This window comes from Triticum urartu, chromosome 6A (assembly GCF_056163025.1).
Source record: "Triticum urartu cultivar PI428250 chromosome 6A, HENAU_Tu73, whole genome shotgun sequence".
In the NCBI taxonomy this organism is placed as follows: Eukaryota; Viridiplantae; Streptophyta; class Magnoliopsida; order Poales; family Poaceae; genus Triticum; species Triticum urartu.
In genome coordinates, this window is record NC_141878.1 from 90,536,376 (window position 1) to 90,680,554 (window position 144,179).

Sequence of the window (144,179 nt, forward strand, 5' to 3'; positions counted from 1 at the left end):
CTTGATCGTTTTTAGCAGCCGTTGTTGAGTCTAGAAAAATGTTTTGAGTCATTTAGGAATTATATATCGGAGAGTTTAGGAATTCTTTTTACTTCCCAGTCTCCTCATCGCTCTGGTAAGGCATCCTAACATAGAGTTTTGACTCTTCTCTTCTCAAATTTCACTAATTTTTTTTTAGGATCACGCGGGTATCTTGGAATCGTTCCGATGGTTTTGTGATGAGAACATTGTTCTTGGTGCCTCCTGTCTTTAGGGGTTGTGGCAGTGTACTGGGGAGTTGAGCTCCGAGGTGTTGTCATCACAATTTTATCGTTGCAGTTCTGGAATACCTGAGTTTAGTACGCCGACATCAAAAATCTCTTTTATGCAGTTCGTTGGTGAGATAACCTCGACGCCACCCAGTACTGGGGCGGGAGTTCGGGAGTATCACCATAACTTGTATAACAGATGCTTTTCGAAGGTTAAGGTAGATGGTTTCCGAAGTTTTTCTCGGTTATGTGTTGAAGGATGGATACAGCTGGATGTAGGATTTGCTAGATTTGGGTGAGATATTATGCTTCCCCTGTATCCCCAACACCTGGTTGCATAACCGGAAAGGTTCGGGAGTTTCATAGGTGGGAATTCTTGTAGCTCTAGTTCTTCTTCCACGGATATTTGGTTTGAGGTTGGGATTTCTTACCGAGTATTCGTTCTTGATCCGTACCTTGTTGATTTATTCCCCTACCTAAATTCTAAGTGGCTTCTCAATTTATGGATATGTGACCATTTCAAGAGGAATGCATTCGTTCATTTTGTTCGGATGTGAAGACTATATGTTGCAATTTCATCACGTTGGATTCAGCTTCTTTTTATCTGTCAATGTGCTAACGGTTGTCACCCTCTTCAGGATGGCTCTCGCTAAGAGCACCAATCAGAATCAGAATCAGGATCCGCCACCACCTCCACCTCCTCCGGAGGCATGGCAAGCTGTGATGGCCGCAACCAATGCAAACACGCAGTTGATCATGCAAATTCTTCAAGAGCGCAATCAAGCGAACCAAGGAAACCAAGGCAACAATCAGAATCATTTTGCTACACTCAACCAGTTCCTTGCTAACGGGCCAAAGACTTTCAGCAATTGTGTTGAGGCAACTGATGCTGACGATTCGCTCATGGATCTGTGCAAGCATTTCGAGTGCAGTAACGTCAGGCTTGAGGACTTCATCAAGTTTGCTTCCTTCCAACTCAAAGACGTCCCTGACGAGAAGAGCATGATATACCAGTTCAGGGGTGGTCTCAGAGAAGAAATTCATCTAGCTCTTGTTCTCTTTGAGCCCTTGAGGTACCATGAGTTCTACAACATGGCATTGAAGCAACAGGCTGCTCAACTGAGGTGTGATGCTTCCAAGAAGCGAGTCAGAGATGCTACTCCTTCTTCCTCTACTCAAGTGGCCAAGCAGCAGAAGTATTGGCTTCTGAAGGAAATATGCCCTAGAGGCAATAATAAAGTTATTATTTATTTCCTTATATCATGATAAATGTTTATTATTCATGCTAGAATTGTATTAACCGGAAACATAATACATGTGTGAATACATAGACAAACAAAGTGTCACTAGTATGCCTCTACTTGACTAGCTCATTAATCAAAGATGGTTATGTTTCCTAACCATGAACAAGGAGTTGTTATTTGATTAACGGGATCACATCATTAAGTGAATGATCTGATTGACATGACCCATTCCATTAGCTTAGCACTCGATCGTTTAGTATGTTGCTATTGCTTTCTTCATGACTTATACATGTTCCTATGACTATGAGATTATGCAACTCCCGTTTACCGGAGGAACACTTTGGGTGCTACCAAACGTCACAACGTAACTGGGTGATTATAAAGGAGTACTACAGGTGTCTCCAAAGGTAGATGTTGGGTTGGCGTATTTCGAGATTAGGATTTGTCACTCCGATTGTTGGAGAGGTATCTCTGGGCCCTCTCGATAATGCACATCACATAAGCCTTGCAAGCATTGCAACTAATGAGTTAGTTGCAGGATGATGTATTACAGAACGAATAAAGAGACTTTCCGGTAACGAGATTGAACTAGGTATTTGGAATACCGACGATCGAATCTCGGGCAAGTAACATACCGATGACAAAGGGAACAACGTATGTTGTTATGCGGTCTGACCGATAAAGAGCTTCGTAGAATATGTAGGAGCCAATATGGGCATCCAGGTCCCGCTATTGGTTATTGACCGGAGATTTGTCTCAGTCATGTCTACATTGTTCTCGAACCGTAGGGTCCGCACGCTTAACGTTACGATGACAGTTATTATGAGTTTATGCATTTTGATGTATCGAAGTTAGTTCGGATTCCCGGATATGATCACAGACATGACGAGGAGTCTCGAAATGGTCGAGACATAAAGATTGATATATTGGATGACTATATTCGGACACCGAAAGGGTTCCGGGGTAGTTTCGGATAAAACCGGAGCATCGGGGGGTTACCGGAACCCTCCGGGAGGTTAATGGGCCTCATGGGCCTAATGTGGAGAAGAGGAAGGGGCTGTCAGGGCAGGCCGCGCGCCCCCTCTCCTCCTAGTCCGAATTGGACAAGGAGGGAGGGGCGGCGCCCCCCGTTTCCTTCTCTCCCTCCACCTCTCCTAGTTGGACAAGGAACAGGGAGAGGAGTCCTACTCTCGATAGGAGTAGGACTCCTCCTGCGCCCTCCTCTAGGCCGGTCGCACCCCCCCTTGGATCCTTTATATACGGGGGCAGGGGGGCACCCTAGGACAGACAAGTTGATCCTTGTGATTGTTCCTTAGCCGTGTGCGGTGCCCCCTGCCACCATATTCCACCTCAGTCATATCGTTGTAGTGCTTAGGCAAAGCCCTGCGTCGGTAGAACATCATCATTGTCACCATGCCGTTGTGCTGACGGAACTCTTCCCCGAAGCTTTGCTGGATTGGAGCCCGGGGAGCGTCATCGAGCTGTACGTGTGCCCAGAACTCGGAGGTGCCGGAGTAACGGTGCTTGGATCGGTCGGATCGGGAAGAAGTCGTACGACTACTTCCTCTACGTTGTGTCAATGCTTCCGTTGCGATCTACAAGGGTACGTAGATCATACTCTCCCCTCTCGTTGCTATGCATCACCATGATCTTGCGTGTGCGTAGGAAAATTTTGAAATTACTACGTTCGCCAACAGTGGCATCCGAGCCTAGGTTTTATGGTTTGATGTTATATGCACGAGTAGAACACAAGTGAGTTGTGGGCGATATAAGTCATACTGCCTACCAGCATGTCATACTTTGGTTCGGCGGTATTGTTGGATGAAGCGGCCCAGACCGACATTACGCGTACGCTTACGCGAGACCGGTTCTCCCGACGTGCTTTGCACAGAGGTGGCTTGTGGGTGACAGTTTCCCCAACTTTAGTTGAACCGAGTGTGGCTACGCCCGGTCCTTGCGAAGGTTAAAATGGAGTCAAATTGACAAACTATCGTTGTGGTTTTGATGCGTAGGTGAGATTGGTTCTTACTTAAGCCCGTAGCAGCCACGTAAAACTTGCAACAACAAATTAGAGGACGTCTAACTTGTTTTTGCAGGGCATGTTGTGATGTGATATGGTCAAGGCATGATGCTAATTTTTATTGTATGAGATGATCATGTTTTGTAACCGAGTTATTGGCAACTGGCAGGAGCCATATGGTTGTCGCTTTATTGTATGCAATGCAATCGTGCTGTAATGCTTTACTTTATCACTAAACGGTAGCGATAGTCATGGAAGCACAAGCTTGGCGAGACGACAACGACGCTACGATGGAGATCAAGGTGTCACGCTGGTGACGATGGTGATCACGACAGTGCTTCGGAGATGGAGATCACAAGCACAAGATGATGATGGCCATATCATATCACTTATATTGATTGCATGTGATGTTTATCCTTTATGCATCTTATCTTGCTTTGATTGACGGTAGCATTATAAGATGATCTCTCACTAAATTATCAAGTAGTGTTCTCCCTGAGTATGCACCGTTGCGAAAGTTCTTCGTGCTGAGACACCACGTGATGATCGGGTGTGATAGGCTCTACGTTTAAATACAACGGGTGCAAAACAGTTGCACACGCGGAATACTCAGGTTAAACTTGACGAGCCAAGCATATACAGATATGGCATGGAGACCGAAAGGTCGAGCGCGAATTATATAGTAGATATGATCAACATAAAGATGTTCACCAATGAAACTGCTCCATCTCACGTGATGATCGGACATGGTTTAGTCGATTTGGATCACGTAATCACTTAGAGGATTAGAGGGATGTCTATCTAAGTGGGAGTTCTTTAAGTAAATTAACTGAACTTAAATTTATCATGAAACTTAGTACCTGATTAGTATCTTGCTTGTTTATGTTTGATTGTAGATAGATGGCTCGTGCTGTTGTTCCGTTGAATTTTAATGCGTTTCTTGAGAAAGCAAAGTTGAAAGATGATGGTAGAAATTACACGGACTGGGTCCGTAACTTGAGGATTATCCTCATTGCTGCACAGAAGAATTACGTCCTGGAAGCACCGCTGGGTGCTAGGCCTGCTGCAGGAGCAACGCCGGATGTTATGAACATCTGGCAGAGCAAAGCTGATGACTACTCAATAGTTCAGTGTGCCATGCTTTACGGCTTAGAATCGGGACTTCAACGACGTTTTGAACGTCATGGAGCATATGAGATGTTCCAGGAGTTGAAGTTAATATTTCAAGCAAATGCCCGAATTGAGAGATATGAAGTCTCCAATAAGTTCTATAGCTGCAAGATGGAAGAGAATAGTTCTGTCAGTGAACATATACTCAAAATGTCTGGGTATCATAATCACTTGACTCAACTGGGAGTTAATCTTCCTGTTGATAGTGTCATTGACAGAGTTCTTCAATCACTGCCACCAAGCTACAAGAGCTTCGTGATGAACTATAACATGCAAGGGATGGATAAGACGATTCCCGAGCTCTTCACAATGCTAAAGGCTGCGGAGGTAGAAATCAAGAAGGAGCATCAAGTGTTGATGGTCAACAAGACCACTAGTTTCAAGAAAAAGGGCAAAGGGAAGAAGAAGGGGAACTTCAAGAAGAACGGCAAGCAAGTTGCTGCTCAAGAGAAGAAACCCAAGTCTGGACCTAAGCCTGAAATTGAGTGCTTCTACTGCAAGCAGACTGGTCACTGGAAGCGGAACTGCCCCAAGTATTTGGTGGATAAGAAGGATGGCAAGGTGAACAAAGGTATATGTGATATACATGTTATTGATGTGTACCTTACTAATGCTCGCAGTAGCACCTGGGTATTTGATACTGGTTCTGTTGCTAATATTTGCAACTCGAAACAGGGACTACGGATTAAGCGAAGATTGGCTAAGGACGAGGTGACGATGCGCGTGGGAAACGGTTCCAAAGTCGATGTGATCGCGGTCGGCACGCTACCTCTACATCTACCTTCGGGATTAGTATTAGACCTAAATAATTGTTATTTGGTGCCAGCGTTGAGCATGAACATTATATCTGGATCTTGTTTAATGCGAGACGGTTATTCATTTAAATCAGAGAATAATGGTTGTTCTATTTATATGAGTAATATCTTTTATGGTCATGCACCCTTGAAGAGTGGTCTATTTTTATTGAATCTCGATAGTAGTGATACACATATTCATAATGTTGAAGCCAAAAGATGCAGAGTTGATAATGAAGGTGCAACTTATTTGTGGCACTGCCGTTTAGGTCATATCGGTGTAAAGCGCATGAAGAAACTCCATACTGATGGACTTTTGGAACCACTTGATTATGAATCACTTGGTACTTGCGAACCGTGCCTCATGGGCAAGATGACTAAAACACTGTTCTCCGGTACTATGGAGAGAGCAACAGATTTATTGGAAATCATACATACAGATGTATGTGGTCCGATGAATATTGAGGCTCGTGGCGGATATCGTTATTTTCTCACCTTCACAGATGATTTAAGCAGATATGGGTATATCTACTTAATGAAACATAAGTCTGAGACATTTGAAAAGTTCAAAGAATTTCAGAGTGAAGTTGAAAATCATCTTAACAAGAAAATAAAGTTTCTACGATCTGATCGTGGAGGAGAATATTTGAGTTACGAGTTTGGTGTACATTTGAAACAATGCGGAATAGTTTTGCAACTCACGCCACCCGGAACACCACAGCGTAATGGTGTGTCCGAACGTCGTAATCGTACTTTACTTGATATGGTGCGATCTATGATGTCTCTTACTGATTTACCGCTATCGTTTTGGGGATACGCTCTAGAGACGGCCGCATTCACGTTAAATAGGGCACCATCAAAATCCGTTGAGACGACGCCTTATGAACTGTGGTTTGGCAAGAAACCAAAGTTGTCGTTTCTGAAAGTTTGGGGCTGCGATGCTTATGTGAAAAAGCTTCAACCTGATAAGCTCGAACCCAAATCGGAGAAATGTGTCTTCATAGGATATCCAAAGGAAACAATTGGATACACCTTCTATCACAGATCCGAAGGCAAGACTTTTCTTGCTAAATTCAGAAACTTTCTAGAGAAGGAGTTTCTCTCGAAAGAAGTGAGTGGGAGGAAAGTAGAACTTGACGAGGTAACTGTACCTACTCCCTTATTGGAAAGTAGTACATCACAGAAAACTGTTTCTGCGACACCTACACCAATAAGTGAGGAAGCTAATGATGATGATCATGAAACTTTAGATCAAGATACTACTGAACCTCGTAGATCAACCAGAGTGAGATCCGCGCCAGAGTGGTACGGTAATCCTGTTCTGGAAGTCATGCTACTAGATCATGATGAACCTACGAAATATGAAGAAGCGATGGTGAGCCCAGATTCCGCAAAATGGCTTGAAGCCATGAAATCTGAGATGGGATCCATGTATGAGAACAAAGTATGGACTTTGGCTGACTTGCCCGATGATCGGCAAGCAATTGAGAATAAATGGATCTTCAAGAAGAAGACTGACGCTGACGGTAATATTACTGTCTACAAAGCTCGACTTGTCGCAAAAGGTTTTCGGCAAGTTCAAGGGATTGACTACGATGAGACCTTCTCACCCGTAGCGATGCTTAAGTCTGTCCGAATCATGTTAGCAATTGCCGCATTTTATGATTATGAAATTTGGCAGATGGATGTCAAAACTGCATTCCTGAATGGATTTCTGGAAGAAGAGTTGTATATGATGCAACCAGAAGGTTTTGTCGATCCAAAGGGAGCTAACAAAGTGTGCAAGCTCCAGCGATCCATTTATGGACTGGTGCAAGCCTCTCGGAGTTGGAATAAACGTTTTGATAGTGTGATCAAAGCATTTGGTTTTATACAGACTTTTGGAGAAGCCTGTATTTACAAGAAAGTGAGTGGGAGCTCTGTAGCATTTCTGATATTATATGTGGATGACATATTACTAATTGGAAATAATATAGAATTTCTGGATAGCATAAAGGGATACTTGAATAAGAGTTTTTCAATGAAAGACCTCGGTGAAGCTGCTTATATATTAGGCATTTAGATCTATAGAGATAGATCAAGACGCCTAATTGGACTTTCACAAAGCACATACATTGACAAAGTTTTGAAAAAGTTCAAAATGGATCAAGCAAAGAAAGGGTTCTTGCCTGTGTTACAAGGTGTGAAATTGAGTAAGACTCAAAGCCCGACCACTGCAGAAGATAGAGAGAAAATGAAAGATGTTCCCTATGCTTCAGCCATAGGCTCTATCATGTATGCAATGCTGTGTACCAGACCTGATGTGTGCCTTGCTATAAGTTTAGCAGGGAGGTACCAAAGTAATCCAGGAATGGATCACTGGACAGCGGTCAAGAACATCCTGAAATACCTAAAAAGGACTAAGGATATGTTTCTCATATATGGAGGTGACAAAGAGCTCATCATAAAAGGTTACGTTGATGCAAGCTTTGACACTGATCCGGATGATTCTAAATCGCAAACTGGATACGTGTTTACATTAAACGGTGGAGCTGTCAGTTGGTGCAGTTCTAAACAAAGCGTCGTAGCAGGATCTACATGTGAAGCGGAGTACATAGCTGCTTCGGAAGCAGCAAATGAAGGAGTCTGGATGAAGGAGTTCATATCCGATCTAGGTGTCATACCTAGTGCATCGGGTCCAATGAAAATCTTTTGTGATAATACTGGTGCAATTGCCTTGGCAAAGGAATCCAGATTTCACAAGAGAACCAAGCACATCAAAAGACACTTCAATTCCATCCGGGATCTAGTCCAGGTGGGAGACATAGAGATTTGCAAGATACACACGGATCTGAATGTAGCAGACCCGTTGACTAAGCCTCTTCCACGAGCAAAACATGATCAGCACCAAAGCTCCATGGGTGTTAGAATCATTACTGTGTAATCTAGATTATTGACTCTAGTGCAAGTGGGAGACTGAAGGAAATATGCCCTAGAGGCAATAATAAAGTTATTATTTATTTCCTTATATCATGATAAATGTTTATTATTCATGCTAGAATTGTATTAACTGGAAACATAATACATGTGTGAATACATAGACAAACAAAGTGTCACTAGTATGCCTCTACTAGAATAGCTCATTAATCAAAGATGGTTATGTTTCCTAACCATGAACAAGGAGTTGTTATTTGATTAACGGGATCACATCATTAAGTGAATGATCTGATTGACATGACCCATTCCATTAGCTTAGCACTCGATCGTTTATTATGTTGCTATTGCTTTCTTCATGACTTATACATGTTCCTATGACTATGAGATTATGCAACTCCCGTTTACCGGAAGAACACTTTGGGTGCTACCAAACGTCACAACGTAACTGGGCGATTATAAAGGAGTACTACAGGTGTCTCCAAAGGTAGATGTTGGGTTGGCGTATTTCGAGATTAGGATTTGTCACTCCGATTGTCAGAGAGGTATCTCTGGGCCCTCTCGGTAATGCACATCACATAAGCCTTGCAAGCATTGCAACTAATGAGTTAGTTGCGGGATGATGTATTACAGAACGAGTAAAGAGACTTGCCGGTAACGAGATTGAACTAGGTATTTGGAATACCGACGATCGAATCTCGGGCAAGTAACATACCGATGACAAAGGGAACAATGTATGTTGTTATGCGGTCTGACCGATAAAGATCGTCGTAGAATATGTAGGAGCCAATATGGGCATCCAGGTCCCGCTATTGGTTATTGACCGGAGATTTGTCTCAGTCATGTCTACATTGTTCTCGAACCGTAGGGTCCGCACGCTTAACGTTACGATGACAGTTATTATGAGTTTATGCATTTTGATGTACCGAAGTTAGTTCGGATTCCCGGATATGATCACGGACATGACGAGGAGTCTCGAAATGGTCGAGATAAAGATTGATATATTGGATGACTATATTCAGACACCGGAAGGGTTCCGGGGTAGTTTCGGATAAAACTGGAGCACCGGGGGGGTTACCGGAACCCTCCGGGAGGTTAATGGGCCTCATGGGCCTAATGTGGAGAAGAGGAAGGGGCTGCCAGGGCAGGCCGCGCGCCCCCTCTCCCCCTAGTCCGAATTGGACAAGGAGGGAGGGGCGGCGCCCCCCCTTTCCTTCTCTCCCTCCACCTCTCCTAGTTGGACAAGGAACGGGGAGGGGAGTCCTACTCCCGGTAGGAGTAGGACTCCTCCTGCGCCCTCCTCTAGGCCGGCCGCACCCCCCCTTGGATCCTTTATATACGGGGGCAGGGGGGCACCCTAGGACACACAAGTTGATCCTCGTGATTGTTCCTTAGCCGTGTGCGGTGCCCCCTGCCACCATATTCCACCTCGGTCATATTGTTGTAGTGCTTAGGCGAAGCCCTGCGTCGGTAGAACATCATCATCGTCACCACGCCGTTGTGCTGACGGAACTCTTCCCCGAAGCTTTGCTGGATCGGAGCCCGGGGAGCGTCATCGAGCTGTACATGTGCCCAGAACTCGGAGGTGCCGGAGTAACGGTGCTTGGATCGATCGGATCGGGAAGAAGACGTACGACTACTTCCTCTACGTTGTGTCAACGCTTCCGTTGCGATCTACAAGGGTACGTAGATCATACTCTCCCCTCTCGTTGCTATGCATCACCATGATCTTGCGTGTGCGTAGGAAAATTTTGAAATTACTACGTTCCCCAACAGCTTCCTCCTCCTCCGTTCCGTCAGCCGTATCAACAGAAGAGCAAAGGTGGCAGTGGATCTTCCCACCCACCCAACCCTGACTTTCAGAACAAGACTTCGTCTCAAGCTCCAAGATCGAGTGCTCCTTATCACCGTCCGCTTTCAGAGGTCACGTGCAACAAGTGCCAACAGAAGGGTCACTATGCCAACAAGTGCTTCAACCAGAGGCGTCTTCCTCCTCCTCCTCCTGTCAGATCGGCAAGTACAACTGTGGTCAAGCATAACCCCAAGTACGCCAAGGTCAATATGGTGAATGCAGCTCAAGCAGAGGACTCGTCAGATGTCATCATGGGTAACCTTCCTGTTAACGATATTCCTGCAAGAGTTCTTTTTGACACTGGTGCATCGCATTGTTTCATCTCGAGACCTTTTGCATCTAAGCATGATTTTGTTACTCAAGTGTTGTCGAAACTGTTGGCTATTGTCTCTCCGGCCCGTCAAATGACATCTCGAGTATGTGTTCCGGATGTTACAATCACTTTGGGTGACTATAAGTTCTTGTCCTCTCCAAATGTTCTTGGTGACTCGGATATTGATCTTATTCTCGGAATGGATTGGCTTTCTAAGCACAAGGCTCAGCTTGATTGTGCAGCCAGGCAGATTCAATTGACTCATTCGTCTGAGGATGTAATTGTCTTTGCCGCTCGTGATGATACCATCCGTCTGTTTTCTCTCAATGAGAAGGGTGAACTGGATGCTATGTCGCAAATTCCAGTCGTTTGCGAATATCAAGACGTCTTTCCAAAAGAGCTTCCAGGAATGCCTCCGCACCGGCCAGTTGAATTCGTCATCGATCTTGAGCCTGGCACGGAACCGGTTTGCAAGCGTCCGTACAAGCTTGGACCTGAAGAGTTGAAGGAGCTAAAGAAGCAACTCGATATTCAAGAGAGAATGGGTCTCATCCGGCCTAGTTCTTCTCTGTGGGGTTGTGGTGTTCTTTTTGTGAAGAAGAAGGATGGAACGGACCGAATTTGTGTCGATTACCGTCCATTGAACAAGAAGACCATCAAGAACAAATACCCACTTCCCAACATCAACGAGCTATTCGAACAACTCAAAGGTGCCCAAGTATTCTCCAAGCTTGATTTCCGTATGGGTTATCATCAGATTCGAATCCATGAGCAAGATATTCCCAAGACGGCTTTCAGGACAAGCTATGGTTCATATGAATACACTGTCATGTCTTTTGGCCTCGCAACGCTCCTCCGATGTTCTCTCGCATGATGAACTTCATCTTCAACGCCTACACCAATGACTTTGTTTTGGTCTATCTCGACGACATTCTGGTTTTCTCGAAGAACAAGGAAGATCATGCCAAGCACTTGCGTTTGGTGCTCGATAAGCTGAGGGAACACCAGTTCTACGCCAAATTCTCCAAGTGCGAATTTTGGCTCGATGAGGTTCTTTATCTTGGTCATATCATCTCTGCCAAGGGCATTGCGGTGAATCCTGAGAAGGTGTCTGCAATTGTGAATTGGGAACCTCCTCAGAACGTGAAGCAACTCCGTAGCTTCCTCGGTCTCGCAAGCTACTGTCGAAGATTCATTGAAAACTTTTCTAAGATCACGAAGCCTCTCTCAAATCTTCTCCAGAAGCACGTCAAGTACGTTTGGTCTCCGGAGTGTGACATTGCTTTCAACACTTTGAAAGAGAAATTGATCACTGCTCCAGTTCTGACTCCGCCTGATGAATCCAAACCGTACGAGGTCTTTTGCGATGCCTCTCTCCAAGGTCTCGGTGCAGTGTTGATGCAAGAGAAGAAAGTTGTGGCTTATACCTCTCGCCAGTTGAAGCCCAATGAGAAGAACTACCCCACTCATGACCTCGAGTTGGAGGCAGTTGTGCATGCTCTTTTGACTTGGAGACATCTCTTATTGGGAAGAAAAGTGGACATTTTCACTGATCACAAGAGTCTCAAGTACATCTTCACTCAGCCTAATCTCAACCTCAGGCAAACTCGATGGGTCGAAATGATTCAAGAGTATAATCCGAGTATCGAGTATACTCCAGGCAAGGCCAATGTGATTGCTGACGCATTGAGCAGGAAGGCTTATTGCAACAGTCTTATTCTCAAGCCTTATCAACCCGAGCTTTGTGAAGCTTTCCGCAAACTTAATCTGCAAGTTGTTCCTCAAGGTTTCCTCGCCAACCTTCAAGTCTCTCCTACCTTGGAAGACCAGATTCGCCAAGCCCAGCTTCTTGATGCTATGGTGAAGAAGGTGAAGATTGGGATTGCCAAGAGTCAACCCAAGTACAAGTGCTACTGCCTTGATGACAAGGATACTCTCTTCTTCGAGGATCGTATTGTTGTGCCCAAAGGTGACCTTCGTAAAGTGATCATGAACGAGGCTCACAATTCTCTCCTCTCCATCCACCCTGGGAGCATGAAGATGTATCAGGACCTCAAGCAGGCTTATTGGTGGTCTCGAATGAAGTGCGAGATTGCTTAGTTCGTGAATGAATGTGATGTCTGCAGAAGAGTGAAGGCAGAACACCAAAGGCCAGCTTGTCTCCTCCAACCTCTTGCCATTACAGAATGGAAGTTTGACCACATTGAGATGGACTTCGTGACTGGGTTTCCAAAGTCCAAACGTGGCAATGATGCTATATTCGTTGTCATCGACAAACTCACTAAAGTGGCTCACTTTCTGCCTATCAAAGAGTCAATCACTGCAGCTCAATTGGCGGAGCTCTACACCTCTTGGATTGTCTCTCTGCACGGTATTCCACAAGTGATCTCTTCAGACCGTGGCAGCATCTTTACCTCCAAGTTTTGGGATTCTTTTCAGAAGGCCATGGGCACCAACATCCGCTTCAACACAGCTTTCCATCCTCAAACTAGCGGTCCAGTCAAGCGTGTCAACCAGATTCTTGAAGATATGCTCAGGGCTTGTGTGATCTCCTTCGGCATGAAGTGGGAGGATTGTCTTACTTATGCTGAATTCTCCTACAACAACAGTTTTCAAGCAAGTTCGGGCAAGGCCCCATTTGAAATTCTGTATGGCAGGAAGTGCCGTACCCCTCTCAACTGGTCTGAAACCGGTGAACGTCAGCTTTTGAGTAATGACTTAATCACAGAGGCAGAGGAAATGTGAAAAGTCATTCGAGATAACCTCAAAGCAGCCCAATCACGCCAGAAGAGCTACTATGATAGTAAACACCGTGATTTGGCTTTCGAGATCGAAGATCATGTTTACCTCCGCGTCTCTCCAATGAAAGGTACTCGTCGCTTCGGTATCAAAGGGAAGCTTGCCCCTAGATACGCTGGACCTTTCAAAATTGTCAGCAAGAGAGGCGATCTCGCCTATCAACTCGAGCTTCCTTCAAACTTTGCAAATGTGCATGACGTGTTCCATGTCTCTCAGCTCCGAAAGTGCTTCAAGACTCCTGACCGCACCGTCAACTTCGAGGACAATGAGATCCAAGAAGATCTCTCATATCCTGAGCACCCAGTGGCTATTCTTGAAGAGACTGAATGCAAGACTCGCAACAAGTCAATCATATTCCTCAAAGTCAAGTGGTCACACCATTCCGACCGTGAAGCTACCTGGGAACGCGAGGATCACCTCCATTCTGAGTACCCGGCGTTCTTTTAGTCCTAGATCTCGGGACGAGATCCTTTCGTAGTGGTGGAGTGTTGTAACACCCCGGATATGATTTACCCAATATGTAATCCAAATCTTGCCGTTTCCGGTGTTAAGTTATTTTTATTTTCTGAGGTTCGGGTCTTTGCCTCCGTGTGTTGTTATCGTTGTCATGCAACTCATATCATGTCATCATGTGCATTGCATTTGCATACGTGTTCGTCTCATGCATTCGAGCATTTTCCCCGTTGTCCGTTTTGCATTCCGGCGCTTTGTTCTCCTCCGGTGGTCATTTCTACCTTTCTTTCGTGTGTGGGGGTTAAACATTTCTGGATTGGACTGAGACTTGCCAAGCGGCCTTGGTTTACTACCAGTAGACTGCCTATCAAGTTTCGTACCATTTGGACTTCGTTTGATGCTCCAACGGTTAACCGAGGGACGGAAAAGGCCTCGTGTGTGTTGCAGCCCAACACCCCTCCAAGTTGGCCCAAAGCACACCAAAACCCTCTCCATCATCTAGAGCGTTCGATCACAATCGTGTGGCCAAAAAACGCACCTCATTTGGACTCTCCTAGCTCCCTCAACCTCTATATATAGACCACCCTCTCAAAATTCGCGGTTCCACTCTCTCCCTAACCCTAGATCCATCCACTGTCGCCGCCGGACACGTCCGACCCCCTCCGGACAAACCGCCGCTGCCAACCGGGGCGCGCCACGTGGCGCGGGCGCCCCACATCACCGCCGACTCCACGCGGGCCCGCTCGGCCCGTGGCCGGCCCCCGCGGCCCGGGATCCGCCGCCGCGGCCCGGGGCTTTGTCTCCCTCGCCCCGCCGCCTAGAACACCGCCGCCACCGCGCCTTCGCCACTCGGCCTCGCCGCCGGGGAGCTCCACCGCGGCGGCTCCTCTCCACCTCCGCCACCTCGCCGGCCACCGCGCGCCCGGCCGCCGCCGACCCCGCCAACCTCGTCGCCGGCGCCTCCCCGCGGTCCCGAGGCCCCCTCCGGCGAGCCCCGCTCCGGATCCGGTCACCTCCCTTCTCTCCGGCAGCAATTCCGGCGAGATCTGCCGCCTCGGTTCGCGTGCACCCAGCTGCTACAGTAAACCCTAGATCTGAGGGTTGACTTCTCTCCTAACTCCCGTAATTGTTAGCATTTTTCCACATGTCGTAACTTTGCATCCGTGGCTCCGTTTTGGGCATATAGCATATCAAAATGTTCGTCTCAAAGAGCACATCATTTCATCTCATTGCATCATTTTCATTTGAGTTCATCTTGATTCCCGAAATGCTGTTAGAAGAATGCTATTTGAGATAAGTGTCAGATCTACTGCTCCAATTGGATATTTGTCATTTTTGCCATGATTATCGTGTGCATGATATGCCCCTGGGTTCTTCATGAGTTTTGTTATATGTTTTGCCATCTTTCCAGAGGTGCAACCCATGTATTTTTGTGATGTGTGTGGTGACTAGCACAAGATTGCAAAGTGGAGCATTCGTTAATGCTGATTTCAGGGACTTTAGATTTCCACTAAGTCCTTGGACTGTTTATCTCATTATGCCATATGTTCATGTTGTTTCCTAGTGATCCGTGCCTCTTTTGAGGATGATCAGTAAGGATGTTTTGTTAATCTTGTAGTGCTCTATCCATCCATGTCTTTTTTTGCAATTATGGAGCAACCTAGCTTGAGTCAATTGAGCTCTACTTTTGCTATTTCGTGAATCTGGGCTGATTGTCTACTTGTTAGTGATTTTGCCGAGGATGTTGTAGTTGATCCGTGCATGCTATGTTATTGCTCTTGCCATGTCTAGCTTGCATTTTGCGCATTCTTGATGGGTGTATGCTTAGTTTGTCATGTCTTACTCTATAGTGAGTGCATCGAGCTCGTAAACATGCCTACTTGATATCTGTTTCAGCATGCTCCAGTTTTCACTAAGTCTGTGATCTGATTATGTTTTTGCCATGTTCACATGCTTGCAAATGTATTTTCTGATCCCTTTTGTCTCAAGGTCACTAAGGGACTTTTGTTAAGATCTTTGAGTAGCTCCATGCCATGCTTTACTTTTCCATGTCCAGGTCCTGTAGCATATAGTTTTCATGCTCCAAAGAGTGCTATCTGATCTGAAATTTCAGACAAGTGTTAATTTCACTAAGTCTGAAATCTGTTTGCCAAATGCATTTTTGCCATGCTTGTTTGAACCTGTTAATGGATGAATTGGCCGTAGCTCAGTGCTAGTCTTTTGTTAAGCATCATGAACGGATCCCTGCCATCAGATTCGAATCCGTGAGCAAGATATTCCCAAGACGGCTTTCAGGACAAGCTATGGTTCATATGAATACACTGTCATGTCTTTTGGCCTCGTCAACGCTCCTCCGACGTTCTCTCGCATGATGAACTTCATCTTCAACGCCTACACCAATGACTTTGTTTTGGTCTATCTCGACGACATTCTGGTTTTCTTGAAGAACAAGGAAGATCATGCCAAGCACTTGCGTTTGGTGCTCGATAAGCTGAGGGAACACCAGTTCTACGCCAAGTTCTCCAAGTGCAAATTTTGGCTCGATGAGGTTCTTTATCTTGGTCATATCATCTCTGCCAAGGGCATTGCGGTGAATCCTGAGAAGGTGTCTGCAATTGTGAATTGGGAACCTCCTCAGAACGTGAAGCAACTCCGTAGCTTCCTCGGTCTCGCAAGCTACTGTCGAAGATTCATTGAAAACTTTTCTAAGATCACGAAGCCTCTCTCAAATCTTCTCCAGAAGCACGTCAAGTACATTTGGTCTCCGGAGTGTGACATAGCTTTCAACACTTTGAAAGAGAAATTGATCACTGCTCCAGTTCTGACTCCGCCTGATGAATCCAAACCGTACGAGGTCTTTTGTGATGCCTCTCTCCAAGGTCTCGGTGCAGTGTTGATGCAAGAGAAGAAAGTTGTGGCTTATACCTCTCGCCAGTTGAAGCCCAATGAGAAGAACTACCCCACTCATGACCTCGAGTTGGCGGCAGTTGTGCATGCTCTTTTGACTTGGAGACATCTCTTATTGGGAAGAAAAGTGGACATTTTCACTGATCACAAGAGTCTCAAGTACATCTTCACTCAGCCTAATCTCAACCTCAGGCAAACTCGATGGGTCGAAATGATTCAAGAGTATAATCCGAGTATCGAGTATACTCCAGGCAAGGCCAATGTGATTGCTGACGCATTGAGCAGGAAGGCTTATTGCAACAGTCTTATTCTCAAGCCTTATCAACCCGAGCTTTGTGAAGCTTTCCGCAAACTTAATCTGCAAGTTGTTCCTCAAGGTTTCCTCGCCAACCTTCAAGTCTCTCCTACCTTGGAAGACCAGATTCGCCAAGCCCAGCTTCTTGATGCTATGGTGAAGAAGGTGAAGATTGGGATTGCCAAGAGTCAACCCAAGTACAAGTGCTACCGCCTTGATGACAAGGATACTCTCTTCTTCGAGGATCTTATTGTTGTGCCCAAAGGTGATCTTCGTAAAGTGATCATGAACGAGGCTCACAATTCTCTCCTCTCCATCCACCCTGGGAGCATGAAGATGTATCAGGACCTCAAGCAGGCTTATTGGTGGACTCGAATGAAGCGCGAGATTGCTCAGTTCGTGAATGAATGTGATGTCTGCAGAAGAGTGAAGGCAGAACACCAAAGGCCAGCTGGTCTCCTCCAACCTCTTGCCATTCCAGAATGGAAGTTTGACCACATTGAGATGGACTTCGTGACTGGGTTTCCAAAGTCCAAACGTGGCAATGATGCTATATTCGTTGTCATCGACAAACTCACTAAAGTGGCTCACTTTCTGCCTATCAAAGAGTCAATCACTGCAGCTCAATTGGCGGAGGTCTACACCTCTTGGATTGTCTCTCTGCACGGTATTCCACAAGTGATCTCTTCAGACCGTGGCAGCATCTTTACCTCCAAGTTTTGGGATTCTTTTCAGAAGGCCATGGGCACCAACATCCGCTTCAACACAGCTTTCCATCCTCAAACTAGCGGTCAAGTCAAGCGTGTCAACCAGATTCTTGAAGATATGCTCAGGGCTTGTGTGATCTCCTTCGGCATGAAGTGGGAGGATTGTCTTACTTATGCTGAATTCTCCTACAACAACAGTTTTCAAGCAAGTTCGGGCAAGGCCCCATTTGAAATTCTGTATGGCAGGAAGTGCCGTACCCCTCTCAACTGGTCTGAAACCGGTGAACGTCAGCTTTTGAGTAATGACTTAATCACAGAGGCAGAGGAAATGTGAAAAGTCATTCGAGATAACCTCAAAGCAGCCCAATCACGCCAGAAGAGCTACTATGATAGTAAACACCGTGATTTGGCTTTCGAGATCGGAGATCATGTTTACCTCCGCGTCTCTCCAATGAAAGGTACTCGTCGCTTCGGTATCAAAGGGAAGCTTGCCCCTAGATACGCGGGACCTTTCAAAATTGTCAGCAAGAGAGGCGATCTCGCCTATCAACTCGAGCTTCCTTCAAACTTTGCAAATGTGCATGACGTGTTCCATGTCTCTCAGCTCCGAAAGTGCTTCAAGACTCCTGACCGCACCGTCAACTTCGAGGACAATGATATCCAAGAAGATCTCTCATATCATGAGCACCCAGTGGCTATTCTTGAAGAGACTGAATGCAAGACTCGCAACAAGTCAATCATATTCCTCAAAGTCAAGTGGTCACACCATTCCGACCGTGAAGCTACCTGGGAACGCGAGGATCACCTCCATTCTGAGTACCCGGCATTCTTTTAGTCCTAGTTCTCGGGACGAGATCCTTTCGTAGTGGTGGAGTGTTGTAACACCCCGGATATGATTTACCCAATATGTAATCCAAATCTTGCCGTTTCCGGCGTTAAGTTATTTTTATTTTCTCGGGTTCGGGTCTTTGCCTCCGTGTGTTGTTATCGTTGTCATGCAACTCATATCATGTCATCATGTGCATTGCATTTGCATACGTGTTCGTCTCATGCATTCGAGCATTTTCCCCGTTGTCCGTTTTGCATTCCGGCGCTTCGTTCTCCTCCGGTGGTCATTTCTACCTTTCTTTCGTGTGTGGGGGTTAAACATTTTTGGATTGGACTGAGACTTGCCAAGCGGCCTTGGTTTACTACCGGTAGACCGCCTGTCAAGTTCCGTACCATTTGGACTTCGTTTGATGCTCTAACGGTTAACCGAGGGACGGAAAAGGCCTCGTGTGTGTTGCAGCCCAACACCCCTCCAAGTTGGCCCAAAACACACCAAAACCCTCTCCATCATCTAGAGCGTTCGATCACGATCGTGTGGCCAAAAAACGCACCTCATTTGGACTCTCCTAGCTCCCTATACCTCTATATATAGACCACCCTCTCAAAATTCGCGGTTCCACTCTCTCCCTAACCCTAGATCCATCCACTGTCGCCGCCGGACACGTCCGACCCCCTCCGCACAAACCGCCGCTGCCAATCGGGGCGCGCCACGTGGCACGGGCGCCCCACATCACCGCCGACTCCATGCGGGCCCGCTCGGCCCGTGGCCGGCCCCCGCGGCCCGGGATCCGCCGCCGTGGCCCGGGGCTTCGTCTCCCTCGCCCCGCCGCCTAGAACACCGCCGCCACCGTGCCTTCGCCACTCGGCCTCGCCGCCGGGGAGCTCCACCGCGGCGGCTCCTCTCCACCTCCGCCACCTCGCCGGCCACCGCGCGCCCGGCCGCCGCCGACCCCGCCAACCTCGTCGCCGGCGCCTCCCCGCGGTCCCGAGGCCCCCTCCGACGAGCCCCGCTCTGGATCCGGCCACCTCCCTTCTCTCCGGCAGCAATTCCGGTGAGATCTGCCGCCTCGGTTCGCGTGGACCCGGCTTCTACAGTAAACCCTAGATCTGAGGGTTGACTTCTCTCCTAACTCCCGTAATTGTTAGCATTTTTCCACATGTCGTAACTTTGCATCCGTGGCTCCGTTTTGGGCATATAGCATATCAAAATGTTCGTCTCAGAGAGCATATCATTTTCATTTGAGTTCATCTTGATGCCCGAAATGCTGTTAGAAGAATGCTATTTGAGATAAGTGTCAGATCTACTGCTCCAATTAGATATTTGTCATTTTGCCATGATTATTGTGTGCATGATATGCCCTGGGTTCTTCATGAGTTTTGTTATATGTTTTGCCATCTTTCCAGAGGTGCAACCCATGTATTTTTGTGATGTGTGTGGTGACTAGCACAAGATTGCAAAGTGGAGCATTCATTAATGCTGATTTCAGGGACTTTAGATTTCCACTAAGTCCTTGGACTGTTTATCTCATTATGCCATATGTTCATGTTGTTTCCTAGTGATCCGTGCCTCTTTTGAGGATGATCAGTAAGGATGTTTTGTTAATCTTGTAGTGCTCTATCCATCCATGTCTTTTTTTGCAATTATGGAGCAACCTAGCTTGAGTCAATTGAGCTCTACTTTTGCTATTTCGTGAATCTGGCAGATTGTCTACTTGTTAGCGATTTTGCCAAGGATGTTGTAGTTGATCCGTGCATGCTATGTTATTGCTCTTGCCATGTCTAGCTTGCATTTTGCGCATTCTTGATGGGTGTATGCTTAGTTTGTCATGTCTTACTCTATAGTGAGTGCATCGAGCTCGTAAACATGCCTACTTGATATCTGTTTCAGCATGCTCCAGTTTTCACAAAGTCTGTGATCTGATTATGTTTTTGCCATGTTCACATGCTTGCAAATGTATTTTCTGATCCCTTTTGTCTCAAGGTCACTAAGGGAATTTTGTTAAGATCTTTGAGTAGCTCCATGCCATGCTTTACTTTGCCATGTCCAGGTCCTGTAGCATATAGTTTTCATGCTCCAAAGAGTGCTATCTGATCTGAAATTTCAGACAAGTGTTAATTTCACTAAGTCTAAAATCTGTTTGCCAAATGCATTTTTGCCATGCTTGTTTGAACCTGTTAATGGATGAATTGGCCGTAGCTCAGTGCTAGTCTTTTGTTAAGCATCATGAACGGATCCCTGCCATGTATTTTTTTGCCATGATTGGGTGCTGTAGCATGTTCATCTTGTTGCATTTAGATGGCTACTTGCTGTAAATCACGGAACGTGGCCATATTTGAATTGTTGCCATTTCCAAACCGTAACTCCGATTCCGGCGTTCTTTATATCGTTTTCAAGCGATTTCATCTCATCTTTCCAGTGGCATACTTGGATTTCCAAGTTGAGGCCAGGTTCATTCATTCCTTGTCAAATCTTGCATATGCATCACATATTGCATCCCGCATAGCATACCATCCTTGCATCATGTTGTTTGAGTTTGCACGTGGTTGATTGTGTCCTTGTTGCTTGTTTGTCTTGTTTGGGTAGAGACGGGAGACGAGTTCGCTAACAAGGAGCCCATTGAGTTTGCTTTCGAGGATCCAGTCAACTCTGACAACTTTGCAGGCAAGATGATCATACCCTCGATATCACTACTATCTTTGCTATGCTAGATGCTCGCTCTTTTGCTATGCCTATGCTATGATACCTACCACTTGCTTATCATGCCTCCCAAATTGCCATGTTAAGCCTCTAACCCACCATGTCCTAGCAAACCGTTGATTGGCTATGTTCCCGCTTTGCTCAGCCCCTCTTATAGCGTTGCTAGTTGCAGGTGAAGATTGGAGACCGTTCCTTGTTGGAACATTATTTACTTGTTGGGATATCATTATATTGCCATGTTATCTTAATGCATCTATATACTTGGTAAAGGGTGGAAGGCTCGGCCTCTCGCCTAGTGTTTTGTTCCACTCTTGTCGCCCTAGTTTCCGTCATATCGGTGTTATGTTACTGGATTTTCGTTCCTTACGCGGTTGGGTTATAATGGGAACCCCTGGATAGTTCGCCCTGATTAAAGCTTTTCCAGCAATGCCCAACCTTGGTTTTACCATTTGCCACCTAGCCTCTTTTTCCCTTGGGTTTCTGGAGCCCGAGGGTCATCTTATTTTAAACCCCCCCGGGCCAGTGCTCCTCTGAGTGTTGGTCCAACCTAGAGCCCCTTGCAGCGCCACCTTGGGGAAACTCGAGGGCTGGTTTTAGTTGTACGGATTGCTTATCCGATTGTGCCCTGAGAACGAGATATGTGCAGCTCCTATCGGGATTTGTCGGCACATTCGGGCGGTGTTGCTGGATTTGTTTTAACTGGTCGAAGTGTCTTGAAGAACCGGGATACCGAGTCTGATCGGAATGTCTCGGGAGGAGGTCTATTCCTTCGTTGACCGTGAGAGCTTGTCATGGGCTAAGTTGGGACTCCCCTGCAGGGATTTGAACTTTCAAAAGCCGTGCCCGCGGTTATGGGCAGATGGGAATTTGTTAATGTCCGGTTGTAGATAACTTGAACCTTAACTTAATTAAAATGAATCAACAGTGTGAGTTACCGTGATGGTCTCTTCTCGGCGGAGTCTGGAAAGTGAACACGGTGTTGGAGTAATGCTTGCCGCAGGATGCCCTCTAGTTACGCGCTCGCGCTTTGCCTCCTCTTCTCGCTCTCTTTTGCGAACAGGATAGCCACCATATATGCTAGTCGCTTGCTGCAGCTCCACATATTTGCCTTGCCTTACCTATTAAGCTTAAATAGTCTTGATCGCCAGGGTGCGGGATTGCTGAGTCCCTGTGGCTCACAGATTACTTCCAAACCAGATGCAGGGCCTGATGATTCCGCTCCAGATGACGCGCTTGAGCTCAAGTGGGATTTCGACGAGGACTCACGCCGATACTACGTGTCTTTCCCTGATGATCAGTAGTGGTGCCCAGTTGGGGTGATCGGGACCGTGTCGCATGTTGGGTTGTTCTTTTATTTTGGCGATGTAGTCGGGCCATGAGTGTTTGAATGTTGTAATGCTATTTATGTACTTTGAATGACGTGGCGAGTGTAAGCCAACTATGTATCTCCCCTTTTATTATCTATATTATATGGGATGTTGTGAAGATTGCCTAACTTGCAACATTGCTTTCAATGCGGTTATGTCTCTAAGTCGTGCCTCGACACGTGGGAGCTATAGCCGCATCGAGGGCGTTATACGCCATCTGCTTAGTTTACTCATCATATATGTCGAGATGCCATGCCCATCCATTATCAATATATATTCCATCTGTCATCGTACCATGTTTTTCCACTCAAATGCTTACATTAGTGTAGAATATATCCAATGCCAATGTTTTTATCAATTGTTCGCTCCAAATTATCTAATCTGTATGAATGGTTACATTAGTGTAGAATATATCCAATGCCAATGTTTTTTTAGCTCTGCATTGTTCTTGTAAGTACATGCTGTCCTTTATCAGTGTACTTATAATGACAGGTAGGTGTTCATGTACCATCACTCTACAGCTTATTTTCCTTTGCCCTCCATTTTCTACACATCAGATCTATATTTACTCTTACCATAAGGTTGGTACTGAAGAAGTTTAGCCGTGCATTGCTCTTGGCTGTACCTTTTGCCTGTATCGCTGCACTTACATTTATAGCTACTTGGTTATATAGCATCACTCTTCATCTTATCTTAAATATTCTCCATTTTTTGGAATATTATCACATCTATATTTACTCTTAACAAAATGTAGAATAAAGGCAATGCTTTTGAAGAAGATTCTGTGGTAAACTTCTTGAATTGCCCCCCCATTATCATGGACAAGGCCTTTATAGAGCCTGTCTTCACCAATAATGTAAGTTTGTCCATCTCAAGCCTTCAAACTTTGTTGTACATATTTGGTTAGGCATGACTACAACAGCTGTTTATTTTTGGTATTTGCATCAAATTGCTTGTTTAAAGTTTATTATATGTAGTTCATAAACAAAAGTTCGTCCTTTCTCAATTTAAGTTTTCAGTTGTACAACCAAGTTCCTTCTTCATACCATGTAAATTAAACTATACAGAGCAAGTGATCTTCTTTTGCACTGCATGTAGGCTTCTGTTCTTCATCTGTAATCCAGTGGTGTGGTGAACCTACCCACTACAGCACAATGTCATATTCTGCAATGTCTTAACTATGAACAATATCATATCATTCTACTATTATTTAAACCGTCTCTTTATTTGCCAATCTGAAATGGTATAAATTGACAGCACACTAACCATTGATACTTATGAGTTCTTGATCTGTAATCCAGTGGTGTCGTGAAGCTGCCAACTCCTTCACAATGTCATTTCCTGCCATGTCTTGACCCGAACAATACCATATTGTGTTAATGCAAATTTAAACTGTGTCACTTTATTCGTCAGTAAGAAATGTGATGAATTGTCAGTACTGATACTTTTATGTGCAAAACCTGTCATCTGTCTGCTTGTTTATCTTTCAGAGTGAGGAAGATATAAGTGTTGAACAAGCGCAGTCTCATCATCTTGCTCAGCTACTTGCGCTGCAGCTCCCCAGCTGGGCTAACCTTTCTTGAACTCTATTTAAGTGCTGTCGGTTTTGTATATTATTTTGTCGGCGTGTTTATTTGCACTGGTGGCGATCTTTGATGCCCAGTGTATGTAATCTGCTGTCTGCTTGTGCTTTATTATCATAGTGGCGAACTTTGATGCCCAGTGGATGTAATATGCCGTAATTTCTTTATTGTACAGTATAGTTTTTTTCTTATTCACGATGCTGCAGCTATTTTACTGTATATATATCCTGTCTTCACAGTAAACCGGCCAAACCGTAAAATTACGGTACATAATCGGGCCGTCATGCAATCACGATGTAGGTTGGGCCTGAAACATGCCGATCAGCTCACGGGCCGGCAGCAGCCCGAAATGAACCCCGGCCCATGATTTTGCGAATCAAATCACGGGCTTTTAACAGGCCAAAAAATTGTCTCGGTCCTTGTTTGGCCCAATCAGATATCGGCTGCGAGCAGGCCGGATGCAAACCGGGCCGTAGTTAGGCCCAACTATATGACGGGCTTTTAACATGCTGAAATTAATATAGGGCCGAAATGTTAAACGGGCCCTTAACAGGCCAAAAACTAATATCAGGCCGAATTACTAAGTGGGCCTTTAGCAAGTGGGCCCAAAAGCATAGTGTCCAGTTGACGGGCCGAATCTGATACGGGCCATAATTGAGCCCAAAGCCTCTTAAAGGGCCGGACCTGATCTGGGCCGTAATTTGGCCCAGACGTGGTAGGCCTTTAACTGGTCAGATTTCATATGGGCCACTATTAGGCCCAGAGCGTGGCAGGCCATTAATTAACCAGATCAAATATGGGCCGACATTTGGCCCAAAACATGGCAGGCAGTTAATGGGCCAGCCTACTAGGGTCCACAAAATCTTATGGGCCTACAGCTGGGCCGACCCGTTAATGTTGGTGAAATCTCGTGGGCCTTTAGCTGTGCCGGCCCATTATGACCCGCAAGAATCTTGTGGGCTTTACCTGGGCCGGCCCATTATGGCACAAAAAAATCATGTGGGCCTTTACCTGGGCCGGCCCATTATGGCCCGCAAAATCTTGTGGGCCTTTAGCTGGGCCAGCCCATTATGGTCCGCAAAATCTCGTGGGCCTTTAGCTAGGCCAGCCCATTATGGTCCACAAAATCTTGTGGGCCTTCAGTTGGGCCGGCCCATTTATACTTGATGGGCCGGTCAACGTGTCAACATATCATAGGCACGTCTCGCCCATTGGATGAGTTGACACGTGTCTCCTCCAGCCGATGATAATTTTACACGTGGAAAATCTGTTGGAAATATGCCCTAGAGGCAATAATAAATTAGTTATTATTATATTTCTTTGTTAATGATAATCGTTTATTATCCATGCTAGAATTGTATTGATAGGAAACTCAGATACATGTGTGGATACATAGTCAACACCATGTCCCTAGTAAGCCTCTAGTTGACTGGCTCATTGATCAATAGATGGTTACGGTTTCCTAACCATGGACATTGGATGTCATTGATAACGGGATCACATCATTAGGAGAATGATGTGATGGACAAAGACCCAATCCTAAGCCTAGCACAAGATCATGTAGTTCGTATGCTAAAGCTTTTCTAATGTCAAGTATCATTTCCTTAGACCATGAGATTGTGCAACTCCCGGATACCGTAGGAGTGCTTTGGGTGTGCCAAACGTCACAGCGTAACTGGGTGGCTATAAAGGTACACTACAGGTATCTCCGAAAGTGTCTATTGGGTTGGCACGAATCGAGACTGGGATTTGTCACTCCGTGTAAACGGAGAGGTATCTCTGGGCCCACTCAGTAGGACATCATCATAATGTGCACAATGTGATCAAGGAGTTGATCACGAGATGATGTGTTACGAAACGAGTAAAGAGACTTGCCAGTAACGAGATTGAACAAGGTATCGGGATACCGACGATCGAATCTCGGGCAAGTATCGTACCGCTAGACAAAGGGAATTGTATACGGGATTGATTAAGTCCTTGACATCATGGTTCATCCGATGAGATCATCGTGGAACATGTGGGAGCCAACATGGGTATCCAGATCCCGCTGTTGGTTATTGACCGGAGAGTCATCTCGGTCATGTCTGCATGTCTCCCGAACCCGTAGGGTCTACACACTTAAGGTTCAATGACGCTAGGGTTATAGAGATATTAGTATGCGGTAACCCGAAAGTTGTTCGGAGTCCCGGATGAGATCCCGGACGTCACGAGGAGTTCCGGAATGGTCCAGAGGTAAAGATTTATATATGGGAAGTCTTGTTTTGGTCGCCGGAAAAGTTTCGCGCATTATCGGTATTGTACCGGGAGTGCCGAAAGGGGTCCGGGGGTCCACCTGCCCTGGCGTCCGGGGGTCCACCTGCCCCGGGGGGGTACATGGGCTGTAGGGGTGTGCGCCTTGGCCTATATGGGCCAAGGGCACCAGCCCCAAAAGGCCCATGCGCCAAGAGTCAAGGAAAAGGAAGAGTCCTAAAGGGGGAAGGCACCGCCGAGGTGCCTTGGGGAGGTGCGACTCCTCCCTGGCCGCACCCTTCCTTGGAGGAAGGGCCAAGGCTGTGCCTCCCCCCTCTCCCTTGGCCCTATATATAGTGGGGGGAAGGGAGGGCAGCCCAACCTAAGCCCTGGCGCCTCCCTCTCCCTCCCATGACACATCTCCCTCCTCCCGCAGCGCTTGGCGAAGCCCTGTTGGAATCCCGCTACTTCCACCACCATGCCGTCGTGCTGCTGGATCTCCATCAACCTCTCCTCCCCCCTTGCTGGATCAAGAAGGAGGATACATCGCTGCTCCGTACGTGTGTTGAACGCGGAGGTGCCGTCCGTTCGGCGCTAGGATCATCGGTGATTTGGATCACGACGAGTACGACTCCATCAACCCCGTTCTCTTGAACGCTTCCGCGCGCGATCTACAAGGGTATGTAGATCCACTCCTCCCTCGTTGCTAGATGACTCCATAGATTGATCTTGGTGACACGTAGGAAAATTTTGAATTATTGCTACGTTCCCCAACAGTGGCATCATGAGCTAGGTCTATGCGTAGTTTCTATGCACGAGTAGAACACAAAGTAGTTGTGGGCATTGATTTTGTTCAATATGCTTACCGTTACTAGTCCAATATTGATTCGGTGGCATTGTGGGATGAAGCGGCCCGGACCGACCTTACACGTACTCTTACGTGAGACTGGTTCCACCGACTGACATGCACTAGTTGCATAAGGTGGCTAGCGGGTGTCTGTCTCTCCCACTTTAGTCGAATCGGATCCGATGAAAAGGGTCCTTATGAAGGGTAAATAGCAATTGGCATATCATGTTGTGGTTTTTGCGTAGGTAAGAAACGTTCTTGCTAGAAACCCATAGCAGCCACGTAAAACATGCAAACAACAATTAGAGGACGTCTAACTTGTTTTTGCAGGGTATGCTATGTGATGTGATATGGCCAAAAGGATGTGATGAATGATATATGTGATGTATGAGATTGATCATGTTCTTGTAATAGGAATCACGACTTGCGTGTCGATGAGTATGACAACCGGCAGGAGCCATAGGAGTTGTCTTAATTTATTTATGACCTGCGTGTCAACATAAACGTCATGTAATTACTTTATTGCTAACCGTTAGCTTTAGTAGTAGAAGTAATAGTTGACGAGACAACTTCATGAAGACACGATGATAGAGATCATGATGATGGAGATCATGGTGTCATGCCGGTGATGATGATGATCATGGAGCCCCGAAGATGAAGATCAAAAGGAGCAATATGATATTGGCCATATCATGTCACTATTTGATTGCATGTGATGTTTATCATGTTTATACATCTTATTTTCTTAGAACGACGGTAGTAAATAAGATGATCCCTCACTAAAATTTCAAGAAGACGTTCCCCCTAACTGTGCACCGTTGCGAAAGTTCGTCGTTTCGAAGCACCACGTGATGATCGGGTGTGATAGATTCTTACGTTCGAACACAACGGGTGTTGACGAGCCTAGCATGTACATACATGGCCTCGGAACACATGCGAAACACTTAGGTTAACTTGACGAGCCTAGCATGTACAGACATGGCCTCGGAACACAAGAGACCGAAAGGTCGAGCATGAGTCGTATGGTAGATACGATCAACATGTAGATGTTTACCGATGTTGACTAGTCCGTCTCACGTGATGATCGGACACGGCCTAGTTGACTCGGATCATGTAATCACTTAGATGACTAGAGGGATGTCTATCTGAGTGGGAGTTCATAAGATGAACTTAATTATCCTGAACATAGTCAAAAGGTCTTTGCAAATTATGTCGTAGCTCGCGCTTCAGTTCTACTGTTTAGATATGTTCCTAGAGAAAAATGTAGTTGAAAGTTGATAGAACCAATTATGCGGACTAGGTCCGTAAACTGAGGATTGTCCTCATTTCTTCATAGAAGGCTTATGTCCTTAATGCACCACTCAGTGTGCTAAACCTCGAACGTCGTCTGTGGATGTTGAGAACATCTGACATACACATTTTGATAACTACGTGATAGTTCAGTTAAACGGTTTAGAATTGAGGCACTGAAAACGTTTTTGAAACGTCGCGAAACATATGAGATGTTTTGAGGACTGAAATTGGGATTTCAGGCTCGTGCCCACGTCAAGAGGTATAAGACCTCCGACGATTTTCTTAGCCTGCAAACTAAGGGAGAAAAGCTCAATTGTTGAACTTGTGCTCAGATTGTCTGAGTACAACAATCACTTGAATCGAGTGGGAGTTGATCTTCCAGATGAAATAGTGATGGTTCTCCGAAGTCATTACCACCAAGCTGCTTGAGCTTCATGATGAACTATAATATATCAGGGACATATATGATGATCCTTGAGATATTCGCGATGTTTGACACCACAAAAGTAGAAATCAAGGAGCATCAATTGTTGATGGTTGGTGAAACCACTAGTTTCAAGAAGGTCAAGGGCACGAAGGGATACTTCATGAAACAACAATTCAGCTGCTGCTCTAGTGAAGAAACCCAAGGTTGAACCCAAACCCGAGACTAAGTGCTTCTGTAATAAGGGGAACAGCCACTGGAGCAGAATTACCCTAGATACTTGGTAGATGAGAAGGCTGGCAAGGTCGATAGAAGTATATTGGATATACATTGTGTTGATGTGTACTTTACTAGTACTCCTAGTAGCACCAGGGTATTAGATACCGGTTCGGTTGCTAAGTGTTAGTAACTAGAAATAAAAGCTACGGAATAAACGGAGACTAGCTAAAGGTGAGCTGACGATATGTGTTGGAAGTATTTCCAATGTTGATATGATCAAGCATCGCACGCTCCCTCTACCATCGAGATTGGTGTTTGCGTTGAGCATAGACATGATTGGATTATGTCTATCGCAATACGGTTATTCATTTAAATAGAATAATGGTTACTCTGTTTATTTGAATAATACCTTCAATGGTCTTACACCTAAAATGAATGGTTTATTGAATCTCGATCGTAGTGATACACATGTTCATGCCAAAAGATAGTAATGATAGTACCACCTACTTGTGGCACTGCCACGTAAGTCATATCGGTATAAAACGCATGAAGAAGCTCCATGTTGATGAATCTTTGGGCTCACTCGTTTTTGAAAAGTTTGAGGCATGCGAACCATGTCTATTGGTGTATATGCATGAAGAAACTCCATGCAAATGGACCGTTTGGACTCACTTGATTTTGAATCACTTGAGACATGCAAATCATACCACATGGGCAAGATGACTGAAAGCCTCGTTTTCAGTAAAATGGAACTAGAAAGCAACTTGTTGGAAGTAATACATTTTGATGTGTGCAGTCCAATGAGTGCTGAGGCATGTACTGGATATCGTTATGTTCTTACTTCACGGATGATTTGAGTAGATGTTGAGTATATTTACTTGATGAATCACGAGTCGGAATTATTGAAAGGTTCAAGTAATTTCAGGGTGAAGTTAAAAGATCATCATGACAAGAGGATAAAATATCTATGATATGATCATAGAGATGAATATCTGAATTACGAGTTTGGCACAGAATTAAGACATTGTGGAAATTGTTTCACAACTAATACAGCCTGGAACAGCAAAGTGTGATGGTGTGTCCGAACATCATAACTGCACCCTATTGGATATGATGCATACCATGATGTCTCTTATCGAATTACCACAATAGTTTATGGGTTAGGCATTAGAGACAACCACATTCACTTTAAATAGGGCACCACGTAATTTCGATGAGATGACACCGTATGAACTATGGTTTAGAGAAACCTAAGCTGTCATTTCTTAAAAGTTTGGGGCTGCGACGCTTGTGTGAAAAAGTTTCAGGCTGATAAGCTCGAACCCAAAGCGGATAAATGCATCTTCATAGGACACCCAAAACAGTTGGGTATACCTCCTGTCTCAGATCCGAAAGCAATAAGGGATTGTTTCTAGAATCGGGTCCTTTCTCGAGGAAAAGTTTCTCTCAAAGAATTGAGTGGGAGGATGGTGGAGACTTGATGAGGTTATTGAACCGTCTCTTCAACTAGTGTGTGGCAGGGCACAGGAAGTTGTTCCTGTGGCACCTACACCAATTGAAGTGGAAGCTTATGATAGTGATCATGAAACTTCAGATCAAGTCACTACCAAACCTCGTGGGACGACAAGGATGCGTACTACTTCAGAATGGTACGTGATCCTGTCTTGGAAGTCATGTTGCTAGACAACAATGAACCTACGAGCTATGGAGAAGCGATGGTGGGCCTGGATTCCAAAAATGGCTTGAGGCCATATAATTCGAGAGAGGATCCATATATGAAAACAAAGTGTAGACTTTGGAAGAACTACTTGATGGTCGTAAGGATATGGATTTTAAAAGGAAGACGGACAATGATGGTAAGTATCACCATTAAGAAAGCTTGACTTGTCGTTTAGATGTTTTCCGACAAGTTCAAGGAGTTGACTACGATGAGACTTTCTCACTCGTAGCGATGCTAAGAGTCTGTTGGAATTATATTAGCAATTACTACGTTATTTGTGAAATCTTGCAGATCGGATGCCAAAAACCATTCTTTCCTCGACGTTTTTTTGAGGAAAGGTTGTATGTGATACAACCGGAAGGTTTTTTCAATCCTGAAAGATGCTAATAAGTATGCAAAGCTCCAGCAATCCTTCTAAGGACTGGAGTAAGCATCTCGGAGTTGGAATGTATGCTTTGATGATGATCAAAGTTTTGGGTTTATACAAAGTTTATGAGAAACTTGTATTTCCAAAGAAGTGAGTGGGAGCACTATAGAATTTCTGATAAATATATGTTGACATATTGTTGATCAGAAATGACGTAGAATTTCTGGAAAGCATATAGGGTTATTTGGAAAGTATTTTTCAATGGAAAGCCTGGATTAAGCTACTTGAACATTGAGCATCAAGATCTATAAGGATAGATCAAAATTCTTAATGGTACTTTCAAATGAGCACATACCTTGACATGATCTAGAAGGTGTTCAAGATGGACCAGTCAAAGAAGGAGTTCTTGCCTGAGTTGTAAGGTATGAAGTTAAGACTTAAAGCTCGACCACGGCAGAAGAAAGAGGAAGGACGAAGGTCGTCCCCTATGCTTTTGTCATAGGCTCTATACGGTATGCCATGCTGAGTACCGCACCTGATGTGTGCCTTGCCACACATCTGGCAAGAGGGTACAAAGGTAATCTAGGAGTAGATCACCAGATAGCGGTCTAAATTATCCTTATAGGAATAAGGATATGTTTCTCGGTTATGGAGGTGATAAAGAGTTCGATGTAAAGAGTTACGTCGATGCAAGCTTAACACCTATCCGGATAGCTCTGAGTAGAGATACCGGATACGTATAATGGAGCAACAATTTAGAATAGCTCCAAGTAGAACAGTTATTTGAAATGGCTCCAAATATAGCGTAGTAGCTGCATCTACAAGATGACATAGAGATTTGTGAAGTACATACGGATCCGAAAGATTCAGACCCGTTGACTATAACATCTCTCACAAGCATAACATGTTCAAACCAAGAACTCATCGAGTGTTAATCACATGGTAATGTGAACTAGATTATTGACTCTAGTAAACTCTTTGGGTGTCAGTCACATGGGGATGTGACCTTGAGTGTTAATCACATATCGATGTGAACTGGATTATTGACTCTAGTGCAAGTGGGAGACTGTTGGAAATATGCCCTAGAGGCAATAATAAATTAGTTATTATTATATTCCTTGTTCATGATAATCATTTATTATCCATGCTAGAATTGTATTGATAGGAAACTCAGATACATGTGTGGATACATAGACAACACCATGTCCCTAGTAAGCCTCTAGTTGACTGGCTCGTTGATCAATAGATGGTTACGGTTTCCTGACCATGGACATTGGATGTCATTGATAACGGGATCACATCATTAGGAGAATGATGTGATGGACAAAGACCCAATCCTAAGCCTAGCACAAGATCATGTAGTTCGTATGCTAAAGCTTTTCTAATGTCAAGTATCATTTCCTTAGACCATGAGATTGTGTAACTCCCGGAGACCGTAGGAGTGCTTTGGGTGTGCCAAACGTCACAACATAACTGGGTGGCTATAAAGGTACACTACAGGTATCTCCAAAAGTGTCTGTTGGGTTGGCACGAATCGAGACTGGGATTTGTCACTCCGTGTAAACGGAGAGGTATCTCTGGGCCCACTCGGTAGGACATCATCATAATGTGCACAATGTGATCAAGGAGTTGATCATGGGATGATGTGTTACGAAACGAGTAAAGAGACTTGCCGGTAACGAGATTGAACAAGGTATTGGGATACCGACGATCGAATCTCGGGCAAGTATCGTACCGCTAGACAAAGGGAATTGTATACGGGATTGATTAAGTCCTTGACATCGTGGTTCATCCGATGAGATCATCGTGGAACATGTGGGAGCCAACATGGGTATCCAGATCCCGCTGTTGGTTATTGACCGGAGAGTCATCTCGGTCATGTCTGCATGTCTCCCGAACCCGTAGGGTCTACACACTTAAGGTTCGGTGACGCTAGGGTTATAGAGATATTAGTATGCGGTAACCCGAAAGTTGTTCGGAGTCCCGGATGAGATCCCGGACATCACTAGGAGTTCCGGAATGGTCCGGAGGTAAATATTTATATATGGGAAGTCTTGTTTTGGTCGCCGGAAAAGTTTCGCGCATTATCGGTATTGTACCGAGAGTGCCGAAAGGGGTCCGGGGGTCCACCAAGGGGGTCCACCTGCCCCGGGGGGCCACATGGGCTGTAGGGGTGTGCGCCTTGGCCTATATGGGCCAAGGGCACCAGCCCCAAAAGGCCCATGCGCCAAGAGTCAAGGAAAAGGAAGAGTCCTAAAGGGGGAAGGCACCTCCGAGGTGCCTTGGGGAGGTGGGACTCCTCCCTGGCCGCACCCTTCCTTGGAGGAAGGGCCAAGGCTGTGCCTCCCCCCTCTCCCTTGGCCCTATATATTGTGGGGGGAAGGGAGGGCAGCCCAACCTAAGCCCTGGCGCCTCCCTCTCCCTCCCATGACACATCTCCCTCCTCCCGCAGCGCTTGGCGAAGCCCTGTTGGAATCCCGCTACTTCCACCACCATGCCGTCGTGCTGCTGTATCTCCATCAACCTCTCCTCCCCCCTTGCTGGATCAAGAAGGAGGAGACGTCGCTGCTCCGTACGTGTGTTGAACGCGGAGGTGCCGTCCGTTCGGCGCTAGGATCATCGGTGATTTGGATCACGACGAGTACGACTCCATCAACCCCGTTCTCTTGAATGCTTCCGCGCGCGATCTACAAGGGTATATAGATCCACTCCTCCCTCGTTGCTAGATGACTCCATAGATTGATCTTGGTGACACGTAGGAAAATTTTGAATTATTGCTATGTTCCCCAACAAAATCCCCATTGGTCGGGGCTGTTAACGTGTTATCGGATCCAAAACCCGACCCGAGAGCTTAACGGCGTTCCGTTACGGTGGATGCCACGTGTCGGTCACCCTTGACGAAATCACTTCTGTGATGCGCGATTTATTATCATGGAAGTGGACACTTCCGTGATGATAATTTTGGTAATGTCATGGAACACTTCTACGACAGCACATGTATGACTATCTTGATTCTGTCATAAATTTGTCATGGATGTACATGCATGACAACAAAACTGACCTACTGTGACAAACACGTATCATCACGGAAGTGTATTTTTTGTAGTGATGGGCGACCTCTACTTGGTCGTGGGCGGCCTCCATCAGGGCTAAGGCTATCGCTGTAGAATGGACAGCTGCTGTGCCGCTCTCACCAGTTGCTATCCCCGAGGCAGATGTTGCTGCCGCCACCTGAGAAGCAACAGCGGCCGTTTGGGCTGCCTTGGCCGCCCGGTCGCAGATTGCGGTCGCGCTCATGCACCTTGTTAGCACGCGCATGGCGGCTGCGGCCGCGCTCTCGCCGGAGTGGGCCACCGAAGTTGCCGGCATGACGTGGGTCCACATGCCCATCTTTCACCGGCGATGATTGAACAGTGAAAGGATATTTGAGGAGCGAGCTAGTGTGCTTGAGATGCCTATCATGGACTATAGCTGATGCACCCTCTCGCGTAAGCCATAGGCGTACTATACACCGACGGTGCTCCAGGATATTTTTTGCTGCATCTCACATGGTTGGTGATAATAAACTGTGTGCGATCTAATTGATTTTTCATCTTGATTTGAATTACATAATGGGTCACAATGACAATGGACGGTGTTTGAATTGCTATACCTTTTATCTGCAGTGAACATGCAACTATATGTGTGTCGTAAAAGAATTGGAATTATTCAGGGTTTGTTTAAGCATTTTATACATTAAATTGGTTTTCTAGCCATTTTAGGTGCACAATTCAAAATTAAACTACATGCACATCCTCTGGTGCACCAACATGGGTTGTAAAATCATATATGTGTCCATGGGTTTATGCTTATGTCCCATGCAAGAAATGGGGATGAAATTTGAATACCACAGCACCGTGGCTCTCCGGCAAACGTCGATGTACTTGCTTTTGTAATTCTAGTAAATCCAAAATTCGTCTGAAATTCATGAAACTTGGCATGTTATCATGGAGCGGCATCAACATGACGTGGTAAAACTTTTGTCCCATTTGGGGCAGGTTTGGGTATATGCTTCTCACAAACCAGAGCTTCTCACAACAAACATGATGGTTTCGGTAGGGAACGTCCCACCTTTGGGGACGAAATGATATCCATTGCCTCTTATTGCTTTCAAGAAAATTCTCTTGTCAACATAGAACAATAGGAGTGTTGTATCAATTTTTGTGATTTTTTGGGCTTCATTTGGTCATTTTTATGCATTAACTGAGTTTTTAATGCATTTATGTGCATAATTCAAATTTGAACTACATGCACATGCTCCAGTGCATATAAATTGGTTGAAAAATAAAATCTGTGTCCTTGGGTGCATACTTAGGTCCCATGCAAGAAATGGGAATGAATTTCAAACACCAGGACACCATTGATTGCCGGCAAAACATTGAGATACCTGGTTTTTAAATTCTAGTAAATCCAAAACTCGTCTGAAATTCATGAAACTTGGCATGCTATCATGGAGCGGCATAAACATGCCGCGCTAAATTTTTTGTCCCATTTGGGGCAAGTTTGGGTATATGCTTCTCACAAATCGGAGCTTCTCACAACAAGCATGATGGTTTCGGTAGGGAATGTCCCACCTTTGGGGACGAAACAATATCCATTGCCTCTTATTGCTTTCAAAATTTTTCTCGTGTCAACATAGAAGAACATGAGAGTTGTGTCAATTTTTGTGATTTTTCAGGGTTCGTTTGGACATTTTTATGCATTAACTGAGTTTTCAATGCATTTATGTGCATAATTCAAATTTGAACTACATGCACATGCTCCAGTGCATACAAATTGGTTGAAAAATCAAATCTGTGTCCTTGGGTGCATGCTTAGGTCCCTTGCAAGAAATGGGAATGAATTTCAAACACCAGGGAACCGTTGATTGCCGGCAAAACATTGAGATACCTGGTTTTTATAATCTAGCAAATCCAAAACTCTGTCTGAAATTCATGAAACTTGGCATGCTATCATGGAGCGACGTCAACATGTCGTGGTAATTTTTTGTCCCATTTGGGGCAGGTTTGGGTATATGTGTCTCACAAACCAGAGCTTCTCACAACAAGCATGATGGTTTCGGACTTTCGGTAGGGAACGTCCGACCTTTGCGACGAAACGATATCCATTGCCTCTTATTGCTTTCAAAATTTTTCTTGTGTCGACATAGAACAACATGAGTGTTGTGTCAATTTTTGTGATTTTCAGGGTTCGTTTGGACATTTTTATGCATTAACTGAGTTTTCAATGCATTTATGTGCAAAATTCAAATTTGAACTACATGCACATGCTCTAGTGCATATAAATTGGTTGAAAAAATCAAATCTCTGTCCTTGGGTGCATGCTTGGGTCCCATGCAAGAAATGGGAATGAATTTCAAACACCAGGGCACCGTTGATTGCCGACAAAACATTGAGATACTTTATTTTTAAATTCTAGTAAATCGAAAACTCGTCTGAAATTCATGAAACTTGGCATGCTATCATGGAATGGTACACGACATGCTGTGGTATTTTTTGTGTCCATTTTGAGAGAAGGCGCACTCAAATAATGACAACCAACAAAGGCATTTTGAGAAAATAGCTGCCACTTTAATATCTCAAACGTTTGTATAATTCAAATCGTGTGCGTTCTGTTAACCATTCACGTGATGCCATGTGTCTTGGTTTTAATGGCTATAGGAGGTGCCGTGCGGACAACTTTTTACCTTGACTAAACGGGAGGCGTGCGAGCGTAGTCCGGTGCGCAGGCTGACCGAGAGGTGTGCAAACTGTTCTCAAATGCACAGGCTCACTGGAAAGCTTGCGAGTTGTACGCTACGCAGGCTCACTTGGAAGCGAGTCCTTTGACTTCCATGGCCGCCCGCCTTCCTCTCTGTGTGCGCGCCCCCCTCAGCGGCATGGGACGCCGTCGTCGAACGCTACCTCTCAGTGCCGCCGTATGCAAACCGACAGCTTCCCCAGGAAGCTAAGGGAAAATGTGCCGAGCAGGATTTGTGCAACACTTGATCGCAAACGTTTTAGATAGAACACCCGTATGCAAAGTGAGAGCAGGATTTGTGCAACTCTTCAAAGAAAACGGTTGTTATGGATGACCCGTGTGCAACCACTTACAAACAATTTGGTAAGATTTGCACTTGATCGCAAACGGTTGTCAATTTGGGAAATATTGACATTTGTTGATCTAGTAACATTGCCATTTGGCAACCTTGTAACACTGCGATTTGTCAAAATATGAAGCTAAAAATCACTAGCAGTATCTAATTTTTGCAACTAAAATTCAGTAATTAAGCATAGATTTTATTCATAGATTAAGCAGTTGTTCTTAATTTATACAAATAGTTCAACTCGACAGCTAAACCGACCAAACTTTTCCCCAATTGTTGCCATCTACGTACTGAAATAGCTAGTTCAAGTATATATACTAGCTAATTTTAAGTATGTTGTACAGTTCCACCACATATATAGTCAGATGAACTGAACAAAATAGCCCCTACTACTACTACCACCACCACCACCACCACCACCACCACCACCATCACCACCACCACCACTCAGTAAGAGGCAGAGGAGGAGCCTACCGACGAGCTGGACAACTGCAATACGGTGCCTGCCACTGCCGCAGCTTCAGCGACACTCACCTTGAACGCCCTCTGCTGCTCCAGACGACCCCTCTCAAAGCGGTGTTTCTCCTCGTAGATCTCATGATTCCTCGCCTCCGAGGCGGCGTGTGCCGCGGCCACGGCGGCGGTAAGGCTCTTTGCGTGCTCGACGAGGCGCTCCTCCTCCTCCCGCAGGAACTCAGTGTAGCGCGCAAGGTCGCTGACGCACGTGCGGGCATCCACCTCCGCCTCCCGCCTTCGGGCGGCAGTGGCGGAGCGGGTGATGACCCCGGCGGTCAACGGTGGGCTGGCGGCCATGACGGCCAATGATGGGGTGGCGGCCATGACCACCACCTCCTGCCTTCGTGTCGTGGTGGCGGAGCAGGTGATGGCCACAGTGGCCGGTAGTGGGGTGGCGGCCATGACGGCCACCTCCCGCCTTCAGGCCACGGCGGCAAAGCGGGAGATGGCCCTGGCTTTCGACTATGCTGTGGTGGCAACGGCAGCCGGCAACAGCTGCCGACGGGCAGCGGCGGCGGAGCGTGTGGTGGGTGTTCCGCGCACACCCAACAGGGCCGCCACACGCACTACACTACGCCGGGGACTGCACCGCCGCCGCGGTGTAGCTTCCGAGCTGGAGCTGTCCTCTGATGATGGCGGAGTGGCTAAGCGACAATGACGGACCGGTGCCATTGTCGATTGTGGGAGAAGCAGACGAGATAAGCTACAGGGAGGGAGGGGAAAATCCGACGCAGGACTCGCCGACCATGAGGGTTTATATAGCAGGACGGTAAGCATTTGGATTTTGGGGGATTTCACCGAGTCGGGCGGGAAGCTTGCGCGGGAACCTGCAAGGTTGCGTGGGAAAGGGCTCACCAAGTATTCATTAGCGCCACCGTTTGGCCAAAAGAACGCCCCTGCGCAAGCTTGTGCTGTATGCCGTCTGCGGCAGCGGGGTGACAAGACATGCAAGAGGAGGACGAAGGGCACATACACATACGGTTAATAAAAACATTTGCGATTTAATTACCTACTATACCCCCATCCTGGTTAATAAGTATGATTTAACTAATAAAATACGAATGCATGTCGCCAAAGATTATATAGTTGGATTCGTATTTGAACATCGTTTCCAATTATATAATTTTTATAACATGCATTAACATTTTGTTGTTTAAATTTGAGGGAAAAGTATGGCACATAATATAAAGGGGACTATAGACTAGATGGAGGTAGTAGCACACGGTTGCTCTCTATGCAGCGATGCAACTGTCGGCCCGCTTGTAGGTGATCAGTTCCTGTGTGTTCAACTACTCTATGCGTGTGGTTGCTTGTGGTTGAGGCGGCCGCGGTGCGCTCTGCTCCCGCGTCCCTCCGGGTGCTCTGCCCTCGTCCCTTCATGCGTGCTCCCAGTGTTTGGGACCGACGCACGATCACGCACGTTCGTGTGCATGCGATTGCGCCGGGCACGACACGACGATGCAGTTACCCGCTGCAAAAACTGCCATGAGGACGCGCCGAGAATCCACGTTGCCCAGCCCCCTTTTATTCCCGCCGCCATTTACCTTCATCTCTCGTCTCACACGACACAATAAGCACACCCATGAGGACACATACAGAGAGGACATCCAGCGGTTCCATTGGCGCTCCCCGTGGCTCCAATGGCGCTCCCAGCGACCTATGACGACAATGGCGGGAAGTTCACCACGCAACATGTTGTGGACACCCACGTGAGGGGGAAGGCTCTCTCGGTGGTGTACATGAATGATCCGGTATCGGTGGGGAGCTCCATCCAAACTATGGAGAAGTTCCTTGCCGAGGACAAGTACCAAGTGGTCGGCTTCGACCTCGGGTACACATGGGTCGTGCCGGCCACGATCAGAAGGTTGCCGTCGCCTAGTTGTGTGTGCAACATGACGTCCTCGTCTACCACTACCACCTGGCCACAAGGCCTTGCGAGCGTTTCTCCAGGTTTATCGACAGCTCCGACTACAGTCTCGCCACGGTGGACACCACCAACGATCTAAAAGCGCCCAAGGTTTCGGGCTTGAAATGCCCGAATCTTGTCAACATCCAGCGCCACTACTGTTCACACACGAACACGTCACCGTATACCCTTGATGCCGGGGGTGATGCACCGCAACTCACGTCGAAGGAGACCCGCCGGAAGCGCGGTACGCAAGACAATCCGGCGGACGCTTTTGTACACCCAAAACCCCACACGCCTGGGAGGGACCCCACCAGGGCGCACGGTGGCTATGGGCTGCCCTAGGTCAGCCTGGCCGCCCCTAGGGCCTCGAGGTTCGCCGCCCTGCAACAAGAAGAACGAACGAAGAACGAGAAGAAGAAGAACAAAGGGAGAAGGTAAAGGTAAAGATAAAAGATGATAGATTGATATGTCGATTGTGTGTTGTTCAATCGGCCGTCACCCCTTAGGTATATAAGAGGCGGCTGGACTTCCCGTGCAAGGAAAAGTCTTGGATTCACATCCAAAACCCTAGTCAAATTTGGATTGGTTTTGTTCGAACTTTCCAAAACTGTTCGGTTTAAACTGGCTGCACCTTGCGGGTAATTTTTGAGGTGGTAAACGACCTCGGATGAAAATGAGCCTAAAAGCAATCTTGACCGTTTCGACAAGATGAACAATATTCATGTTGAACGTTTTTTTATCAGAGGTCATCTTGAGGGTCAAATCGCTCGCGCAAAACACCTGTTCCCTCGCGCTACCCATCAGAAATGCGTCTGGTAGGGCGTGCCACATCTCGCCTCATGACAGGGCTGCACTCCGATTGCTCTAACTTTTGCATACAGACTCGGATTTGGACAATTTGTATATCAAAATCGATTGTTTCGACGAGATGAAGACAAATCGTGTAGATCATTTTTCCATATGAGGCCTCCCTTGGGGTGTAATCAGCCAATTAGTGTTCTGAATACAAAATCTCAATACTTCAAACACAAATTCGGCCTTAGAGATGAGTTCGTATGGCTATGGCCCAAATATCAAAGTTTCTTCTTTTGATGATACGGAACTTACTCACTTTGAGCACTTTTCCATTTGAGGCCATCTTAATTATGTTTTTGACCATGCCAAAAACTGGTGTCAACACATGCCCCCTGTTTTTCAACAAAACTTGTGAGCCAAAAAATAATCTGCACAAAGTTTTTCTAAGCACGACGTCAACACTCCATCGGCCATTTGTACGTGCTTAGGACGATAGGTATATATCGGCCATTTAGATTAGCAACAAAAGTGAAGCTAATCGAACATATGATGATTTGGTAATACCCTTTCATGATGTAAGAAATTATATTGCATCCATGGATTAAAATAAGCCCATTGATGGTAACCAATCATACCTGATGACGAATTCCATGGCATAGGCATCAACGGCATAGTTGAAGAATATGGATAATGTATAGACCGAAGATGTTGAAACCTTCGGCTTGGTCCTTCATAGTTTTCACTATTTTCCTTCTTCACCTTTGCCGCACTCCTTGTAAAGGAAGCTCGCACATAATTCTTATTTTGAATACTTCCTTTTGGAACCCATGTCATGTTTCTATTTTCAAGTTCTTGTGCACTAAGCTTTTGCAACTTCTTGTTTTGCCAATACGATAAGCCGAGTGGGCACCCCGGCTGCGATTTTGTTTGAAGTAATGGCAATTCTTGTTTTACCTTGTGCACTCTCTTCTTCCCTTCAGATTTGGCACTTGATTGGCTTGCCTCATTGCCTTTTATAGCCAATGTCAATAATTTAGTTGACTCTTTATCATTTGAGATCATAGCTGAAGTGGCACTCTTACGACCATCTCTTTTGACGCGGTAGACTTGCTCAACCACCTCCTTATTCTTCCTTGTGTTTCAGACCGATTATTTTTAATTGAAACGGTCTTGAACATATGAATGCTCATTGAATGTTGGTCTTCTTGGAATTGCATAATATTGGCGAGATGCTTTATAATAATATGGAGAATGTGCCCTTGTATTATACTTGTCCCATGATGGATATGGATTTGCGTGAGCATAGGGAGGCATCCACGACATTGGCATTGATGGCCCAAAATAAGGATATGAGTAAGTTGCATTCAAATTCTCTTCTTGCCAATATCGATCCTTGGATTTGCGCCTAGGGGGTGATCTTGATGCTTTTGCATTAGTTGGCCGATAAGCACTGCTCTCCTCACTTATCTTCTGATATTTTTCCAATAGTTGCGCGAAAGTGACTTTCGGCCTTTTACCTTTGTGCTTGCGTCGGCTTTTGTTTTCTTTGGCTGTGCTTGCACCGATCTTTGGATTTTCTTGTTGCCCCCAGTCCTTGGCATCTTCATTGTAGATTCGATGGAATTCTCGCCCTCAAGATTATGTTCATTATGCTCTTCAACTTCTTTACTTGAAAGCTTGATCCCATCACCTGCAGTTTTTATCTTCTCTTTAAATGGATCGGCTTGAAGCAGCCGATGCAAAAACATTTTACCATCGGGACCAATTGGAATAGACTCGTCATCTCTTGGTGTCTCAACAAATTTCAATCGTCCTTTATCAATGGCCGATTTAACTATTTGACGAAACATGTTGCAATACTCAATACTATGCTTGAACGAATCATGCAACTTACAATAAATTCATCCTTGGATAGATGGTTTGACATTGTTATCAAGGATTCTAATGTAATTATTTTTCAACAATAAATCAAAGATTTGATCACACATGTTTGAATCGAAGGTATACGTTTTGTTTTCTAGCCGATCTTGGTGTGCGAACGACTTTGGAGGTAAGCAAATGAATGGTTCAGATTTAGAATCTTCCCATTCGGCTATACATTGTGTTTTGCACTCTATCTCCGATGTCTTTGGATAAGATATAATGTTAGCATCATATTTCTCTAAATAATTTAACCTTGGCTTTATATTTCTGAAACAAAAATAGTTAAAACACACATGTCTCAATTGAGACCATGCGTAAGCCATGTATGAAGCAAGCAAAGCTACCCAATTAGATATGAACTTTAAATAAAGCAATGGGATAAGCTTTGGCTCCAATAATAAGTCACTATCGGCCTCTTCGAATGGTACAATGTATTGACCGATATGCTTTGTAACAATTTTATTGCTATCAGTCTCTCTGAATGGTACAATGTATTGACCGATATGCTTTGTAACAATTTTATTGCTAACAAGTAAATTACCCTTCATCATTGGTCTTTCAAAATTACTTACGAGATTTTTCCTAATAGATGCATCAACAATAAAGCTATGACCAAATATGAAAATAGGCAAATCACTTGCTAGACATACCTCTTCATACACGCTGGGAGAGCATGATGGTTGTGATACTTGAATAATACTTTGCTCCACTTTTAAATGACTCTCCAATGCCTTGGCGTCCTCTTTTTCTTCAATAAATTCAGTACACATACTATTTGATTCGGCTTTTAATAACCGAATTAACTTTGTTATCCGAATCACCACTCTTTCTTTCTTTGATTCGCAAGGTTGCTTGTTCTTGTCTAAATTCAGCAAACATTGCAGCTAGGCTATCTTTAAGCTTTTTTCGACCAATTTCTGCCCAATCTTCATCATATTGCCCCCCAATACTTTGAGACGCTTTCGATAATGGTGTGTTGCCGAAATTTTGTAATTGTGCAGGGGGTACATGATATGCCATGGTAGTAGGTGAAGGCATTTGTGCTCCTGCAGAAGTTTCACTTATTCAGCCATGACCATGAAGGTGCGGAGCCGAATTATGGACATCAACAGTTGCGTATGGTGCCAAAAAATTAGTAGCATTAGGTGTAGCATATGATGTTTGAGGGTAATTGGCCAAATAACTAGTAGTAACATGGCCAATTCCCCTATCCACTGGCACGTTTGGATTAACATACTGCAAATTATTTGCCGATGAATAAAAGCTTGAAACACTTTGTTGCATACCATTGGAAGTTCCTACATAGGGTGTCTCAACTTGATTAACCGAACTCATCATGTTATTCATCGGCATATAAATTTGTGGGGTTACCGATGCATGGGAGTTGGGATACATATGTTGCATGTTGTTAAAATTATATGAAGTAGAATCATGGAGATTTTATTGCATCGGCCCTTGCACATAATTATATGCATGATTGATAAAGCTAGGGCTAACTGATACATTATGCTCATTAGATGTTCTAGCAACAACATACGCATTATTTGCATCTACATATGTGAATCGGGTATTCATATTACCATTGTAGCTTGCAAACCCTAGATGACGATCTCTTCGTAGCAAGAACGGGCCGGAGACCGTTCAAAGCTTCGTCCCCAGCGGAGTCGCCAAAAAGTGTGTTCGTACACGAACACGTCACTGTGTACCCTCGATGCCGGGGGTGATGCACCGCAACTCACGTCGAAGGAGACCCGCCGGAAGTGCGGTACGCAAGACAATCCGACGGGCGCTTTTGTACACCCGAAACCCCACACGCTCGGGAGGGACCCCGTCAGGGCGCGTGGTGGCTATGGGCTGCCCTAGGTCGGCCTGACCACCCCTAGGGCCTCGAGGTTCGCCGCCCTGCAACAAGAAGAACGAACGAAGAACGAGAAGAAGAAGAACAAAGGGAGAAGGTAAAGGTAAAGATAAAAGATGACAGATTGATATGTCGATTGTGTGTTATTCAATCGGCCGTCACCCCTTAGGTATATAAGAGGCGGCTGGACTTCCCGTGCAAGGAAAAGGCTTGGATTCACGTCCAAAACCCTAGTCAAATTCGGATTGGTTTTGTCCGAACTTTCCAAAACTGTTCGGTTTAAACTGGCTGCACATTGCGGGTAATTTTTGAGGTGGTAAACGACCTCAGATGAATATGAGCCTAAAAGCAATGTTGACCATTTCGACAAGACGGACAACTTTCATGTTGAATGTTTTTTTATCAGAGGTCATCTTGAGGGTCAAATCGCTCGCGCAAAACACCTGTTCCCTCGCGCTACCCATTAGACATGCGTCTGATAGGGCGCGCCACATCTCGCCTCATGACAGGGCTGCACTCTGATTGCTCTAACTTTTTCATACGGACTCAGATTTGGAAGATTTGTATATCAAAATCGATCGTTTCGACGAGACGAAGACAAATCGTGTAGATCATTTTTCCATACGAGGCCGCCCTGGGGGTGTAATCAGCCGAATAGTGTTCTGAATACAAAATCTCAGTACTTCAAACACAACTTCGGCCTTAGAGATGAGTTCGGATGGCTATGGCCCAAATATCAAAGTTTCTTCTTTTGATGATACAGAACTCCCTCACTTTGAGCACTTTTCCATTTGATGCCATCTTAATTATGTTTTGACCATGCCAAAAACTAGTGTCAACAACTACAAGGTGGGGCAGCGACAAAAACAAACTGAACTCCCTGGTTGACCTCACCTTGGTCATCATCGACCCCTACTACATGAGGATGAAGAATGAGAGCAATAAGGACAAGAATGCCTGGCATAGTGTGTGGCATGAGAGACTAGATGAACAACATGTCAAGTACGCGGCCATGGACGCTTACACAACCTACGAGATGTATAGGCGGATCATTGACATGAGGAACTGTCTTCTTCCTGCCCCAGATGAGGGATCGAGCCACATAGCAGTGGCGGGAGCGTCACAAGAAGTAGATGACTAGACGATCGTTTCTCCTACTTTAGAATGCATGCAATTGTTTATTGAGGTGTGTGTGAATGATCTGTATAGTCACTTATGTAATTGGATGTTTATTTCAGTTATATATACATGATATTCTTCTGTAGACAGAGCAGATCACACGGCTTATTAGCAGCAATTGTCTGTGTTACTACTGTCTTCGCACACATTTCTGATTATGGACTTGTTTGCACTACAAAAAGATACACTTCTGTGATGATACGTGTTTGTCACAGTAGGTCGCATTTTCTGTCATGCATGTACATCCATGACAAATTTATGACAGAATCAAGATAGTCATACATGTGCTGTCGTAGAAGTGTTCCATGACATTGCCAAAATTATCATCACGGAAGTGTCCACTTCCATGACGATAAATCGCGCGTCACAGAAGTGCTTTCGTCAATGGTGACCGACACGTGGCATCCACCGTAACGAAACGTCGTTAAGCTATCGGGTCAGATTTTGGATCTGATAACTCGTTAACAGCCACGACCAATGCCGATTTTCCACGTGTAAAATTCTCATTGGCTGACGGATCCACGCGCCAGCTCCGCGTTGGCACATGTGTCACTCATCCAACGGTTGAGATGGGCCTATGATATGTTGACACGTGGACTGGCCCAAAAGTGGCCCACAAAGTTTAAATGGGCCCGCCCAATCGAAGGCCCATAAGATTTAGCGAACCATAATGGGCCGGCCTAGCTAAAGGCCCACAAAATTTAGCGGACCATAATGGCCTGGCCCAGCTAAAGGCCCACATGATTTTGCAGACCATAATGGGCCGGCCCAACTAAAGGCCCACAAGATTTTGCGGACCACAATGGGCCGGCCCAGCTAAAGGCCCAACATTCTCTGTCAAATCGGCCCATCAACGGCCTGTCCTAAACTTGTCATCAACGCGGGCCATGGTCACTTCTGGCCTGTTAACAGTCCGCTAAGTAATTGGGCCGAATTATGGCCCGGTGTATTTCCGGCCTGTTAAAGGTCCGACTTCATTTGGGCCCATTTGCAGGCCATCAAAACTTTCGGCCCATAAACGACCGTGAAGGATTTGGGTCATATTCGGCCATGTCTGACATTCGGCCTGTTAGAGGCCCACTATAGCTTTGGGCCACTTACGGCCTGTTGTCATTTTCGGCCTGTTAACGCCAGACGTAAACCATGGGCCATATGTGGCCCAACGTCATATCGGGGCCATTAACGACCCATATAAAAATGAAGATAATCTAGCCCGACCGAAGTTCCGGCCTGTTAAAGGCCCGTGTATTAGGTCGGCGCATTTACGGCCCGTCCAAATTTCGGCCTGTCAAAGATCCGCATTGTAAATGGGCCACCATTTCGGCCTGCTATGTCCAGTGGGTTATTTGGCACAATCAGGGCCCAATCTCACTTTCGGTCTATTAAAGGCCCATGTTTTTTATTGGCTCAAGATATTTACACCTGTAAACGGCCTATTTTTACTGAGGGCCCAAATTATGTTTAGGCGTGTTAAAGGCCCACTATGGGCACATGCCTACTAGAAAAATATGAAAGCTTATGCTGATTTAGGCCCAGATATTTTTAGTGGGCTACATGCCAATTTCGGCCCGTAATCGTTTTTAGCCCAATTGGAATGGGCCCGACGAATGTTGGCATGTTGGGCTCCTATGAAGCTTTCGGCCGAATACATTACTAAGATAAACCTACACTATACAAAAATAGCGTCGTAATTACTGTAGCCTGAGGCAGCATCATAAATGTTGTATCACAACAAAATAAATTCCAACCATACAACAAAAGGCCTTTGGCACAAAGTTTACAGTCCTTACAGATAAAAGCACCATCAGATGTATAGAAGCACAGATCATTTGACGTGAGTGCTAATGTTTCATGCTGTAGAATCTGATGGAGCAGCACGATCTCCACCTTTTTTCCGCCATTGCTCTTGAACAACGAAGCGAATGTCTGATAGTCTGGTTTCAAAACCATTCATATCTTGATGACATTTCTCAACCACTATTCTTGTTTCTGAAACAATGTCCATTAGGGATTGGACTTGTGTCTGGAGCACAGATATATCACTCTGTCTAGCAGGAAGATTTTGTTTAGTAGGCGATTTGGACGAGGTTACCTTGACAACCAACCCAGAATTACGCAGGAAGGTGCTTTTTTGCACTGTTAGTGGAGAGATACTGATGTACTACAGCAAGAGGTGACATTGTGCATGTAGTAGCCTCATCACCTTCAGGTGGTTTGGCTATTCAATCATTTGTTCCATAGCTTCCTGATAGTTTGAACTTGTAGATTAGTGTACCAGATAAGTTACTAATGAGACAAAAAGAAACAAAGTAGGTTAAACGTTTATACATAACTTATTTTGGTGAACTACTATAATACATTAGCATGTATTGTAGTGCCAACTACATAATAAAATCACTTTCGGAACATATGTCCATGTAGCATGCCTACTGTATTGTCTATTTCCCCACATTCGTTGACATCTAAGGATAAAGAGACATGGTTTAAAGTAGGATGAACATAGTATGACATCATTCATATCATGGACAAATAGATATAAAACAAACATGCTATTTTATCATTGTGTGCGCATGTGAACATAACAACTAGATTACAGATCAAGACCAAAAGAATATCCTTCATCTCTTTTAAACCATGTAAGGTGAAATGATACGTTAAGACAACTGTGAATAAAAGTGAACAGAGTAACTGACATTGGCTGCAAACCAAGTAGTTAAATGAACACATCACAGTACCAATCAGTTCAAGGCAGGAGGAGTAAGGACTTACAACAGCAGCTTGAACTGGTGTGCTCATGCCCTTCATCTTGCTGGTGTGGCAATCCTTGAAGATTTGCACTGCATTTGGTTCAGGTTCTTTTTGGTCCGCACGGGCTTTCCTCTGTATTTGGAACAAGTTAATATAGATACGATAATATGGCACAAAAAAAGAAGGAAGTAGCAACTATTTACAAGAGCCTCGCAGTGTGCAATATAGCTACGAGATCCTGTTGTCTGTTGGAATTTCACTTTAAAACAGTTGGTTTTGTTCTTCAAACAGTTAGCCTAGAAGAAGATACACTTGTAAGGCACATACATAAATACAAGTTCAATATGTGGTCTGATCAAATACATATAGCCTACCTGATACTTTGGATCAGACCAGTGTTTAACGAGGGCTGTCCAGTCTTCATCTGTAATATATTCCACTGGAGATGTTTGGGCGATTTCATTGTTAGCCTTGCCTTCAAAGTGAGATTTTCTAAGGTGGTACCGATACTGTCGCAGAGCAGACTGAAAAACATGAGTGCATGCTTGTTTAGTTGCATCATCTTTCAGATCCAACTTGAACCTCATCTGTTGAAAAAAGAATGTGAGTCTTATTAGGAGGAAGCTAGAAAGTATGGGTCATAGCAAGACAATATTACTAATTGCGGTGAATAACATTACTTACGGATAAATGGTCAAGGAAGGTGTTAAACTGGGTATTGTCTTTCTCATTCCTGTACTGGATCCACATTGGGAGGATACGTGCATGACACCTAACGGCAACGGCTGCCTCTGATACTAACTTGGCTGACTCTGTAGCATCACGTGGCCTTTTTAAACCTGCCTCAAAATGGATCTCCATTCTTCCTCCTTTATATTTTGTTAATCTGTCAAGCATTATCCCTGATGTCTATTTCCGCTTGCGCCGTGGTGCTAGTTCAACAATGAATATGGAAAGTGTTAGTGTACATCAAACTGTGAGAGTACATATAAAGGAGCATGCAACTGCAACTTGACTCGGTCAGGTACCGTCTTGGTGTTGATGCTCATGAGGTTCATCTAATCTTGTCAAGTCCTGTTGTGTGAGCAGTGCTTCGGAAGTAGTGTTAGGTGTGAAGGCAGCTTGGGAACTGGCCAGTTCCGGAGCAAACGAACAAGTAACTGGTTGAGATGCTGGTACAGTTGAAGCGGATGCTGCAGCTGGTGGAGCAGGTGATACTGTGTTTGTAGATTTAGCCGGTGGACTTGGACCTTCTACTGCACTATAAGTACCAGCAGAATCTCGACGGCAGAACCTTTTCCGTTTCACCCGACGAGTAACAGCACTCCCTACTATATTATTTTCCTTGCTCTTTTTTGACTTTGCCATGTCAAGCTGTACCCACAACACAAAAGAATAAAATCACTCTTCAAAACTCATTGATGCATGATACAGACAAGCAATACTTTAATGTAAGACGACCGTATGAGGATGGAATATGTAAGAAAAACAGGACGACATGACATATTCACAGCTACGATGTGTAAACTAAGCAGAAGGATTTTCAAGAAAATAGAAGTAATGCAAGCTAGACACCATATGAAAGATGCAACCAATATTACTCTGCCAAGTTAAAAGTGTCTTGTCATAAGTGGCAATTCGAAAAATTAGAAGCAGTACAACATAGAAATCAATGGAAGATGCAACCACTATCAAACTGCCATGTTAAAAGCGTCCAATCATGAGTGACTGATGCGGGATACACAACAACAGTACTTTGATGTAAGAACATGGTATGATAGATAGATGCAGTGTATTCTAGACATAGAAAGCCATGTCATATGCACATGTATAACATATAAACTCAGCAGGTGCATTTAATCAAAATAGAAGAAATACAGGCTAGACAACATATGCAACATGAAACCAATTATCACACTGTCAACTTAGAGCAAGCACCTGCGATGGTGGAGTACGGGAGATGAACTCATCATGTAGACTTGGGACTTCAACTTCATTAGCAGTAGCAAATCTAGAGAGTCTCTGTTTGCGTCGGTGTGGAGGACCACCAACACCCCCTAACTTACTCTTTTCCTTCCTATTTTCTGATATTGCCTTATGAAGTCAAAACCACAAGAAGATGAATAAAATTAGCTCTGCGTAACTAGTTGATGCATGATACAGACGAACACTACTTTGATGTAAGGCAAACATAGGATAGGAGGATGGAATATATACAAAAAAGACAACGTTTCATATTCACACGTATGATGGGAGGATGGAATATGTATGAAAAAACAGTAAGCGGAAGGCATTTCAACAAAATTAGAAGAAATGAAAGCTAGGCACCATATGAACATGCAACCAATATCACTCTATCAGGTAAAAAGTGTCTCGTCGTAAGTGCCATTTCAAGAAATTAGAAGCAGTACAAGCTAGAAGACAATGCAAGATGCAACCTACATCACAGTCCCAAGTTAAATGTGTCTTATGGGTAAGTGATCGTTGTAGGTATAAGTTGTAAGCTACGCAGATGCAATTCAACATAATCAGAAGCAATACAAACTAGACATCATACGGAAAACGCAACCACGTATAACAGTTCGAAGTAAGAGCAAGCACCTGTGATGGTGGAGTAGGGGAGATGTGCTCATCATGTACACGTATGTTCTAGAAACAGGAACACGTGTCATATTCATAGGCATTATGTGTAAAGTAAGCAGATGCAATTCAAGTTAGAAGCAATACAAGCTAGACATCATACGCAACATGCAACCACATATAATAGTGTAAATTTAGAGCAAACACCTGTGATGGTGGAGTAGGGGAGATGTGCTCATCATCTACACAGCTACGTTGACTTTCCATCCTTGTGTTGTCTTGCAAATCTTGTTGGGAGGATGGCGGAGTAGAATCTATAGAGACCCCCTGTTTGAGTTGCTCCGAAGGACCACCATCATCCACTGCCGGACTAATTTCCTTCAGCTGTAATGATTTTGCATTGTGAAGTCAAACCGATAAGAAAAAGGAATAAAATTTGCTCTTCAGAACTCATTCATGCATGATACTGACAAACACTACTCGGATGAAAGGCAAACACATGATGCGAGGATGGAATATGTATGAAAAACAGGATGGTGTGACATATTCACACCTATGATGTGGTAACTAAGAAGAAGGCATTTCAACAAATTAGAAGCACTGCAAGCTAGACACCATATGAAAGATGCAACCGATATCACTCTGCCAAGTTCAAACTGTATGGCGTTTCAACAAATTAGAAGCAGTACATGCTAGAAATCATATGCAAGACACAACCAATATCACATTGTCGACTTAAAGGTGCCTTATCATAAGTGACTGATGCGGGATATGCAAGAATAGTAGTCTGATGTAGAAACAGGAACACATGTCATATTAACAGGCATTATGTGTAAAGTAAGCAGATGCAACTCAACAAAGTTAGAAGCAATACAAGCTAGACATCATACACAACATGCAACCACATATAATAGTGCCAAGTTAGAGCAAGCACCTGTGATGGTGGAGTAGGGGAGATGTGCTCATCATCTACACAGCTACGTTAACTGTCTAGCCTTGCGTTGTCTTGCGAATCTTGTTGGGAAGATGGCGGAGTAGAATCTGTAGAGAACCTCCATTTCAGTTGCTTGGAAGGACCACCATCATCCAATGCCTTGCCAATTTCCTTCAGCTTTATTGATTTTGCATTGTGAGGTCATACCGATAAGAAAAAGGAATATCATTCGCTCTTCAGAACTCATTCATGCATGATACTGGCGAACACTACTCTGATGAAAGGCAAAGTCATGATACGAGGATGGAATATGTATGAAAAAATGGACGGCTTGACATATTCACACCTATGATGTGGTAACTAAGCAAAAGGCACTTCAACAAATTAGAAACACTGCAAGACACCATATGGAAGGTGCAACCAATATCACTCTGCCAAGTTAAAACTGTCTCGGCATAGGTGGCGTTCATCAAACTAGAAGCAATACATGGTAGAAATCATATTCAAGACGCAAACCAATATCACACTGCCAACTTAAAGGTGTCCCATCATAAGTGACTGATGAAGGATACACAAGAAGAGTAGTTTCATGTAAGAACATGGTGTGATAGACAGATATAGTATGTACCAAAAACAGGAAAGCATGTCATATTCACATGTATCATGTGTAAGCTAAGCAGATATAGTTTACACTAATTAGGAGCAATACGAGCCAGGCACCATATGCAACATGCAACCAGATATCACACTGCCAAGTTAGAGCAAGCACCTTGGATGGTGGAGTAGGGGAGCGGAGACTTGGACCTTGTAATGCACTATCAGTACAAGGAGAATCGGTACAGATGCTCCGTTTACGTTGCTGCAGAGGACCACCATCATCGCCTTCCTTACTATTTTCCTTCCTCTTTCTTGATTTTGCCTTGTCAAGTCAAACCTACAAGAAAAAGGAATAAAATTTGCTCTTCAGAACTCATTGATGCATGATACTGACGAACACTACTTTCATGTAAGGCAGCCACATGATAGGAGGATGGAATATGTATGAAAAACAGGACGGCATGACATATTGACATGTATGATGTATAAAGTGTAAACTAAGCACAAGGTGCTTGATCTTGTTAGAATCGATGCAAACTAGAAACCATATGAAAGATGAAACCAATATCACTCTGCCAAATTAAAAGGGTGTCCTAACAAATGTATTTGACCAAATTAGAAGCAATACATGGCAACAGGCTAGAAATAATATGCAATATGCAACGAATAAAGGTGACTCATCGTAAGTGATTGATGCAGGATACAGAAGAGAGGTAGTTTCATGTAAGAACAAGGTTAACACATAGATGTAGTGTGTACCAAAAATAGGAAGGCATGTCATATTCATAGGTATAGTGTGTAAACTAAGCAGATGCATTACAAGCTAGACACCGTATGCAACATGCAACCACATATCACACTGCGAAGTTAGAGCAAGAACCTGTGATGGTGGTGTAGGGGAAGTGGGTCTTCAAGTACAGAGCTACGTTCAAAATCTTCCTTTAGGCTTGCTGTTTCTTGAGAATCATGTGGAGAGGATGAAATTGCATTGTTTATAAGAGTATTGCGTCTCATATTAACCCACGCGCGTGACTATCTCATCATAAGCGATAGACGCAAGATACACAAGAACAGTAGTTTGATGTAAGAACATTATGTGATAGGCAGATGTAGTATGTACCAAAAACAGGAAGGCGTGTCATATTCACATGTATAATGTGTAAGCTAAGGAGATGCAATTTAACAAATTAGGAGCATTGATGAGGGATACACAACAAAAGTAGTTTGATGTAAGAACATGGTTAATAGAAAGACGTAGTATGTACCAAAAACAGGAAGGCATGTCATATTCACAGGTATAATGTGTTAACTAAGCAGATGCAATTTACCCTAATTAGAAGCATTACAAGGTAGACACCATATGCAACATGCAACCACATATCACACTGCCAAGTAAGAGCAAGCACCTGCGATGGTGGTGTGGGGGAATTGCGGTGATCAACTAGAGAGCTACATTGACTATCTTCATTTAGCCTTGCTGTTTCTTGAGAATCATGTGGGGAGGATGACACTGCACTCTTTAAACGAGTAGGGCGTCTCACAGTAACCCACTCGGGTGACTGTCTCATCATAAGTGATTGACGAGGGATACAAAAGAGCATTAGTTTGATGTACGAACATGGTTAATAGACATATGTAGTATGTATCAAAAACAGGAAGGCATGTCATTACCAAAGGTATAATGTGTAAAGTAAGCAGATGCAATTTAACCAAATTGGAAGCAATACAAGCTAGACACCATATGCAACATGCAACCACATTTGACAGCGCGAAGTTAAAGCAAGCAACTGGGATGGTTGTGTGTGGCAATTGAGATCATCAACTACAGAGCTACGTTTACTGTCTCCAACTGCTGACACTGCACCCATTAGAGCGTTGAAACGCTTAGTGCTTATCTTCTAATTACACTGGAGCGGCTTCTTTCTTTTCTTTTCTACATTCATTAACACTGCGTCAGAGTGTAAAATACCCATGCATAAAAAACAATAGTGTGGGTATGGGTGAAGTGTGTGCACAGTTAGTACAGTGTAAAGGTAGCAGATAGCAGGTCGGTGAGAAATAAATGACGGGAGACATATGCTAGCTCTACAACATGCATGGCACACTAAATTACTATAGGATTCTATGAAAATAATAGTCGACTGAAAGCAAATAGGTCGGTCCATTTTTTCTGCACCGTCCGATGTACAAAGAACGGGCAGATCGCCTTCATCTACCTCCAGCCAGTCAGTGTTGACGATCTTCCTCGAAACGCCAGCGACCACTGGCCCAGTATTCCCCCCTGCCTGCGCCCTCCCCTCGACCTCACCGCACCGCCGTTCTTGGCACCGCCCCCCGGCCATCCATTCAAGCCCCGCCGACCTCCAGATCGGGCGCAAGCAGCTCCTGCGCCCCACACCCCTATGAAAGACACCGATGCGCCGCTTCCCCGGGGAACAAGCAGACTAGGTGCTCCGCGTGCCTAAGCGGGTGCTGCTTCTTTTAATTGCGGTTCGACTGACCCTGAATTGAAATCCAGGCGGGCTACTGACCTCTAGCAATGGTGAAATAGTAAAAGGGAGGAAACCTTGTGCGTTTAGTATCGCAAACAAGATGCAGTAAGAAGCGCTCAACTAGTTTCTTTCGTGGGATGAATACAGTGTGAGCGGAGACATAAGATTTGCACGAATAAGGGAAGAGGAGTACCTCTTTCTGCTGGCAGTGCTGTGTCCTCCTTCTGTTTTTCCGACGATCTTCTTGTTGTTCGCCGGAAACCAGAAGTTGTGGAGGACGGTGCAGCCTTGGACGAGCCCATGGCCAAGTTGTTGAGTGTGGTGCGGTGGCCATCTGTCGGCGGCGGGGAAGCATATCCGAGGCGGCGAACGACGACGTAGTGGGAACAGCTCTGGTGCGGTGGACTGTTGCGATAGTGGAGCCGCAGCAGTGAGGCGCAGGACGGCGTGGTCGGAGTGGTTCTGGTACGGCGCATGTCGGCGTCGGCGTCGTGGAGGCCGCTCTGCCTCGGCTTCAGCTGCTAAGTCCTTGAGGGCGTTGTGGTTGCGGTTGCGTTGGACGACGACGTCGGGGTACCGGCTCCGGCATGATGGAGGAGGGCGGCAGTGGATTGGCCGCTATGGGGTGGAGGACGGAGGAGGCTGGGGTTTCGTGGCTGGTGGAGAGGGTGTTTTTGCGCCCACGGAGTATGAATGGGGAAACAGAGGGAGGCGGGGAACTAAGGGGGAACAATGTTTTGGTTTGAGACGCGCTTGTTTGAAATTTGGGGGAAGTTACAAACTTTGCCCCCATCTAAAATTTCGGACATATTGCGGGTTGGGGGTAGGACAGTCATGTCAGGTGTCCCAAATGTGGGCGGGATAGATTTCAGCCGAGCGCATGGGTAGGCGCCCACAGCGTATGAATGCTTCTCGGAGGCGGTTGAGACTGGCGTCTTGGTGAAGTTACAAACCTACCCCGGTTTAGACCTTTGGACATCGGGCTGATAGGCTACACGGGCCAGAGTCAGGACAGTAATTTCCTACCACCAAAACATTAGTCTCGCGCGGTTTCGGGTGACCTGAGGCCTATTTGGCGCTTCGTTCAATATTTGGGAGCAGAAGCATTAATGTTTTCGATTCTCTTGAATTGAACTTTCAGGATTTGTCAAACTTCACAAATCTTTACTCTTGAAAATCCTAAAGCTATGATTATTTTGGAATGGAGGGGGTACATTTGAATATACATTGTACACGAGTATATATTAAAAAATATGCAACTTACCTCAGTTCATGCATGGTTCCAGATATAATCTCCTTGGGTGCCAAAAAAAGTTAGATATGCATATGAATATATATAGCATGTTCAAAGTCACAACAAAGATTGATGCCCCCTTTTACATCTGATTTACAAATGCCATTATCTCGGGTTCAAATAGATGAATGCACTTCCTATGAATTCAAATCTTCGAAACCCCCTTTATGTTGAATTCAACATGTATTCTATTTCGTAGCTAGCAATTTGGAATGTATCCATGCAAGTGACAAATGTATAAAGTGCTTCACACTAACAACATGGAGTGCACTAATTAATGTTTATATATGAATTTCAAAAGCATCAATTACCCGTATTTCAAACCGCTCTCACTCTATGGATCGATAATATGAAATAAACACATGCACATGCTAGAATTCAATAGAGTATGGGTGTCTGATAGACCGATTTTCGTCCATAGCAATTTGCAAAATTCATGATCTCATCCAAAAATAATAATGCCATTTATATTTTAATTTAATGCGTAGAACTGCCTTTTACACGTAGATGCACTATGCCTCGCCCTGTTCTCACAAACACGTTATATATCTCCCTATCTAACGCATAAGTGCACACACTTTATATGCATCGGCATTTCTCTTTCACACATGCTCACAATCTCTCTCAGGGTGTCGGGTTGTCTCACGCACATGCTCTCTCTGTTTCTCTCTCTCTTTCTGACTACTATGTACCACTCTTTTCACTAATCTCAGTTGGAAAACACTATTTCTCTCACATGCATATATACACATGCACGGTCTCTACTAGCCCTCTATACGCACATATATGTGCCTACGTGTCTCCCGCACACACATTATCTTTAGGCCTCTCTCGCACACATTGCCCCCCGACACACCTCTCTCTTAGTAGTTGGCAGATATGATTTCATCATATCATTCGGTAGGATATCCCTGGCTATTAGGCTGGATGGTAATACAAGGCAAAGTTTTACCCTAGTTTGGATCGGACCCTTGCAGTTGAAGAAAGAGCCTACTCTTGGTACTGTATATTAGTGATAGGGGTGTGTACAAAGTACACGTGAATACCAGGCATTGTGCGTGTGTGTATACTATCGAAAAACTAGCCCCCAAGCTTGTATAACATACTAAGGGCCTAGGGTTACAAATCATATATAGTCGGCTTATCACCAGTAGGGATAGAGTCCTCCGTTACTCTGGTAGCTTCGTGTTGTACGCCGAGTCCTCCACATGGGTCTTTGTATAACACGTCTCGGTCCAACCTATATGTGGCGCAGGATGGAACCGACCCATGAGTCTTCATGTTGACCCACCACAACTAGAAATGATGTGCCCACCACACCACACACGCAATTGGCCACTAAGAAAATAAGCATATACAATAGTACAATGGTATCTAGCTCACGATACGTCTCCATATTTTGTTGATGACACTGACGGACTTTGCATTTGATGCGTGCTCCGTATTTTGTTGACGACACTTATGGTCATTGTATTTGAAGCGAAAGCACGATATGGTCACTGGACTTCAGAATAAGCTCATCACGGTCACCACATACATTTTGTCGTGCTAATCAACATGTGGTTGGATGGTTAGAGGACAGTGGTTTCTCGAGCCCACCAAGGTTAAAGTCCTGGTGCTCGCATTTATCTTGTGTTAATTTCAGTATTTTCCGGCGATGTACGTTCAGTGGGAGGAGACGTTCCACTCGACTACGAGGCACCTATGGTGACTTCGTAAAATCTCAAGATCATATATGCTGGCCCACTCTCTCGAAGGTGCTCATAGGGGTAGGGTTCGCGTGTGTGCGCTTATAGCGGTGAGTGCTTGCGCGTATATATGAGCCCTTGCGTTTGTACCATGTTAAACAAATACATATCATGATTATACGGTCACTGGCTCACCCGTACAACTCCGTATTTTGTTGTTGACACAATCAATTGACCAGTCAAAACGTTCCACGTGGCGCAACTAGTGTTGCACCATCGGGCACGTAACCGTGGGGCCCACCTGTCAGCCCGTATATGAAAGAAAGAAATGGTAGTTTGAGTCTGTACTGTGTTAATAAAATAGGAGTACATTTTAGGGTGATCATACGGTCACTGGCTCATCGTGCAGCTCCGTAATTTGTTGATAACACGATCAATTGACCAGTCAAACAGTCCACATTCAGCAGCGCACATTACCATAGGGCCCACCCGTCAGCGCGTATATGAAGGACAGAAATGGTAATAAATTAGTGATCGGTGGGTATTCGAAGTCGTGAGACCTCTGGTTGGCAGTCACCGGCGGTTGGGGGGGCGTTCATTGGGCGGTGGGGTGGGGATCCCCGGAGAAAAAGCTCGGCGGGGGGTGGGCTAGAGGGATAGCCGGTGCGGCGGCGGGCCGGCGGTCGGGAGTGGTTTCGGGGAGGGCGGGCCGACCGCGGGCGGCGGGGGCTGGCCGTTCGGTCGGTGGTGGCTGGCGGCTCAGGGGGGTGGTGGAGTTTGATGATAAACTGGAGGCCCTTTATTTCGTATCCAACGGCTGGAAAATCTAATGACCTGAGATGAAAAAGTCAGTCGACTGACGTGTAGCCTCACCCCGCACATACACATGCACGCATGCAAGACACGCACACATGTAGGCGTGCAACACTGACACGTACACACGCACGCATGCTGGCATGCAACACTGACACGTACACATGTACTCACGAACACACGTATGTACGCACCCATGCATGCAACACTGAAACGTACCCTTGCACGCACGCAACACTCGCACGCCTGCACGCACACAGCACACGACGCAAGACACACGCTCAACCTATACGTGCATGCACCCTTTTTTAAGGACATGGAATGTTATGGGTATTAATCAATCTTATCTGTGATAAGCAGAACATTGATGTTTGCAGCGGTCTTTATGAATCACAACGTATCGAACGGGCTATCAACATAGTAGGCTTATCTACATGAAAAAGATGACGTCACACTCAATGAACAATTATCGGTTTATGAAATGCCCGCTTCTGACCGCCCTGGCCCACCAAAGGTTCCTCTGCCATGCGCTGCCTGCGTTGGGTCACTGACATGCATGCCAAGCACCCAAAGAGCCCACACGTCAGTGGAAGAATGGCGCGGTGTCCTAGGTCAGACTCGAGGGCGCCACTCGCGGCACGCCCGGCTGAACACGCCTCCGTGCCGTATTCAAACGCCTCCATGAAACCCGCCCGTGTGGAAGCCGAGAAACCCATTCTGGACACACATCCGTTCATGACCGGGCCGGCATTAAACGCAACGCCAGCCAAGCTCCTCCCATCCACCGTCTATTTAATCTCCTATTTTAATGAGGCCAAATGCCGGCCAAGAATCGCACACCTCCGCCGCTCCCCTATCTCCTCCACCATTTTGTCCACTCTTACAATGGCTTACGAAGAGTAGTTATTCCGCATCCAAGCCGGCTGGGTAGCCCGCCAGATACGAGCTATGCAGCTCGCTGATCCACCTCCCTCCCCTCACTCGACGGAGCCAGTTGCCGCCCCAAGCCGGCGCGCGGTTCAGCAACTCGCCGCTCCAGGCCAGCTCGACGAGGAGTGGCGCACGGGCGTCATTGCTGCCGTCCACGCCGCCGCCTCGTACCGTGTCTCCCGTTTCTGTGGCCGAGACTCCCATGCTGGCGGCCGCTCCATGCAAGTAGCGACAGAAGCCGGGTGCGCGGAGAGCGACGAGTCGATGGCCAGCGCCTCCGTGTCAGCCGCCATCATCGAGGAGAAGTAGAACATGGGAGGCCGCCGCCGCTTGGGTCCCATGAAGGCCACCGCGGAGGCGACGCCGACGTACACAGCAGGTGTCTTGCCGGATCCTTTTGTTTCAAGGACCTTCGTCGACCCCGCATGGGCTCCCAAGAAGAGGGGAATGTTAGGATGAACTCGAGCCGGTGCCGGCCATAGCGAAGTAGTGGCCGGTGATGAACTCGAACTGGTGCCGGCCACCATCATCTTCGACACCAGCCAATGATATCAGTTGGGCAGTGGGGAAGCCAGCCGTCCTTTGTGCTGAAGCATATACCTCCGGGGCTCCCGGCAGTCCGGTGATCGTGCTGTCGGACATGAGGAACACAAATCGATCGGCGGGCGACCATTTAGGCCAGGTATTATATACCTGTGCTGTCCAGAACTAGCACCGCGTAGTTCATTTGAATGTAATGAAATCTGTCATGTTTGTATGAAAACCCGGTATTTTATATGATTTCCGTCGTTGTCTATATGAAATATCGGTTTGTCTACGTGTTTGCGTGAATTTCGTCTGGTTGGTTGAGTTGCTATCATAATGTGTGCGGCTATGGTTGGATGGCATAATTTGCCGGTCGCCGGTCGGTCTGCGGGCGGCTCTGGCGGCGTTGTGGGACAAAAAAACACAGCTCGTGTGAGCTCGTCTCCAACGTGCACGCTGGAGGATGCATTCCAGCGTGAGCACCCGAGCCATTCCTTGTTCATCGGTGGCAAAGGCACTGGTGGACAAAAGGGTCGCCAATATTTTGGCTACCCCGTTCAAGATCCAAACAACCCCTTCCAACAGATTCAAATCCCTCGTTCGCCATGGAATTTTGCCATGTGTTGTTTTCATGGACTAGCAAGATGCCCGTGCATTGCACGGAACATCAAGATGCATTTTTTACAAACTCCCGCATGCATGTAAGGGATAATTAATGTCCTTCTTTGCTAGTACCACGAGGCAAACACCATTAATATTGCATCGATTAGTGTTAGTGGCCTTGTATATCTACAAATTGTAATTTTGATAGTGGCCCCTTGTATATAAAAATGGAGGGAGAAAGATGAGAGTTAAGGTGAGGAGGAGTGGGGCGTGGTGGTGACTGGTGGTCGAACTGGGCGGAGGCATGGGGATGGGCGGCACATTATGTCTAGGTTTGTATCTCTCTCTCACACACCCACATAGGTGGGGGACGTGCACGAAGAGAAGAGGTGCACGCACGGCGCACGTACTCCCGTCTCTTTCCCAACCGCACCCGCGCGGGTACACGATGGAGCTCATTTCTGTACGAAAAAGGAAGCCCACGTGGTAATTTGGCACGTGTACTGGTTGTCCACTTGGTGGAGGGAGGATCGTCTACCACGGGTGAACAAACAAATTGCGACTTGACGCGTTATGTTAAATTAAAAAAAGAGGCAAACCATGTGGGGCCTACCTTAGAGGCAAGGCTCTATACACTGGAGTACTTTTGATGTGTCCCATCAACTCGCAGAACGAGGAGAAGCTTGATTAGTACGCCGTCTCCCCCGCCCACGGGCGCGGTGGCTCGCAGGATGAGGTGAAGCTTGCTTATGAGTACTACTACTACTACTACTACTACTGTACGCCTTTACGCCCGCTCCCTCACCCACGCGCGCAGTGGCTCGCAGCACGAGGAGAAATTTTTACTACTCCCCTCGTTTACTCCTCGTCCCTACTACGTACTTTGGTTAGTACTCCCCCCATTTACTTATACAAGGCCACTATAAAAAAATACATTTTGCATCTACACAAGGCCATAAATAGTAATCGAGACAAAAGTTACTACTCCCTCCTTTCCAGTTTATGGCTCAATTTCAAAATCTCTCCAACCAAGGTAGACGGTGAGTGGTCGAATTAATTTCATAGTTTGCACAAGTAATTAGTATGCTCGTTTTTCTCAAGAAGTTATGTTTACCGAGGCATTAACTAGAACGAATGCATGAATGACCACTAAATTTCCATGAACTTGTACATGCATTGGTTAGTTTCCTCTTGACACTGCTTGCGTTGGGAGATCTAACGCACCTTGAAATCCAACATGTAATGGTACTACTACTAGTATAGTGCTACATCTTGAGCTTGCATTGGTTTTCCCCGAAGAGGAAGGGATGGTGCATTAGAGTAGCGTAAGTATTTCCCTCAGTTTTTGAGAACCAAGGTATCAATCCAATAGGAGCCCACACTCGTACCTGCATAAAGCGATAGCTACTCGCAACCAACGCGATTAGGGGTTGTCAATCCCTTCACGGTCACTTACGAGAGTGAGATCTGATAGATATAATATTTTTGGTATTTTTGGTATAAAGATGCAAAGTAAAAATTAAAAGCAAAGTAAAAAGCAAAGCAAGATTAAAGTGATGGAGATTGATATGATGAGAATAGACCCGAGGGCCATATGTTTCACTAGTGGCTTCTCTCAAGAGCATAAGTATTCTACGGTGGGTGAACAAATTACTGTTGAGAAATTGACAGAATTGAGCATAATTATGAGAATATCTAGGCATGATCATGTATATAGGGATCACGTCCATGACAAGTAGATCGAAACGATTCTGCATCTACTACTATTACTCCACTCATCGACCGCTATCTAGCATGCATCTAGAGTATTAAGTTAAAAACAGAGTAACGCCTTACGCAAGATGACATGATGTAGAGAGATAAATTCATGCAATATGAAATAAACCCCATTTTGTTATCCTCGATGGCAATGATACAATACGTGCCTTGCTGCCCCTTCTGTCACTGGGCACTTCTCCCATGGCAAGAACTCCAATCTAGTTGGCGAAACCAAACGGATAATTCGAAGAGACTTGCAAAGATAACCAATCATACATAAAAGAATTCAGAGAAGATTCAAATATTGTTCATAAATAGTCTTGATCATAAACCCACAATTCATCGGTCTCGACAAACACACTGCAAAAAGAAGATTACATCGAATAGATCTCCACAAGAGAGGGGGAGAACTTTGTATTGAGATTCAAAGAGAGAGAAGAAGCCATCTAGCTACTAACTATGGACCCGAAGGTCTGAGCTAAACTACTCACACTTCATCGGAGGGGCTAGGATGATGTAGAAGCCCTTCGTGATGACGGCCCTCTTCCGGCGGAGCTCCGGAACAGGCCCCAAGATGGGATCTCGTGGATACAGAAAGTTGCCGCGGTGGAATTAGGTTTTTGGCTCCTGTTCTGATCGTTGGGGGTACGTGTGTATAGATAGGAGGAAGAAGTACGCCGGAGGAGCAACGAGGGGCCCACGAGGCAGGGGGGTGCGCCCTAGGGGGGGGCGCCCCCCACCCTCGTGACCTCCTCTTTTGTTCCTTGGAGCAGGGTCGAAGTCTCCTGGATCACGTTCGGTGAGAAAATCACGTTCCCGAAGATTTTATTCCGTTTGGACTCCGTTTGATATTCTGTTTATCTGAAACACTGAAATAGGCTAAAACAGCAATTCTGGGCTGGGCCTCCGGTTAATAGGTTAGTCCCAAAAATAATATAAAAGTGGAAAATAAAGCCCAATATAGTCGAAAACAGTAGATAATATAGCATGGAGCAATCAAAAATTATAGATACGTTGGAGACGTATCAGGCATCCCCAAGCTTAATTCCTGCTCGTCCTCGAGTAGGTAAATGATAAAAATAGATTTTTTGATGCGGAGTGCGACTTGGCATAATTTAAATGCAAATCTTCTTAATTGTGGTATGAATATTCAGATTAGAAAGATTCAAGACAAAAGTTTATATTGACATAAAAATAATAATACTTCAAGCATACTAATAAAGCAATTATGTCTTCTCAAAATAACATGGCCAAAGAAAGTTATCCCTACAAAATCATATAGTCTGGCTATGCTCCATCTTCACCACACAAAGTATTCAAATCATGCACAACCCCGATGACAAGCCAAGCAATTGTTTCATACTCTAACTTTTTCAAAACCTTTTCAATCTTCACGCAATACATGAGCGTGAGCCATGGATATAGCACTATAGGTGGAATAGAATGGTGGTTGTGGAGAAGACAAAAAGGATGGGAAGATATCTCACATCAACTAGGCGTATCAACGGGCTATGGAGATGCCCATCAATAGATATCAATGTGAGTGAGTAGGGATTGCCATGCAACGGATGCACTAGAGCTATAAATGTATGAAAGCTCAACAAAAGAAACTAGTGGGTGTGCATCCAACTTGCTTGCTCACGAAGACCTAGGGCAATTTGAGGAAGCCCATTATTGGAATATACAAGCCAAGTTCTATAATGTAAAATTCCCACTAGTATATGAAAGTGACAACATATGAGACTCTCTATATGAAGAACATGGTGCTACTTTGAAGCACAATATATGAGACTCGCTATATCATGGTGCTACTTTGAAGCACAAGTGTGGTAAAAGGATAGTAGCATTGCCCCTTTTTATTTATTTTCTTTTTTTGGGCCTTCTTTTTTTCTTTGGCCTTTCTCTTTTTTTATTGAGACAATGCTCTATTGAATGATGATCATCACACTTTTATTTATTTACAACTCAATGATTACAACTCTATTCTAAAGCAAAGTATGACTCTATATGGATGCCTCGGGCGGTGTATCGGGATATGCAATGAATCAAGAGTGACAAGTATGAAGAAATTATGAACGGTGGCTTTGCCACAAATACTATGCCAACTACATGATCATGCTAAGCAATATGACAATGATGAATGTGTCATGATGAACTAGATGGTGGAAAGTTGCATGGAAATATATCTCGGAATGGCTATGGAAATGCCATAATAGGTTGGTATGGTGGCTGTCTTGAGGAAGGTATATGGTAGGTGTATGATATCGGGGAAAGGTGCACGGTATTAGAGAGGCTAGCAAAGGTGGAAGGGTGAGAGTGCGTATAATCCATGGACTCAACATTAGTCATAAAGAACTCATATACTTATTGCAAAAATATAGAAGTTATCAAAGCAAAGTATTACGCACATGCTCCTAGGGGGCTAGATTGGTAGGAAAAAACCATCGCTCGTCCCCGACCGCCACTCATAAGGAAGACAATCAATAAATAAATCATGCTCTGACTTTGTTACATAACGGTTCACCATACGTGCATGCTACGGGAATCACAAACCTTAAAACAAGTATTCTTTAAATTCAAAACTACTCAACTAGCATGACTTTAATATTATCACCTCCATATCTCAAAATAATTATCATGCTTCAATCTTTTCTTAGTATTCAACACACTCAAAAGAAAGTTTCACAAATCTTGAATACCAAGCATATTATTATTAAGCAAATTACCATGCTATTAAGAGACTCTCAAAATAATTTAAGTGAAGCATGAGAGATCAATAGTTTCTTTAAAACAAATCCATCACCGTGCTCTAAAATATCTAAGTGAACCACATAGAGCAAAATTATAACACTCAAAAGATATAAGTGAAGCACATAGAGCAAAATTATCTAGCTCAAAAGATATAAGTGAAGCACATAGAGTATTCTATCAAATTTTAATTCATGTATGGCTCTCTCAAAAGGTGTGTAAATCAAGGATGATTGTGTAATACTAAGACACAAAGACACAAATAATACAAGACGCTCCAAGCAAAACACATATCATGTTGGTGAATAAAAATATAGCTCCAAGTTAATTACCGATGGAAGTGGACGAAAGAGGGGATGCCTTCCGGGGCATCCCCAAGCTTTGACTTTTTGGTGTCCTTGGATTATATTGGGGGTGCCATGGGCATCCCCAAGCTTAGGCTCTTGCCACTCCTTGTTCCATGATCCATCAAAAGAATTCACCCAAAACTTGAAAACTTCACAACACAAAACTCAAAATAGAAAACTCGTGAGCTCCGTTACCGAAAGAAAACAAAAGACCACTTCAAGGTACTGTAATGAACTCATTATTTATTTATATTGGTGTTAAACCTACTTTATTCCAACTTCTCTATGGATTATAAACTATTTTACTAACCATAGATTCATCAAAATAAGCAAACAACACACGAAAAACAGAATCTGTCAAAAACAGAACAGTCTGTAGTAATCTGTAGCTAGCGCAAGATCTGGAACCCCAAAAATTCTAAAATAAATTTCTGGACGTGAGGAATTTATCTATTAATCATCTGAAAAAAGAATTAAATAAATAGCACTCTTCAAATAAAAACTACAGCAGTTCTCGTGAGCGCTAAAGTTTCTGTTTTTTACAGCAAGTTCAACAAGACTTTCCCCGAGTCTTCCCAATGGTTCTACTTGGCACAAACACTAATTAAACACAAAAAACAACCAAAACAGAGGCTAAATAATTTATTTATTACTAAGTAGGAGCAAAAAGCAAGGAATAAAAATAAAATTGGGTTGCCTCCCAACAAGCGCTATCGTTTAACGCCCCTAGCTAGGCATAAAAGCGAGGATAGATCTAGGTATTGCCATCTTTGGTAGGCAATCCATAAGTGGCTCTCATGATAGTTTCATATGGTAATTTTATTTTCTTTCTAGGAAAGTGTTCCATGCCCTTTTTTAATGGAAATTGAAATCTAATATTCCCTTCCTTCATATCAATAATCGCACCAACCGTTCTAAGGAAAGGTCTACCAAGAATAATAGGGCAAGAAGGATTGCAATCTATATCAAGAACAATGAAATCTACGGCCACATAATTCCTATTTGAAACAATAAGAACATCATTAATCCTTCCCATAGGTTTCTTAATAGTGGAATCCGCAAGATGCAAGTTTAGAGAGAAATCATCAAAATTACGGAAATCTAGTAAATCACACAAAGTCTTGGGAATAGTAGAGACACTAGCACCCAAATCACACAAAGCATAAAACTCATGATATTTAATTTTAGTTTTAATTTTAATAGTTGGTTCCCACTCATCATAGAGTTTTCTAGGGATAGAAACTTTCAACTCAAGTTTATCTTCATAAGATTGCATCAAGGCATCAACAATATGTTCGGTGAAGGCTTTATTTTGACTATAAGCATGTGGAGAATTTAGCACGGATTGCAACAAGGAAATACAATAAATTAAATAGAAATTTTTATAATTAAATTCCTTGAAATCCAATATAGTTGGTTTAGCAACATCTAGATTTTTATTTCTTTCAATCCCACTTTCATCAATTTCATCATTAAGATCCAAATACTCCGAATTTTTAGAACGCCTTCTAGGTAAAGGAAGATCATATTCAGTTTCATCAAGATTCATATTGCAAACTAAAGATTTAATAGGAGACACATCAATAACTTTTAGATCTTCATCTTGATTTTCATAGGTATCAGAAGAACACGCTTTAATAAAGGCATCTTTGGAAGCACGCATCCTAGCGGTTTTTTCCTTGCACTCATCAATGGAAATTCTCATGGCTTTGAGAGACTCATTGATATCATGCTTAGGAGGAATAGATCTAAGCTTTAAAGAATCAATCTCAAGAGAAATTCTATCAACGTTTTTAGCCAAATCATCAACTTTAAGCAATTTCTCCTCAAGCAAAGCATTAAAATTCTTTTGTGAATTCATAAACTCTTTAACACTAGTCTCAAATTCAGAGGGCATCTTATTATAATTCCCATAAGAGTTGTTGTAGGAATTCCCATAATTATTAGAAGGATTACTAGGATATGGCCTAGAATTAAAATTCCCTCTATAAGCGTTGTTACCAAAATTATTCCTAGCAAAAAAATTCACATCCATAGATTCATTGTTATTCTCAATCAAAGTAGACAAAGGCATATCATTAGGATCAGAAGAAACACTCCTAGTAGCAAATAATTTCATAAGTTCATCCATCTTTCCACTCAACACATTGATTTCTTCTATCGCATGCACTTTTTTATTAGAAGATCTTTCAGTATGCCATTGAGAATAATTAACCATAATATTATCTAGGAGTTTAGTAGCATCTCCTAAAGTGATTTCCATAAAAGTGCCTCCCGGGGCCGAATCTAAAAGATTTCTAGAAGCAAAATTCAATCCGGCATAAAAGTTTTGTATAATCATCCACAAATTCAAACCATGAGTAGGGCAATTATGTATCATTAATTTCATTCTCTCCCAAGCTTGTGCAACATGTTCATGATCAAGTTGTTTAAAGTTCATAATATCGTTTCTAAGAGAGATGATCTTAGCGGGAGGAAAATACTTAGAGATAAAAGCATCTTTGCACTTGTTCCATGAATCAATACTATTCTTAGACAAAGATGAAAACCAAGCTTTAGCACGATCTCTAAGCGAAAAAGGAAATAGCTTCAATTTAACAACATCATTATTGACATCTTTTTTCTTTTGCATATCACATAAATCAACGAAGCTATTCAGATGAGTAGCGGCATCTTCACTAGGAAGGCCGGCGAATTGGTCTTTCATAACAAGATTCAACAAACCAGTATTAATTTCACAAGATTCAGCATCGGTAAGAAGAGCAATCGGAGTGCTAAGGAAATCATTATTATTGGTATTGGTGAAGTAACACAATTTGGTAGTATCTTGAGCCATCGCGACAAACAAGCAATCTAACACACGAGCAAACAAAAAGGCAGGCTGGCAAAAAGAGGAAAATAGAGGGGGAGGATAGAGAGAGAGAGGGCGAATAAAACGGCAAGGGTGAATTGGGGGGAGAGGAAAATGAGAGGCAAATGGAAAATAATGTAATGCGAGAGATAGGGATTGTGATGGGTACTTGGTATGTTGACTTTTTGCGTAGACTCCCCGACAACGGCGCCAGAAATCCTTCTTGCTACGTCTTGAGCTTGCGTTGGTTTTCCCCGAAGAGGAAGGGATGATGTAGCAGAGTAGCGTAAGTATTTCCCTCAGTTTTTGAGAACCAAGGTATCAATCCAGTAGGAGCCCATGCTCAAGTCCCTCGTACCTACACAAAGCGATAGCTACTCGCAACCAACGCAATTAGGGGTTGTCAATCCCTTCACGGTCACTTACGAGAGTGAGATCTGATAGATATAATATTTTTGGTATTTTTGGTATAAAGATGCAAAGTAAAAAGTAAAAGCAAAGTAAAAAGCAAAGCAAGATTAAAGTGATGGAGATTGATATGATGAGAATAGACCCGGGGGCCATAGTTTCACTAGTGGCTTCTCTCAAGAGCATAAGTATTCTACGGTGGGTGAAGAAATAACTGTTGAGCAATTGACAGAATTGAGCATAATTATGAGAATATCTAGGCATGATCATGTATATAGGCATCACGTCCATGACAAGTAGATCGAAACGATTCTGCATCTACTACTATTACTCCACTCATCGACCGCTATCCAACATGCATCTAGAGTATTAAGTTAAAAACAGAGTAACGCCTTAAGCAAGATGACATGATGTAGAGAGATAAATTCATGCAATATGAAATAAACCCCATCTTGTTATCCTTGATGGCAATGATACAATACGTGCCTTGCCGCCCCTTCTGTCACTGGGTAAGGACACCGCAAGATTGAACCCAAAGCTAAGCACTTCTCCCATGGCAAGAACTACCAATCTAGTTGGCCAAACCAAACGGATAATTCGAAGAGACTTGCAAAGATAACCAATCATACATAAAAGAATTCAGAGAAGATTCAAATATTATTCATAGATAGACTTGATCATAAAACCACAATTCATTGGTCTCAACAAACACACCACAAAAAGAAGATTACATCGAATAGATCTCCACAAGAGAGGGGGAGAACTTTGTATTGAGATTCAAAGAGAGAGAAGGAGCCATCTAGCCTAACTATGGACCCGAAGGTCTGAGGTAAACTACTCACACTTCATCGGAGGGGCTAGGATGATGTAGAAGCCCTCCGTGATGACGGTCCTCTTCCGGAGGAGCTCCGGAACAGGCCCCAAGATGGGATCTCGTGGATACAGAAAGTTGCGATGGTGGAATTAGGTTTTTGGCTCTTGTTCTGATCGTTTGGGTGTACGTGCGTATATATAGGAGGAAGAAGTACGCCGAAGGAGCAACGAGGGGCCCACGAGGCAGGGGGGCACGCCCTAGGGGGGGCGCCCCCCACCCTCGTGACCGCCTCTTTTGTTCCTTGGAGCAGGGTCCAAGTCTCCTAGATCACGTTCGGTGAGAAAATCATGTTCCCGAAGATTTTATTCCGTTTGGACTCCGTTTGATATTCCATTTATCTGAAACACTGAAATAGGCAAAAAACAGCAATTCTGGGCTGGGCCTCCGGTTAATAGGTTAGTCCCGAAAATAATATAAAAGTGGAAATAAAGCCCAATATTGTCCAAAACAGTAGATAATATAGCATGGAGCAATCAAAAATTATAGATACGTTGGAGACGTATCATATAGTAGAATTGAGACTTATCAAATGGAAAAATGAATGTTTTTTAGATGAGCCCTATAAACCATAGTGGGTACGTACTCCGTAAAAACAGATTTTTCCAAAACTAAGTTGCTCCCTTTCATGAATTTTGTAGTATACTCCTCCGTCGACGCTCCCTTTAATGAATTCTTTACTTCCTGTCGCCGACATGTGGGACATATAGCAGCCGGATCGACGTGTCAAGCACCAAATAACAGTGCAGAATAGCAGGGGGATGCACCCCACTCGTAACGGCCCAGTAGTAGTAATGAGCAAGGAGACGTCAAATCACAATGCCACACCTTCCTAGACGGACGAAGCAACCATTATTTCACACTTCGGTTCGCCATCATCTCAAACCATGTAGTATTGCTTCTGCCTCAAGAGGGACACACACATTGCCTTGGTACATCATGACACGTGGGGCCGCATGACAGGCCATGATCCCCCGCCGATCGCTCGGTAAAATCACCTCATTTTTACTATACTTCCTCCGTATCAGTTTACTACATGGCATGCACGTCGTTCTAGGTTGAGAATTTAACTGGCTATATATGTGATGAACAGTACTCTAGACTTTTAAAAAATGTATACTTTTGTATAGTAGTACTATCGATGGATTGCACCATGGAGCAAAAATTGTAATTAAAAAAAAGGTGGTACATATAGAGAGCGCTCATCGCCAAATTATGCATATAGTACTATTAAAAAAGCTAGTACGTGCTTAATTGGGGTGCTAAATTCTATTAAAGAAATACTAGTAGTATGTACATACTGAAGAGTTAAAGTAACGAGAAGAAACATAACATAGTTCTGCTGGGGGCTCAGCACAACACACCCCTCAAATTAAACTAAGCACACCTGAAATTAAACTATGCAACTAATCTGGTAGACACTGCATTAGAAGTTTAGAACCACCATCAGCAATGACACTGCCACCTTACTCGGAGTCCTCGTCCATGTCCTCGACTTCGTCCTTGTCCCTCTCCCTCTTGGCCGATACTTCTTTGCTTGAATCGCACACTTGGCTGTTGCTCTTCATGCAACCCTTGTAGATATTGAAACAAAGGTAGCCATCCATTGCATTGTAGTGGATGTGGTGTATATCTAGTACATTCCGCTGCCATGCATGATGATGAAACGTGTAATGAGGTTTCTCTAGTTTATGGTACGAAGGATGAACCATGGCTCCTGTCAGGGTCAGCATTGAAGGCTGACGAGAGGGCACCAGCCTATTCTTCTGGAGGTCGAAGGGGTTGCCTACAACGAGGCCTATCCGACCCAGGACTTCTTTGTCATTCTTAAAGTCTACAGTAACAAATTTCACTATTTTGTCCTTGAGGAAGTTCTTAAAATCCTGGCACTCAACGTCGGCATGGCATATGTGGTAGACCAAGCAAATGTTATGTACGCAAACCTAGATCACGGCGGGCTTCTTCCTCTCTTCGTCCTTTAGATCCTTCTCCGGTCCCAGGACTGTGGTGTACTCAACATCTAGCCCAGCGACCCACTCATCATCTGAGTTTTCGAACATGCGTCTGAAGCGAGAAAGGCATCCTTTCACCGTCGCGGAAGAATGGGTGTAGATGACATCGAACTCATCGCCGGTGATGGTTCTAAGCTTGTACTCACCGCCGATCATGGAGATTTGGGACGCCATGGATTTGGGAGGATGGTTAGGATTAGTGGAAGTGCCGTAATGTGAATGGACGGGACGACTAGGAGCGAACCGCCGTAGTATTGAAGGACGTGCGGGGACGAGTAGGAGCGAACTGCCAGCGTGCGAACGGCAGGGTAGTGGCTTTCCATTCTGCAAATTTTTAGCAACTTAGCATGCGACCATTTGATCTTAGATCCAAGGGCTGCCAGCAGCCCGTATCATGGTCGCGCCTACCACGACCGTCGCGTCGCTCGCGCAGTCGCGCCCTTGGAGATTTAACATGGTGCATTAGGCTATCTGATGTTGGCATGTCATACATAGTCATCACTTAGTCACTCATACTACAACAAGGTTGGCTATAAGGTTGGCTATAAGTGTATTTTTACTCCGCTCTATCTCTTTCTTCGTACTCCCTCCGTCCCATAATATAAGAACATTTTTGACACTAGTGTAGTGCCAAAAACGTTCTTATATTATGGGACACAGGGAGTACTAGTATTTATTGCATTTGCCAAGCCGTGACCTCTTCCAATGAAATGGTGTTGCTAAGTTTGCTTCATTTAATTAGCTATAGACTCAAAATTGTCTTTTCACCTAGGTACACACGCTTAGCACCGTTTCTTCCTTGGGCCACCAAACTAGTCTCTCTCTTCTTGATTAACTTGCCACATCAGACTTTATGCCTATGTGGCAAGCTTAAGCACCTCTAGGAGCAAGTAAAAGTAAGTACAATAGTGCGCTTTACATGGCATTTTTGCATATGTGGAGGAAAGAGAGGCAAGGAAAAAGTGGAGAAGTGGGCTCTCATGCAAGAGCCAGCCTCTACTACATGGTGGAGCATTGGGAGAGGCACCTGTATGGAGGTGGTCAGTAATCGGGAGACTCACGCCGGTCGTAGCGCCGTAGTTAAAATGATAATGGCAAGTCAAATCACAGGGCCCCACCTATCCAGCAGTAACTCGCTGTCAAATCATACCACCCTACGTTTGCAGCAGCCTACTCCCTCGTCTTCTCGCATCTCTGTCGAACCGACTAGGCGGGACTGCCCCGCCTACCACGTAGGAAAAGCCTCGCCCTTGACTTTTAAATACAACTACATCCGCTTAAGAATCCAATGATATACTTTTTGTGACATAGTAACTCATATTTAGTTAGTTAAATGGATGACCTAGAACTACGTGCAGGCCCTATAAACTGAGACGCCTAAAAATAAAAAAACCGAGACGGAGAGGATAGTTCAACACGTATCTTTTTAGATCAATATAGTTGTGATTCACCAAGGAGCAAAACGAAGTGGTAGTCTGCTCCTGTTGTGTTGGCGTAGCAACTCAAGCAGGGTCAGTCCGCACATGAAATGGCGACACACTTAACAGGACCCCTTTGGCTGACATGTGGCTCATCCACCGTCTTGTTCCACATGCGATGCACCAAATTACAGTTCGGAGCAGCGGTTGGAATTGGAGGCACCCCGGTCGTAGCGCCGCAGTAGTAGAAAATGAGCGATGAGGGGTCAAATCACAAAGCCCCACCTTTCCCGCATTAAGATGGACGGACGAAGAAACCATCATTTCACTCTAGGGCGCAAGAGCATAAAGAAAAGAGAAAACAATGATGCGTGCGGCAGCTACCTAGGGCACCCTAGGGTAGGGGTCTCCACTATAGATCCTTTTTTTGAAAGCGCCTCCACTACAAATCGGCTTCTCCCTCGTCCTCTTGAAGAAAACCGATGATGAGTGCGGTGGTAGGGTTTGTAGGAGTACTACGGCGTGCGGGGCCATTTCGTAGTAAACAGGTTCGAGTTGACGCGTTAAATATGTGTGAGCCGCTTGGTTTTACGGGAACGAGGCTTCATTTTGGGTTCGGGGACCAGTGGAGATATGGTACGTACAAAAAATTGTGGACGTAGGTTCGACCGAAAGGCAATGATGCATGGGCCCTGCATTTTGATATACCCAGGGCCGCGTGAAATTTGCTACTCTACTCAAAACTTGTAAGGTACACATGTATTGAACGCATGAGATTTCGAAACCAAATTATGAATAAATACACACTATAGCATGTACAGCTTTGAGTCATATATGCATGATGTAGATGTTCTTTTGTTCCTATAGTTCATCTCATTCAAAATCAATTAGTTTTATAAAAATGTTAAGATTCATGGGGTTGTGCATTGTAAATCATAAAGTAAAAAACAGATAATGGCAATTCATTTAGAAAATAATAATCAATTATGATACAGAAGATTCTAGAACAAAGGAGAAGTGCTTGTGTTTTGAGGTTTGTGCATTATGCTTAAGTTCAACCATGGAGTCTTCTAAATTGTACATGTGGCAGATCCGGTGGAATGTTGATGATATCCAATGGCCAGTAGTGCTCGGATTTGCCTATCTCTACACTGTCGGGTTAGCTTCATCCAGCGACCATCTTTCAAAGTTATTGGCACACTATATAGTTCTTGTGCCATAGTTGCATATTTTGGAAAAAAGCTACTAGTGGGTTGTACTATCTATTTAGGAATAGAAGATGTATACATGTAAGTTGTAGGGAAAGAGATGACATGGAGCATCTCAATTCCTATGAGTAGGGATTGGAAAAGAGATGTCATTTGGTTCACATCATAGGAACTTTTCTATTGAATCTAGAGATGACATGTATCTCAATTCCTATGAGGAGGGATTAGAAAAGAGATGCAATTTGGTTCATATCATAGGAACTTTTCTATTGAATATACACTAATGTTTATTTTCCTTCGAAATTAAGGGAGTATAGGAATCCATTCATATGAACCAAGTGGCTCTAAAGCTATAGAAATGATATCATGTTTATTTCCTTTGAAATGTGGAGTATATGAATCTATTCCTATGAACTAATTGGCTCTAAGGAAAAAATCCTGTAAAAATCATATCATATAGAGTTCCTATGATATTCCTCGACACTAAAGGATGCTTGAAATTGCTGCGGGTGATACGATGGTCTTTCTTTGTAGACTCCTCACCCATCTTTATAGTTACCTCTCGAAGATGAATGAAATGATACATACATGGTATTCTACATGTGTAATTTGTTACACGAAAACTCGGTAAAAGTTTGCGAGGTTCGAATTTTCAATAAAGCTATATGCACTGCATTTCAGAACGCAGGGAGCATACGACAGTTGCTAACACTCACATGGAAGATTTGTGTGTAGGAGGAGTGGCTATTCTGTTAAATGACATGGCAAAACTGACACTGTTGGATGCCGATCTAACGGTTCTTACGACGTTCGTCAGGAAAAGGCTTGTGGCGAACGTTTGTCGGATAATGATTTACGGACACATGCATTGCATTGATATGTTCCCCCCTCTCTCTCACGCACATGCACCCTCACGAGTCATGACTCTCCCGAGTCCTCCCGCAGACTCGCACATCGCACCCACTGTCTATCTGCAGGTAGACGTCACGCACATATGTGCTCTTCACACCCTACCCTCAGAACTTCTAAAAAACAAAAGACGGCGCACACATTTTATTTTAGCTCACACGTCACACACTTATACTATTACTCTTGCGGTGAACGTTCTTTGGGCATAGTATATTGTACTCTCACGAAGAGAAGCGGTGCACGCACGCACTAGTTCTCTCACACCCACTCGCGGGTACACGTAGGAGCGCATTTTTTTGAAGCTGGTACAACAAAATCACTCCACTATATATAAAAGCAGGAGCCTTAGCGCTTGCTTTACTAGGGTTCCTCTCGTTCACTCTCTCATGCTCTCTAGATCTAAGCAACACATAGGTGGCCACACTCTCTCTCAGCTCACGGCTGGTCACAAATCCGGCCGGACAACCTCGACCGGGGCAGGGGTGTAGGTGCATCGTTCATGCTGTCGTCGGCGGCGAGGGAGGAGACCAACGGCTGCCAGCGCGTCCCGATCGGTGGCCGTGCCGTTCTCTTCGAGAGAGCGCCGGCTCGGGAGGGCCTCCGGCCCCTTCTTCCTCCCTGCGGTATTGTGGCCAAGATGCGGTCTCCCGATGCCGTCTTTGCCACATGCCGACGACCCTCAGGTATATATTCCTTCGAAACCTGCTTTACTCGATCTACTGTCCTAGCTCCCTTCGTGTGGATCATTTTCTACTTCCGTCCGCTGTTCCAAAGCCACCTAGACTTCTACTATTATTAGAAGTAAAGCTAGTTCATACAGTCGACTCAAAGCGTTGGTTCAAACAGGGAAGAAAGTGGGAAAGCTGTAGCATGAATCCAGGACTTGGTTCTAAGAGGAAACAGGGGAAAGTAGTAATATTTGTCACTGCTTAAATAACCATATTTCGTATTTGCGCAAACAGGGATGTCTGTCTCCATATCATTTCGGGATGTCTGTCTCCGTACCATTTCTATCCGCGCAATCAAAAGCACACACCTTAGTTTTAGTACAACTGCGCAAAATGAGATGGCTATCCCTCGTTGCCGTCGTCTAACCTCCCGTCTTCAAGGCATCCCTACATTGGTAGTAACTAAGGTAGAATGACCAACGCAATCTAAAAGAAGCTGATTCGTACGTTTTACTTCCTGATTGCAGTGCAGGGACGAGCAAAAACAAATGCATCCTAGTCCGGAATGCACTTTCTACTAGTTCATCCATGGACCGAGGACTAGCTAGCACGGCTGCACGGCGGTTTTTTGGACAGGTGCGCGGACAAGAGGCATTGTGGTGTGCTTATTTATGCAAATAGCGGTGCTTAAATTTAGTGGAATGCATAAGCATTTCAGCTGGTCAGCACACTGCATGGTTCAGTTCAGCATTCCAGCTGAGACCACAATTATAATTGGTTATTCTGGAATGAGAGAACCTAACCCTGGATGGTGGCAACAAGAAAAAATCAGAGTGAACTCCAGGAAATTTAAGCCTGCTGGGAGGCCCTTTGCTCAGAGAAGCCTTGCTTGTTTTTTTCCTGATTTGTAAACCTTCTCACAACTTTGTCTTTTGCTGTGAACTAGTATATGTTTGTTATGTTCTATGAATCATTGAGATGTATAAAATTGCTTAACTTATGCTTTTCAAGTTTTTTATGAAGAGAGTTTAATGTGAGTGTTCCACATGAGCGCTGGACTAGCCTGTGAACGTTTGGAATTTACATTGTGGCCTCAATTAACTGCATGAACCATTGTAACAAGATACATAGTTGCTTATATGTCAGACAACAAATTGTTGATTGTTAGCTGGTCGATAGCCTAGTGTTGAAGCAAGCTGAGCCAATGTGTCGTGTTTTGCACAACTCCTTACAAGTGGGGTAGCACCAACAGTGTTTACAGGTACTTATGTATACGTCGGCGCACGGTTCTCGAACGAGTGCTCTATTTCATCAAAACACACACTGCTCGTATGATAAACCGTGACAACTTATGTCTTACCATGCCATATTCATGAAAAAATTAGTGAGGATGCATCTGTTGTGGCAACAATTACGATGGTTCTCACATGATTCACAGGCACACAAAAGTAGAGCAGTTCCCATAGACGGATTCAAACAGAGTACTAGCCACAGAGGGGTCGATAACAGGCAAGGTTCGGATAATTAGACACAATCCAAACTACTATTAAACACTAGCTGGGACAACTATTTCATGCCTCGATCTAATTTGGGCTGGACACAAGACGGACCTTGCCATGAACATCATCGAGGACGTCTGGCAACAGCTCAATCCTATGAACCTTCTTGAAGACAACCTTGTGGCCTTGCCACTGATAAACTTGTTTGTGGAGGCATGCCACGTCATCTTCTTGTGTAAGCTTGACAAGAACAGCATGCCTCACAAACGAAGGAGTAGCTTTGAACTTCTTGTGCTTCAGTACACCCTGGACAACACGCTTGACAACAGTGAGGCTGGAATACAACTCTTCATTGGTATAACCGCAAATGGCTTCCAGGATCCAACAACCTAAGAACTCTGTTTTCCCACTGCATATATTCAGGTCGTCTGCCTCATAGCGAGTGACATGTACAACCACACAATCCTTGTCTGCATCAGGCCTCTAATTGAAACAGAAACAAATTCTGAATTACTTTTCAGTATAAGAAACACAAGTTATTTAATCCACTATGTATAGCATGGCATCGAAGCTAATACAATTTTGCATTATTAATCACCACATACTTAGATGAAAAACTACAATCAAGATCGGCAAAGAAGGAAATCACCTTGGGCAGCTCAGCGGGGGGGGGGGGGGGGACACATCCTTGATTGGGGAAAACCGCTCCTGCAGTGCTACGTGGGCTGTAACCTCAAATGGGGCGCTGACCATCTCAGTAGTGGCCGTGAGCGTATCTGGGGTCGGCTCGGTGGTTGCCTCCATCTTCTTGGAGCTCTCTGTCTCGTGGGGATCAGCCTCCCGCGTCTGCTCCAATATCGGCAGATCTTTGCCTGGTTCTCCTTGGTCCATCATGAAACTGACGAATACTAGGAGACCACTAAAAGGAAAACACAATTGCAATGACAATGAAACAAAAAAGAGAGTGAGGATCGGTTACTGCTTTGCAAAATTTCTTTTTTTTTCTCTGAATGAAAATATACCAACATCATGGATCCGCTTACCTTCCCTTTGTTTGGAGAGAAGAACCGTGGCAGATGCGAGTGTTGCCTTTCTTGAAGATGGCGAGGGAGAAGGGGATTCAGCGAAGAGTGAAATGATGGTTGCTTTGTCCGTCAAACTTAGACTGCGGGGAGGTGGGGTTTTGTGATACGACGGCTCGTTACTGCCGCGCTACGACCGGGGTGACTCTCCGCCTGCGTACTGCCTTCTAATTTGGTGGATGGCATTTGGGCCCGCGCGCTGCATGGCCCGCATGTCGGTGAACAAAAGTATAACGTCATTCAGTAGAGGGAGATGTTTCAATGACCTAGGAGGAGCCAGAAGCGGTAGAGTGTCCCCACTGTACTAGTAGTAATTGTTTTTCTGGGTAGCTGTAGAGTGTCTCCACTATACTAGTAGTAATTGTTCTCTGGGCCCAAGAAAAAACAGCCCATCCACACTAGTAAATAGTAAAATCAATTCAAAAGCCCATATATTTACTGAATTGATGGATGGGTATGCCGAAGAGAAAAAAAGGAGTTTCGGGTGGGCAAAAGAGCTTCTGAACGTGCCGGGCTTCTATTTACAACATATTGTGGTCATAATCCAGTAAATTTTACGACCCAAGATGTTCATTCTATGGACCTGACCGATCCATTTGACTGTGACTGCCAAAAACAGTGCTGGAGTTAGATGTTGTTGCCCTTTTCAATCTGTTTTTTGGTAAACCTGATGAACAGTTAACCCTCGTGCTTTTGTACAGTTTGTAAGTTTGAGTTAGATGTTCCTGCCCTTTTCAACTCGGCTGTGACTGCCATATTTTCTTTGAAACAAGGCAAATGGCTTGCCATTCGTTTAATTTAGAGTGAAATATTGTAAAAAATCCCAACCAAGGGAAATAACATCACTCTCGCCGGCTGCTTGAGCTCACTGTGCATTACAGAAGCCAAGTGATTAGCCCCCACCAGCACCCACAAACTTATTTCGAACTAGCACATCAAATGGGCTGTAAATTTTCATAGGAAAGGCTGCATAACCGTGACAGATTTGGATTCTAACATTTGGGACCCGCGAGGAAATAGCCTATCCAAGGTGGTGTCGACTTACTAGCCAGTCAACAAACGATTCTGCCTACCAGCCGTTGGATTGACATCCAACATCTGTCGTGTATCTTCTATCTCTTGTCTTCTTCTTCTTCTTCCTCCAGCCGCCCAAACCAAACCACCCCGTCGGCTCCGCCTGCTCCCACCTCCCATGGCTGGCTGCGCCTCCGCCGCCCTACCGTACGTACCCTCCAACGTTGGCCAGTCCCTCCCTCTATTCCCCCACATGTCCTGTTATTCTTCGGCGACGTCAGCCCCAACATGCACCCGCGCCCAAACCAGTCAACCCTCGTACTCCCCTCCGCGTGCGACTGGACCGGCGCATCTTCAATAGCTCCTGTTTGTTCCATCCAAGGCCTCGCTGTCGTCCTCTACCTTGCGGCCTTGGTTCGCTCGCCGTACGCGGTGCGCCGCCCTCTTGCGTTGTCAACGTCGTCAACAACCGAGAGGAACAAGGAGATGACTGTATGTGGAGAGGATGACAGTAGGGACCCACCAGCGTCATGGCAGTACGCAAGCAAGTGCCTCTGTAGTACAAGCCCAAAAACATGGTTCCTCCTAATGGTTGGACATCTGGGGCTCACGCCATTGTCAATGTAGTCAATAAATGAGAGAATTACACTACGAGCGGCTGACACCAGGGACCCAGCAAGTCGCACATTTTTTGAGCAACAAGCAATTGTTATTTATACTAGTTTTAGTGACGGATCAGGGTAACAACGGGGCTGTGCGGGGGCTGTGGCCCGTCTAGCCAGGGTTTTATTTATGTTTACCACATCATGAGCCCAGCTGTGTTTTTTTCTTGCTGAAAATGGCTAGCCCAGTTCTATTTTTTTAAAGCAATACCCAAACAAGGCCTACTTGCTTTATCGGCCCTGCTGGGCTGCAAATCTTTCAAGATGAGGAGAGTTTCATTTGGTTTGCCCAGAAATGGGCAGTACATTTTTAAAACACATCAAACCGGGAATTAGTTTCAATTTTTTTCATTACAAGATCTTAAATTGCATTGATTTTTATGCATGGACAATTATTTGGATTTTATGCATGCCACAATATGGGGTGTAATGCTAACAAAAAGTAGATGGGCTGCAAAAAAATTCTTAAGAATTAGCAAATGGGTTGTACATTATTAGAAATAATGGCAGATGGGTTGTATGCTGTTTTCCGCAGATTTGAGGCTGACTTGTGCACCTACTACAGGTTGACACGTATACTTTCATAAAAAAAAGGTTGACGCACACGCAATGCCCTGTCAACTTAGTCAACACACGAGAGCAGTGACTGTTGGATGTCCATCCAACGGCTGTCGTGCTTCTTCAATCTCTGCTCTTCATGCTCCAGCCGCTCAAACAAGCGCCGGCGGGACTGTCTGCTCCCTCCTCCCGTGGCCGGCTATGCTGCTGTGCAGGCCTCACGGCCCCACCATACTCCCATCGCTGGCCTAGACATCCCTCTACTCACCAACACATGCTGTTATTCTCCGGCGACGGCAGACGAACCAGTAAACCCTCGTACTCCTCCACGTGGGAAACAACTGCCGAGTATTCCCTGGCTTCGTGTCGTTCCCTTCCTAGGCCTCGCCGTCGTCCACCGCCCTAGGGCTCTTGGCGCGGCCTGGTCAACATGGTCAATGAACGACATCCATCGGATGTGGACTGTACGTGGAGAGGCTGACAGCTGGGTCCACGGCCGCACGCAAGGAAATGCCTCCTTATTACACGCAAAATAATGATTCCTCCACCTAACAGCTAGGATCCAGAGGAAGGGCCTCTGTATTTCGTGAAAAAAACATTCCCCCCGATGACAAGTCGGACCCACCAACTATATCTTCGCACGCAAGTGCCTCCTTATTACGCCCCAAAAAAATGAATAGCCCCTGCTAGCTGGGACCCACCATATTGTTGGGCTGACTTGTGGGCCTACTAAGTTGACGGGGATAGAGGGCTTTGTCAACTTAGTCAATACTCCAGTGACCGTATGATGTCCATCCAACGGCCATAGTGCTTCTTCAACCTCTGGTCTTCTTGCTCCAGCCGCCCAAAGCAGCGCCGGTCGTGGCGCCTGCTCCTGCCTCCCGTGGCCGGTTGTGCTACCGCGGAGGCCTCACCGCCCCATACTACTCCCACCACTGGCCAGGCCATCCCTCCACTCACCCACACCCCCTGTTATTCTGCAGCAATGGCAGCCTCACACTGCAGCCGTACCAGTGAACGCTCGTACTCCTCGTGCCGTGGGCATCCACTGCCGCGTCTTGCCCGGCTCTGCGTCGTCCCCTTCCTAGGCCTCGCCGTCGTCCACCGTCGTGGTGCTCTCGGCGCGGCGTGGTCAATGTGGTCAACGACCGACTTCCATTGGAAGAGTACTGTACGTGGAGAGGCTCATAGCTGGGTCCACGGCAGCCGCAAGGAAGCGCCTCCTTATTACGCGGAAAATAATTATTCCTCCACCGGACAGTGGGGATCCACCGGACGGGCCACCAGTATTTTGTGAAAAAAAATCGTTTCCCCCTGACTGCTGGGACCCACCGGATGGGCCACCGTATTTCGCAAAAAAAAAAATTCCCCCCGCTGTCAGCTCGGACCCACCGGAAGTGCCTCCTTATTACGCACAAAAAATGAATACTCCCCTGGCTAGCTGGGACCCACCTTGGTGGGAGGCTGACTTGTGGGCCTACTAAGTTGACGGGGATGAAGGGCTTTGTTAACTTAGTCAATATGAACGATTCTAGCTCCAGTGACCGTACGATGTCCATCCAACGGCCGTAGTGCTTCTTCAACCTCTGGTCTTCTTGCTCCAGCCGCCCAAAGCAGCGCCGGTCGTGCCGCATGCTCCTGCCTCCCATGGCCGGCTGTGTTGCCGCAGAGGCCTCACCGCCCCTACTATTCCCACCGCTAGCCAGGCCCTGTGGCGACGGCAGCCTCACACCACAGCCGAACTAGTGAACCCTCGTACTCCTCTCCGCGCGGGCTTCCACTGCCGCGTCTTCCCCGGCTCCGTGTCGTCCCCTTCCTAGGCCTCGCCGTCGTCCACCGCTGTGGTGCTCTCCACGCGGCATGGTCAAGGAACGACTTCCATCGAAAGAGTACTGTACGTGGAGAGGCTGACAGCTGGGTCCACGGCCACATCCCAGTTTTTTTGTGATTTGCCAAGTAAGTTGCTTTCACAGGCCTGTTGGGCTGCAAATCTTTCAAGACGAGGAGAGTTGTCATTCGGCTGGCCGAGAAAATGGCCCATCAGTAATGAGAAATGGGCTTACATTTTTAAAACACATCAAACCGGCAATTAGTTTCAAATATCTTTTTTTTCATTTCAAGATTTTAAATTACATTACTTTTTATGCGCTGAGAATTTGTTGGATTTTATATTGATATACATTTATTTTTAAAATCAGTTTGAATGTGAGTCGAAATTTCGTGATTAAAAACAGTTCGGACCGCACTGAAATATGCAAAATTTCATATAATTTTTTAACCGTGGCCACAATATGGGCTATAATGCTAACAAAAAGAATATGGGCTCCAAAAAAAACCTTAAGAATTAGCAAATGGGCTGTAAATTATTAGAAATAATGGCAGATGGGCTGTATGCTGTTTTCCACATATTTGAGGCTTTCCTAAAAAAAAGGTTGACGCACAAGCACTGACTGTTGGATGTCCATCCAACGGCCGTCGTGCTTCTTCAATCTCTGCTCTTCCTGCTCCAGCCGCTCAAACAAGCACCGGCGGGACTGCCTGCTCCCTCCTCCCCGCGGCCGGCTGTGCTGCCGCGCAGGCCTCACCGGCCCACCGTACTCCGATCGCTGGCCTAGCTATCCCTCTACTCACGCACACCTGCTGTTATTCTCCGGCGACGGCAGACGAACCAGTAAATCCTCGTATAGTTGTACTCCCCTCCGCGTGGGAAACAACTGTCGAGTCTTCCCTGACTCAGTGTCGTCCCCTTCCTAGGCCTCGCCGTCGTCCACCGCCGTGGTGCTCTCGGCGCGACGTGGTCAATGTGGTCAACGACCGACTTACATTGGAAGAGTACTGTGCGTGGAGACGCTGACAGCTGGGTCCACGGCCGTAGCAAGGAAGTGCCTCCTTATTACGCGCAAAATAATTATTCCTCCACCTGACAGCGGGGACCCACCGGACAGGCCACCATATTTCGTGAAAAAACGTTTCCCCCTGACTACTGGGACCCACCACCTACACCTTCGCACGCAAGGAAGTGCGTCTGGGCAAAAAAACAAATCGATTCGCCCCCTGACTGCTGGGACCCACCAGCTACATCTTCGCACGCAAGGAAGTGCCTGACAGTCGGGACCCACCTGGCCGAAGCATACGTAGTGTTGTCATTCTGGTCGCGAACGTGTACGTACATATATACTGGTGGATGTAGAGGCGCGCACGTGTTGTAGTAGAGGCGCGTACATGTCATAGTAGAGGCGCGCAAATAGCATGTACACGTACGTACAGCGGCCAGGGTGCAAGAAAGAAAATACAGCCACGTATGTGTACATACGGGCGGGGTCTCGAACGCCTACTCGTGCATACGTACGGCCATGGCTCGTGTACATGGCTGGGTCAGAATGGAGAAACAACATCGTCGTCGTGTTCATGGGGAGGCAACGGAATGCGTCGTGTTCATGGGGAAGCAACGGAATGCGTCGTGTTCATCAGGAGGCAACGGAACACGTGGGAGCCAACCGGCTGGGTCGGAATGGAATGCGTGGTCATGTTCATTGGGAGGGCTTGGATGGAACAGGCAATGGAAACGAGGCCTGGCATACCGCACAACGGAGTAAACAGACGTCCTACGTTTGGAACGGGGTCCTGTTGATCGGGATGGGTCTGGCGTACCGCAAAACAGAGGAAACGGACCTCCTACGGTCGAAATGGGGGTCCTGTTGATTGGGATGGCTGTGGCGTACCGCAAAATGGACGAAACGGACTGCCTACGGTCGAAACGGGGGTCCTGTTAATCGAGAGGGGTGTGGCGTACTGCAAAACGGACGAAACGGACCTCCTACGATTGAAACGGGGGTCCTATTCATCGAGAGGGTGTGGCGTACCGCAAAACGGGACTCCACGGGATAATGTTCATCTCCACCGTCGACCTCCTCTAGCCTCCACGGGCTACTGTCGACCTCCTCCAGCCTCCACGGGCTCCTGTTCATCCAGCCTCCACCGCGCGCTACTCCACTGGCTACTGTTCAAGCACCCCTCCACGGGCACCCCTCCACCGTCTACTGTTCATCCAGCCCTCCACACCACGGGGTCCTTTTCAAGCACCTCTCCACCGTCTACTGTTCATCGAGCCCTCCACCACACCACGAGGTCCTGTTCATCCAGAGGCAACACCACCGCTCACTGTTCATCCAACCCCCCTCGCAACGCTCACTGTTCATCCAATCGATCGGCTTCAGTTAGCAGCAGTAGCGAAGGAATCGCTCGATCGGGTTCAGTTAAGAGCCATCGATCGATCGCTCGGGTTCAGTAACGCGTAGCCTGCAGTGCAATCGCTCGGGTTCAGTTAGAGCCCAATGCCTCGCTCGGGTTCAGTTAGAGCCAATGCCTCGCACACACGCGCGTACGTGTACGAGAGAAACGTGCATCGCTCGGCCCCCGACCTCCCACCGTAACCGGGAACTCCCCGAAATTTTCCTTGCCCTCGCTTCTACCTCGGTTTTTTCCGTCATGGATGGCCCAAAGAATGTCATGCAGCTGCGTCTTCGGCCCGCCTAGGATGAAAAGCCCATTTTCTGTCATGATTTTTTGTCATAGAAGTAGGAGCCCACCACATCTATGATGATACCGGGTTTTGTCACAATTATCGTCATAGAAGTGTCATATGTATGAGAGAATTTTTTTTCGTTTCGCCCAAAATGTCATGGATGTGTCTTTTTTGTAGTGAGTGTATATGATATGCTGCTTTGTTCCCAATATTTGCACTGATGGCGAACAGTTAATTAAACTGAACCGTATGCCCTGCATCAAACATGCAACTAAAATCTGAACCGTGTTGGATGCATCCATCATCGCAAATGTTTTGCACCTTTTTAATGGTTTTTTACACCACCGTTTGCGATGATGGCATCGCACACAGTTTCGTCGAAGGGTCTCTAATCGTAGTGTCGCGTTTGGACCATCCCGCAGTAGTGAACATACCGATGACAAAGGGAATGATGTATGTTGTTATGCGGTTTGACCGATAAAGATCTTTGTAGAATATGTAGGAACCAATATGAGCATCCAGGTTCCGCTATTGGTTATTTACCGGAGATGTGTCTCGGTCATGTCTACATAGTTCTTGAACCCGTAGGGTCCGCATGCTTAACGTTCGATGACGATTTGTATTATGAGTTATGTGTTTCTGGTGACCGAAGTTTGTTCAGAGTCCCATATGAGTTCACGAACATGGCGAGGAGTCTCGAAATGGTCGAGAGGTAAAGATTCATATATTGAAAGGTTATATTTGGACATCGGAATGGTTTCGAGTGATTCGGGTATTTTTCCGGAGTACCGAGGGGTTACCTGAACCCCCCGGGGAAGTGTTGGGCCATCATGGGCCTAAAGGGAGAGATAGGGAAGCCCGCGAGGGTGGCCGCGCGCCCCCCTCCTAGGGAGTCCGAATAGGACAAGGAGGAGGGTGCGGCGCCCCCCTTCACTTTCCCTTTCCCTCTCCTTCCTATTCCCTCCGGTGGAGAAAGGAAAAGGGGTGGGCGAATCCTACTTGGACTAGGAGTCCAAGTAGGACTCCCCCATGGCGCGCCCCTCCTGGCCGCCGGCCTCCTCCTTCCCCTTTATATACGGGGGCGGGGGGCACCCCAAAGGCACACCAAGAAATCTCTTAGCCGTGTGCGGTGCCCCCTCCACAGTTTACTCATCCGGTCATCGTGTCGTAGTGCTTAGGGAAGCCCTTCGCGGATCACATCACCATCACCGTCACCACGCCGTCGTGCTGTCGGAACTCTCCCTCGACTATCTACTGGATCAAGAGCTCGAGGGATGTCATCGAGCTGAATGTGTGCTGAACACGCAGGTGCCGTACATTCGGTACTTGGATCGGTTGGATCATGAAGACGTTCGACTACATCAACCGCGTTAACCTAACGCTTCCGCTTTCAGTTTACGAGGGTACGTGGACACACTCTCCCCGTCTCGTTGCTATGCATCTCCTAGAAAGATCTTGCGTGATCGTAGGAAATTTTTGAAATTGCATGCTACGTTCTCCAACAACCACCGACCCCCACCGCACGCGCCGCCCCGACCCCCAAGGCCGCCCGCCGCCCCGGCGCCCATCACCACTCCGCACCCCCGCCGCCCCCGCCCCCTGCCGCCACTCCGCCCCCTGGTGAGGTTTTGCCCTTTATTTTCTTTCTTTTTTTCTTGCAATTTTAGTTTATTTAGTTGCTTTAGGTTAGTTGATTTAGGTTAGTTGCTTTAGGTTAGTAGATTTAGTTACTTTAGGTTAGTTGATTTAGTTGCTTTAGGTTAGTTGATTTAGATTAGTTGATTTAGTTGCTTTAGGTTAGTAGATTTAGTTGCCTTACATTAGTTGATTTAAGTTTTTTGATTTAGTTGCTTCAGGTTAGTTGATTTAGTTGCTTTAGGTTAGTAGATTTAGTTGCTTTAGGTTAGTTGATTTAGTCGCATTTTTAGGTTAGTATATTTTTGGTTAGTAGATTGTAGATTGTAGGGTAGCTTTTTTTAGGTTAGTTTGTTATATTAAGAAGAAAAGAAGAAAAAGTAGAAGTGGAGAGAAAAAAGGAAAATAAGGAAAATGAAGAAGAAAAAGAAGACAATAGGAAGAAGGAAAAGAAGGAAGAAGAAGAAAAAGAAGCAGAGGAAAAAGGAAAATAAAGAAGAAGAAGAAGAAGAAGAAGAAGAGGAGGAGGAGGAGGAGGAGGAGGAGAAGAATAGAAGAAGAAGAAGACGAAGAAGAAGAAGAAGAAGAAGAAAGAAGAAGAAGATGAAAAAAAGAAGAAAGTTGAAAAAAAGAACATTAGATTATTAGAAGAAGAAATTTTAGGTTAGTGGTAGGTTTAGGTTAGTGCTAGGTTTAGGTTTTGATTATTATTAGAAGAAGAAAGTTGAAAAAATAATATAAGTAGAAGAACAGGAAAAAGGAAAAAAGGAAGAAGAAAGTTGAAAAAAGAACAATAAGTAGAAGAAGGGGAAAATGAGAAAAAGAAGATGAAAGAAAGAAGTAGAAGAAAAAGATGAATGCCGACCCCGACATGACCGATGGTTGAGGGTCAAGCGGAAAAGGGGTCGATGGTCGAGGGGTCAAGGAGCGAGGGTCGCCGAGGGGGTCGAGGGGTCGCCGAGTTTAGTTTAGGTTAGGTTAGTTTAGTTTAGGTTACATTTAGTTTATAGTTTAGTTTAGTTTTTTCCTGTTTTTTTAATATAAAAAAGAAAGATGAAAAAAAGAAGTAAAAGAAGAAGAGGAAGAAGAAGATGAAAAAAACAAGTAGAAGTAGAAGATGAAAAAAAGAAGTAGAAAAAGTAGAAAAAGAGGGTGGCCGATGGTCGAGGGTCGCCGAGGGGTCGAGGGTAGCCGAGTGGTCAAGGGGTCGAGGATTGAGGGGAAAAAGAGATGAGGGTCTAGGGGTCGAGGATCGAGGTGTCGAGGGGTCAAGGGTCGAGGGGAAAAGGGGTCGAGGATTTGCCATCCCGACCCCGACACCCCGACCCCGACATGACACCCTACACCCTGACCCCGACACAACACCCTGATACGTCTCCATCGTATCTACTTTTCAAAACACTTTTGCCCTTGTTTTTGACTCTAATTTGCATGATTTGAATGGAACTAACCCGGACTGACGCTGTTTTCAGCAGAATTGCCATGGTGTTATTTTTGTGCAGAAATAAAAGTTCTCGGAATGACTTGAAAATCAACGGAGATTAGTTTTGGAATATACAAGAAATATTGGAAGAAGAGTCCATGTTAGGGGGCCCACACCCTGTCCACAAGGGTGGGGGGCGCGCCTACCCCTGGGCGCGCCCCCTGCCTCATGGGCCCCCCGATGCTCCACCGACCTCAACTCCAACTCCATATATTCGTGTTCGGGGAAAAAACTTAGAGAGAAGGATTCATCACGTTTTACGATACGGAGCCGCCGCTGCCAAGCCCTAAACTCTCTCGGGAGGGCTGATCTGGAGTCCGTGCGGGGCTCCAGAGAGGGGAATCGGTCGCCATCGTCATCATCAACCTTCCTCCATCACCAATTTCATGATGCTCACCACCGTGCGTGAGTAATTCCATCACAGGCTTGCTGGACGGTGATGGGTTGGATGAGATTTATCATGTAATTGAGTTAGTTTTGTTAGGGTTTGATCCCTAGTATCCACTATGTTATGAGATTGATGTTTCTATGACTTTTCTATGCTTAATGCTTGTCACTAGGGCCCGAGTGCCATGATTTCAGATATGAACCTATTAGGTTTTCATGAATATATGTGAGTTCTGGATCCTATCTTGCAAGTCTATGGTCACCTACTATGTGTTATGATCCGGCAACCCCGAAGTGACAATAATCGGGACCACTCCCGGTGATGACCGTAGTTTGAGGAGTTCATGTATTCACTATGTGTTAATGCTTTGGTCCGGTACTCTATTAAAAGGAGGCCTTAATATCCCTTAGTTTCCAATAGGACCCCGCTGCCACAGGAGGGTAGGACAAAAGATGTCATGCAAGTTCTTTTCCATAAGCACGTATGACTATATTCAGAATGCATGCCTACATTACATTGATGAACTGGAGCTAGTTCTGTGTCACCCTATGTTATAGTTGTTCAATGATCGATCGCATCCGACATAATTCTCCATCAGCGATCCAATGCCTACGAGCTTTTCATATATTGTTCTTCGCTTATTTACTTTCCCGTTGCTACTGTTACAATCACTATAAAACCAAAAATATTACTTTTGCTACCGTTACCATTACTATCATATTATTTTGCTACTAAATACCTTGCTGCAGATATTAAGTTTCCAGGTGTGGTTGAATTGACAACTTAGCTACTAATACTTGAGAATATTATTTGGCTCCCCTTGCTTCTGCTATTAATTCCGATATGTCGCATGTTATTGATGATGCCACTTCTGCTATGCATGATACTTATGATGAAACTACTTCTATGCTTGATACTACTGTGCCACTTGGTGAATTTCTTGATGAACAACTTGCTAGGGCTAGAGAGAATGAAATTATTGAAACTGATAATATAGATGAAAGTGATGATGAAGATTCTCCCCCTAGATATGAACTCCCCATTGTGCCTGAGGATTATGTTATGGAAGAAGAAACTGCTAGAGACTTTGTTGCCTGCAATGATTGAAGTGATCTTAAGAAACTATTAGCTAAGCTGAAAGAAAAATCTCTGAATGCTAGAATGAAATATGATCCTGATTATGCTACTTGACCTATCTTTATTACCATTAAGGATTATGATTTCTCAGTTGATCCTGATATAATTACTTTGGTTGAATCTGATACTTTCTATGGCTATGAATCTAAAACTGTTGTGGCACATCTTACTAAATTAAATGATATAGCTACACTGTTCACTAATGATGAGAAAACTCGCTACAATTATATCCTTAAATTATTTCCGTTCTCATTAAAGGGTGATGCTAAGATATGGTTTAATTCTCTTGATCCTGGTTGTGTGCGTAGTCCCTAGGATATGATTTACTATTTCTCTGCTAAATATTTCCCCGCTCATAAGAAACAAGCTGCTTTAAGGGAAATATATAATTTTGTGCAAATTGAAGAAGAGAGTCTCCCACAAGCTTGGGGGAGGCTGCTCCAATTACTCAATTCTTTGCCTGATCATCCTCTCAAGAAAAATTAAATACTTGATATCTTTTAGAATGGACTAACCGATGCTTCCAGAGATTACCTGGATAGTTGTGCCGGTTGTGTTTTCAGGGAAAGAACTGTTGATCAAGCTGAATTGCTATTGAATAATATGTTGACTAATGAAAATAATTGGACACTTCCTGAACCAACTCCTAAGCCAACTCCGAAGAAAACGGGTATTCTATTTCTCAGTCCTGAAGATATGCAAGAGGCAAAGAAATCTATGAAAAAAAGGTATTAAAATTGAAGATGTTAATAATTTACCACCTATTGAAGAAATACATGGTCTTAATTTACCTCCTGTTGAAGAAATACATGGTCTTGATAACCCGACATAGGTAGTAAAGGTAAATTCTCTCTATAGATATGATAAAGCTGAAATCCCTCCTGCTAAGTTTGCTAGCCAATGTTGGGATGAATTTGATAACTTTATGGTTAAGCAAGAAGATTTTAATGCTTATTTTGGTAGACAACTGAAACACAATGCTTATATGATTGAACACTTGAGTGATTATATGGCTAGTGTTAAGGGTGAACTTAAACTTATTAGTAAACATGCTTCTATGGTTACCACTCAAGTAGAACAAGTACTTAAAGCTCAGAATGATTTGCTCAATGAATTGAATAGTAAGAAGAAGGATAATGCTGTTAGAGTTATGACTAGAGGTGGTAAAATGACTCAGGAACCTTTGTATCCTGAAGGCCACCCTAAGAGAATTGAGCAAGATTCTCATAGAATTAATATTGATGCACCTAGTCCTTCTAAGAGGAAGAAAAAGAAAAATGATAGGACTTTGCATGCTTCTAGTGAACCTGTTATTGAAACACCTGAGAATCCCAATGATATTTCTGTTTCTGATGCTGAAACACAATCTGGTAATGAACATGAACCTAGTGATAATGTTAATGATGATGTTCATGTTGATGCTCAACCTAGCAATAGTAATGATGTAGAAATTGAACCTGCTGTTGATCTTGATAACCCACAATCAAAGAATCAAAGTTATGATAACAGAGACTTCGTTGGTAGGAAACACGGTAAGGAAAGAGAACCATGGGTTCAGAAACCCATGCCTTTTCCTCCTAAACCATCCAAGGAAAAGGATGATGAGGATTTTGAGTGCTTTGCTGAAATGATTAGACCTATATTTTTGCGTATGCGTTTGTCTGATATGCTTAAAATGAATCCCTATGCTAAATATATGAAGGAAATTTTTACTAATAAGAGAAAGATACTGGAAGCTAAAATTTCCACCGTGCTTGCTAATTATACTTTAAAGTTGGAATACCAAAGAAACTAGGAGATCCTGGAGTACCAACTATACCATGCTCCATTAAAACAAATTATGTTAAAACTGCTTTATGTGATCTGGGAGCCGGTGTTAGTGTTATGCCTCTCTCTTTATATCGTAGACTTGATTTGAATAAGTTGACACCTACTGAAATATCTTTGAAAATGGCTGATAAATCAACTGCTATACTTGTCGGTATTTGTGAGGATGTGCCTGTTGTGGTTGCAAACATTACTATTTTAACGGACTTTGTTATTCTTGATATTCCCGAGGACGATAGTATGTCTATTATTCTTGGAAGACCCTTTTTGAATACTGTAGGGGCTGTTATTGATTGGACCAAAGGCAATGTCACTTTTTATGTTAATGGTAATGAGCATATGATACACTTTCTAAGGAAACAACCTCAAGTCCACAATATCAATTCTATTGGAAAAATTTCAACAATTACTATTGGAGGTTTTGAATTTCCTCTTCCTACTATCAAGAAGAAATATGATATTCTTATTGTTAGGGATGTGCATATCCCCATTGAGGTAACATAGTGTTATTCGAAATTTCTCCAGTTCCATGTTATTCGGAATGAGTTTGTTAACAAGACTTGATCAACCTTGTTAGTGGATTCCTTTTGATGAGCATGAGATGGATGAAGTTAGAAGGCACAACCTTCTGTACCCTCCTTTTACTTTCTATTATTTATATTAAATAAAGAAAAAAGTATTTTCTGTCTGTTTTCTGAATTATCCGTGCAATAAAAATACCCCGAAAATAAAAGTTCTCCAAATGCCCTGAAAATTAAATATGATTTTTCCTAGAATATTTGAGAATATCTAGCACCAATCCAATGCCTACGAGCTTTTCCTATAGGGTCTTTTATATCTGTGTCCCTAACTCGAACCACCTAATCAGATATACCCCTAATTAGAAAGCCTGCTCAAAAATGCCCCTCCGCCGTTACGTGCCCTTACAGAAATGCCCTTTTGCGCCGTTACCGTCCGGTCAAAGCCGGTCAAAGGGCATTGACCGGCCCCAAAAAAATAGCAAAAAAAATCTAAAAAAATCTGAAAATTTGTGAGATCAAAGATACTCAGGTTCGCAAGGTGCGTGCAATTTTTCGTGATGTTTGGGCATTCCAGGAGCTCGTGTCATAGGAAAAACAGTAAATATGTAAGCCTGTGAACAGTAAATTCAAAAAAATAGCAAGAAAATTCAAAAAAATATGAAATTTTTTGGCATCAAAGAGGCTATGGTCTAAAAGCTGCGTGCCAATTTTTGTTGTGTTTGGACATTGGAGGGGCTTGTGGAGAAAAAAACAAAATCTGGCCCGGGAAAAAACTTGGGAAAAAATGACTATTTTGTTTTTTCTTGCGAGAGCTCCCCACAAGTCATTTGATCACAAAAACTTGCAAGCACCTTGTGCACCCAAGCCTCTTTGATGCCAAAAAATTTCATATTTTTTTGAATTTTCTTGCTATTTTATTTCAAATTTATTGTTCACAAGCGTGCATATTAACTGTTTTTCCTCGCCACGAGCTCCTGGAATGTCCAAATAGCACAAAAATTTGCACGCACCTTGCGCACATGAGTATCTTCGATCTCACAAAATTTTAGATTTTTTAAGATTTTTTTGCTATTTTTTTCAGGACGGTCAAAGTTGTTTGACCGGACGGTAACGGCGCAGAAGGGCTTTTCTGTTAGGGCACCTAACGGCGGAGGGGCAAATTTGAGCAGGCTTTCGAATTAGGGGTATATCTGATTAGGTGGTTCGAGTTAGGGACAGAAATGCAAATGGCCCTTTCCTATATTGTTCTTCGCTTATTTACTTTTCTGTTGCTACTGTTACAATCACTACAAAACCTGAAAATATTACTTTTGCTACCGTTACCTTCGGCTATCGTTACCACTACTATCATATTACTTTGATACTAAATACTTTGCTGCAGATATTAAGTTTCCAGGTGTGGTTGAATTGATAACTCAGCTGCTAATACTTGAGAATATTCTTTGGCTCCCCTTGTGTCGAATCAATAAATTTGGGTTGAATACTCTACCCTCGAAAACTGTTGCGATCCCCTATACTTGTGGGTTATCAAGACTATTTTCTGGCTCCCTTGCTGGGGAGCATAGCTCTATTCTTTGAGTCACTTGGGATTTATATCTGTTTATCACCATGAAGAACCTGAATGATCAAAGAACCGAGATTTTTCCCTCAACTACGAGGGGAGGTAAGGAACTGCCATCTAGCTCTGCACTTGATTCACCTTCTATTTTGAGTGAGCTTGCGACACCTAAACCTGCTTCTGCTATTAATTATGATATGTCGCATGTTATTGATGATGCCACTTTTGCTATGCATGATACTTATGATGAAACTACTTCTATGCTTGATACTACTGTGCCACTTGGTGAATTTCTTGATGAACAACTTGCTAGGGCTAGAGAGAATGAAATTACTGAAACTGATAATATTGGTGAAAGTGATGATGAAGATTCTCCCCCTAGATATGAATTACCTGTTGTTCCCGAGGGTTATGTTATGGATGAAGAAACTGCTAGAGACTTTCTTGCTTGCAATGATAGGAGTGATCTTAAGAAACTATTAGCTAAGCTGAAACAAAAATTTCTGAATGCTAGAATGAAATATGATCCCGCTTATGCTACTTCACCTATCTTTGTTACTGATAAGGATTATGAATTCTCTGTCGAACCTGATATAATTACTTTGGTTGAATCTGATCCTTTTTATGGCTATGAATCTGAAACTGTTGTGGCACATCTTACTAAATTAAATGATATAGCTACCCTATTCACTAATGATGAGAAAAATCGCTACTATTATATCCTTAAATTATTTCCGTTCTCATTAAAGGGTGATGCTAAGATATGGTTTAATTCTCTTGATCCTAGTTGTGTGCGTAGTCCCCAGGGTATGATTTATTACTTCTCTGCTAAATATTTCCCCGCTCATAAGAAACAAGCTTCTTTAAGGGAAATATATAATTTTGTGCAAATTTAAGAAGAGAGTCTCCCACAAGCTTGGGGGAGGCTTCTCCAATTACTTAATGCTTTGCCTGATCATCCTCTCAAGAAAAATGAAATACTTGATATCTTTTATAATGGACTAACCGATGGTTCCGGAGATTACCTGGATAGTTGTGCTGGTTGTGTTTTCAGGGAAAGAACAGTTGATCAAGCTGAAATTTTATTGAATAATATGTTGACTAATGAAAATAATTGGACACTTCCTGAACCAACTCCTAAGCCAACTCCAAAGAAAAGGGGTATTCTATTTCTCAGTCCTGAAGATATGCAAGAGGCAAAGAAATCTATGAAAGAAAAAGGTATAAAAGCTGAAGATGTTAAGAATTTACTGCGTGTTCAAGAAATACATGGTCTTAATTCATCACCTATTGAAGAAACACACGGTCTTGATAACCCGAGGCAGGTAGTAAAGGTAAATTCTCTCTATAGATATGATAAATATGAAATCCCTCCTGCTAAGTTTGCTATCCAATGTTTGGATGAATTTGATAACTTTATGGTTAAGCAAGAAGATTTTAATGCTTATGTTGGTAGACAATTGAAACATAATGCTTATATGTTCGAACACTTGAGTGATTATATGGCCAGTGTTAAAGGTGAACTTAAACTCATTAGTAAACATGCTTCTATGGTCACCACTCAAGTATAACAAGTACTTAAAGCTCAGAATGATTTGCTTAGTGAATTGAATAGTAAGAATAATGACTTTTCTGTTAGAGTTACAACTAGAGGAGGTAAAGTGACTCAGGAACCTTTGTATCCTAAGGGCCACCCTACGAGAATTGAGCAAGATTCTCAGAGAACTACTATAGATGCACCTAGTCCTTCTAAAAGGAAGAAAAAGAAAAATGATAGGGCTTTGCATGCTTCTAGTGAACCTATTGTTGACACACCCGAGAATCCCAATGATATTTCTATTTCTGATGCTGAAACACAAGCTGGTAATGAACATGAACCTAGTGATAATGTTAATGATGATGTTCATGTTGATGCTCAAACTAGCAATGATAATGATGTAGAGATTGAACCTGTTGTTGATCTTGATAACCCACAATCAAAGAATCAACTTTAGGATAAGAGAGACCTTGTTGCTAGGAAGCACAGTAAGGAAAGAGAACCATGGGTTCAGAAACCCACGCCTTTTCCTCCTAAACCATCCAAGAAAAAGGATGATGAGGATTTTGAGCGCTTTGCTGAAATGATTAGACCTATCTTTTTGCATATGCGTTTGACTGATATGCTTAAAATGAATCCTAATGCTAAATATATGAAAGAAATTGTTACTAATAAAATAAAGATACAGGAAGCTGAAATTTCCACCATGCTTGCTAATTATACTTTTAAGGGTGGAATACCAAAGAAACTTGGAGATCCAGGAGTACCAACTATACCATGCTCCATTAAAAGAAACTATGTTAAAACTGCTTTATGTGATCTTGGAGCCGATGTTAGTGTTATGCCTCTCTCTTTATATCGTAGACTTGATTTGAATAAGTTGACACCTTCTGAAATATCTTTGCAAATGGGTGATAAATCAACTGCTATACCTGTCGGTATTTGTGAGGATGTGCCTGTTCTGGTTGCAAACGTTACTATTTTAACAAACTTTGTTATTCTTGATATTCCCGAGGATGATAGTATGTCTATTATTCTTGGAAGACCCTTTTTGAATACTGCAGGGGCTGCTATTGATTGCACCGAAGGCAATGTCACTTTTCATGTCAATGGTAATGAGCATACGGTACACTTTCCGAGGAAATAACCTCAAGTCCACAGTATCAATTCTATTGGAAAAATTTCAACAATTACTATTGGAGGTTTTGAATTTCCTCTTCCTACTGTTGATAAGAAATATGATATTCTTATTGTTGGGGACATGCATATCCCCGTTGAGGTAACCTAGTGTTATTCGAAATTTCTCCGGTTCCATGTTATTCGAAGTTTCTCCGGTTCCATGTTATTCGAAATAAGTTTGTTAACAAGACCTGATCAACCTTGTTAGTGGATTCCTTTTGATGAGCATGGGATGGATGAATTTAGAAAACATAACTCTCTGTACTCTCCTTTTACTCTCTGTTATTTATTTAAATAAAGAAAAAATAGTATTTTCTATGTGTTTTCCGAATTACCCATGCAATAAAAAATACCCCAAAAATGAAAGTTCTCCAAATGCCCTGAAAATTAAATATGATTTTTCTAGAATATTTGAGAATATTTGGCACTGAGAACACAACAGGGGGAGCAAGCACCTGGCCATGAGGGTCCAGGGCACGCCCCTGCCTCGTGGGCCCATGGTGGCTCCCCTCCACTCATTCCAGCTACCACACACTCCTTCTTCCTCCCAAAAAATCACTAACCAGCTCAAGCACGAGTTCTAGCTCATCTTGCTGCCATTTTCGATCTCCTTGCTCAAAGCTCCATTCACAAAACTACTTTGGGGGATTGTTCTTTGGTATGTGACTCCTCCATTGGTCCAATTAGTTTTTGTTCTAGTGCTTTATTAATTGCAAATTTTTGCTGCTTAGGTGACCCTGTTCTTGAGTTTGCATGTCAAATTTATATGGTCAAAAGTAGTTTTAATGCATGATATAGTCTCTAGGAACTTGTGGGAGTAGTTGCTATCAATTTTGTTGAGTTTGGTTCACTTTTATTTTGAATTTACTAAAAATTTCAGAAATTTTTCGAAGGAGGAAATATGTTTAAGAAAATGTACCAAGGTGGTTCTTCAAGGAAGCAAGAACCCAGGCCCGCAATGCGTGAGCCGGACGATGAACCACCGAGGGACGCTCAAGTGCGACCTTGTGAATGGCCGTCAGAGGACTTCATGGTGCGAACAGGAATCAAGGAGGAATTTGACGCATATGTGCGTAATGCTGATCTGGAGAGCTTCGAGGCAGATAAGTGTTGTCAATACCTCTATTTCACTGATTCATCTGTGAGAAGGTTTAAATTTTCATCATCACGCAATTCTCAGACTGTCCTGTTTGATCTTTATGAAAATTCTTATACTATGGACTTAGAAGATTTTAACACTGCTCGTAAACTTCCACAATGGGGTAGCACTAGTGAGCCTTGCAAATCTGAGTTTAGAGATTTTCTTGCTAGTATAACTGTGGGGGAGTCTAGAGATATAACACAAGCTACCACAGGGAGCATTCATTTTCCTGCTATACATTATTTTGTTCTCTTCATAGGTAGGTGCATCAATGGTAAGGATGAAGCATGTCACATATGTGTCCCTGATCTCAGTGTTCTCAGGAGTGCTGTATTAGGAGATAAACATTATAATTTGGGAGCCATTGTTGCACGTAGGTTGCATAATAATCGTATTCATGGAGATTTATTTGGTGGAATTTATGCAACTCGTATAGCTAACTTTCATGAGATACCCATACGTGGAGACGATATTGAGTTGCCTCCTTCTTATCTAGATTATGATGCTATGGTTCGTCATCAGTTTGTTGAGAGGAACGATCAGTTCCTCCAGTACCGACTAATCTTTGACAGACGATGAACCTATCATGTCGCTCTCCCTGCTCCTACTTTCTTTGACTTTCAGGCAAAGGGGAGGTTTGTTATAACCAAGGAGGAGGCGACCGAGTATGAGAGGAGGACGAAGACAACTCGCCTCCAAGCTGCAGCTCATCAGGCAATTGCCGATGCATCTCAGTACGACCCCACTACAACTTTGGATATCCGCCAGGCCAGCCGTGTCCATAGACCAATTTAGGCCAAAAGCCTAAGCTTGGGGGAGTACGTATTTCTCACCTACATTACATTTATGTTCACACACCCATGCTAGTTCTCGGTGCTCATACTTTTCCACTGTATCATCCATGCTAGTTTATTTCCTTTTTATGCTTTCTTCTTGTGTGTTTGATAAACCTTAAGAAAAACAAAAAAATTAGTTGTAGCTTTTAGCTAGTTTACTTTCTTGCTTGTAGTAGTAGTTAAAACAAAACCCAAAAAGATTTCCTGTTCTTCTTTTTCTTGTTGGGAGCTTTCCCGTGTAAATAGTTTTATTTATTTCTTGTTCTTTGGGGGCTGAGAGGAGAAGACCATAATGAAAATGTTAAAGTGGCTCTCATATGCATTATTGTTGATCTAACAAAGAGCCCATATTACCTTGCCTTCTCTCTTGAATTGAATGCTTGCAGATTCCGGCTTAGTCCAATGCACGTGCACTATTATTATTATCCACACCATTCAGTCGTGCAAGTGAAAGGCAATAATGATGATTATATGATGAACTTATTGAGATGAGAAAAGCTGGTATGAACTCGACCTCTCTTGTTTTTGTGAATATGATTAGTTCGTCATTCCTGATTCAGCCTATTATGAATAAACATGTTTGCAATGACAATTAGAGATTGTAGTTGCATATGTCATGCTTAATTAGCTAGGAGCTTATAATGGTTTACCTTGTGTGCCAACATGCTATTAAAATGGTTGTGATGTGGTATGATAGGGTGGTATCCTCTTTTGAACGATTCGAGTGGCTTGACTTGGCACATGTTCAAGCATGTAGTTGAAACAAAATCAACATAGCCTCTACGATATTTATGTTCATGGTACATTATATCCTACTCATGCTTTCATTCGGTGTTGATTAATTTTAATGCATGTTCATGACTGTTGTCGCTCTCTAGCTGGTCGCTTCCCAGTCTTTTTCTAGCCTTCACTTGTACTAAGCGGGAATAATACTTGTGCATCCAACTCCATAAACCCCAAAGTTATTCCATATGAGTCCACCATACCTACCTATATACAGTATCTACCTGCCGTTCCAAGTAAATTTGTATGTGCCAAACTCTAAACCTTCAAATAAAAATTCTGGTTTGTATGCTCGAATAGCTCATGTATCAACTAGGGTTGTCTCTATCTTCCCTGCTAGGAGGGTTATTCTCAAGAGGAGTGGACTCCGCTCCTCACTCACGAGAAAATGGCTCGTCACCGGGATGCCCAGTCCCATGGTTTATGCAAATCAAATCAAAATAACTGCAAACAAAACTCCCCCGGGACTCTTGTTAGTTGGAGGCACTCGTTGTTTCGAGCAAGCCATGGATTGATGCTTGTTGGTGGAGGGGGAGTATAAACTTTACCATTCTGTTTGGGAACCGCCTATAATGTGTGTAGCGTGGAAGATATCGAGATCTCTCAGTTGTTATGTTGACAATGAAAGTATACCTCTCAAAATATTATTCATATCTATTACAAAACCAAGCTCTGGAACCTCTACAAATCCCTGCTTCCCTCAGTGAAGGGCCTATCTATTTACTTTTATGTTGAGTCATCATCCTCTTATTAAAAAGCACCAGTTGGAGAGCACCGATGTCATTTGCATCCATTACTATTAATTTACATTGAGTATGACTGGACTGGATCTCTTTTACCATGAATTACAATGTCTAGTCAGTCCTTGATCTTTAAAGGTGCTCTGCATTTATGTTTTGCGGTCCCAGAAAGGGCTAGCGAGATACCATCTTGTCATATCATATCATGATTGTTTTGAGAAAGTGCTGTCATCCGAGATTTATTATTATTGCTCACTAGTTGGTTATGCCATTGGCATGAGTAAACATGAGACCTAAGTGTTGTTGTGAATATGGTTAGTTCATAATCTTTGCTGAAAACCTGAATGCTGGCTTTACATATTTACAACAATAAGAGCAAACAGAGTTTGTAAAAGTTTTTCTTTATCACTTTCAGTTTATAAACTAAATTGCTTGAGGACAAGCAAAGTTTAAGCTTGGGGGAGTTGATACGTCTCCGTCGTATCTACTTTTCCAAACACTTTTGCCCTTGTTTTGGACTCTAACTTGCATGATTTGAATGGAACTAACCTGGACTGATGCTGTTTTCAGCAGAATTGCCATGGTGTTATTTTTGTGCAGAAATAAAAGTTCTTGGAATGACCTGAAAATCAACGGAGAATTATTTTGGAATATATAAAAAATAGTGGAGGAAGAATCCATGTCAGGGGGCCTCCACCTATCCATGAGAGTGGGGGGTGCGCCCCCTGCCTCGTGGGCCCCCTGACGCTCCACCGACCTCAACCTTGACTCCATATATTCACTTTCGGGGAGAAAAGAACGAGAGAAAAGGATTCATCACGTTTTACGATACGAAGCCGCCGCCAAGCCCTAAACTCTCTCGGGAGGGCTGATCTGGAGTCCGTTCGTGGCTCCGGAGAGGGGAATCCGTCGCCATCGTCATCATGAACCTTCCTCCATCACCAATTTCATGATGCTCACCGTCGTGCGTGAGTAATTCCATCGTAGGCTTGCTGGACGGTGATGGGTTGGATGAGATTTATCATGTAATTGAGTTAGTTTTGTTAGGGTTTGATCCCTAGTATCCACTATGTTCTGAGATTGATGTTGCTATGACTTTGCTATGCTTAATGCTTGTCACTAGGGCCCGAGTGCCATGATTTCTGATCTGAACCTATTATGTTTTCATGAATATATGTGAGTTCTTGATCCTATCTTGCAAGTCTATAGTCACCTACTATGTGTTATGATCCGGCAACCCCGAAGTGACAATAATCGGGACCACTCCCGGTGATGAATGTAGTTTGAGGAGTTCATGTATTCACTATGTGTTAATGCTTTGGTCCAGTAATCTATTAAAAGAAGGCCTTAATATCCCTTAGTTTCCAATAGGACCCCACTGCCACGGGAGGGTAGGACAAAAGATGTCATGCAAGTTCTTTTCCATAAGCAAGTATGACTATATTCGGAATACATGCCTACATTACATTGATGAACTGGAGCTAGTTCTGTGTCACCCTACGTTATGACTGTTACATGATTGATCGCATCCGACATAATTCTCTATCACCGATCCAATGCCTACGAGCTTTTCCTATATTGTTCTTCGCTTATTTACTTTTCCGTTGCTACTGTTACAATCACTACAAAACCCAAAAATATTACTTTTGCTACCGTTACCTTTTGCTATCCTTACCACTACTATCATATTACTTTGCTACTAAATACTTTGCTGCAGATATTAAGTTTCCAGGTGTGGTTGAATTGACAACTCAGCTGCTAATACTTGAGAATATTCTTTGGATCCCCTTGTGTTGAATCAATAAATTTGGGTTGAATACTCTACCCCCAAAAACTGTTGCGATCCCCTGTACTTGTGGGTTATCAAGCTCATGTCTCATCTAGGGATATCTGTATCTTCCATGCTAGGCGGGTTATTCTCAAGAGGAGTGGACTCCGCTCCTCACTCACGAGAAAATGACCGGTCACCGGGATGCCCAGTCCCATGATTTATGCAAATCAAATCAAAATAACTGCAAACAAAACTCCCCCGTGACTCTTGTTAGTTGGAGGCACTCGTTGTTTCGAGCAAGCCATGGATTGATGCTTGTTGGTGGAGGGGGAGTATAAACTTTACCATTCTGTTTGGGAACCGCCTATAATGTGTGTAGCATGGAAGATATCGAGATCTCTTGGTTGTTATGTTGACAATGAAAGTATACCTCTCAAAATATTATTCATATCTATTTCAAAACTGAGCTCTGGCACCTCTACAAATCCCTGCTTCCCTCTACAAAGGGCCTATCAATTTACTTTTATGTTGAGTCATCATCCTCTTATTAAAAAGCACCAGTTGGAGAGCGCCGCTGTCATTTGCATCCATTACTGTTAATTTACATCGAGTATGACTTGACTGGATCTCTTTTACCATGAATTACAATGTCTAGTCAGTCCTTGATCTTTAAAGGTGCTCTGCATTTATGTTTTGCGGTCTCAGAAAGGACTAGCGAGATACCATCTTGTTATATCATATTATGATTGTTTTGAGAAAGGGTTGTCATCCGAGATTTATTATTAGTGCTCGCTAGTTGATTATGCCATTGACATGAGTAAACATGAGACCTAAGTGTTGTTGTGAATATGGTTAGTTCCTAATCTTTGCTGAAAACTTGAATGCTGGCTTTACATATTTATAACAACAAGAGCAAACCGTGTTTGTAAAAGTTTTTCTTTATCACTTTCAGTTTATCAACTGAATTGCTTGAGGACAAGCAAAGGTTTAAGCTTGGGGGAGTTGATACGTCTCCGTTGTATCTACTTTTCAAAACACTTTTGCCCTTGTTTTGGACTCTAACTTTCATGATTTGAATGGAACTAACCCGGACTGATGCCGCTTTCAGCAGAATTGCCATGGTGTTATTTTTGTGCAGAAATAAAAGTTCTCTGGATGACTTGAAAATCAACGGAGATTATTTTTGGAATATATAAAAAATATTGGAAGAAGAATCCACGTCAGGGGGCCCACACCCTGTCCACGAGGGTGGGGGCGCGCCTACCCCCTAGGCGCGCCCCCTGCCTCGTGGGCCCCCCGATGCTCCACCGACCTCAACTCCAACTCCATATATTCGTGTTCGGGGAGAAAAAAATCAGAGAGAAGGATTCATCACGTTTTACGACATGGAGCCGCCGCCAAGCCCTAAACTCTCTCGGGAGGGCCGATCTGGAGTCCGTGCGGGGCTCCGGAGAGGGGAATCCGTCGCCATCGTCATCATCAACCTTCCTCCATCACCAATTTCATGATGCTCACCGCCGTGCGTGAGTAATTCCATCGTAGGCTTGCTGGACGGTGATGGGTTGGATGAGATTTATCATGTAATCGAGTTAGTTTTGTTAGGGTTTGATCCCTAGTATCCACTATGTTCTGAGATTGATGTTGCTATGACTTTGCTATGCTTAATGCTTGTCACTAGGGCCCGAGTGCCATGATTTCCGATCTGAACCTATTATGTTTTCATGAATATATGTGAGTTCTTGATCCTATCTTGCAAGTCTATAGTCACCTACTATGTGTTATGATCCAGCAACCCCGAAGTGATAATAATCGGGACCACTCCCATTGATGACCGTAGTTTGAGGAGTTCATGTATTCACTATGTGTTAATGCTTTGGTCCGGTACACATTAAAAGGAGGCCTTAATATCCCTTAGTTTCCAATAGGACCCCGCTGCCACAGGAGGGTAGGACAAAAGATGTCATGCAAGTTCTCTTCCATAAGCATGTATGACTATATTCGGAATACATGCCTATATTACATTGATGAACTGGAGCTAGTTTCTGTGTCACCCTATGTTATAACTATTGCATGATCGATCGCATCCGACATAATTCTCCATCACCAATCCAATGCCTACAAGATTTTCATATATTGTTCTTCGCTTATTTTCTTTTCCGTTGCTACTGTTACAATCAATATAAAACCAAAAATATTACTTTTTCTACTGTTACCATTACTATCATATTATTTTTCTACTAAATACCTTGCTGCAGATATTAAGTTTCCAGGTGTGGTTGAATTGACAACTCAGCTTCTAATACTTGAGAATATTCTTTGGCTCCCCTTATGTTGAATCAATAAATTTGGGTTGAATACTCTACCCTCGAAAACTGTTGCGATTCCCTATACTTGTGGGTTATCACACCCTGACCCCGACACGGCACCCGGACCACGACACAGCACCCCGACCACATCACTGACACCCCGATATGACACCCCGACCCCTGACACCTCTCGAAAAAGGTGCTCTTTGGCCTTCCAGAGGCCGACGGGGTCATATATTTGTGAATTATGTACATATATATATATATTATTAATTAGTTCACGTTATTAGGTATTCAATTTTTTTATTATGTTCATGATGATGATACACACTTAAATATTTTATTATGTTTATGTTGTACTAATTTCGTTTACTCTTTGTGACGGCAGGTGTTGACAGATGGTGGGCGCAGGTCGAGAGCGCTCCGAGCCTCCTTCCTTGGCGCATGCTAGGAGGGGTGCTATTATTCCACCCCAGCACCTTCGGAGAACACTGGTAGATAGTATGACGACACCAGCGGGCGCTTCTTCTTCGGCCGGCAGAGGTCGGGGGAAGACGAAGAGGGCTGCTAGAGGTGGACGTGGCAGAGGGAGAGGTACAAAGGCTCTTGCGCCTTCCTCGCTACCACCCCAGATGATTCCCCCGACCACCGGAGTGCTCCATCTCAGGTGGACCCATCTGACTTTGACCCGTCTCGGACTCTGGTCCATGAGCCTCGGGCCGACGAGCCTCAGGTCCTAGAGTCTTTGTCCCAGGAGACTCGGGTCCTAGAGTCTTTGTCCCACGTGACTCCGGAGGCTAGTGGCCATGCTGATGGTGGCGAGGAAACCTTTTCTAACGATAGCTATAGCGAGGCGAGCTAGTTGAGGGGGAAAGAAGGTCTACCAGCATGGTGGTACAAAGCTCCCGCCCGGGCCGCCGACCCACGATCAGAGGTGGTTGATTGATCCTAACGGGGAGAAGTAAGTCCATTTACTCTTTTTTAACCTTTTGCCTTCATGTTTCTTCAAATTAATATCTAATGTGTTGGCCTTGTCATACTGCAAGGGTTGGAAACATGCCCCTGGTCTCTGCAGGCCCAACCAGGTCCTTGGTGTGCTTTGCCGGCACCACTTCCTGGGGTGGGTCAGGTTGCCCAGTGAGGTTCCCCAGCTAGCACTGAGCTAGGAGCTGTACGTGGCTACCCTAGCCCCGCTGGAGGAGAGGGTCGATGGTGTCTTGTGCGAGACGGTGGCCGACATTGTGATCCGGCGTTTTTGAGTAATTTCTCCTTTACAAAATTAAAAATCAACAATACCTAGTGATTGTACTAATCAGTGTTGTCTTGTTTGATTGCATACCTTCTACAGGTGTCTTGAGGAAGACGAGGCAGACGCGACTATGGTTCTCGAAGCCGAGTGCAAGCGCCTATTTCAGAACTTACGGCACGAGGATCGGGTGCATGCTGTTTGAGACTACTACGCCTTGACTAACATTAAGAGGGGCAAGAAGAAGTGCCGTGCCAAGTATCTGAGTAAGGAGAAGTACATGAAGGTAATTACCTATTCTTAGGCGTAGCACTGAAATTTTTCTTTGTCTCACTTAGGTGCCCCTGAGATGGTGTGCGGATAGGATGGACTTTTGGGAAGTGATGGTGGATGAGTGGTGCTCTCCCCAATGGCTAGCCGTCCACAACAAGGCCAGGGATAAGTGTGCCCAAATGCAAGGTGTGCCACACCATCAAGGGAGCTCCAACCTGTTTGAGTATGGGGATCACTGGGTATGTGGTTTGCTTCACGATTCATGCAATTTCATTCTTCATGCTAGCTTGAGCCCTTCACTAATATGTTGTTCCTATCTTTTAGGCGCAACACAACAAGAAGGACATGCCACCGCTGTAAGACCTCTATGCCATGGCCCATAATGCCCCGTACAAGAAGGCCAAGGAATTCTTTGAGTCTGACCTCGATCATCCAGAGAGCTTCACCAACATCTCCTCCCACAACAAGCTCAATACGTACAAAGACGAGGGGAAGACGAGGAAAGGGGAGGACTTTAACCCAAGCCAGAGTCCTATTGATCCAGAGCTGGTGATGATATCTGGTGGTGGGAGGTCCCATGGCTCAGTATCCATTGGGGATGGACTGATACATTGTCCTAGAACTCTCCCGGCGATCAAGAAGCGTCAAACGAGCTCCGATCTTGAGATAAGGCCTCGTCCACGGCCAATGGAGCTCACCATCGAGGTTAGGGCCCATGAGCTTATGGCGGAGGCAAACATGCAGGCAGCATAGAGGGAGAGGGACTTGAAGGAGAGGACGGATAGTCTGTTGGAGGCAGAGAGGAACCAGAACAACACGTCTCACCGGGCCCTATACGAGCTCCTCGTGGTAAGTTTCTCCTGCATATTAGCCAAGTCATGCACGTAATGTTCGTTTCATTACTAACTAATATGAACGACTCATGAAAACAAAATGTGTAGTCCGTGTGCGATAAAAACGGTCAGAGCCCTCTGCCGATGCCCCAGATTGGTATAACGGACACGATGAGTTTCATTTGAATGGTCGTTAGTTACTAGTATTCACATTCAGTTGCATCATGCTAACGAGACATTGGAAATGATCTTTGGTGCAGCATGCCTCCTGAGAAGCATCGACCGATCCTTCTCCATCTCGCATTGGCACAAACCTGACCGGTCCTTCACTTCCGTGATGATGGTAAGTTTTCCCAAGTGTTTTGCTTAATGCATACTTAGCTAAAGAAATGACCTACTTAGCTCCAAAATGACCTATACTTAGCTTATTTTCCTCGAAAATGACATAATAACCTTAATTAGCTCCAAAATGACATACTTTACCTAGGATAGCTATAAAATGGCCTATACTTAGTAGTCCCCCCCCCTAAATGACAAAATAACCTTACCTACCCCCAAAATGACCGATTTTAACTAGGATAGATCTAAAATGGCCTACACTTGCCATTTTGTCCTCCAAAATGAAAAAAATATGCTTAGTTAGCTAAAAAATGGCATAACTACCTAGGTTAGCTAAAAATGACCTATACTTAGCTTCTTTAGTTCATTTATGACATACTTAGCATACTTAGGTAAAAAATGGCATGATAACCTTGGTTTAGTTCCAAAATGACATAGACTTAGCTTATTTTCCTCAAAAATGACAAAATAACCTTACCTACCTCCAAAATGACCGATTTTAACTAGGATGGCTCTAAAATGACCTACACTTGCCATTTTGTCCTCCAAAATGAATAAATATGCTTAGTTAGCTCAAAAATGGCATAACTACCTAGGTTAGCAAAAAATGACCTATACTTAGCTTCTTTAGTTCATTTATGACATACTTAGCATACTTAGGTAAAAAATGGCATGATAACCTTGGTTTAGCTCCAAAATGACATAGACTTAGCTTATTTTCCTCCAAAATGACACAATAACCTTACTAAGCTCCAAATTGACCTATTTACCTAGCATAGCTCTAAAATGACCTACACTTGGCATTTTTACCTAACTTAGCTAAAAAATGGAATTTTACCTACCATAGTTAGAAGAAGAAGAAGATAAAGAAGAGGAGAGGAGAAAAAGAAAGAGAAGAAACAATCTTCTTCTTCTTCTTCTTCTTCTAGCTAGTCTTCTTCTTCTTCTTCTTCTTCTAACTTTCTTATTTCCCAATTTGCAGATTTCGTTTAGATGAGGAAGCTTGCATTGATGGAGTCTACTCTTCTCCTTGTGCTTCCTTTATGTTTTTGGAAATTTGTTGTTGGATATGTATGTATGGATGAAAACATTTTATGTTGGATATGTTGTTGGATAACTTGTTGTTGGAAACTTGTTATATATGTTGTTGGAAACTTGTTATATTTATGTTGTTGGAAACTTGTTATATATATATCTGTGAAATTTTGTGAAATTGAATGAATTTAAGAAAAAACAAGGGCTATACAGGCTCTTTGCCGTCTGCTGGCAGACGGCAAAGAGCTTTGCCATTAGCCAGTAGACAGCAAAGCTGCCACATGGCAGCTACCTGTGCGACCTGGGGGGACTGGGCTGGCCTATATGGTTTCTTTGCCGTCTGTTGGCAGACGACAAATACCTTTGCATCTTTGCCGTCTGCTAGCAGACGGAAAAGCACGCAGTTAACCACTTAACGGACCTAAGCTACCACATGTGTCGTCCAGGCTCTTTTCCATCTGCTAGCAGACGACAAAGGTCTTTGCATCTTTGCCGTCTACCAGCAGATGACAAAGTGCCCTTTGACATAGTTTGTTCAGCCGGATGTGTTGCCGTCTTCTGGCTGACGGCAAAGGACTTTGCCGTTCGCCAGTCATGCCTTTGCCGTCAGCCATGGCAGACGACAAAGTTCCTAATTCTTGTAGTGGAGCACACAACACACCAACGGTAGCTAGGCAACCAAACCGAGCTAACCATGGGACCAATGGTTCAATTACATCATGTCCAACAAGTCAGAGAGCCAGAAACTAACCCTAACATGTACAAATGATATCATCAGAAATATAACCATAAACAATAGCTTTGATCCACTGAGGCAAGCTAGTCAAATGGTGACCAAGGGAAAGCAATTAGTCATGAACATAAACCTACGCAATTACTTGAGAAACAACCACAATTCCTAGAACATCACAAGAACTCAGGCATCAACCCTTGATCACCAGATGACCATCATCACCATATACAACACAAGATCACCAGCATGATGGCCAACACAAGATCAACCGTAGCTCGATGGCTAGGACACATGACATAGAGGAGTAGGAAGGAGCTCATAGTGGCTATTATGTAGTTGAAGCCGAACTCAGTAGGGTGCCGAGATAGTGTCGTGCACCGTCCCGTCAGCGCAACTTGATATAGGAATCCAACTGGTATATGCTCTATTAGGTGTAAAGTGTAGGGAGAGTTGTTCGACAAAATAATCGATGTCAGTTACAAGCGGGGTGGTTGGCTTATAAAGCTCAGCTGAAAACATAAGAGAGTGAACATCGCTGAAAATAGAAATGCAATAGTAGAAGTAAAAAATGATTGCACGGGAGGCGAGCTACACAAGCCATAGGATGTCTTGGCGATCTTTCCTTGTAGCTGTCCTATAACAGCAGGGGAATGACAGTTCTTAACTGAAACAATGCAGACTGACAATGCCTCTCCCGGAAGACGAACTTGTCCTCAAGGAGTTGATCGATTGAACCACCTTTGTAATGTTTTCTTAAAGAACCCCGGGAATGTTTTCTTCATGAAATTTGCATCTTCCCAGGATGCGTCCTCAGGCGGCAAGTTTTCCTATTGGACGAGCCATTGGACAAGAGGCAGATTATTTTGAGGAATCTGCATGTTTCCAACGCCATAACTGGTTCAGTTCGTATCATTCTATCAGGACCAACCAACGGCATATCAACACATGAAACTGCTTGGGGGCCCAAACGTTTTTTTAGTTGGATGATGTGGAACACTGGGTGAATGTTGGCAGAGTCAGGAAATGCGAATTTGTATGCAACATTGCCCACACAAGAGAAAATACGAAATTGTCCGTAGTATTTCCTATGGAGCTTGATACACGCGTGAAGACCAAAGGTATTGTGAAGGTTGATACATCTCCAATGTATCTATAATTTTTTATTTTTCCATGCTATTATAGTATCAATCTTGGATGTTTTATATGCAATATTATATCATTTTTTGGGACTAACCTATTAACTTAGTGCCAAGTGCCAGTTGCTGTTTTTTTGCCTATTTTTGGTTTTCTAGGAAATCAGTACCAAATGAACTCCAAATATGTGGGAGGTACTAGTGAATGATTGTGGTTTAGTAAGAATATTGGTGTTAAGGTTTGTGATTCCCGAAGCATGCATGTGTAGTCTCTTGCTACTTGTGAGCTGCACTGGTATTTCCTCGAAGAGGAGAGGATGATGCAGTACAATAGAGATAAGTATTTCCCTCAGTAAAGAACCAAGGTTATCAATCCAATAGGAGAACCAAACAACACCTTAATGTCGCTTGAACTACGTCGGTATTTCCCCAAAGAGGAAGGGATGATGTAGCACAACTACGGTAGGTATTTCCCTCAGTTATAAAACCAAGGTATCGATCCAGTAGGAGAACCAAGCAACATTATGTAAACGGTACCTGCACACGAAGAACAAATACTTGCAACCCGATGCTTACGAGGGGTTGCCAATCCCTCTTACGGGTAGGGATGGCACCCGCAGGGTTTGGGTATGGGTGGAGCCACCCCATACCCTTACCCGTCATCCCAAACCTTATCCATCACCCATACCCTTCCCATACCCGTCACCCATCAGGGTAAATGGGTATCCGCGGGTAAAATTACCCAGATTTGGAACACATCAATCTGAGCATAACATAGTCATAAACCACAACTTATAATAATAATTTATAAACAACAACACATCATAACAGCAACACATACCCGTTCGTTGGCTGGCTATTGTGGTACGCTGGCCTAACATGAATGCATGATGACGTCTTTTTAGGGCAGTGGGATTTATGCACATATAATATGTTTAATATGTGAATAAAAATAGATATCAAAGGTAAATAATAGATTTGAAAATAAAAGCAAATAAAAATAGATATCAAAGGTAAATAATAGATCGAAACGCAAATATGATAAAGAATCGACCCGAGGGCCGTAGATTTCACTAGTGGCTTCTCTCAAGAAATAGCACACAGTGGGTAAACAAATTACTGTTGGGCAATTGATAAAAAATCGAATAGTTATGACGATATCCAGGCAATGATCAATATATAGGCATCACGTCCAAGATTAGTAGACCGACTCCTGCCTGCATCTACTACTATTACTGCACACATCGACCGCTATCCAGCATGCATCTAGTATATTAAGTTCATGGAGAAACCTAGTAATGCAATTAGAATGATGACATGATGTAGACGAGATCTATTCATGTAGGAATAGCCCCCATCTTGTTATCCTTAATAGCAACGGTACATGCGTGTCTTGCTGCTCTTTCTGTCACTGGGAAAGAACGCCGCACGATCGAACCCATCACAAAGCACCTCTTCCCATGTCAAGAAAAATCGATCTAGGTGGCCTAACCAAACCAAATATTCTAAGAAGAAATACGAGGCTATAAATAATCATGCATATAAGAGATCAAAGAAGACTCATATAATATTCATGGATATAGATCTGATCATAAACTCAAAGTTCATCAGATCCGAACAAACACACCGCAAAAAGAGTTACATCAAATAGATCTCCAAGAGACAATTGTATTGAGAATAAAAAGAGAGAGAGGAAGCCATCTAGCTACTGACTACGGACCCGTAGGTTTGTGATGAACTACTCACGCATAATCGGAGAGGCACCAATGAGGATGATGAACCCCTCTGTGATGGTGTCTAGATTGGATCTCGTGGTTCTGGAATTTGCGGCGGCTGGAATTGTGTTTCGTCAACTCCCCTAGGGTTTCTGGAATATTTGGGGATTTATAGGGCGAAGAGGTGGTGCGGGAGGCCACCGAGGTGGGCATAACCCACCTGGGCGTGCCTGGGCGCCCTGGTGGGTTGTGCTCCCCTCGGAGTCCCCCTCTAGTACTTCTTTGGCCCAACAGGTGCCTTCTGGTCCAGAAAAAATCTCCAAAAAGTTTCCCTGCGTTTGGACTCTGTTTGGTATTGATTTTCTGCGATGTAAAAAACAAGCAAAAAACAACAAGTGGCACTGGGCACTATGTTAATAGGTTAGTCCCAAAAATTGATATAAAGTTGCTATAAAATGACTGTAAAACATCCAAGAATGATAATATAACAACATGGAACAATAAAAAATTATAGATACGTTGGAGACGTATCAGCATCCCCAAGCTTAATTCCTGCTCGTTCTCGAGTAGGTAAATGATAAAAACAGAATTTTTGATGTGGAATGCCGCCTAACATGTTCGTAACATATTCTTTTCCTTTGTAGCATGGACATTTGGACTTTTATATGGTTCAAAGCAATAGTCTAGTTTTGACATGAAGATTTTAATACTCAAGCATATCAACAAGCAACCATGTCTTTCAAAATATCAACAACAAAGAAAGTTATCCCTAGCCCATCATGATCAATCATTAATCCATTCATGAAACACACTCGCATATTAGCTACATTCAATGCTCAAGTACGATCATAGTGATCCCTAGTTGGTGCTTTATAAGAGAAGATGGACACTCAAAAAATAAAAATTGCATAAAGTAAATACGAAGGCCCTTTGCAGAGGGAAGTAGGGATTTCTAGAGGTGCCAGAGCTCAAAGCAAAAATCGAGAGATAAAATAATTTAGGGGGCATACTTTTCCCGTCAACAAAAACGACCGAGTAATTCCTAACACTTTCCATGCTAGATATATCATAGGCGGTTCCCAAATAGAAAATAAAATTTATTCCTTTTTCCACCATTCTTTCACAATTCATGGCTAGCCGTATCCACGGGTGCCTTCCATACCAACACTTTCCAAGGAATTTATTATTTGACAACATAAAGTAAATTTCTTTTTCATTTCGGGACTGGGCATCCCTATTACTGCCGTACTCTTGTGCAATGACAAGTGAATAAACACTCGTCTTGAGAATAACACGTCTAGCATGGACAATATTAGCCACCCCTACCGCTTCATGAGCGGTACGAGCACACAAAAAGGAAATTTATTTTGAAAATTAGAGGTGGCACATACAATTTTGCTTAGAACGGCACGAAAATACCGCATATAGGTAGGTATGGTGGACTCATATGGCAAAACTGTGTTTAAGGATTTTGGATGCACAAGTAGTATTTCTACTTAGTACAAGTTGAGGCTAGCAAATAGATTGAGAAGCAACCAACCAAGAAACGAAAAAACACACAAGCGAGCATTAAGCATAACTAACACCGAATAATGCACCATAAGTAGGATGTAATTTCATTGCATAACTATTGAATTTTATGTTTGCATAGGGAATCACAAACCTTAACACCAATATTCTTACTAAGCATAATTACTCACCAACATGACTCACATATCACTATCATCATATCTCAAAACTATTACAAAGAATCAAGTTTATTTTGTCCAATGATCTTCATGAAAGTTTTTATTATATCCCTCTTGAATATCTATCACTTTGGGACTAGTTTCATATGTTGCTTTTGATAAGCTCAAACAAATTTAAGTGAAGAACACGAGCATAAAATTTTTCTTCTCTCAAAATAATATAAGTGAAGCATGAGAGAATTTATTAAAAATTTACTAACTCCCAAATAAATCTAAGTGAAGCATGAGAGCATTTCTTCAACAATATTAAAGCACACCTATGGGAATCGTTGCCTGGAAAACAAAATTTTTCTACGCACACACAATGATCTATCCATGGAGATGCACAACAACGAGGGAGAGAGTTTCTGTACGTACCCTCATAGATCGTAAGCGTAAGCGTTTCACAATGCGGTTGATGTAGTCGAACTTCTTCGCGCTTCAACCGATCAAGTACCGAACGCACGGCACCTCCACGTTCTAAACACTTTAACCTCGATAACGTCCCTCTCCTTCTTGATCCAACAATATGCCAAGGTAGTAGATGAGTTCCGTCAGCACGAGGGCATTGTGACGGTGATGGTGAAGTGATCCTCGCAGGGCTTCGCCTAAGCACTACGAAAATATGACCGGGGGTGTAAACGATGGAGGGGGGCGCCACACATGGCTAAACAATTGTCTGGGGTGTGCTAGGCGCCCCCACATATATATAGGTGGGAGGGGGGAGGGGAGAGGCCAGGAGGCGCCCCAAGTAGGACCGAATCCTACTTGGGCTCCTCCCAAGCCGCGCACCCCCTGATACGTCTCCAATGTATCTATACTTTTTGATTGTTCCATGCTATTATATTATCAATCTTGGATGTTTTATAATCATTTTATAGTCATCTTATATCATTTTTTAGTACTAACCTATTGACATAGTGCCAAGTGCCAGTTACTGTTTTTTCCCATGTTTTTTACATCACAGAAAATCAATATCAAATGGAGTCCAAATGCCACAAAACTTTATGGAGAATTTTTATGGGCCAAAAGGAACATAACGGGCCCTGGCTGCGCCTGGGGGGTGCCCCGAGGGAGGCACAACCCACCAGGGCGCACCAGGAGGCCCAGGCGTGCCCTGGTGGGTTGTGCCCACCTCGGGTGCCCCTCGGACCGCCTCTTTGCTCTATAAATACCCCAATATTCTAGAAACCCTAGGGGAGTCGACGAAATATTTATCCAGCCGTCGCAGAGTCCAGAACCACCAGATCCAATCTAGACACCATCTCGGATGGGGTTCACCACCTCCATTGGTGCCTCTCCGATGATGCGTGAGTAGTTCTTTGTAGACCTTCGGGTCCGTAGTTCGGAGCCGGTGCGGGAGCCGGTGCAGCTGCAGGTGTTGGTGCAACGCTAGTCGAGCTGCTCCTGAAGAAGTCAGCAAGGGGAAAGTCTGCTGCATTTTTTCTAGATTTTGCCTGCTCCAATTGAAAACGGCCGGAACCAAGGTAGTAGACATATCTACAAGCACCTGTTTTGCGGCAGCTACCGCTGTTGCGACTATCTCAGATGATTTCTTCTCAACCGCAAGCTCAACCTTCTTGTCGATGTTTTCTTCAGTTAACCTCTGTCTTTCCTTTATCTCCTCCATGGTCTCACGGTAGTACTTCCACGTGGCGCCGTCTCTGACACCATGCACGTGTCCATATGATGGTCGAGTCTCCACTGGGAGTCCTTTCAATATGTTCAACGCCCGGTTGAATGGAGTGTCCCACTTGGGCCTCGCCAACGCCTCAGACGGCGAGTCGCTTTCGGCCGCAATCCTGTGCTGCTCTCTCTGCAAAAGGGACAAGGATTGTTTACAAATATGACTAACGTGCAGTCGAATTGATCAGAAACTAAAATTACTAGCAGTCTCATGAACTCCGTCGTGACTGCGTTCGTCTCTAAAACCTTCTTCACTGGGTCCCAACGGTGCCGGGCCCTGAGGACGTCGCGCTCCTGCGGGACGGTGAACTCCGCCAAGGGGTCTGGGATGCCTAGACTCACGGCTTCTGCGTCCTCCTTGGCCCATATGGACCTCTTCCCGCCGTAACCACAGCTTCTGAGGTGGTGGCACCCAATGTTCCTCTGTTGAAGCCCCTTCATGTACTTCGACTTTTTTTGGCAGCTTCGGCCTCGCAAGCCGCCTTGAATATTTGAAAGCGCTCTCCCATGATTGTCGGATTATCCTTTACAATCTCAGAGTAGGGTTCCTTTTTGTTGACGACCCGATATTTCACCCTTGATTTCCAGGCGGCCAACGCGTCGCTAAACATGGTCATGGCATGTTTGTTTATCTTCTTCATTGCCGGGTCCTTAACTTGATCTTTATAATCCTTTTCATTCCGGCCTGGGAACAAGAATATCTGGTGCAGCTTCTTTAGGAGGGAGGGCCTCATATTATCTATTTTCTTTAGTTTCTCATCGTTGATGGTGGCGGTTGTCCATAGGATGCAGCCTATTTGATTGCCGTAGCACGCGCGCGTGCTTCCTTGACGCATTTGGCTCAAAGTTGCCGTCGTCCACCTCCGTGACCACCAGTCTAGTAGTCCTGAGCTTGTTAGGAAGCCGTTGCCTCTTTGCTTTCGGTTCTATACCGGCTCCGCTAGTCTCGGCACCGGTCTCAGTCTCAACGCCGGTCTTGATGACGGTCTCTGTCTCAGCGCCGGTCTCGATGTCGGTCTCAATCTCCGATGTGATAGGTGGACCCAGCAACATCAACTCTTGATCATCGGCTTCCCTCAAAAATTCTTCTATCGTCAGGTAGACGTTGTCACAGTCACCAGAACCCTGTCCTTCATCGTTGCTAGCCATGTTTCCTATGATTAAATCTAGTCAATTAATTCTAGACCTAATAAAATGAATAATGACATAAAAAGGCCTATGCTTTGCAGGAACGTTGACTCCTTCCCGGTGCGGCAAATCCCGGGCACTCGATATGTCCTAGTTTGTAGCACAAGTCATGCCAAAATTCACGAAAAATTTCGGCATGATTTTTGCTAAAAAGTGGACAAATCGAGAACCTGAAATTTGCCGGAACGGAAATGAATCAACATTCTGGCAAAACATTCGGCTTCCTTCCCCGGAAACAACAAAGCCACTTGGGCACAATGGAACCACTTCAATGAAAAGATATAACATGAGAAAACACTATTGAGGAATTTGCATATAACATGGCCACTTCAATGAAAAGATATAATCAACAATAATGGAATATGCAAATGAACATCAATGACATATATCATATAACAACAATCTTGTTTTTTGTTTACATAGCAACAATTAGTTTAACCAAGTTTTTGAAAATAAAAACAATTTTGTTTTTTGTTTATAGCTAAATGCCATAGCTACAGTTTTTTATTTATAGCTAAATACTTTTGTTTTTTGTCTAAAGCTAAAAGTCTAGGAACTCCATTTTCTCTAACCCTTCTAACCTCACCAAAATTTCCACAGCAAGACCTTAGTACCTACACCCAATTTCTTCAAAAATATTCAGGTCCATAGTCCAAATAATTCAAATTTCATTTGAATGAAATTTGGAACAGATTCAGGTCCATAGTCCAAATAATTTTTTATAGCTAAGTGTTTTTTGTATATAGCCTCTATTAATTTAAATCTAAATGCTACTATTATTTACATACCCTCTATTAATTTAACGCTAAATGGAATTACTGTTTAGGCATTTTCATAAAAAAAATTCCCTAGCTAATTTCCTAAAAAAAAATTGCTAATCATTTTTCCTAAATGCTAAAAGATGCCTACTGCCCTAAACAAATCTAGGGTTCATATGAACACCTAGGGTTCATATGAACATCAACACAGCATCAACATATATATGAATTGCCCTAGCAGAGAGAGAGAGGAGGGTAGGGAGAGGAGAGCTAGAGCCTTACGGTCGGCGGCGAGGGCAGGCTCTGGCTTGGGCGGCGGAGGTCCTGGGCAGGCTCGGGTGGCGGCGGTGAGGTCGAGGGCGGCGACGGTGAGCTCAAGGGAGGCGACGGTGAGGTCGATGACGGCCTCGGGCGGTGGATGTCAGCTTGAGGGCGACCTCGGGTGGCGGCGGTGTGGTCGAAGGCGGCCTCGGGTGGTGGCGGTGTGGTCGAAGGCAGCAGGGTGACAACAGCAATGGAGCAGTTGGGGGAGAGGGGGGAGTGGAGGGGGAAGGACTTAGCGAATTTTTTTGCCCGCGCGGCCGGGGGTTAAGTCAAACTAGCAGTAGCGCGTTTTGCCGAAATGCTCTATAGCTACGTAAGCTATAGCGTTTTCCAGTGAAATGCGCTAGAGCTATTCCTTTCTGTTTTATTTTTCTTTTTCTTTTGTTTTCTTTACATTTTCTTTTTTCATTTCTCCTTTTTATATTTCTTTTATTTTCATTTACTTTTCTACTTATTTTTCTATTTATTTTCTTTTTCATAGCAGTAGCGCTCTACAGCATAAACTCGCTGCTACAAAGTTTTTAGCAGTAGCGTGCTTCTGGAAGAACCGCTACTACTATTCCTAGCCTACCGGCACCAACGAGGGAATTATAGTAGTAGCGCTTTTCCGCGCAGACGCGCTACTGCTACAACAATGATTGTAGCGTGCTTTTGTAACCAGCGCTACTAATAAGTTGCAATAGCGCCGTGTTTTGACCAGCGCTACTGCTATACCTATATGTATAAGGTTTTCCCTAGTAGTGCTTGATTCTCAATACAATGGTCTCTTGGAGATCCATATGATGTAACTCTTTTGCGGTGTGTTTGTTGGGATCGATAAACTTTGATTTTATGATCATATCTATCTTTTTATATCCATCAAAGTATTTGAGTTTCTTTGATCTCTTTTTATGCATGATCTCTTATAGCCTCGTATTTCTTATCTAATATTTGGGTTTTGTTTGGCCAACTTGATCTATTTATCTTGCAATGGGAAGAGGTGCTTTGTAGTGGGTTCAATCTTATGGTGCTTGATCCCAGTGACAGAAAGGGAAACGACACGTATGTATCGTTGCTACTGAGGATAAAATGATGGGGTCTATCTCTACATAGATAGATCTTGTCTACATCATGTCATCGTTCTTATTGCATTACTCTGTTTCTCCATGAACTTAATACACTAGATGCATGCTGGATAGCGGTCGATGTGTGGAGTAATAGTAGTAGATGCAGGTAGGAGTCGGTCTAATAATCTTGGACGTGATGCCTATATAATGATCATTGCCTGGATATCGTCATAATTATTTGAAGTTCTTTCAATTGCCCAATAGTAATTTGTTCACCCACCGTTTGCTATTTTTCTCGAGAAAAGCCACTAGTGAAACCTACGGCCCCCGGGTCTCTCTTTCTCATATTATTTGCCTTTGTGATCTATTTTTATTTGCTTTTATTTTTCAGATCTATTAATACAAAAACCCAAAAATACTTTTATGCACTTTATTTGATTTATGATCTATTTATTCAATCTATTACAACTTTCTCCCGCCACGTACCAATTTCTGGCACTGTTACCCGAAAGGGGTTGACAACCCCTTTAACACGTTGGGTTGCGACGATTTGTTATATGTATGCAGGGGCTGTTTACGTTGTGTTGCTTGGTTCTCCTACTGGTTCGATAACCTTGGTTTCATATCTGAGGGAAATACCTACCGCCGCTGTGCTGCATTATCCCTTCCTCTTTGGGGAAATACCGATGTAGCTTCAAGCGACATCAAAAGGAATTTCTGGCGCCATTGCCGGGGAGTATGTTCAACATATACCAGGTTCCTAATCACAAATCTCATCTCCTTGCAATTTACATTATTTTCCATTTTCCTCCCGTTTTCCTCTCCCCCACTTCACAAAAAAATGTCGTTTTATTTTCCTCTCTTCTCCGTTCGCCATTTTCTTGCCGGATTTATTTTCGAGTGCAATCTTGTTGTGTGGTCATCATGACTCAAGAGAACACCAAGTTATGTGATTTCTCAAATACCAACAACAATGATTTTATTGGCACTCCGCTTGCTCCTCCAGCCACTAGTGCAGAGACTTGTGATATTAATACTGCTTTGCTGAATCTTGTTATGAAAGACCAATTTTCCGGTACGCCTAATGAGGATGCCGTGTCCCTCTTAATACCTTCGTGGAATTATGAGATATGCAAAAGAAAAAATATGTGGACAATGATGTAGTCAAAATGAAATTATTTCTGTTTTCCTTGCGTGATTCTGCAAAAAATTGGTTCTCTTCTTTGCCTCACAATAGTATCTATTCTTGGAATAAGTGCAAATATGCTTTTATCACTAAGTATTTTCCGTCCGCAAAAATTATTTCCCTTAGAACCCAGATCATGAATTTCAAGCAACTTGAACATGAGCATGTTGCACAATCTTGGGAAAGGATGAAAATGATGCTAAGGAATTGCCTATCTCATGGGTTAAATCTTTGGATGATCATACAAATTTTTATTTGTGGTTGAATTTTGTTTCTCGTAATCTTTTATATTTCCCCACGGGTGGTACTTTTATGGAAATTACCTTGGGTGAAGCCACCAAATTGCTTGATAATATTATGGCAAATTATGCGCAATGGCATACTGAAACAGCTCCTACTAGTAAAAAAGTTAATTCGGTTGAAGAAATTTCTTCTTTGAGTGAAAAAGTTGATGCTCTTGTGAAATTGGTTGCTATTAGAAGTGCTCCTATTGATCTTAATGATATGCCTTTGTCTACTTTGATTGAGCAAAATAGTGATGCCATAGATGTGAATTTTATCTCTCAAAATAATTTCAACAACAATACTTATAGAGGTAATTTTAATACTAGGCATTTTCATAGTAATTCCTCTAATAATTATGGTAATTCCTATGATCAATCTTATAATAATAATAGGAACACCTCTGATCTTGAGAATAATATTAAAGAATTTATCAATACACAAAAAGTTTTCAACACTTCCATAGAAGAAAAGTTGAGTAAGATTGATGATTTATCTAGACGTGTTGATAGAATTGCTCATGATGTGGAAAATCTCAAGATGAAAATTTTTGTGCCTAAAGTAGATGAATCAATTAAAGCTCTTTATGTTTCTATGGATGAAAGTAGGAAAAGAACCGCTATGTTCATGGAGGGTTTTGGCATGATGAGGTTTTAGGGAATATTCCTATGGATCAAGTGGTCATTAATCCCCACAATGAGAATCTTCGTGCTCCTTATGAAGATGTACATGCTGCCCACAATGACAATGTAAACCATGCTGCTGAGCATATGACCACTGTTTCTGCACCTATTGTGGATGATCATGTGGTGGCACCTTTCATGCAGGAAGCACAGGTTCCTGTTCAGACACACACTACCACACATTATGTTGCTCCTCATGAGACTCTTGGACCTGATTATATCCCAATTAATCCTATGTCCTCTCAGCCAAGTTCCCAGAATGCTCCTAGCCCTGTGTTCATTCCTAAGAACATCAACATGAACTACAATGACATGCACTCTTCAAGTAGTGCATAGCCTGTTCAGACTTGCAACATATCGGTTGAAGGTGTTTCTGAGCATATCAATGTTCTTCAAGATCTTATTGGAAACCTAGTGACCAATGCTCAAGATATTATTCCCAAACTTGGTGGCAGCAAGATTGTCAATGCATCTTGCAATGTGGTGGATGCGGTGGGCTCAAATGGCACTAACAAAAGATGCTATCTGCAGATTCAGACTGTACATAATGAGGCACCTGTGAACACCAGCTCTGTTAATATTGAGGAAATCACCTGCCAAGAATTTGCTGAAGTACAGAAGCCATCCAACAGATAGAAAAAGAAGAAAATCATAGATGACTTGTTTTGTAGGAGGAGCAACATGATTGCTAAGCTCACCAAAGGTTTCAAAGACAAGGCTGCTGCTGAAACATCCAACACAAATGATGATACGGTTGACCCCAGCACTCAACAGTGCTCAAAGAAACTGAAGAAAGCTGTATCTGTTAATCTGGGCCCTCAATTTGATGTTGTGGTTATTAATAAACAGGCTCCTCTTCCACCTGAAATTCCTATGAAGACCCTGTAGGCTGTTGGCACTGGCCCTTGTAAGATGGCACCTCATGAAGTGTCTTCTAGGGCCCTGCATTATGATAGCTATGATGATTAGGTGCTGCTACTATCATGTGGGCTTAGGTGGCTCCCTAAACTGCCATCTAGTTATGATTTTCTTGCATTTTTCTTGTTCTGCTATGTCATTTGGATGCCTGCGTGCATCAGTTATCTGTTTGGTCTGTAATAATCATACTCTATGGAACCTCTGTTTTAGTGGACAACTAGTCAGAACTTTATGCTGCTATATGATCCTAATCAGTTTGAATTTCTTCCTATTTACAATGTTCCTATTCATGATTTCCAGTGCATTTGCTATATCTATGATACTGGCTGCAGCAATAACTACTTTTTTGACTATAAACAGTAGGGTAAACACCCCACTGCAATTTTTATAAATAGTAAATAGCAAAAAGGTCCAGAGTAACAAATAACAAAGGAAAGCAACGGCTTGAGAGAAGCCCCCTAGAAAATAAGAAAGGAGAAGAAGAAAAAAAAGAAGAGAAAAACAAAGAAGCTACAACAACAGAAGAGAGTACAACAAAACTAAGACTAAGGCTAAGGAAGAAAGAAGAGCTAGAGAAAAAACCTAGACAGAAAGCTGGGCTGCCAAAGAAAAAAGGAAAAAAATATCCTTGAAGATCCTACCAAGAGATGATTTGATTAGCATGCTTTGGTCTTATTCTGTGTTTGAGTAACTTCAGCTCCATCAAATAAATGTGCTTCCATCCTTGAAATGTGGGGTGAATATGTTCAAAGATCTTGTTGTTTCTGGAAATCCAGATAGCGCAGAAGCTGAGTATTATTATGTCCATGAAGAAGGGAAGTCTCAGCTTTTCCTTGATATCCTGGAAGGCCTCTAGGACAAATAAATTTGGTGATCTAGTGGGACAAATGTGGTCCCAACATCTCTTAGCAAATGAGCACCCCAAAACAAATGATACAGAGTTTCCTCCTCTTGGCATCCCCTGAGAGCACAGTTATAGTCTTCTAGCACAAATGTTTTCCTTCTCAAAAGATTTCTTGTATTAAGTCTATCATGTAAGAGCATCCAGAAGAACATTTTGTGTTTAGGTTGGCAGGAGGAATTCCAAATCCAGTTGAAGTGTGGTGGGGTTTTCTTGAAATCAATCATGACATTGTAAGCCTTGGCTGAAGAAAAGTGCTCATTACCCCAGATATAGCTCCATGTGTCTATGCAGTTCTAGTACTGTGATTGCCTCATAATGTAGCACATTTCTTCAAGCTATAAAAATTGTTCATGGGCCTCCATTGACAATGGTAGGTGGAATAGGTTTTCCAGGTATTTTGTGGCAAGAACCTGCTGCACTATAAGTCCGTGATTAATGACAAAAGAGAAAAGATGAAGGAACTTATGCTGCAAGAGTTCCTCAGTCCATAAATCATTCCAAAAATAAGCACTTCTGCCATCTCCCAAATTGCACCTTGCTAAAGCTTTAAACTGTTGAATTAATTGCAAGTTTGCCTTCCACCAGAAAGATCCCACTAACTCATCTCCTGGCAACTTGTTTTGAGAGTAATGAGTTTCCCAAATCAATTGTACCCAAGGAATGTCATGTCTGTTATAGAATTTGTGCAAATTTTTCATAAGTAGTGCCTTGTTCTATGTGAAAATATCCATGACTCCTAGCCTTCCTTGATTCTTTGGCCTACAAACAATGGTCCATTTCACCAAGGCTGGTCTATGATCTTCCATATCTGGGCCTCTCCATAAGCAGTGTCTGAAATATTTTAAGATCTGCTGCTTAATAGTAACTGGAACATCCAAACAGGTCATGAAGAATATTGTGAGTGATGCCAGAATAGCTTTAACCATTAACAATCTGCCTGCATAGGTCATAAATGTGGCAATACTAGCCAATCGTTTTGCAACCCTATTAACCAGTGGGAGACATTGTTCCACTGTTGGTGTCTGAAGTCCTATAGGAAGCCCAAGGTATGTGAATGGAAAGTGTCCCATCTGACAATTAAGAGTTACAGCATAGATTTGTGCCCTCTCCTCTTGAATATTAATAGGTACCATGATAGACTTCTTATAATTTACTTTGAGACCAGTGGCAGAAGCGAAAGTGTTCAATAGGGCTTTAAGACAGATCAGTTGTCTGGAATCAGCTTGCATTATCAATAAGGAGTCATCTGCATACTGAACAATTGGAAAATCAGGGAAGGAATTAATTTGCAGAGGTGCATGGAGGAGGCCTACTCCCATTGCTTTATTGATGACTGATTGAAGAAGGTCTGCAGCTATGACAAACAATAGTGGGGATACAGGATCTCCTTGTGGTACTCCCCTTCTATAGTATATTTTTTACCAGGCACTCCATTCAGCATCACAGTAGTTGAGGCAGAGTTAAAGATCATTTCTATCCATGTGATCCACTTATTGCCAAAACCTTTTGCTCCGAGGATGTCTATAATTGCTTGATGTTCAATGGTATCAAATGCTTTTTCAAAGTCTAGTTTTAGCACAGGCAATTCTTTCTAGATTTCAGACATTGATGAATGTAATCATAAGACCACCCAAACAATCTTTAATAACACTGTCTTTAAGAAATCCATATTGGTTAATGTGAAGCATTTGCAGAATAACCTTTTGCAATCTGTTTGCCAATAGTTTAATGATGATCTTAAGCACCCCATTAAGCAAAGAAATTGGTCTAAAATCACTAGGGGTGACAGGAGCATTATTCTTGGGGATTAGTGTGGTATATGAAGTGTTGATGCTCTCAAGAGAGATATTAACATCATGGAAGGCATGAACCAATTTTCTTACATCAGCTCCTATAATGTCCCAACATGCTTTTAAAAACTCATTGTTGAATCCATCTGGCCCAGGAGATTTATCAGTAGACATCTCCTTAAGCACATTATTTATTTCCTCATCTGAAAATGGTTGTTCAATGTTTCTGAAGATATCTGGATTTATCTGATTAGCAAGAAGGTTTTGCAAATCAAAATGCATAGTGTGGCCCTCAAATTTTCCTAATATCTTTTTGAAGGATTCCCAAAGTATGCCAGCATGATCTGTTATTTCAATGTGATCATCATTCAGGAGCATAGCAATTTTATTATGCCTGTAATTAATGGATGCTCTTGTATGGAAAAACTTTGTATTTTCATCTCCAAATTTTACTCCTTTAACTTTTCCTCTCTGCTTCCAGTATATCTTCTGGTTCTTCAGAATAGTCAGCAATTGTTCTTTGAGCAAAGCTCTACAATTCCACTCCATTGTGTCCAATCTTCTAAATACCTCAAAGAAGTCCAGGAGGAAAATACACTCATTAATGTTTGCAATCTGTTTCTTAAGACATGTCAAGCTCTTTGCCCATAATTTTAAAGCCCTCCTTAGGTTCTTAAATTTAGCATTGATCATCTTAGCAGGATTTGTGTAACCCATAGGAATGTCCCAAGCTGACTTAACTACCTCCTTAGTTGTGTTTCAACCAGAAATTCTCAAATCTAAACACTTTTGCTTTAGGAATTGAGGTGCCCACTTTAATCAAACAGGGCAGATGGTCAGAAATAGGCCTTGCAAGTGGAAGAGCAATTGTATCTGGGTATGAAATCATCCAGGAAACAGAGGTGAAGAACCAGTCAAGCTTTTCTAATAGTGGGTTTTCCTATATGTTACTCTAGCTAAATTGTCTACCTTTTAAAGGTAATTCTAGCAAACCCAGGTTACTAATAGCTTCATTAAAAAGAAGCATTTGATTGACACTCCCCTAGTTTGTTCCTATCACTTGGAGATCTGATAAAATTGAAGTCACCCATCACTATCCAATCCACCTCAAGGGGCATTTGAATGTTACTAAACCATTGTAGAAATTCAGCTTTGTCTTCTTGGTTACTAGGATCATAGATGTTTGTCAAAATCCAAGGCTAGTTGGAGATGCTGCAAGTAAATTTCACTGATAGAGAAAACCTATTCTGGAACAAAACTTCTCCTTGGAATAGAGAACCAAGCCAGATGATAATAATTCCTCCAAAAGCCCCAACAGAGGGCAGATACTCAAATTTATTAAATCTGTGAGGGAAGAAGTTATGAACATAAGCCAGATTGAACTCCTCTCTTTTGGTCTCCTGTAAACAAATAATCCCAGCTGCACTTTCCTCAATTTTTTGCTTTAAAGATAAACCATTTTGCTTCTGCATTGATGCCCGTAATGTTCCAGTTTAATATGTTCCAAGATCTTTTATTAATCATTTTGAAACATCTTAGTTATTATATTGCTGTCAAAGACCACCCCTTGACAGACCACAACAAAGCAAATAGTGAACCTGAATATATATTGGGTGCAACATAGAACCTGTATAGATCCAGGTATCGAAACCATCCCCTTACATGTCTCCCAGAAATGAAAATCATTATAGCAAGAGCAACAAATTCTGCATGGAAAGGTGTGAGGCAAGTACATAACGAAATGCCTCTTGCAGTACTTAGAGCCCATAGTCTGAAATACTATTTTAGGAACATTCTTCCTATGATTCCTGGCTTTCCAGCCACAAAATATAGTGATTGGACTAATCATTCTGCACTAGGGCTGGAGTTGTTGTTCTCCTTGGCCTTGGAATTCTTGGCCTCCCCATCAGACTCCTTGCTTTTGGCCCTCTTGGCCAGGTTCTCTTGCAGATCCTCTCCAGCCACCTTGCAAAAAGATGTTGTGATATTTTTAACTACTTTACTATGTAATACTAGGGGAGCAGCATTGCAAGGAAGACATAATTGTCCTGTGCATGAATTTCTTTTGAAACCTTTGTTTGCCTCTCTAATTCTTCCACTTCTCCTTACCTGAGTTTTAACTATAGGTACTTTTCCCCTCCTCTTTCTGGAGATTGCCTCACCAGCAGGTAAGAGAATAACATTAGTTGGAGAAACCATTTTGAGAGGACTGCCTGCTCCAGAAGAAGAGTGAGCTGCTGGGCTGCATCCTGCATTCTTTTTATTAAATCCATATCGAGATTGTAACTTGCAAACTAGAGCCTGAGAGACAGAGCATTTTTCAGGAATGCAAAAAGTCATAGAATCTTCCTCCTTACAGTTTTCAATCAAAATTTGCCATAAGGGTGATTTCAGCAAGTGCAAATTCCAATAAAATTTGTCTGGTGTCAGAAGTAAGTGAAGGATGAAAATGAACCAACTTACTGGAATTTTTGAAGAAACAGAACTTGCCACCTGTGTGGGGGAAGGTGCAAAGTGTTTCCCCCATAGCTCAATACCTTCCTCAGACATAAGATGAGCACAATCAATAACAGAGAGAGCATGTTGTGAGGCCAACTGAAATATTTCTTGTGAACTGATAGATGGTTTAGAAGCATTATCCAAGTTAACATTGTTTAGACCTGCAGAGGGTCCGGCATTCTCCACAATAGGCATAGAGTTCAATGGATCCTCATTCACTTTTGGCCCTTCCTTAGTTAGGCTTTGTTCTGCAGCAACCTGTAAATCATCTGAAGAAACCTGTACTACAACTGAAATAGTAGTTTCATCAGCTCCTGTGGCTTGAGGTTGCAGAGCCTCCTGCTGTGGGATGAGGTCAATGTCATTCCCATTCTCTTCTGCATTGTTCAGACCTTAGGCTGCAGCTCCTTGCTGAACCATTTGCTCAACAGCTCCCAACAGTTGATCCACAGGTGCAATAAATTCACCTGCTTCAAAGTCATTTTCAGCATCATTAGAAGGATAGGCTTGCAGCAAGTTGTGCAGACCAACACCTAGAGGGGCCTCAATGTTTCCCAAAGCAATTTGATTGACCTCTTGGTTCTGGATGTTAGGTCCTCCATTGTGTGAGGATAAACCTTCAGACAAAGAAACTGTTGTGGTAATGCTGCTGTTAGGCATAACTTCATTACCATCTAACTGAACTTCTTCCTGTTGTTGCTGTTGTATTATGTCCATAGGCTGTGCTGCTGGCTGAGGAAAAGCCCAGTGGCCCTGCTAATCCCACTATTCCCACTCAGCATTGTCAGCAGGGGCATTGTTGAGCTACATGTTATGGAATCCTGGAAAGTCATTAGCATTCTGTGGAACTGGATGTGGGTCAACTCCAGGAGGAGGGAAAGGATCTTCATCTGCAGGCCCACCTCCCTGCATTTCCTCCCGCAACACTTCAACTGAACTTGTAAGTGACCCTTCCTCAAAATTCTCTCCTTCAGACCAATGAATGCTCTTTGGAATTTCAATCAGGTCTGTAACTCTGGCCTTGACCATAATCTTGCCCTTTAAAGCATCTTCCTTCTCCCAGTTTATAATTCTCCCAAATTTAGCTATTGCAGTGGCAATATCTTCAGCGTTACAGTGATCAAAAGGCACATCAACAATCAATAGCCAACATACCCTGTTAAACTATACTCTCCTCCAATTTCTGCCCTCGTTGTGCTTGGTAAATGTAATGAATACATCACCAAAAGCATGCAGACTATCCCTGACAATCCTATCTCTGTCATGGATGTGCCTAAACTGAACGTATGCCTCCCCAAAGGGGCAAGGCTGAATTTCTCAAAAATCTACTTGAGCATCTGGATCATTGTGCAGAAAATCTTCCAAGACATCACGGACGTTGGGGAAAAGTACCTCATCCGGTAGTGGCTGGATGGTGGCGATGGACCAATCCTCATGGCGACGCGGACGAGGCGGAAGAACCACCCCGGTGACCCTCGTTCCTTCAATATGCTGAATCTGAAACCTGTGTGGAACAAACGACTGTGGATCGATGGGTATATTGGCCATAATGGCCATAGAAGAGGATTGGTGCTCGGAGTCTGTCAACAATGGCGGAGAGCTTGGATGAGCTTGCACAGAAGGGGAAGTAGGAGTGGAATGCGAGGAGTCTGTCTGCGGTCCCGGTTGGAAGTTTGGGAAATACCCCGAGACTAGCTCTCTAAACGAGGCAACAATTCTCGTCTCCTGGGCCGGCCCAATGTGCCTGAACCAGTCGTTAACAACCCCCTCTGCCCAAGCCTCAGCTGGTGGGCTACTAAAAGTGGCCACTGGTATGAAAGGCCAAAGCCCAGTAAGCTTGGGCTTTGGACAGAAGCGTGCCAGATGACCCACGTCACCACAAGCAAAGCATGCACGTTCAAAATATCGTGTGCTATTATACGGCTCCGAAATGTGCTCCTGCCCCTCACTCATGGACTCATTAACTGCAGTAGTAATATTCTCATTTAGTTGCTGACTCAAATCACGCCCCGTATCAACTGCACGTGATAACCGCTGGAAAACCGACCTACTTTCCCTCACCGGAGATCTACTCTGGCGATTGCCGAACTTAGGAATAATGGCTTTACCCTTACGGCCAACAACAGTCCACTCAGCATTTGATTCTTTGTAGAACAGTGATTCCTCATGACGCCAATTTGGACCCCCATTACCCCAAAGGCTAAAGACCATCTCAAAATCTTTTTCAACCACTTTGCCAGCATTGCAAATATGAAAACCCACTGATTTAGAAGCAACCGAGAACTTGAAAGAACGATCCTTAAGAGAAGACACTCTAAAACCTTTTGGATAACCTCCAAAAGTGGATTGAAGAGCTCAGCATTGAATTCTTTGTAGAACAGTGATTCCTCACGACGCCAATTTGGACCTCCATTACCCCAAAGGCTAAAGACCATCTCAAAATATTTTTCAACCACTTTGCCAGCATTGCAAATATGAAAACCCACTGATTTAGAAGCAACCGAGAACTTGAAAGAACGATCCTTAAGAGAAGACACACTAAAACCTTTTGGATAACCTCCAAAAGTGGATTGAAGAGCAATACTAACCGTGTGCGCCCAACTTGAATGTGGCCCGACAGAATGACACGACCATGAGGAATTCCTTTTGACGAAAACCTCGAGAGAATACCACAGGGTGCCCGAACGTGCTTCTCATTTTTGCTTGAAACTTCTTGCCCCTCTCAAAGTTTAGTGAAAAAGGTGCCATGGTTTCACAGAGCAATAACTACTTCAGTCCCACTGGCAGAACATATTATGCTCTTCATAATATGCCCCTATGCTACCATCAATATATTTACTGTGAATAGGAATTGGAATATTCTAAACTGGAATGTGAGAGGTATAAACTCCACAACTAGATGGAATGATATAAGAAGGAAAATTGAGGAAAGTGCATGCTGCACTATGACATTTCAAGAAACTAAAAGAGAGTTATTTGACAGTGCATATATCAAGAACTTCTGTCCTAAAAGGTTTAACCAAATTTTCTATTCACCATCCAATGGTAGCTCTGGAGGTTTTATTACTATTTGGAATGGCAGCTTAATGAAAGACAGAGTTATTTCCCAAAATTATTATCAGATCACCATTGAGTTTACTTCTAATATGGATAATAGTTGTTGGTATCTTACTAATGTTTATGGGCCCAATAGCGCCGAAGGTAAAATGGTGTTCACTGACTGGCTTATGAGATTGAACATGAGCCAGTCTAAATTATGGATGATACTTGGTGACTTTAATTTTATTAGAAACCCTGATAATAGGAATAAACCAGGTGGAGATCCAACCAATATGATGGCTTTCAACAGTATCATTGCCAATCTGGATCTGGTTGAAATCCCCCTCAAAGGAAGATCCTTCACATGGTCCAATAAACAAGACCAGCCTGTATTGGAAAAACTAGACTGGATATTCACTAGTTCTCATTGGACTACTGCTCATCCATCCACCATGGCTATTCCATTGGCTAAAATCACATCTGACCATGTTCCTATCAAAATTCTAATTGACAGCAACATCCCAAAACGTCAGATATTCAGATTTGAAGAATATTCGACTGAATTTAGTGTATTCATTGAAACTATGGAAAAGCACTGGCTTCACTCCACACATTTCTCTGACTCTGCAAAAAAAAAATCTAAACTCCAAGTTCAAAGCTATAAGAAGAGGTCTGAAAAATTGGAGTAAGCAATATTGTCAACTGAATAAAATTATTGATAATTGTTGTTTCTATGTGAAGTTAATTGATGGGCTAGAGGAGCAAAGACCACTATCCAGGGTGGAAAGGAATTTTAGGATATTGCTCATCAATCATACAAACAAGCTAGTGGAGGCAAAGAGAAAATATTGGAGAAATAGGGCCAACATCAGATGGGCAAACCTTGGAGATGAAAATACTAAAACATTTCATGCCATTGCTACTCAAGTTTTTAGGCACAACTACATCACATATGTTATGACAAGGGAAGGACAACAAATATTTGATCATGACCATAAAGCTGCTATACTTTGGACATCATTCAAGGAAAGGATTGGTACTGAAGTAGACTGCATTCAAAATTTTGATATTTCCCATCTAGCTATGCATGATGATCTATCTGACCTTGACAGGCCTTTCTCCAAGGAAGAAATTGATGATATTATCAAAAATATGCCCAGTGACAAATCCCCTGGACCTGATGGATTTAATGGCCTATTTATGAAGAAATGTTGGCACACCATCAAACATTACTTCTGTAAATTCATCAATGATTTCCATAATGAAAATGTTTCTCTGGCTCGTGTAAACTCTGCTTACATTACTCTGATACCCAAGAATGACAATCCTGAAACTCCTGATGATTATAGGCCTATATCTCTTATAAGTATGCCTATCAAAACACTTACCAAACTACTTGCTAACAGAGCACAACAGATTATTATATCCAGGATTAGCAAGAACCAATATGGCTTTATTAAAGCCAGAAATATTCAGGACTGCCTTGCATGGAGTTTTGATTATATACATATGTGCCACAAATCTAAGAAATAAATTATTATATTTAATATTGACCTTGTGAAGGCATTTGACAAGGTAAATTACAATGCCATTTTATTCATGATGAAACACCTGCGTTTCATCAACAAATGGATTAGATGGGTCACAGCTATTCTATCTACAGCTACTACCTCTGTCATCCTCAAAGGTGTTCCTGGTAAGTGCATCCAATGCAAGTGTGGTGTAAGACAAGGAGATCCATTTTCTCCCTTCCTGTATGTTATGGTTGGAGAATTATTGCAACTTATGGTCAATGAAACATGGAGAAATGGAACCCTATCTTTGCCTATTGAGACCAACTACTCTGAATGCTATCCCATCATAAAGTATGCTAATGATACCCTAATTATTCTCCCTGCTGATGAGGTACATATTAGGAGTTTCATTGAGATCTTAAATAAATTTACCAAATTCACAGGGCTGGTAGTCAACTACAGTAATTCTTCTATGGTGCCAATTAATATCTCTGATGATAAAGCCCAGGACCTGGCTTACACCTTTAACTGCAGAAAAGAAGCCATGCCATTCACATATCTTGGTGTTCCTATGGGATCAACTAGGCCCAAAGTTTCTGATCTGATGCCCATGGTATCTAGGCTTGATCACAGACTAGGTATAGCATCAATGGTGTCTTATTCAGGGAGACTTGTTCATCTCAAATCTATAGTTGCTGCCCTACCCATATTTGCTATATGATCCATCAGAGTCCCTTTCACCATTTTGGATCACTTTGAAAAATCTGGTAGAAACTTTCTGTGGTATGGCAAAGGCATCAACAAAAAAGGAAACTGCCTTGTCAAATGGGATAATATTTGCCTACCAAAAAAAAGCAGGGGCCTTGGAGTGCTAGATGTGACAATACAAAATAAAACTCTGCTTACCAAATTCCTATTCAAATTTTTTAACAAGCATGATATTCCCTGGGTTAAACTTATTTGGAGCAATTATTATGATAATGATGAGGTACCAAATTTCCCTACCAAGGTGGGATCATTTTGGTGGAGAGATTGTTGCTCTATCTTGCAAGAGTTCAAAGATATGACTATATGCTATGCTAGCAGTGGAAACACTATAAAGCTATGGTCAGATAAATGGTTCTCTCATACTCTATCCCACATACTGCCTCAACTGTACTCTTATGCAAAAAATGTAGACATCACTCTAGCATCTGTCAGCAACATGGAGGACAATGAATTTTATGATTTATTTTACTTGCCTATGTCTACCATTGCAGTGCAACAGAGTAACAACCTCAGAGAGCTGATCAATAGTAGAGATAATCAACTCTCACCAGACACATGGAATTTTCCTTAGGGTGGCACTAAATAATTTACTAAAAGAATATATCTAGAATACATGGGAAATCCTACTGAGGCCCCTAAACCCTATTAATGGATATGGAAGTCATGTACCCTTCCTAAGCAGAAATTCTTTTTCTGCCTTCCGTTATAGGACAGATTGAATACTAGAGATCTACTAAACAGGAAGAATTTCTACATTGAGACAAGCAAATGTGTGTTGTGTGATGATGAGCCAAATGAACATATAATGCACCTTTTCTTTAGCTGTGATTTCAGCCAATTTTTTGGATGAACAGTGGTTATCAATGGGATACTGATTATAACCTCAGAGAAATGCTCCTGGAGGTCAAAAAGCAGAATAACACTGGTTGCTACAAACAATGTCTGATTGCTGGATACTGGATTCTATGGAAGCATAGGAATAGCATCATTTTTGACCACAAGACCAAGAATATGGCATACTATTTGGCTACTTTCAAGGAACATTTCTCCATGATCATAAAGAAATCTAAACCTGGATTGAAGGAGGGCATGCAAAGTTGGCTAGACTACTTGTAGTTTATTTTACTTTATACTCTCCCTACTTCCCCACCATGTACATCTTATTTGAGTTACAGTGGGGGTCTTCCCCACTGTTTTTGCTCAAAATGCATAGAGCTAAAAGAGAATTTTTAGAAAAAGCTTTTTCTAGTGATTTCTTCCATAAAAGTGATGAAGATCTTAAAATGATTGGTGTTTCTTCTATTGATTCCTTGTTTAGTAAAGTTAGTATTGATGAAAAAGGGACTGGAGAAGAGTCAACTTTAGGTAGAAGGCATCCCAATATTTCGGAGGGTGAAAGTCTTGTTGAGTAAATTGATGAAAGTAGGTTTGGAGAGGTCAAAACTTTAACTAGTGATGTGCCCACTCTTTTGGATTACACAGACTTTAATTATGATAGTTGCTCTATGATTGATTGTATTTCTTTGTTGCAATCCATGATAAATTCACCCCATGCTTATGAACAAAATAACGCTTTTACTAAACATATTGTTGATCCTATGATGAAAGCTCTTGAAGAAAAATTGGAATTAGAAGTACCAATTCCTAGAAAAGTGCATGATGAATGGGCACCTACTATCAAAGTCAAGATTAAAAATTATGAGTGTTTTGCTTTGTGTGACTTGGGTGCTAGTGTTTCTACAATTCCAAAATCCTTATGTGATGTGCTTGGTCTTACTAATGTTGAAGAATGTTCTTTAAATTTGCACTTGGCGGATTCTACTATTAAAAAGCCTATGGGAAGAATTAATGATGTTCTTATTCTTGCAAATAGAAATTATGCACCCATATATTTTATTTTTATTGATATTGATTGCAATCCGTCTTGTCCAATTATTCTTGGTAGACCGTTTTTACGCACTATCGGTGCCGTGATTGATATGACAGAAGGCAATATTAAGTTCCAATTTCCTTTGAGGAGGGTACGGAACACTTTCCTAGAACAAGAATTAGGCCACCATATGAATCAATCATGAGGGCATATTATGGATCTCGAACCAAAGATGACAAAACTTAGATCCTTGCTTTATGCCTAGCTAAGGGTGTAAAACTATAACGCTTGTTGGGAGGCAACCCAATAAATAAAATTTATTTTTGCTTTTTGATTCCTGTTATTGAGTGTTAGAACAATTATGCTACTGTTATTATTGTGTTTTTTATTTTTTAATTAGTGTTTGTGCCAAGTAAATCCTATAGGATCTTCTTGGGTGATAGCTATTTGAACTTGCTGAACAAACAGAAACTTTTACGCTCACGAAATTAATTTTCATTTTTTACCAGAGAGCGCTAAAATACCCATTCCACCTGCCATAGATCAATATACAAATTTCTCATGTCATCCTATTTTTTTAGAATTTTTGGAGTTACAGAAGTATTTGAAATAGTCAGATTGCTACAGACTGTTCTGTTTTGACAGATTCTGTTTTCTTTGTGTTATGTGCTTATTTTGATGGCTCTATGGTTTTCTTTGATGAGTTTTTGCAATAGAAAAGTTGGTATACAGTAGATATAATACAAAAACAAAATATGAATTGGTTTGATATAGTACTTATAGTAGTGGTTTACTTTCTTATACTAACGGATCTCACAAAGGTTTTGTTGAGTTTTGTGTGATTGAAGTTTTCAAGTTTTGGGTTATCTTATGATGGATGAAGGAAGGATGGAAGAGCCTAAGCTTGGGGATGCCCCGACATACCAAGATATTATCCAAAAATGAGCAACCAGATAAGCATGGGGATGCCCTCGAGTGGCATCCCCGCTTTCTTCCAACGGTCATCGGTATTTTACTCGAAACTATATTTTTATTCGTCACATGATATATGTTTTGCTTGGAGCGTCTTGTATGATATGAGTCTTTTCTTGTTTTATTTTGTGTTTGAAGTCATCAATCCTTGCTGGACACACCTATTTGGGAGAGCCAAAATTATGTCATGACTTATTAAAATTTCTCTCTATGCTTCACTTAAATTTTTATGAGCAATGCACTTGCCCTAGTGCTTCACTTATATCTTTTTTAGCACGGTGTGCTTAGTATTTTTGAAGAAATGCTCTCTTGCTTCACTTAGATTTATTTGAGAGTTAGTAAAAATTTCAAGAAATTCTCTCTTGCGTGACTTAATTTATTTTGAGAGAAAGAAGAAAAATTATGCTCATAATCTTCACTTATATTTGTCTGAGCTTATGAAAAGGAACACATGAAAATTAGTCCCAAAGTGATAGATATCCAAGAAGGATATAATAAAAAAATTCATGAAGATCATTGGACAAAATAAACTTGATTCTTAGTAATAGTTTTGAGATATGATGATGTGATATGTGAGTTATGTTGATGAGTAATTATCCTTTATTAAGAATATTGGTGTTAAGGTTTGTGATTCCCTATGCAAGTACGAAAGTCAATAGTCATGTACTGAAATTATATCCTACTTGTGGTGCATTATTCAGTGTTATTTATGCTTAATGCTTGCTTATGAGATTATTCGTTTCTTGGTTGGTCACTTCTCAATCTTTTTCTAGCCTTCATTTTGCACCAAGTATGATCACTACTTGTGCATCCAAAAACCATTAAACTAGTTTTGCCACATGAGTCCACTATATCTACCTATATGCGGTATTCTTTATCCGTTCTAAGAAAATTTGCATGTGCCATCTCTAATTTTCAAAATAAACTTCTCTTTTGTGTGTTTGTTTCGCTCGCGGAGCGGTGTGGGTTGGCTAATATTTTCCATGCTAGATGTGTTATTTTCACGATGAGTGTTTATTCACTTGTCATTGCACGAGAGTAAGGCAAAGGTATTAGGGATGCCCAGTCCAGAAATGCAAAAAATGAATTTACTTTATGTTGTCAAATAATAAATTCCTTGGAAAGTGTTGGTATGGAGGGCACCCATGGATACGGTTAGCCATGGAAAGTGAAAATATGGTGGAAAAAGGAATAACCTTTATTTTCTGTTTGGGAACCGCCTATGATATATCTAAGCATGGGAAGTATTGGGAACTCTGTCGTTTTCGTTGGTGGGATGGATACACCTCCCAAAATGTTTTTATCTCTAAGTTTTTTGCTTTGAGCTCCGGCACCTCTACAAATCCCTACTTCCCTCTGCAAAGGGACTTTCTTTTTACTTTATGCAATTTTTATTTTTGAATTTGAGTCTCCATCTTCTCTTATAAAAGCACCAACTAGGAGGCAATATGATCATACTTAAGTATTGGGTGTAGCTAATATTCGAGTGTGTTTCATGAATGGATCAATGGTTGAGCATGATGGGCTAGGGATAACTTATTTTACCGTTGATATTTTAAAAGACATGGTTTCTTGTTGATATGCTTGAGTATCTAAATTATTATGTCAAAACTAGACTATTGCTTTGAACAATATAAAAGTCCAAATGACCATGCTATAAAGAAAAGAATATGACATGACATGTTAGGCAACATTCCACATCAAAAATTCTATTTTTATCACTTACCTACTCGAGGACGAGCAGGAGTTAAGCTTGGGGATGCTGATACGTCTCCAATGTATCTATAATTTTTGATTGTTCCATGTTATATTATCAATCTTGGATGTTTTATAATCATTTTATAGTCATTTTATATCATCTTTTAGTACTAACCTATTGACATAGTGCCAAGTGCCAATTGCCGTTTTTCCCATTTTTTTACATCACAGAAAATCAATATCAAACGGAGTCCAAATGCCATGAAACTTTAAGGAGAATTTGTATGGGCCAAAAGGAACACAATGGGCCCTGGCTGCGCCTGGGGGGTGCCCCGAGGGAGGCACAACCCACCAGGGTGTGCCAGGAGGCCCAGGAGCGCCCTGGTGGGTTGTGCCCACCTCGGGTGCCCCCCGGACCACCTCTTTGCTCTATAAATACCCCAATATTCCAGAAACCCGAGGAGAGTCGATGAAGTATTCATCCAGCCGCCGCAGAGTCCAGAACCACCAGATCCAATCTAGACACCATATCGGATGGGGTTCACCACCTCCATTGGTGCCTCTTTGTTGATGCGTGAGTAGTTCTTTGTAGACCTTCGGGTCCGTAGTTAGTAGCTAGATGGCTTCATCTCTCTCTCTTGATTCTCAATGCAAAGGTCTCTTGGAGATCCATATGATGTAACTCTTTCGCTGTGTGTTTGTTGGGATCGATGAACTTTGAGTTTATGATCAGAGATCAGATCTATCTTTTTATATCCATGAAAGTATTTGAGTCTCTTTGATCTCTTTTATGCATGATCTCTTATAGCCTCGTATTTATTCTCCAATATTTGGGTTTTGTTTGGCCAACCTGATCTATTTATATTGCAATGGGAAGAGGTTCTTTGTAGTGGGTTCGATCTTACGGTGCTTGATCCCAGTGATAGAGAGGGAAACGGCACGTATGTATCGTTGCTACTAAGGGTAAAATGATGGGGTCTATCTCTACATAGATAGATCTTGTCTACATCATGTCATCGTTCTTATTGCATTACTCCGTTTCTCCATGAACTTAATACACTAGATGCATGCTGGATAGCGGTTGATGTGTGGAGTAATAGTAGTAGATGGAGGCAGGAGTCGGTCTACTAATCTTGGACGTGATGCCTATATAGTGATCATTGCCTGGATATCGTCATAATTATTTGAAGTTCTATCAATTTCCCAAGAGTAATTTGTTCACCCACCGTTTGATATTTTTCTTGAGAGAAGCCACTAGTGAAACCTACACCCCCCGGGTCTCTCTTTCTCATATTATTTGCCTTTGTGATCTATTTTTATTTGCTTTTATTTTCAGATCTATTAATCCAAAAACCCAAAAATACTTTGCTTCACTTTATTTTATTTGTGATCTATTTATTCAATCTATTACAACTTTCTCCCATCACGCACCAATTTCTGGCACCGTTACCCAAAAGGGATTGACAACCCCTTTAACACGCCGGGTTGCAAGGATTTGTTATCTGTGTGCAGGGGCTGTTTACGTTGTGTTGCTTGGTTCGATAACCTTGGTTTCATATCTGAGGGAAATACCTACCGCCGTTGTGCTGCATCGTCCCTTCCTCTTTGGGGAAATACCGATGTAGCTTCAAGCAACATCACCCCCTGCCATATTTGTCGGAGGCGGAAGGAAAGAGGGGGTGGGGGTGGGAAGGAAGGGGGAATCCTATTCCACTATTTCCTTTTCCTTCCCCTCTTTCCTTGTCCTATTAGGCCGGCCCATATGGGGGGAGCACCAGCCCCTTGTGGCTGGTGCGTTTCCCCTCTTGGCCCATAAGGCCCATATCTTTTGCTGGGGGTGCCCGGAACCCCTTCCGGTGACCCGATAAGTACCCGGTACCCCCCGAAACACTTCCGGTGTCCGAATACCATCGTCCTATATATCAATATTTACCTGTAGACCATTTCGAGACTCCTCGTCATGTCTGTGATCTCATCCGGGACTCCAAGCAACATTGGGTCACCAAATCACGTAACTCATATAATATTATATCATCATCAAACGTTAAGCATGCGAACCCTACGGGTTTGAGAACTATGTAGACATGATTGAGATACCTCTGCGGTAAATAACGAAAAGCGGAACCTGGATGCCCGTATTAGCTCCTACATACTCTACGAAGATCTTTATCGGTCGAACCGTTATGACAACATATATAATTCCCTTTGTCCATCGGTATGTTACTTGCCCGAGATTCGACCAGCGGTATCTTCATAGCTAGTTCAATCTCGTTACCTGCAAGTCTCTTTACTCGTTCCGTAATACATCACCTCGTGACCAACTCCTTAGCCGTTTGCTTGCAAGCTTATGATGTGTATTACCGAGAGGGCCCAGACATACCTCTTCAATACTCAGAGTGACAAATCCTAATATCGATCTATGCCAACTCAACAAACACCTTCGGAGATACCTGTAGAGCACATTTATAATCACCCAGTTACATTGTGACATTTGATAGCACACAAGGTATTCCTCCAGTATCCGGGAGTTGCATAATCTCATAGTCGAAGGAATATGTATTTGACATGAAGAAAGCAATAGCAATAAAACTAAACGATCATAATGCTAAGCTAAAGGATGGGTCTTGTCCATCACATCATTCTCCTAATGATGTGATCCCATTATCAAATGACAACTCATGTCAATGGTTAGGAAACCTTAACCATCTTTGATCAGTGAGCTAGTCTAGTAGAGGCTCATTAGGGACACGGTGTTTGTTTATGTATTCACACATGTATCAAGGTTTCCGATCAATACAATTCTAGCATGAATAATAAACCTTTATCATGAATAAGGAAATATAAAATAACAACTTTATTATTGCCTCTAGGGCATATTTCCTTCAGTCTCCCACTTGCACTAGTGTCAATAATCTAGATTACATTGTAATGAATCTAACACCCATGGAGTCTTGTTGCTGATCATGTTTTGCTCGCGGAAGAGGCTTAGTCAACGGGTCTGCTATATTCAGATCCGTATGTATCTTGCAAATTTATGTGTCTCCCTCCTTGACTTGTTCACAAATGGAGTTGAAGCGTTTCTTGATGTGTTTGGTTCTCTTGTGCAATCTGGATTCCTTTGCCAAGGCAATTGCTCCAGTATTGTCACAAAAGATTTTCATTAGACCCGATGCACTAGGTATTACACCCAGATCGGATATGAAATCCTTCATCCAGACTCCTTCATTTGCCGCTTCCGAAGCAGCTATGTACTCCGCTTCACACGTAGATCCCGCCACGACGCTCTTCTTGGAACTGCACCAACTGACAGCTCCACCATTCAATATAAATACATATCCGGTTTGTGACTTAGAGTCATCCGGATCAGTCTCAAAGCTAGCATCGACGTAGCCATTTACGATGAGCTCTTTGTCACCTCCATAAATGAGAAACATATCCTTGGTCCTTTTCAGGTACTTCAGGATGTTCTTGACCGCTGCCAAGTGATCCTCTTCTGGATTACTTTAGTACCTCCCTGCCAGACTTATGGCAAGGCACACATCAGGTCTGGTACACATCATTTCATACATGATAGAGCCTATGGCTAAGGCATAGGGAATGAATTTCATTTTCTCTTTATCTTCTTCAGTGGTTGGGCTTTGAGTCTGACTCAACTTCACACCTTGTAACACAGGCAAGAACCCTTTCTTTGACTGATCCATTTTGAACTTCTTCAAAACTTTGTCAAGGTATGTGCTTTGTGAAAGTCATATTAAGCGTCTTGATCTATCTCTATAGATCTTAATGCCTAATATATAAGCAGCTTCATTGAGGTCTTTCATTAAAAACTCCTATTCAAATATCCTTTTATGCTATCCAGAAATTCTATATCATTTCCAATCAACAATATGTCATCTACATATAATATTAGAAATGCTACAAAGCTCCCACTCACTTTGTTGTAAATACAGGCTTCACCAAAAGTTTGTATAAAACCATATGATTTGATCACCTCATCAAAGCATATATTCCAACTCCGAGATGCTTACACCAGTCCATAGATGGATGGCTGGAGCTTGCACACTTTGTTAGCACCTTTAGGATCGGCAAAACCTTCTGGTTGCATCATATACAACTCTTCTTTAAGAAATCCATTAAGGAATGCAGTTTTGACGTCCATTTGCCCGATTTCATAATAATAAAATGCGGCAATTGCTAACATGATTTGGACGGACTTAAGCATCTCTACGGGTGAGGAAGTCTCATCATAGTCAAGCCCTTGAACTTGTCGAAAACTTTTTGCGACAAGTCAAGTTTTGTTATTAGTAACATTACCATCAGCGTCAGTCTTCTTCTTGACGATCCATTTATTCTCAATAGCTTGCCGACACTACAAAAAAAAACACTTCCGTGATGATACGTGTTTGTGACAGTAGGTCACGTTTTCTGTCATGCATGTACATCCATGACAATTTTATGACAGAATCAAGATAGTCATACCTGTGTTGTCGAAGAAGTGTTCCATGACATTACCAAAATTATCATCACGGAAGTGTCCACTTCCATGACGATAAATGGCGCGTCATGGAAGTGCTTTCAACAAGGGTGACCGACACGTGGCATCCACCGTAACAGGTCTCCGTTAAGCTATCAGGTCCGGTTTTGGATCCGATAACCCGCTAACAGCCCAACCAATAAGGATTTTCCATGTGTAAAATTCTCATTGGCCGGAGGAAACACGTGTTGGCTCAATGTTGGGACAGAGGTCATCCATTCATTGGACATGAGGTGCCTATGATACGTCGACACGTGGCACGGCCCAACAGAGGCCCATTCTGGTGAAAAGGCCGACCCGTTTGACTTGGTCAAAAGGTAATGGGCTGGCTGATGTCTACTACACAACCTTCTTCTTGTAGACATTGTTGGGCCTCCAAGTACAGAGGTTTGTAGGACAGTAGCAAATTTCCCTCAAGTGGATGACCTAAGATTTATCGATCCGTAGGAGGTGTAGGATGAAGATGGTCTCTCTCAAGCAACCCTGCAACCAAATAACAAAGAGCCTCTTGTGTCCCCAACACACCCAATACAATGGTAAATTGTATAGGTGCACTAGTTCGGCGAAGAGATGGTGATACAAGTCCAATATGGATGGTAGATAAAGGTATTTGTAATCTGAAAATATAAAAACAGCAAGGTAACGAATGCTAAAAGTGAGCGTGAACGGTATTGGAATGCGTTGAAACAAGGCCTAGGGTTCATACTTTCCCTAGTGCAAGTTCCCTCAACAATACTAACATAATTGGATCACATAACTATCCCTCAACATGCAACAAAGAGTCACTCCAAAGTCACTAATAGTGGAGAACGAACGAAGAGATTATGGTAGGGTACGAAACCACCTCAAAGTTATTCTTTCCAATCAATCCGTTGGGCTATTCCTATAAGTTTCACAAACAGCCCTAGAGTTCGTACTAGAATAACACCTTAAGACACAAATCAATCAAAACCCTAATGTCACCTAGATACTCCAATGTCACCTCAAGTATCTGTGGGTGTGATTATATGATATGCATCACACAATCTCAAATTCATCTATTCAACCAACACATAGAATCTCAAAGAGTGCCCCAAAGTTTCTACCGGAGAATCACGATGAAAACGTGTGCCAACCCGTATGCATAGGTTCATGGGCGGAACCCGCAAGTTGATCACCAAAACATACATCAAGTGAATCACGTGGTATCCCATTGTCACCACAGATACGCACGACAAGACATACATCAAGTGTTCTCAAATCTTTAAAGACTCAATCCGATAAGATAACTTCAAAGGGGAAACTCAATTCATTATAAGAGAGTAGAGGGGGGGAAGAAACATCATAGGATCCAAATATAATAGCGAAGCTCGCGATACATCAAGATCGTATCACCTGAAGAACACAAGAGAGAGAGAGATCAAACACATAGCTACTGGTACATACCCTCAGCCCCGAGGGAGAACTACTCCCTCCTCGTCATGGAGAGCATCTGGATGATGAAGATGGCCACCAGAGAGGGATTGCCCCCTCCAGCACCCTGCCGGAATAGGTCTAGATTGGTTTTCGGTGGCTACGGAGGCTTCTGGCGGCAGAACTCCCGCTCTATTGTTCTTCCCGATGGTTTTAGGGTATATGGAGATATATAGGCAAAAGAGGTACGTCAGGGGGGCCACGAGGGGCCCACGAGGGTGGAGGGCGCGCCCAGGGGGGTGGGCGCGCCCCCCTACCTCGTGGCCTCTCGAAACTTCCCTTACGTGCACTTCAAGTCTTCTAGGCTTCTTTCCTTCCAAAAATGAATTCCGTGAAGTTTCAAGTCAATTGGACTCCGTTTGATTTTCCTTTTGTTCGAAACCCTAAAACAAGGTAAAAACAGAAACTGGCACTGGGCTTTGGGTTAATAGGTTAGTCCCAAAAATGATATAAAAGTGTATAATAAAGCCCATAAACATTCAAAATAGTAGATAATATAGCATGGAGCAATAAAAAATTATAGATACGTTGGAGACGTATCAGCATCCCCAAGCTTAATTCCTGCTCGTCCTTGAGTAGGTAAATGATAAAAACAGAATTTTTGATGCAGAGTTCTACTTGGCATAATTTCAATGTAATTCTTCTTAATTGAGGCATGAATATTCAGATCCATAAGATTCAAGACAAAAGTTTAATATTGACATAAAAACAATAATACTTCAAGCATACTAACTAAGCAATCATGTCTTCTCAAAATAACATGGCCAAAGAAAGCTATCCCTACAAAATCATATAGTCTGGCTATGCTCCATCTTCACCACACAAAATATTTAAATCATGCACAACCCTAATGACAAGCCAAGCAATTGTTTCATACTTTTGATGATCTCAAACTTTTTCAATCTTCACGCAATATATGAGCGTGAGCCATGGATATAGCACTATAGGTGGAATAGAATAGTGGTTGTGGAGAAGAGAAAACGAGAAGATAGTTTCACATCAACTAGGCGTATCAACGGGCTATGGAGATGCCCATCAATAGATATCAGTGTGAGTGAGTAGGGATTGCCATGCAACGGATGCACTAGAGCTATAAATTTATGAAAGCTCAAAAGAAACTAAGTGGGTGTGCATCCAACTTGCTTGCTCATGAAGACCTAGGGCATTTTGAGGAAGCCCATCATTGGAATATAGAAGCCAAGTTCTATAATGAAAGATTCCCACTAGTATATGAAAGTGACAACATAGGAGACTCTCTATCATGAAGGTCATGGTGCTACTTTGAAGCACAAGTGTGGTAAAAGGATAGTAGCATTGCCCCTTCTCTCTTTTTCTCTCATTTTTTCTTTTTCTTTTTTTATTTGGGCCTTTTCTATTTTTTATGTCCTCTTTTCTTTTTCTCCTTTTTTTATTTTTCGTTCAGAATCTCATCCCGACTTGTGGGGAATCATAGTCTCCATCATCCTTTCCTCACCGGGACAATGCTCTAATAATGATGATCATCACACTTTTATTTTTCTTACAACTCAAGAATTACAACTCGATACTTAGAACAAGATATGACTCTATATGAATGCCTCCGGCGGTGTACCGGGATGTGCAATGATGCATGAGTGACATGTATGAAAGAATTATGAACGGTGGCCTTGCCACAAATACGATGTCAACTACATGATCATGCAAAGCAATATGACAATGATGAAGTGTGTCATAATAATGGAATGGTGGAAAGTTGCATGGCAATATATCTCGAAATGGCTATGGAAATGCCATAATAGGTACGTATGGTGGCTGTTTTGAGGAAGGTATATGGTGGCTTTATGATACCAGCGAAAGGTGCGCGGTATTAGACAGGC